This window comes from Microplitis demolitor, chromosome 9 (assembly GCF_026212275.2).
Source record: "Microplitis demolitor isolate Queensland-Clemson2020A chromosome 9, iyMicDemo2.1a, whole genome shotgun sequence".
NCBI classification, from domain to species: Eukaryota; Metazoa; Arthropoda; class Insecta; order Hymenoptera; family Braconidae; genus Microplitis; species Microplitis demolitor.
Genome location: NC_068553.1, coordinates 1,099,716 through 1,234,193, shown reverse-complemented (window position 1 = coordinate 1,234,193; position 134,478 = coordinate 1,099,716). Strand labels below are relative to the sequence as shown.

Genomic DNA, 134,478 nt, shown 5'->3' with positions numbered 1-134,478 from the left:
TTACTATAATATTATAGTAATGGTTACTATAATATTATGGGAATAGTTACCATAATATTATGGGAATGGTAACCATAATATTATGGGAATGGTTACTATAATATTATGGGAATGGTTACTATAATATTATGGGAGTAGTTACCATAATATTATAGGAATGGTAACCATAATATTATGGGAATGGTTACTATAATATTATGGGAATGGTTACTATAATATTATGGGAGTAGTTACCAGAATATTATAGGAATGGTTACCATAATATTATGGGAATGGTTACTATAATATTATGGGAGTAGTTACCATAATATTATGGAAATGGTTACCATAATATTTAGAAATTATAATAATTTTTTTTTTCTATAGAATTTTGCAGTGAAAATTATTATGAAGTTATTTATTATTATTATTATTTACAAATTAATTTTTATCTGACCAAAAATAATATTTTATTGTAATATAGCTTCACAAAAACATTAAATACACAGGAAAAACGCTTATTGCAAAAAAAAATTATTATAATTTCTCAATATATTGGTAACCATTACCATAATATTAAGGTAACCATTCCCATAATATTATAGTAACCATTACATATACGCTTAAGAATCGTTACAATGTGGTTATAGAATTAGTTCCTATTTGCTTATGGGAACTATTCCTATGAGTATGGTAATCATTACCATGATTCTTTTACATGCGATATGGGAATTATTACCATAATGATAGGAATTGTTGCCATATTTATGGAAACCTTCTCAGAAAGTATGGATCTATATCCCATAATCCCAAGTAATCATTACCATAACGGTATGGGATGATATTCCATAAACGTACTAGAAACAGTTACCATAATTTTCTCTCCGTGTAGAATATGGAAAGAAAGAAATGAAAGCAGAAATTGTCATGCATTCTATTATTATCAAGCTCATAACCCTACGACGGTCACCATCAAAACAATAGTTTATAATACATAGGAAAAGTTCCTATGTTAACATAGGAATAATTCCTACGTTACATAGCATTTTTTCCTATGGTAACATAGTAAAATTTCCTATGTTACCACAGTAATTTTCCCTTTGTAGAATAGGAATTTTTTCTATGTGAAACATAGCAATTATTCCTATGTAAACATACGAATTATTCCTATGTTTCACATTAGAAAAATTCCTATGCGAACATAGGAAATTTTACTATGTTACCATAGGAAAAAATACTATGTACCATTGGAATGATTCCTATGTTAACATAGGTAAAATTCTTGTGTTACAAAAATCATAAAAGGATGAGATTTGTTTTTCTTATATGTAATAAAATTTTGGGTGGCCATTTTGCCCCAGTGGTCCATTTGTCCTCAGTGGCCTATTATGCCTTAGTGACCCATTTTGCCCCTCCCCCGCCCCAAACACTTTTCATGTTTAAAAGTTTGGGAGGCCCATTTTGCCCCCAAATATTTCGAGGAATCTAAAATTTTAGGGGGCCCATTCTGCCCCCACTTCCCCTACATGTAAGGAAATAAGTAAATTATGTTTTTTTTATTTTTCTAGACATAGGAAGCGTTCCTATGTTAACATAGTCGAATTTCCTATATGCACATAGGGAAATTTACTATGTAGCATAGGAAAAATTACTATGCTAACATGGGAATAATTCCTATGTAACATAGGAAAATTTACTACGTTAACATAGGAGTAATTCCTATGTAACAAAGGAATTATTCCTATGTTGCACAGTAATATTCCCTATGCTACATAGTAAATTTTCATATGCTGCATGGTATATTTTCCTATGTTCACATAGGGAAATTCACTATGTCAACATAAGAATAATTACAATACAACATATGAATTATTCTTATGTTAGCATAGTAAATTTCCCTATTTTCGCATAGTAAAAATTCCTATGCGAACATAGGAAATATTACTGTGTAACATAGAAAAAATAACCTGTTTTGTTTTCTCCGTATACATACAAATAGAAAAAACTATTCACTTAAAATTTAATATGAATGACATTACTTTTTTTGTATAGCTGATAGTAAATTGTGATACGTGGACCCAGCAACATTTTTAAATATCGTGATCTCAATTTGATTTTCTTCCAGTTAGATACCTCACGATTTGTGAAGGGATTGATTGTAAAAATTTTCAATTCTTTCACAGAATTTAAACATAGAGCGTAAATAGTTAGAAAACTGCAATTCAATAGCTCCAAGATATGGCTTATTAATGGAGACCTAATTGCATTCCTTTTACACAGAATAACAACCATGATTTCGCTGGTACAGAAATGAAGATGGTGGCATCCCTTTTTGAAGAATAAAAAATCAGAAATATCTTGATCGTTTATTACTATTAAATCTATTTTCTTGTGATGATAATTCAGTTTATTAATTGACATTATATTACGGAGCCTTACAGTAGAGAATGTATTCAAATTGTTTATCGCATCAATCGTTGTTCGATCGTGTTGGCCAGCAAACAGAATATTTCGGACAGCCGGAAAACAATTTCCAATGATTTCAACCTCCAGAAAATGGTTAATTAACTACAATATCATGATATATTGTGTGGCATGGGATCAAACAAGAAATTTCAGATGATAATGAAATTGATTAACCAAACCGAAAGCTATGACTGGTATTACACTATCGATCAATCTGACGGTGCTGACTGGTGGCCAGCTAATTTCGATTGCTTACCCCTCTTTGCGGGAACAGTTTCCTCACCTTCAGACGATACTCTTGATCATCAACATAATCAAGCTTCAACCAGGGGTGGACTTCAACTGGAGATGAGTTCAAAGAACTCATCCCATTGACAAGTAGTGTTTAGTCACAACCAATACCTTTGTGGGTCTAACAATCTTCCCATCTCAGAAAACAATGAAGCCCTGGAAGAACTAGGCTAAGAAAGGTCCACTCGCACGTTCCCTCTACTGGTCAACAAGTCGCTCCAAGATCGAATGGTAAGACGTGAACAAGCTATCATCCACTTGTTCCGTCGGGTGATATTCTACTCTCCCAGCCTTTTGGCTTTCTGATTATTTAGAATGAATAGATGCGTAATGTATCTCAAACCAGCATCACACGATGACTGAAATTCTGTTCTTTCCCATACCACACTATGTTTATTATTATCTGCATGAGAACTTAGAGTTTAATTGTGTCCGATCATCAAAATGAGATCATTGAGAACCCATCGGGTAAGGAAAGAAAAATTTATGTAATTAGAAGGATCTAATGAATCTTTATGAAGATTTTATGACAGAAGCTACTATAAGTAGATACGCTCTTATCAGGAGTCAAATGTAGACCGACACTAATTGGCTTATTTTCGCTCGCAAAACTAACCTCAAAACTCGCAGTTTCAGTGCAGGTAATTTAAAAGATGATTTAATTTTGTTACTTACTAGCGCATCGTTAATTGTAGAAAGACCAAACGAATTAAAAAACTCATTATTTCCATGAACTATATTTATATGGACACTAAAAATTATTATAGATATGATCATGACGATGAAATTCATCTTCATTTGCTTCTTGAGGTTATTAACTTTTACGCGATCGGTACACTTTTCCAGCAACTAAATGACATAGATTCAAAACCCTTATTTCTGGAGTAGATACAGAAATTTTTATGTCAAAATGCATTTATAGATGTACAGTATTAACATACAAGTTTATCCGACAAAAATTAAGAATACTCTGACAGCTTGGAAATTTTCCGTAGTACGTTTTAGTATAACTTTGAAATAGATTGAGAGAGGGGACAATTTTACCCAAATTAACCACATAAATAATTAAACATGCTTATACTTTATTTACATTATCATAATCACATTACCTCTATATGACGAATCCAAAGACCAGTTGACATAATTTAACAAACATACATATTGACACGGTTGGTAAAATCAAGAGAAAAAATTTAAATATATTAATTTAGTGAGGGGATATGGGAAGCAAATAATAAAAAATTTAATCGTTTTGCGTTCTTTATTTTGAAACTCTACTTGCTTACTTATACAGTACTACCTTAGTAAGTTACGACCTTACACTATTACGAATTTTCTCATTTTTACAACCCGTGCTTAACCCTAAACCACCAAAAAAAATTTTCGAACTACCTGAGACCCTCATATTACATTTCAGTTTCATAGTGTGTGTGTGAGAGTATGTTTATTGTATTTTATAAAGTAGCTGATCATTTCATGAGATTTTGAGGGGTAATGTGGACATGCAAAAATTGTAAAAAATATACAATCGATAAATTTTGAGTTAATTTAGTTTATTAGACTTTAAGATAACCCATCCAGCCGTTACTTAAATTTTAAATTAATATCAGATTTAATATTAATCATAAAACAAATGAATATTTAAAATTTCTAATATTATTTACTTAATCATTATTTTTTTTCTAATAAAACAATCGTTAAAAATTTATTTATTTAAGAAAAAATTTATTTGATTCATTATTGCAAGTAAAATTAAATAATAATTATTTATATTGATTTCGAGAAATGAAAAATTAAATGTTACTGATAAATTTTTTTGCCTGGATTTACAGACACTAACGATCCCTCACACCTACATACTCTTCCTAGCTCCAGGTCAATCGAGACTAATACTTTTATTGCCCCTTAAACTATTACGACGGTCCCAAATCGTCATAACTTACTAAGGTAGTACTGTATGTGACAATGTGGTAATCAAATCGGGTATCAATGCATCATTGTTAATATCATTTCTAATCATTCTACTGTAAATGCAATTTAGATTACGGTAATTTCCCGAATTTTGCCGTAACTTACTGTAACATACGATGTTGCTTCGGCAAAGTTGCGCCAATTTACGGTAGTTCACAGTAATTTACAGCAAACGATCGGTGTGACGCTTTATGGGACCAAGACAATTCATCCGTGGTACATTTTTAAATTAATTTGGTTTGGCCGTGATTCAGGCCGGCATCAGCATGACGAGAATTGAACTTTCTTTCCTTCCGTCCCATGACTTTTTTAGACAATGATTACTGAAGTTGTAAGATATTGAGACTTCTATCAGGGCGTTTTCTCAGGAAGACGGTGGAAGAAGTCATCAAAGAAATCGAATGCTATGGTTCTGTGAATACGTCATTGTAGTTGCTGTTGGCTACATCCCACACGCGAAAGGATTCTTGATCTAATCATTGATCCTACGGAATTAGTTTGCTAGTTTGCTCTGTGACATTAATTAATTAATTGATTGTCATATATTGACGGCCAGCAGGATCCTACATTGAATTGTCTTGAAAAGTCAAGACAATGTGCCCGAAAGCGAAAAGAGTTATATGATACTCGGGAACTCAACAAGTGGATGATAGTTTGCAACCTCTTGGATAAGAAATGAAGGGAACTGGTACACGAGTGGGTCTTTCTAAGCCTAGCTTGTCCAGCTTCTCCTTATTTCCTGAGATAGAAAAAGTGCCAAGCCCACAGAAATTAGAACTAGCTGTGGTTGCAGTAAGATGCCTACAAGTTAGGGTTCGATGACTATGGTTCCTTGAACCCCTGGGTGATATCCGACTTTGAGTACTTGATTATGTTTTTCGAGTGAGGGTGTCGTCTGGATGATAAGATATAGTTGTAATCCAAGCTTAAGTTCTTTTTAGCTAGTCTCATTCTTCTTGTTTTCAATCGTCTTCTAATTTTAGTGATCCAATTGATAAATAATTCAAAAATAAAAGATATCAATGCCAAAGTTAATCCAGCCATCAATAGAACAAATGCAAATTTCAAATCATCGTAAGTAATAGCGCGATACCGTACAGCTAATAGTTCTTGATCACGACGGATCAAAAGAGTATCAGTCTTATCCTCATCTAGGGCCCATTTGTCTGACAGACCAGAATGGGCGAGTGTTATCAAAACCTTATTAATGCGTTCCTTTAATGGTAAGCTCCTCCGCATATAATGAGAGTAAAATTGTGTCGAAATAAGCGGTTCTTTAATTCGATGTAAATTATATTTTAATATCATGCGCCTAAGCTTACCGTAGCTTAAAATGCAAGCTACTGCATTGAATTCTTTGATCTGTCTTTCACAGCGTCCCTCCTCAAATTCAGTTTTATTTAAAATCACTGGATCTTTTATAAATTCTTTAGCATGTTCCTCAGCAAAAATTTGCTGATATTGTGGATCCTTGAGATCTTCAAGTGTCTCGACATTTTTTCTGTATTCGACTTTGGTTAAGAATCCAGCAAGACGTCCGCTAAATGTTCCGTGGATTATCAAGAAATATAAAAATATAGCTACGAAATAAAGACGCATTTTGTCAGTAGTGATACGAGTCTTTATTCCAGTATTTACTAGCAGCCGGAGAATTTCGAAGCTTGCAAATGTGAGATCACCTTTGGAAGCATAGATAATACCAAATGTCATGGTGATAATTATTACTGTTGAAATCACTATTATGAAGCCGTAGTAATTGTAAATTTTTTCTAAAGGGCTGCGTAATCCACGATTATGAGTCACTATTATTAGACTATCGGCTCTTAGTGGATAGGCCATCGTCAATCTGGCTGCCTCGTCATCACTATGAAAATTCTTATACGGTACCCAAGACATGTCGAGTACTCTTCTATCGTAATAGTCTATCAGAGGATGAACTTTGCCATCAGTGAAAATGATCTGTGGATTCAAAAGATCCATCACCTGTCCCCTGTCATCTCTTCCGTAAAATATAATGGTGACGTTAAGTGCTGATTCTATAGCACTGCTTATTTTGAAACTTCTGTCATCTGACTCACCCATTTGATTATTAATATCGAAATGAAGCCTCAGTTGGTAACCATTTACATCTTTTGTTTTATCAAAATCAAAATCTTCAAACCATTTATTTGCTGTAAGTTAAGAAGATATATTAAGAAAAATATTTATTATGAGAAAGAAGTGAAATGAAAAAAAAAAGTCATTTTAAAAATTCGAAACTACTTTTATACTGAATGAGTCATTTTGGATTACGCATAATTGTCAAAATTATAATAGAAGTTTTTGATACTAAAGGTAAAAAAATAGACATTTGCTCACACATGGCCCCATTGGGATGATAGCCGATGAGGATTTTCAGAAGAAAGTAGACATTCGAAGTTTTAAAATGAACTTTTTGTAATAAGGTAAATGTCCTAATACCGGAACGACGAAGGGTACATGACTGATTTTTATCGTTTTAAAAATATTCAAATAAATAATAAACCAAAATAATTTATTACATCATATAGAATAGACATTTAACAATTCAAAAATAATCAAATTAGTTCATTTTTCTTAAATTTAATATAAAAAAAAAATTTTTTTCTATGACACCCAAAAGACCCAATACCGGAACGCTGAAATAGCCTTGTCCCAATACGGGAATTTGGTTGTCCTAATACCGGAACAGTAAATAAAATAAGTTATTTTTTGCATTTATTTATGGTGAAAATATTAATAATTATTAAATAATATTAATGTAAAACGAGTATGAATGTAGCAGACATCAGAGAACTTTAAAATTATAAATAAATAAGATAAATAATTAAAAAAATAATGTTTACAAAAAAAGCACTATTAATTGCAAAATTTTTTGAATTTGCATTTCTTTTAATTTTATATTATTAATTATTTACTCAATTTATTAATAATTTTAAATTTGTCTGATGTCTGCTATATCACACCCATAATGTAAAATGTATTTAAAATTTTAAAATAATTGAATATTCAATGAAAATAAATATTTTCAACTAAAGAATAGAAACAAAATAAATCATTTGAGGTTATACTAGAAAAATAATTAAAAAAAAAAAACTAAAAACAAAAATTTTCTTTTTATGATTTAAATTAGAGTTTATCTATATTTGATGTATTTTTTATAACAATTATACATACTGCATTAAATATTAGGGCTCCAGTAATAATTAATATTGTACTTGATTTAGCCAGTCAATAAAACTCACCGTTAATGTCTATCGATAACATTAATATGATTGGCTGTTCCGGTACTGGGCACGGGTTCATTTTGGTGTACCAATAGACGAACAGTAAAATTAATATAATAATACTATTTTTTTCATATTTTCAATATGTTTTCTTGAATTTTATGTCATTCAAGATGAATATACAAAAAAAAATTATTAAAAAGTAATTCTATGCATTTTCTATAAGCTTAAGACCATTGACTGATTTCTTAGCAAAACCATTAAGAGACATGAAAAACCCATGAATCCGAGACTATTGCTCTAATTAACATTTTTTTTCATATTTTATACATTTTCTAAAATCTATTTTATATTTTATTTTTTAACTGAAAGATTAAGGTTTCAAATAAAGAAAGTTTTATTTAGTTTCATCGCGTACGAGTTGAAATATAATATAATGATTATCAAATCGTTCCGGTATTGGGTCTTTTTCCGGTATTGGGACATTTACCTTATTAACAATTTATATTTAACAAACGTTAAACTGTTTAGTATTTACAATAAAATACTTACTGAAATTATTCTCTGGAAGTGTTTGATGAAAAAATGTCCATTTCTTATTAAGCATCCATTTTGCTTGATATTTCTTCCAAAATGCTGGCGCCCAATCAGAATAATAATTTCCTGTGACTACCTCCAATTCATTGTTTGAATTTGGATATATAATGAACATTCTTATAAAATCGTAATCCCATGCTTCGGTTACATAATATGTTAAGGACCAATGTAAAGGAGAAAGGAGACGCCTATGAATTACAAACATCGGAATATCACGACTTTGAGTCATTATATCATTAAGAAAAGAGAACTGCACTGGTATACAATTACTGTGGAGCTTAGTCATTACGATTCCATCTATTTTAAAAGAATCTTTAACGTCATTAATCTTTAATTTCTTGTGTATGGTAAATGTTCTCACTGAATAATTTGATTTCATCAATAAATTGGCGTATCGTAATGAATTAGTTAATATATTCTTGATATGAGGGTAATAGTTTTTCATTATTTTCGCCTTGAACAATAAAATTTGAATTATTTTCTGAAAAATCCTCCCATAAATGAAATATATTTGTTGAAATATATGCAAACATTTATAATTTATGTAAAGTGCATACACGGAGAAAAAATTATAATAACTGTTCCTAGTACGTTAATGAAATATTATCCCATGCCGTTATGGTAATGATTACTTGGGATTATGGGATATAGACCCATACTTTCTGGGAAGGTTTCCATAAATATGGTAACAATTCCTATCATTATGGTAACAGTTCCCATATCGCATGTGAAAGAATCATGGTAATGATTACCATACTCATAGGAATAGTTCCCATAAGCAAATAGGAATCAATCCTATAACCACATTGTAACGGTTCCTAAGCGTATATGGTAATGGTTACCATAATATTATGGGAATGGTTACCATAATATTATGGTAATGGTAACTATAATATTATGGGAATGGTTACCATAATATTATAGTAATGGTTACCATAATATTATGGTAATGGTTACTATAATATTATGGGAATGGTCACCACAATATTATGGGATTGATTACCATAATATTATGGTAATGGTTACCATAATATTATGGGAATAGTTACCATAATATTATGGGAATGGTTACTCTAATATTATGGGAATGGTTATTATAATATTATGGGAATAGTTACCATAATATTATGGGAATGGTTACCATAACATTATGGGAATTGTTACCATAATATTTAGAAATTATAATAATTTATTTTTTGTAATAAGCGTTTTTTTCTGTATATTTAATCTTTTTGTGAAACTATATTACAATAAAATATTATTTTTGGTCAGACAAAAATTAATTTGTAAATAATAATAATAATAATAAATAACTTCATTATAATTTACACTGCAAAATTCTATAGAAAAAAAAATTATTATAATTTCTAAATATTATGGTAACCATTCCCATAATATTATGGTAACCAATCCCATAATATTATGGTAACCAATCCCATAATATTGTGGTAACCATTCCCATAATATTATGGTAACCATTCCCATAATATCATGGTAACTAATCCCATAATATTATGGTAACCATTATCATAGTTACACGGTAACGATTACCATGATTCCATAGGAACTATTCCAATACCATCTGGGAATTATACCCATAATTATAGAAATGGTTACCATAATATATATGGGTGCCGTTCCTATAATCAACATTTCAAAAAAACCGGTTACCACGCAGTATGGGAACCATTCCCATAATATATTGTAACTGTTACTATAATTTTCTCTCCGTGTAGGGGAATTGTGGTTTTATTTTGTTTTGATTTTCTACAGCTTGAGAAAATAACTCAATAATTCGCGTTTGCAATAGGAAATCAGTTAGTCTTTCAATATCAAATTTAGCATCATTTGAGGTGGCCCAATTGATACCACCTCTCTTCAACAGCATAAATAACCACTTCTAATAAATAACAATAGTCTTCACTTTAATATAGAGTCTTATTTCGCCCCTGTTTGCTCTACAACATTATATGACTGCATATATTTTTACAAATAAATTATTCCATGGATCTTATTGGAGAAAAAGTTAACAAACTTACCACCGCGTTGTCTACAACAGGAACTTGTACAGTGGGAACTTTAAGAATATAACCTTCGCCTGAATTTATGCTACACATAATAACCAGTGCTATAAGCTGTGCAATATTGCGCATCGTCACCAAATACTTTATGAAGAAACTGTTTTTTACAACCAAATGAACGTGGATCAAATTTATATAATCGAAAATATTTTTGAAATGAAATCAACGTTCTTAGAGAACTGGACTGAACCTCAAGACATTTGTAAACCTTGTGACTGGTAAAATTATATTTAACTTTGATTTATACGCTCCCAGGTAACCCTTGTAAATAAAAGTGTCTGCACTTATTTACTTTATGTATAGAACACATTTAACAACTGTTCAGGGTTAGATAATAATCGATAATTGACCCAGTTTAGGGACAGTAGGGTGAATTAATTTCTGCATTTTTGATAAAGAAGTTCGTTTAGATTTGGTAGTAAATACACTTTTATATATTATAAGATTTTACTGTTGAAGACGCATTGGACACGAAGACACATCAAAAACTTTTTAATTGAAACATTGCCCTTATGGAAAAAAAAATAATCAGCTGATGAGAACATCGGCGTCACTGGTGGATAATTGTTTAATACTGCATAATTGTCGTAAACAAATTATTTGTTAACTTGTATTATATTCACACTGTATTAATTGCTTTATACATTAAAACTTACAAATGACTCAACCAATAGTGAAAGGAATTTGTCAAAAATCGTCTCACGACATTTCTAACCCTCTGAAAATTAAAATTTTTCCTAACCTCCAAATTAAAACCATTGAATCTATTTTTGAACCCTAATCTCACGATAAATTTGGGAACCATCCACCTGACCCTCGCTTTATTTCGTTTCTTCCGAGCAATGATTTTTTCTAAAACCAGCTCGAGTATAAAGCAAATGGTGGAACAAATCAACCCGAGAGCCAACAGAACCAAAGAAAACTTCAAGTCACCAAAATTTATCGGTCGGTAATGCACTTGCGATCTCTCTTCCTTCGCTCGTATTCCTCGCATGTCATCTATCACCATCTCATCCGTCCACTTTTCCGAGAGTCCTGAGTGCGCAAGCCAAATCATAACCTCATTTATTTTAGACCCAAGCAGCAAATTCTTACGTACCAACTGCGAATAGTATCCAGTGACTAGGGCTCTTTTAGATCGATGCAAGTTGTAATTGTTTATTGCAGGCAACAATTCAGACAAATCATTAATACAAGCAACGGATGGATCTTTTCGAATCTGTAATCCACAAACATACCCTCTGAAATTCGTCTTCGCTATTAGCTCAGGGTCATTGATAAATTCTCTGGCTCTGTTATAAGCATAAATTTTAGTATAACGTGGGTCTTTTAGATCTTCTAGAGTTTCAACATTTTTACGGTACTCTATTCTCGTAAGGAATTCAGCGAGGCGCCCACTAAATGTCCCATGGATTATCAGAAAATATAAAAAGATCATTGAAAAAAATATACGACTTGATGATGTCTTCATAGGCGTAAATATTTCAGCATTGATTAGTAAGCGTATAATTTCAAATATCACAAACGCGACGTCACGTTTCGATAAATAGATGACGACGAATGTCATTGCAAGAATTATTATTGTTGAGGTTACTATTAGGTAACCATAGTAATTGTATATTTTTTCCAAAGGGGTAAGTAGACCGCGAGTGTGAGTTACGATAAAGACTGAATAAAACATTACAGGATAAGTGACGCTGAAGATTTCACGATTTCCGTCGTGAGTAGGAATACTTTGACTCTCAAAAAAAATGTCGAACTTTTTCATCTTCATTTGGTTTCTTATTTGAGAATGCGAACCTATTTGCAAGGTATAGGTTATGTTTAGAGCTTTTTTTAAAGCCTCTGCAACTCTTGTGTTGAATTTCGCTTTGCCATCTGCTTTGCCTATTGAAGCTATATTCAACTGTTGATCGAGGAGATGCTTCGAGACGTCAAAATTGAAGTCATGACAAATGGTGTCTGGAAAAAAATGTATATTACTCGTTTTGAAAAAATTCAGGTGCAGATTAGTGGATCAACTTCAGCGAAATTCCAAGTAAGGGAAATAAAAACAAGAAATGGATGAAGAAATAAGAAGACTAAAGTAGGATAAGGATAAAGGAAACGGTGGAATGGTATAGATGAACCAATTTGGTCCTATAGTTTGTAAACTGATTTGACTTGAAAAATCAATGTCTCAAAGAGCTCGAAAAGTATAGTATCATCTAGAAACCGGACAAGCGGATGCTTGATGGTTTAGAATTGTATTGATTATAAAAGGAAAAAACCCCTTATCAGGGGAAAAGATTAGGCCCTATCACTATTTTCTTGAAGTGGTCTGTTGACCAGTACGACGAACCGGTACTACGGATGGACTTTTCTAAGCCAACTTTGACCAGAGTCTCTATACTTCCTGTAAAGGAAAGATTGCTAGTTCACAAATATTTTGATTCTAGTAGTTGTTGGTTACACGCCACGTGGTAATGAGATGTGTTCGTTGAACACTCCTCTAGGAAGTGTCGATTTCTGTAGCCTAGGATTGTCATCTAAAACAAAAAGTAGGGGCCTTTGCAGCTTGTACCTAAAATAGGTAAGGAAACGACTATGCAAGTGTTGAACACTCCTCTAGGAAGTGTCGATTTCTGTAGCCTAGGATTGTCATCTAAAACAAAAAGTAGGGGCCTTTGCAGCTTGTACCTAAAATAGATAAGGAAACGACTATGCAAGAAGTGAGAATTGAAAGAAGCTGGATTAAAAATCAGTGGCTTCGTTGTGTTAATCAGTATGGATTTACGAAAAAATCCATAAGAATTAATGTAAGAGTGTATGAATTTATAAAAGAATCTATGTAGGAAACCATGAGTATCTGGATTCTTATATGGAAAATCCACATAGAAAACTGTGGATTCTCTTTTTGATATGGTGCTAATTCCCATAGGAAATCGAAGTAAAAATCTGAATAAAAATCCATAATAGATTCCCATATGGATTTAGCATGGTATGGATTCCCATAGAAATTCTTGTGAGAATCTATATCTGGATTAATTAGACTGGATTTTCATATGGATTTTATTCGATAGAGTAAGCAATCAAATCTAGCGATTCTTTTTCATTTTAATAAGAGTTTGACATATTTAATCGATGCTCAAAAATAATATCAAGTGATAAAAAATCGGAGCGCAAATTATTGTTACCTTCTAAAAACAATCGATAAAAACTATGAAGAAACATTTTTTTCTGATTGCCTACAGCTCGTCTTGCAGTATACAGTTTAGATGTCCAAGTTGGTGGCGCCCAATCAACTCCACGAGTATACGTATATATTCTCACTTTCTTAGTTGAATCGATACAAAAAAAATACACTCTTTTAAACTGTAAAAACTGTGTTTCATATAAATTGCGTTTAGCCCAATCACAATTAAATTTACGCTGATTTATTAAAAACAATATTGCTTTGGTGAAAATATTGAAATTTCCGTAATCTATTAACTCCGAAAATTTATCTGTTGTTATATTTTTTGCAGTTATTATTGCAGCATCAACTTCTTCATAGATTTTAATTCTTTTCTTTCGGTGCCCATCGATATCAACTGAAATCGTCGTAAGCTCTGAATTTTTTAATGCCTCGAAAATATTGTTACTTTGGGATTCATTGTTATGAACCATGTTCATGATATTTCTGAAGTGCGGAAAGCAATTTTTGAGAATAGTAACCTTGAAAAAAAAATTATTATTTGAAAAATGAAAAGATAACATTTTTGAAATATTTTTTGCAAGGTAACTTACAATGGCCTCCTCCATTGGGCCCTTTGGAGTTAAATCAATCATTTTTTTCCGTGATCCGCATACAGAGCTCACAAAAAAAAAAAGCAAAGTAAATATTTTTGCTGTTTGCATTAGTATTATTAAGACCTATATCTTCCAATATTTGTAGAATAGTGTTCACTTGAGTTAAAGAAATATATGAGATGACCAAGCTTATAAGTGATCGGAAATGGCACCGAACAAAAACTGGTGACTTAGTCACTGTTACGACTTTACCCTCGTGCATTTAAGTAAAGAGGGTATTCCTTCAATTTATTTAAAACCTTTATTAATATCAACAAAAATGTAGATTATCAGTTTATGAATGTAATTTATTACTTAAAAAATTAATAAAATTGAAAGTGGAAATGTCATTGCGACATTTTTGATTAAGTGATTGTGTTTTCTCTTCTTTTTTTTTAAGGAAGTATTTTTTGTATGTTCGAATTGTAAACGAACTTAGACCAATTCGGGGGCAAAACGGAATACCTCCAAAATTTTGTCAAATAATTTTGTTACTTTTAGTTTTTTTTTGGAACATTCCAAAATCATTTTTTTTTTTTTAGTATAATTAAGCACTATTTTGAATTTTTCATTTACCGTTTACAAAAAATTTTGAGTTTGTAGAAAAATAGAATGAAATAAACTTGATTCCAGCTTCGCCTCAGCCAATAATAGAGAACTTGCATTAACTTTATATCAATAAAAATTTTTGTTTAATGGGAAGAAGAATTTGCTTTGCGTATATTCTTAAATTTTATTTTTTTACTAAAAAATTTTTTTCTTTTTATAAAAAAATTATAAAAATTCAAAAATTTTTTATGTGAAAAAAACGAGCTATGATTGGTTGTGACGTCATTATATCCGTCGGAACTGTGAGCCTATAAAAATCATGCTATACACTTGTATTTTCTCTATACTTATGGTCACTTGTCATAACAGGAAAGTGAAATTGAACCGAAAAATTTAAGTATTATCTGAGAATACAAGTGATAATTATTTATGATATGATTCATTCGAAATCAATTCACCCCGAGTCAAAATTCAAAAGGTAATTTGAGTCTCCAACTGCTACATGAGGGTAAGGAGGTTCAAATCATCTTTTTAGAATATGAAGATCCATGCATTAAAAAGGTGATTTGAACCTATACGTGGTAACTTTGTCCACTTTTACCAAGTTTAGGTTCAAATCATCTTTTTAAAAAGGTAAAACAAGCCTCCAGAACCTAAATTTATAGATCGAGAGACTCTCATCGGATCGCGTACAATTGGTAAAGAAACAGAAGGTAAAAGGGGGCCACTAATTAGAAATGGCCACCATGATCGAAAAAAATTTGAAATTTAAAAATTCAAAAAATAATTTCTTAGTAATAAATGTTTTGTTGTGAGTTGAAAAATAATAAAATTTAAAATATTAATAATAATAGCTAAAGTTATACAAGTAGGCGTTCGAAAAGAAAAGTACTGCCATTCGAAATTCGAATTGAATAATTAGAGCCTTTGACTTATTGGTATATGATTAATTAATTATTTTATGTGAACAATAAATGCGAATGATGTATTGGATAACGGAAACAGCCAAAGAAATTTAAAATAACGGCTACCCTGTGGGCCAGCCCCAAAACTTCCCGCCCATTGCGAGCTCCTTGAGCTTTTTTTACCATTTTTTCTCAAACGATATCTCTCGAATGAATAAACAATTTTCCCCCCTCTCCATATATTTGTTTTTTTAAGCTGTATTACCACTAAAAATAATTTTCAATAAAATTATCAGATAATGACTTCCTAAATTTCTAATTAACAAATCAAACATTTATTTTGACCATCCATTAATAATTTGTTAAACAACTGATAAAAAATTAATAACTCAATTTTTCTACATATCAACTCCGATCCAATTCCATCATATCAATCACTCGATATAACATAATATTTTAACGTTTTATTATTGATGACATGATAACCTCACAAAATAAACAATGGACAATAAAAAAAAATTTGAATACAAGCAGGTTAAATTCGTGGGCAGCCAGACAGGGTGAGTCTCCTTTTTTTCCCGCGTTAAAGCCTTCCTCGTACGCTCGATCAACCGGAAACCAATTTCACGGACTGTCGAGAACCTTTAAAAATCAGAATATATATATTTTTTTATTACTCGCAGTGATATTATTATTATTATTATTATTATTATTATTATTATTATTATTATTATTATTATTATTATTATTATTATTATTATTATTATTATTATTATTATTATTTTATTATTATTATTATTATTATTATTATTATTATTATTATTATTATTATTATTATTATTATTATTATTATTATTATGATTATTATTATTATTATTATTATTATTATTATTATTATTATTATTATTATTATTATTATTATATATTTTTCGATAAAAAATTTTTTTTTAAACATTTTGTCATAAAATTTTTTTATTTTCATAAGAAAAAAAAGTTAAATTGTGTTGGCATTCTTCTTCTATATTATTAATTTTGGGTGATCAGTGTTTACTTTTAAAAGTAATAAAAAATAAGTCTTAACTTGGGATCGTTTGTTAGATCGTAAATATATATACACATATAATTTACTCGTTTCTTCGAGTTTTATATTTTTGAAAATTTATGGGCTGAGATAAATATACTCACGAGTTCAATTATGCAAGGGATTTTGAAAATCTGACCGTGAGGTCATGAAATGCACGAAGTTTGATTCAAATTAGTCAAGCTCGTAACTGAACAAATTCAATTTTTCGGTTTTTTCGCTTTTTTCGAAAATTACCAAATTTTATTGTTCAAGACTGTCCTGTATATTTTTGGTTATGAAAAAGTTATATTTTAGTGAAATGACAATAATTGTGTTATAAAAAAATACAAAAACTAATTCAAAGTATTAGTTACATATTGTCAGTTAATATTTAAAATTTTTAAACGCCGTTTAAATATTTAAATTTTGGGATGAAATTTTCAGCACAGACATAATTTCACAAATATAAACTATTGCTGCCACGAGAAAGAAAAAAAATTTGAAATAAAAATTCAAATTTCAATCATTTTTGATATTTTCAAAATTTGTGAGCGACCTCTTGAAAATTTTTAATCGAGCTGATTTTTGAAGAGGCTTCTTAAAACATCGAAAGCCAACAAATTTTCATAAGAGACTCGAAAAAAAAAAAAAATTTGGAAAATACAAAAGTGCACGACTCATAATGGTCATTTATTATGAAATAATAAAATAATAAAAAAATGGCGGGAAGCACGAATAAATTTAAAATATATACAATTTTCTGGCATTAATATTTGTTTTTTTTTTTTTTTTTTTTTTTTTTTTTTTTTTTTTTTTTTTTTTAATTATTTTAGTAATTTTTTATAATTATAAAAAAAATTTTCTCAAAATATCTCGAATAATAAAAAAAAAAGTATATGTAAATAAAAACAAATAAAAAAAAAGAATTGAATTGAAAAAATTCAGGCTTACCAATTAGCAATAACACAAAAAAAAAAACAGCTGTACTAGGACGGTAATGCGCAAGCGCCCCTGGTGGAATAAATGTACGTATAATGTATAGATATATCACCATCCATGTTAATTTTACATAGATATATATATGTATAGTTATACAGCCTTTTTATTTTTTTATTAATTGTAATTAAACGACACTGAGTTACCTAACCATTTTCAATAGGGGATCTACAATTCTTTCAAAGAATTTTTAAAAAAAAAATTTGTTTCAATTACTGGATTTTTTCGCAAGTTGAGTGTATACGGGTTTCATACTTGACGGACAGGAAATTTTTTTAAACTATTTTGATGTTTTTTCGGTTTTCATTGAACTAAATAAATTTTTGAAAAGTATGGAATTAATCTCCATTAAATTATCTTCAAAATGGTGTGCAACTTATCTTAATTCCGTGAATCAACAAAGGTATAATAATAGAAATAGTTGCCGAAGTGAGGGGAAAAAAATTTTTCAATCGTAAAGCACTCGCTGATGCTTCGCATCATGAGTCCTGCAATAGTCGGTTTTTTTGGCCACCCTAATGGCCATATTCAATTATATACAGTGAGAGACGAGAATTTTTTCTTGGATTGCATCAATCAAATAGTAATATTTGATATTCAATTCAAAATTCATATCGAATAATCCGAACCATTCAAAATGAATTTTAATCAAATCGAATAGTTATATCCACCCCTAGTAAGTTAGTTATGATTTCTTCACTTTTTCGGATTACTTTCAAATAAAATATCTTCTGAAGTGAATATATTGTTTTTCGCAATTACATTTAGCCACGCAATCTTTGATCTACTTAACTTACTCCACTTTTGTCACTACAAATTAAACACCAGAATTTTTCAATTTGAAAAATAAAAAAAAATAATAATTATAACAATTGACTAAAAAAAAAAAAAAATTCTTCTTACTCAAGCTAATAAAAAATAACAGTGATAATAATAAAACCTCAAATGTACCACATAAAATTCCTTTATTCCGTTATTTCAACATCGTACCAACCTGTTGCATCCACTAACTTCTTTCTTCCATTACTTGCTACCTTTTTATTGTAATCCAAATGTCTCTTTTTATTCAGCCCTCGACACATTTTATCTAGATTTCTAACTATATATTAGTATATTTATACCGAGCATATAATCACATACTTAATAATCGAGAATTTTTTATCAAACTTTTTTTTTTTTTTCGTTTAAAAATTTTTAAAATTAAAAATACGTCTTAAATATCCAACTTGCAGTAAAAACCAACAGATACTTTTTTGTAGGAAATTAAATTTCCTACAAAAAAGGTCCTGAGCAAATTTGATATAAATTAGATAGATAGCTCATGATTTTCATTTAAAGATTTGAAATTTTTGTAAGAAAAAATTAAACCATTAATTTTTAGACACAATACTTTAAATTAATTTTATGGCTTAATGACTATGTCTACGAAAAAATTACAAGACATCTTTTTTGTAGCAAATAAAATTTTCTATAAAATTGTATTCTATTGTATTTTCCGTATCTTCAATACTTCAGTCAGAATTAAAATTTTTGTACTGCATGATGCCATGGAAAAAAATTTAAGTGTGAAATGAATTAAAAATTTTTTTTGTTAAGGAAAAAAAATAGTGGAGGGTGAGAGAGATTCAAGAGACCTGGGGAGTGGTTGGAAAGAGTGTAGAGGACAAAGGTAGAAGGGGATTAACAACAATATTATTAAGCCCTGTGGGTTGATTAAACTTCCACAAGGACCGCGTAATATTTTCTTTTCTATATTTAAGCCCGTGATTGCTGCTCTTTCCGACCACACAACTTGCGGCCTTCATGAAGGGCCACGCCAATTACCTCATCCACATCTTTTTAACAGTTACTAACCCTAAAGTTGATTGAAATGAGAAAATGAGCTGAGTGATGAGCTAAAGAGATAGAAATATAAAGAAAAAAAAAATATGAAATTTTTCAGTAATTGAAATCACACTTGATTGACGTAAGGGTTTAATTTTAATTTTATGTACTCTCTTAATTTAAATCAGTGGAATTACACTGGTCCATGGGTGAAACCTCACTGGTTTGCTGGTAAAACTCACTGATTTGACCAGTTGTCCTGGCGGCCATTTAATACCACTGGTTACTCAGTAAACTGATAAGCGAGTGAATTTTAATGGAGGACGTAGTCACTGATTCGAGAGTGAGCTGATATAATTCTCATCATAACCTAACTTACACATATAGGGCATAATTATTTGCATAAAATGAATGAATTAAAAACATCCCGTATGAAAATAGCGTATATGGTCAAAATATATGTAACAGTATACGATAAATATCAGAAAACATACATTTATATTGTGTACATGGAAAGAAAAGTATGGGAATAGTTCCTATAATTTTGTGAAATTTCATCCTATACCAGTATAGGATAACAACCATAGAGTATGGGAGCAGTTCCTGAAATTATAGGAATGTTACGCATAATTATAGGAATAGTTCCTATAATTATGGATATGATACCCATACCATTATGGGAATAGTTCCTATAACTATAGGAATTGTTCCTATAATTTATGGAAATACTTCCTATAATTTATGGAAATACTTCCTATGATTGATGGGAATACTTCCTATAATATTATGGGAACCATTCCCATAATATATGGAAATGATTCCTATAAATTATAGGAACCATTCCTATAATATTATATGAATAGTTCCCATAATAGTATAGGACTAATTCCCATAATATTATAGGAATGGTTCCTATACTATCATGAAAATATTAATTCAAAGGAAAGTGTGAAAATAACTTCTATATGGGAATGGTTCCCATAATGGTATAGGAATTGTATCCATACTATTATAGGAATGGTTCCTATATATTATAGGAACCATCTCTATATCATTGTGGGAACCATTCCCATAATATTATAGGAACAGTCCCTATACCAATATGTGAACCATTCCTATAATATTATGGGAATAGTTCCTATTTCAAAATGGGAACCATTTCCATAATATTATAGAAACGGTTCCCATAATATTATAGGAATGGTTCCCATAATGGTATAGGAACGGTTCCTATAATATTATAGGAATGGTTCCTATACTATTAAAGGGATGGTTCCTATACTATTATAGGAATAGTTCCCATACTGTCATGAAAATATTAATTCAAAGAAAAGTGTGCAAATAACTTCTATATGAAAGAAAATTATAGGAAGTATTCCAATGTATTATGGGAATGGTTCCCATAATGGTATAGGAATTGTATCCATACTATTTGAAGAATGGTTCCTATATATTTTAGGAACCATCTCTATATCATTGTGGGAACTATTACCATAAAATTATAGGAACAGTCCCTATACCAATAGGTAAACCATTCCCATAATATCATAGAAACGGTTCTCATAGTATTATAGGAATGGTTCCCATAATGGTATAGGAACGGTTCCTATAATATTATGGTAATGGTTCCCATGATGGTATAGCGGTGGTTCCTATAATATATAGGAACCATTCCTATAATAGTATGGGCACAATTCCTATACTATTATGGGAACCATTCCCATAATACATAGAAATACTTCCTATAATTTTCTTTCCGTGTATGAAAAAAATAAGTTTCTTATTAGTATGACCCACTTCAATTAAATTAGATCTAAATTTTAATATACTCTTTAAATTGCAGAAAAAATTCTCGAAATTAGTTATTTTGAAGCGAATATATAATATGCCCATATACATATACATACACCAAATAAAATATATGCTCAAATATAACAAAGAAAATATATGGTGCCATATATAATATAAATTATATACTACCATATATTTCATTTCATACAAAAATTTTATATTTTTTGAATATAAACGAAATATATCAATACTATATATTATAAGGTAAATGTAAATGTATATATGGCTTAATATAAAAAACATATAAGTTACATATATGGAAGACATATATTTACTACTGTATATAATTTTATATTAAATCGGCGAAAATCTTCATATAATTTTTTATAACATACAATATAATCTATCATATATATTTTGTTGCAAAGATATATGATTTTATATATTTTAACCATACATTGTTTTATCATAAGGGATATTTACACAAATTTACTTTATTCAACTTCTATGACATCAACTATATTGAAATTATTCAAAATAATGTGGAAGAAGGAAACTGCTCTTGAAGCTTTTTTCGAAATTTTACAAATATAATGGTCGATTTAATTATAAAAATTATCAAAGCTTGGAGAGTAGCTTAAATCAAAAGATTTAACATATTTGCACCCCCTAAAATTTCCAATTTTCTTAAGGCTCCCCCCCCCTCTTTTTTAATATTCACAAAATTCCTGATGGAATTTCAAAACTCGTTAATTTCAGTAGAATCTTTTTTCGATCTACTAAGCTATAAAATCTTCATATAACTGAAAAAAAAATTTCCTTTTTTAAGGCCACCCTAATATGTATAAATATTTAAAAAAAAAAAGATTAAGATTATTGACTGGAGACTGGAGGTTTATTTGGTCGCTTTACTGGTCAGTAAAAATAATAATGGTTTATTCCAGTAAATAAAATACTGGACGGTTTAGTTTTTAGCCTGACTGAGCTAATCTCAAAAGCGATCGTCAATACATGTCTGACTTATAAATGTGAGTAGGGATATTGGTAAGTTGTTTTATTTTAGTCTGTGGGCCGATTCAGGATGCGAAAACTGCTTGTGCATTCAAGAGAGATCGTGGTCTTGTAGTCTCCCTGGATAGCGGAAAATATTAGCGGCACCTTTTAACACACTACCAAAGAAACAACTTGGATCTCCATTCTTCATTCCCGTCTCAATACCCTTCGTATCTTTCATGGTTCCCTTGCCTCCAATCATTCTCTTTTCTTCTACACTATACTCTGCTCTTTTATTCAATATTTCTTTTCCCTACGATACTTCGAGTTCTCTGCTCGTGCTCTCACAATCTCGATTGAACTGATGTCGTTTTTATTCGACCCAACATTCCGAATCATTTAATAAAATACGGGTTTAAATTAAACAGCTACAATAATATCTGAATTTAAATTTAACTTTAGGACTTTGATTTTTTTTTCTTTTTCATAAAATAATTGAGACATTTTTCATGTTGCAATGTTTGCACGAAAAAAAAATAATCATATCTAATTATATTATATTGGATGTGACCATAAACAGTTAAATAAATTATATAAAAATTTTTGTGTGATTATATATAATTATATATAATCATATCTGATTATATATAATTATACACATAGCATGACAATATATAAAAATATATATAGTTATATAAGACTATATGCGAATTTATATAATTAATAATTATCTATAAATATATACTATTAAACATAAAATTCTTTAAGAATTATATATAATCATGTATAATTATACAAAATTATACATAAGTTTATATAATTACATCTAATTATCTATAATTTATTTTTCTCGGGGACAACCCAAGAAAGAGTGATCATAATTGCCTATATATATTATTAGATATAATCATGTATAATTATACAAAATTATGCATAAGTTTATATAATTACATCTAATTATCTATAATTTATTTTTCCCGGGGACAACCCAAGAAAGAGTGATCATAATTGCCTATATATATTATTAGATATAATCATGTATAATTAAACAAAATTATGCATAAGTTTATATGATTATATCTAATTATCTATAATTTATTTTTCCCGGGGACAACCCAAGAAAGAGGGATTATAATTGCCTACATATATTATTAGATATAATCATGTATAATTATACAAAATTATGCATAAGTTTATATAATTATATATAATTTATTTTTCCCGGGGACAACCCAAGAAAGAGGGATCATAATTGCCTATATATATAATTAGATATAATCATGTAAAGTTGTATATATGTATATCGTATTGTACATAGTTACATGTAATTTTATAAAATTATATACAATCAGATATGACTCTGTAGACCAAAAAAAATGGTTATATATAAATATATATGATCATATCCGACAATATATAATGTAAAATTATATATAAATTTCCTATATAATTTCTTAAATTATATCGAGCTATAAATAGATATGTATAATTATATCTGATTATGTATAATCATATCCGATCATGTATAATTATATATAGCTGTGCACTACAATATAACCCAAAAGAAAGTGATCATATCTACCTGACTTAATTACATATGATCATATATAGTTGTATATAAACATATATAATTATATTTAGTGACCATCACGACGTCTAACTCCGATAGTATCAATTAATTTTTTATAATTTCAAAATTTATACGAAGGAAATTGATTAGACCTAATCGTCTATAATTATATTACATATGAAGTGATTCTGCCAATATAGAAATCTAGTTATATCTAATCGTTTATAGATAATTATATCTGAACAGATCCGACTTTTTTTCGTAGGTCGGCAATTTGTTTTTTTTTTTATATTTTAATAGGTTACATTTGCATACATTGCGGTTTGTTAATTTCAAATTATTTCTCATCAAAGTGAAAACTTAGAACAAAATAAATCTAAAGAAGGTTTGACTTTATGAGCCACCCTAACAATTTCTCGGTGTTTTAGTGCTTGAAGAGCTCGCAAATATTATAATATAATTTGTAAATTGTCTTGATCTAAAAAAGGTCTTGATCTTATTCCATCATCAAAAATAACGTTCAGTTGATTCGTTCAAAAAAAAAAAAAAAAAAAAAAAAAAAAAAAAAAACATGACTTGAAAATCAATCGAATACCGTAATCTCATGTCAGTCACTCAACCTTTCTAAAAATTAGAAAAAAAAATCTCCATACCCATTTCTAATCCAACTCTAACCTAAAAACCATAACGATGCATAAGAAACCAAAAACACTACCAAAAAAAAAAAAAAAAAGAAAAAAAAAACAACCGTAACATTACTATTCATAAAAAGAAAACAGGATTAGATAAACAGCAGTAATAGGCTATTGTTAAATTTCGGCTCAAAAACTGGCATTAGGCATCCAAAGCCACAACTTAAATAGTTACATTAAAAACTCTTGCCTCGAGCCATGCGGGAATATGAAAAGAAAGAAATAAAATAAATAATAATATAATATTATATATAACCAATGCCGATTGCATTGAGGATCGACTACAGTCTGATACTTTGTGGACTAGAGTCTGGATAGTAGTATAAAAAAATTAAAAAAGATGGACAATAAGTCATCCCCATCGTAAGGTAACTGTGACATTGGAGTATCAACAAGGTATAAAAGTATTTTCCCCATTGATGTCCTGAGGCAAGAAAGGTGTTTGTACGAACAATTTAAGTCCCTAAGGCTAAGGGTTTTTAAATAAAAACTTTTTGAGGTTAAGGTCTACTCACTATACCTCAACTTTAGTCACCGTATTGGTAAATAGATGAGACATGATGTATATATGGGGACAAAACGATCTACCGTCAATAGTATATTGTCAAAATATTGCTGCAATCTTCAGTATGTTGGTGGATAGTTTCTTATTATATATATGTGTGTGTATATATAAAAAATACAGGCATAGATTCTTTTGAAATTGGCTTTTGTGTCGACCAGGAGGAACATGTGCGCCTCGGGGTGACTTTTACGTGCAAGATGCACGATACATACGAATAATGAGCTCGGCGTTTTATTTCATTCAAAAGATTGGAGACCGCAACTAAAGACCACCGGGACATTTGCTTTTGGTTGAGGATTTTTTTCGATGCTTTTGTGAGAATTGTCGTTGGGATAATACTAGATTATTTTATTTCCTTGTTTTTTAGCCAGTTAGAATTGATTTTTTAAATTTATATAACTTATTATGGTGGCTGTATTGGATAAGTAAATAATTATCGATATTTTTTGGGCGGAGATTTGAATTTTAAATGAAATTGTAGAGCAGATTTTTTTTTTTTGAATTTTTGGATTTAGGGTTCAAATCAAAATTATGGCTAAACTATTTAATTTATGCAAAAAATAAAAGAATACTTTTTTATGGGAAATTTAATTTTCTATAAAATTGTCTGGTACAATATTTATGGTATCTGTAATGGTTAGCCCGTTATTTTAAAATAAAATTTTTTTTTTGTTTATTTCCATAAATTATTGTAGATCCCCATAGAGTTTTTAATAAATTCCTAATAATTCTTATGGAATAAGGCGATGCCATGAATATTGAAGTGAGTTCCTGAGAAGTTTTCGGAGTTCTAATGGATTTTGAAATAAATCCCCATGGGTTTTTTAATGAAACCCCATGGATTTTTTAATGAAACCCGATAAATCTTTATGGAATGTAATGACTAGCTATGAAATTTGAAATGGATTCCTAGAGATTTTTTAGAATTCTCATGGGGTTTTTAAGGAATGTTATGGAATTCTTGTGGATTCTTGTAGATTCCCATGGATTTTAAAATAAATTCTTGTAGAATATTGATACTTTCTACAGATTTTAGAACAAAATCCTGAGAATTTTCATGAATTCCCATAAATTATTCGATATTCCCATGGATTTTTAATAGAACTTGATAAATCCTTATGGAGTATGGTGACTCGCTATAAAATTTGAAATAGATTCCTAGGGATTTTTTAGAATTTTTCATGGGGTTTTTTAAGAATTTTATGGAATTCTTGTGGATTCTTGTAGATTCCCATGGGTTTTTAAATAAACTCCTATAGAATATCGAGACTTTCTACAGATTTCAGAACAAAATCCTGAGAATTTTTATGAATTCCCGGATATTATTCGGTATTTCCATGGATTTTTAAATCAATTTCCATAGATCTTCATGGGATACCATTACCTGCTATTAATTTAGAAATCGATTCTAAGGATTTTTATAGATTTCTATGAATTCCCATAAATCTTTGTATAGATTCCCATGGAATTCGGAGTAGGGTCCTATTAATTCTTCAGGAATATCATCACTTGCTCCATATTTTCATAGCTTTCTATGGATTTTTAACGAGAATGCAATGGATTCCCATAGATTCTCAAGGATTTTATAAATTTTAAAACCGACTCCTATTAATTTTTTTATTCAAATTCCAATGGATTTCCATATAATAGTAATGGGAACATCTTAAAATCGAAATTTAAAAGAAAGTCATGAGACCCCATAGAAATCCATGAAAATACGATTGAATAAAATGCGGAAACCTATGGGAAAACAGAAATTGAAAAATATTGGGTTGCATCGAAAAATTTCAAATTTATTGAAATTTTTTCCATCAAACTGTCAAATGTAAAAAAAAACCCCATAAAAATTATATTTATCATAAAATTTAATTTGCGCTCAGCGAAGCGGGCAATATTGCTAGTCTTTTATAAGTTAAATTTTAATAAATGAAAGTGCCATTAATAATTGAAATATATAGAATAAAATATATAATAAATCAAATAAAAAAAAATGTTGAGTAAAATTTAAAATACTGTAGAAGCAAAGAATGTTTTTCTATTAGACATAAAGATGCACACGAACGAATAGTAGTTTTTACAAATGCTAAGCCAGGATAGTAGATAGAGGATAGGATTGGAATATAAGATTCTTAGTGGAGTGGAATACGGAAGTGGGCGTTGGCAAAGTTAATGCCGTACCAGTTTTAAATTCACAAAACGTTTCCCAAGGTAATTTTAAATAAAATATTATCACTTAGTTAACGTATAAATTAGCTTTCATGTTGCTGATTAGAATGATCAACAATCTTTTAGACTGAAACCATTAATAAATCATGGTTTTTTTTTTCTTTGTACAAGAATCTTTTGATTTTCAAATTTCATGTCTTCTGATTTTACGAAAGATTTTTTTTTAGGGCAGGGTGAGACAAGACGGCCCTTCTCAGCTGGTTATTACTTTTTGTGGCTTTAAATCTTCAAATCAGTTTACTTATGTCCTATCTAAATTATTTCCTGAACTAAATTCATGGACACTGCCGAAACTCAAAAAGAAAAAATTTTTCTACACTTTAAAAAATAATTTTAAAATTACAATACAAAAGGAATTCAATTTTCATAACTAGATATTTGAATTGTATTTTCAATAAAAAAAATCGGTCTGTCGGTTGACCCTGCGGGCCAGCCCCGAAACTTCCCGCTGTTTTTGACCTCAAAGAGCTCGAAAACATTAGTGTAGATATATTTTCGAGCTCTTCGAGCTCGAAAATGCTATCGCATGCAATTGTTTTTTTATGATCTTTTCAAGCTCTAACAAGTTACCTGTTATGCTGAAGTTTGAAAATTTAAGAATCGAAAATCATCAATGAAGCGGTTTTTAAAATTTAGTTCCTGATTTTGTTCAGTAAAATAAGTGTATTGAGGCAGAAATCAATGTCGGGGATCAAAATCAAGATTTAAATAAATTTTGACTCATGTAAGAAACAATAAAATATGAAATATCCGATAAAAATATTAAAAACTACGTTTTATCGATTTTTTTGTTGATAATATGATTTAAACTAAAAACCAAGTTCGATGACATTATATGATCGAAAGAAACCATAAAAAAGATGAGTTGGTATGATATCAGGCACATTTTAGTACATTATATTATGATTTATCCGGAAAAAATAACATAAAATGTTATTTTTTTAACTTTTCAACGCCGATATCTTTTGAACTAATCAATCGATTTTGATAGTTGACGTGGCAATCGGCGCATTTTATTGAGTTCTAGAGCTGATTAAAATTTGAAATCGATCGCGTCAGTCGTTTCGAAAATATTTAGAAAAAACCGTTTTTCACCATTTCTTTCTCCCGCGATAACTCTCGAACGAATTATCCGATTTGGATGTTTGAGGTGGCAATCGACGCGTTTTATTGAGTACTAGAGCCGATTAGATTTTGAAGTCGATCGTATAAGTCGTTTTTGAGAAATCAATAAAAAACTAAAAAAAAAAATTTTTTTTTTTCGTAATTCGCCAATATTTTCGAGTCTATTCGATCAAATAATCTGAAATTTTCAGGAAAGTTGAAGGCCAACAAGCTCTTTCGATTGCCACCTCAACCATCCAAATCGATTCATTAGTTCAAAAGTTACAAAGAGTTTACACACACACACACACACACACACACACACACACACACACACACACACACACACACACACACACACACACACACACACACACACACACATACATACACACACTCGGACATCATTCTGAAAATAGTCAGAATAGCTTGCTAGGACCTCAAAACGTCGACATCTGATGAAAACTCGATGTTCGAAAATCGGGGTGAAAACAATAACTTCCCAAAATTTTTGAAAATCGTCGATTTTCTTAGCAGGAAGTTAAAAAAATTGTATTTAAAAATTCACAACGAAGTATTTAATAATCCAAAGTGTTGATTTGAAAATTCAAAAACGTGTATTTCAAATTCTATATGAAATTATTAACGAAATTTCAAGCACAAATGTATGTGTTTATTACGTTTTATACATTTTTTTGAAAATTCAAAGAATTTTTTTAACAGTATATACAGAAAATAGTCATTTTTTAATTAGAAAAAAAATTTGACATGACGAACAGGGCCATGTTCCATAATTGGGCGTTTTTTTTTTTTATACAAAATTTCAGTACACGAAAAAAAACAGAATATTAAAAATTAATAAATAGTAGTAAAGAGTGGAATCTGTTATCGATAATTAGTACTATTATAGGCTTAATGCGAAGTAGTTTACTAGTTTTTGTAAATTCTGAAAAACTACTATCAATCTAGTTTTGTCCACCTATATTGGCCCATGCTTGGCTCAAGATTGGGTACCCAGTCCTGGCCGTTACAATTATTACCCGGGCTTGGGCCAAGACTGGGTAACCTAGCCTTGGCCATCCAATGCCAAGCCAAACTTGGGCCAAGGTAGGATTACCCAAGTTTGGTTATACTTATGGTTTAATAAGTAGATCATATTAATGTAGCAGTTTAACATTAGCAGGTTTGTCCAGTAGCTATCGTTCAGACCCAGCAATCGGAAGGTCGGCAGTTCGCGCCCGGAACCCAGCAGTATTTTCACCGAGTTTTTTTCACATCATTTACCTCCTTCGTTTCCTCGATGCATGGGCAAGGTCTGGCAACAAGGTCTGGGCCAAGACTGGCAATGAAGCATGGGCCAAGCCTGGCAACTAAGCATGGGCCAGGTCTGGCAACCAAGTCGGGCCCCGTGTTATCATTCCAGAGTCCTACCAAGGCTGGCTTACAAGCTTGGGCCAAGTTTTTACATACTTGGGCCAAGCCTGGGCCCGTCGTACTTTCCTCTCTGGGTCTATGTTTATATGAATAGTAATAAGTGTAGTTATGAATTTATCAACTTTTTTTCGTATTAATTTTAATATATGAAATTACAAATTTCGCTCTTGTATGTGTATCTAATTTTAATATAAATAATAATCATTTTGTAATGTATATAATGATCCTGGTTTGTTATTAGTATCCAATATACTAATTTTAAGTCGAAAATAAACTACCAACTATTAAAATTTTGACCACTATTTTTTCCGTGTCTCATATCTTTCAATTTCTAGAAAAAAAAATACAATTTGTAAATTTTGTAAATTATTAGAAATTTTTTTTTTTTTTTTTCAAAATTACATAATAATTACAAATTTTATTTTTTTAATTTTATCCAAAAGTCCTACAAATTTTAAAGAATTCATATCTTGGTTTCAAAGGCTTCCAATTATTAGAAAAAAAAAATCGATTTCAAAATTTACAAAATATTCATTAAATTTAATATTTTTTTAAATAATAAGAATTAATTGCAATTTTTTTTTTTAATAAAAAATGAAAAAGAAATTTTGTTATATTTTACAAACAAAAATAAATTAATAAGTCAAGATTTACAATCTATAATAAATCTCATACGTGATGTCCGAGAATATATCTATAAACAACAAAGTTAAAAAATTTCGGAGTACACAAAGATCGTAATGAGATTATTCCATATCATTTTTAAGGATCAGATTTTAAACCTCAGTTCTCACTAAAGAATATATATAACGCAATAGTACTGAATTGTAGGCGAGAAATTTAAATTAAATATATATTAATATTTTTAGTGGGACATATATATGACCTAGTCCTAGAGCCCGATACCCAGAGACCTTCAATGACCATGAGAATGCCTCAAAATGTTACAGTAAAGATTTAACGACAAAAAAATAATAAATTTACCGTTTATATTTATTTCTTAGGACTGACACGACACGAGGCACATTTGACTATTTTCTGGTTATTTTTATATTTTGAACGGACTAAAGACTAAATTTGAAGAGAGATAAAGTAACAATAGCCTGTATTAGGGTACGCGCGGCATGAGGTGTCAACTCTCGGCTGTGAGTCTGAGGTCCAGGTATCGAAACCCGGGGACAGTAAAAACTTATTGTTATTTTTTTGTGTATCTAGTGTGGATTGTTACATTAGATAATTGACAAAAGTCAATATAAAATATTTTTATTTATATTTATATTTTCAGTTGCATTATTAAAGTCATTTTATAATTCAAATAAATAATTCTGCCCGCTAATTGTTTATAAATTCCTAAGTAAGATTTTATAGAAAATCTAATAAGATTAGGTACGTTTTCATAAGAGACATACATGATGATTTAAGAGTCTTGTCAGTTTAGAATACTTGAACCAGGATTATAAAAGTTCGTATGAAAATGATATTCTCTTAGATTTGAAAGAGTAAGTATAGTGACTACACGGAGAAAAAAAAACAGTAATATTTCCTATGTTGGCATAGTAACTATTCCTATGTGCACATAGGAATTTTTTCTATGTAAACAAAGGGAAATTCCCTATAAAAATATAGGAAAAAGTACTATGTGACATAAAAACTTTTCTTATAATACATAGGAAAAGTTCCTATGTTGACATAGGCATAATTCCTATGTTACATAGCATTTTTTCCTATGGTAACATAGTAATTTTCCCTTTGTAGCATATGAATTTTTCCTATGTGAAACATAGCAATTCTTCCTATGTTAACATAGAAATTATTCCTATGTTTCACATTGGAAAAATTCCTATGCGAACATAGGAAAATTTACTATGTTACCATAGGAAAAAATACTATGTACCATAGGAATTATTCCTATGTTAACATAGGAAAAATTTTTGTGTTACAAAAATCATAAAAGGATGAGATTTGTTTTTCTTATATGTAAAAAAATTTTGGGTGACCATTTTGCCCCAGTGGTCCATTTGGCCTTAGTAGCCTATTTTGCCTCAGTGATCCATTTTGCCCCTCCCCCGTCCCAAACACTTCATGTTACAAAGTTTGGGGGGCCCATTTTGCCTCCAAATATTCCGAGGAATCTAAAATTTTAGGGGGCCCATTCTGCCCCCACTTCCCCTACATGTAAGGAAATAAGTGAATTATGTTTTTTTTTATTTTTCTAGACATAGGAATTGTTCCTATGTTAACATAGGAGTAATTCCTATGTAACAAAGGAATTATTCCTATGTTCCACAGTAAATTTCCCTATGCTACATAGTAAATCTTCCTATGCTGCATAGTATATTTTCCTATGTTCACATAGGGAAATTCACTATGTCAACATAGGAATATTTCCTATACAACATAGAAATTATTTCATGTTAACCTAGTAAATTTCCCTATGTTCGCATAGTAAAAATTCCTATGCGAACATAGGAAATATTACTACGTAACATAGGAAAATTACCTGTTTTGTTTTCTCCGTGTACTTACTGTTTACTAGTGAAAAGCATGTCACTAATCCGAATAGTGGTATACTTCTCACTAGCAATAAGTGGCTATTCACTGCCAAATACTGATTGTCACATGACTTTCAGTAATTCGTTTTTAAAGAGTACATGAAGAAAAATGTTGGCTCAAAACTTTCCGGGTCGAAAAATTAGATCTGATTTTGGTCTAACTTGACTGTATTTGGACTCCTTGGTCTGTTATTGAACTTCTATCAAAATTTAAATCTGTTTTTGATCTACCCGGGCTGGAAAATTTGATCTGTTTTAAGTCTAATTGGACTATTTGATCTGTTTTTGATCTTTTACAAAAATTTTAAGCTGTCTTCGACCTGTTGTTTTGAGAAACAATTGCGTTACGGACAGACAAAACTAGATTAATTTTTGAACTTTCAAAAATTTTAGTTCTGAAAATTCGCAACAACAAAAGTAGATTAAATCATGGACTTAAAAGTTTTTATTTATGGGCAATATTTATAAAAAAAATATTAAGCCACAGAATTGATTATGCTTTGTTTACTATTTACTCAGTATCTTTTGTATAAAAATGTCGGCAGTTAATGAAAGTTTGACAGCTTAAATTGTAGTTGTCTTGACTGAATATTTATAGTATTGAATAAAAGTGATAAAATAACTTTTAAAATGTCAAAAAAAATTTTCTTATTTACTGAATAAAATCAAAAATATTTTGGCATTACAAAACATCAAAATTCTTGTGACTTTGATCAAAAATTCTGCCTGAACGATTAAAAATACGACATAAAATAATGACAGCATTTTTACAGGACATTAAATTCTCTATAAAAAAGGCCTTCATTACTTTCTCCGCAACCCAGTAGTTTACAATCTGTAGCTAAAAATAACTATTTGATCCCAACGGAAAAAAATCTATTTACTATTTACCAGAACAGGTTTAAAAAAATTAGCACATATTTAAAAATATGAGACGAGGTCGATATCCAGCATTCCAAGCCTGCTGTCGACCTGCCTCACTCAATAATAAACCCACCGAACCCAACTCCCATCGTTCTCTCTACTTACTGTCTCTCTAGCCGAGTACCAACTAAACGCACCTGCGTGTACACTGCGTTTGCGCAGTATACCCTCACGCATACATTCGACGCTCTATACTCTCGTCTACTCAACAGAAGAAAGTATGAGATACAAAGCCACCAATACTTAGCCTGCATGAAGCCTCGTCGTCCTACACAAGTTATCAACTTACTCAGTAGGTCTTTGTTCGTAAACATCAATACCGCCATTTTGTGTAGATCTGTTGATTTTTATTAGTAATAAATATTATTTAAAATGAGTAAAGGCTACGCGTTAATTTACTGGATTGATTCTCAAAATGTTGAAACAGTTAAATGTTCAGCTATACCTCAGAGATGTAGAAAAGATGGCGCTGTTATATCATTGAAATGGAAAAATGCCGTCACTGGAATCAATGAAAGAAAAACAGCTAAGATTTTGAAAATCTCTAGTAAGTTTATTTATTTCCTTTTTATTTTAAACTTTCAATGTCGCAAAACGATGAATTGAAAAAAAAAAAAAAAAAAAATTTGAAATTGCACTTGTAGTTTTTTTAAATTTTCTACATGTGCTAATTTTTAGTTTTTTTTTTTTCTGTTATTGATTTGTTGAAAAAAAAATCCGGAAAATTTTAATAGAGCAGAACAGATGTTTATTTTATTTATTTATTTTTTTGGTTATGTTTTGAACATGTATTTATCGCAGAGAGTAAGTTACCCTCGAGAATTGTCGGATATTTTCGGTTTGTAATATAAATGTAGTACGAAGTGTTATTAGACTTGTTTTCTAAGAGTAGGAGAAGTGGAGGGCAAAGGGAAAACGGCTTACTCTCAAAGGGTTCAAGTATTTGCGGTTATTTTTCTAAGTAGATAATTTTAACGAAAATTTTGTCTAATGGTTTTTGATTAATTTTTTATTTAAAAGTTTAGTTAGAAGTCATCTTAATTTTAGTAAAAATTATTTTATTGAAACTTAATCTTTAAATGAAATTCAAGGTTAGGTTTTTGTAGAAAATTTAATTTTCTATAAAAAAGGAATCAATAATTTTTTTGATAAATTGAGTTCTGCTTTAATTTTTGTTGAAAGTAATAAATTTATAAGAAGTAATGAAAAAAAAATTGAACGTCAAAATATTTTTCATTTTCAAATTAAAATTTCAAGTTGAGTATCGAAGATATGATGAAATTAATCATAAAATGTTCTATAGGAAAATAAATTCTCTATAAAAAGAATCTTACGGATATTTTCTGAATTTGATAGTTTTGCCATAATGTTCTATTCAATTATTAAATTTATGAACTATACAGAGAATTTATGACAGTTTTTGATTAACGAATTAAAATTCTAGGTTAAGTATCGAGGATATGATAAAAATGAGTAGAATTAATTTTGTATGAAAAATGTCCGATTAAGTTTCTTGGTAAATTTGATAGTGTTGACATAAAATTTGGTTAAAATATCAAACTTAAAAGAATTATACAAAAAATAAAAAAATACGGAATTATTTTTTATTTTTAAACTTTAATTCTCAGTAAAGAATCGCAGATATGATAAAAATAACAATGAGCAATTTTGCAGAAATTTAAGTTTTCTATAAAAAACGTCTTATTGACTTTTTCAAGAGGTTCGATAGTTTTGCCATACCCAATGAAAAAAGATTTTATATAATTGAATAGAAAAAATGACCCCATCTATTTGTATGCAATCGTACACGGAGATAAAAATATAGTAAATTTTACTAAAAAATATGAGAATAAATGCCAAATTTGGATAGTAATCTTGAAACGCTTATGATTTATATGAAAAATTCATAAACAGATAAGCATATTTTACAAGTCGTTTAGTAATTTCTCATATACTGTGGAAAATTTCCTATATTGCATATTAATTTTTAGTTATATTTAGTAATTTTTACTATTCCTGTTTAGTAAATTTTACTATATTAGAATGGAAGAAAATAAAATTAAATTTTTCTTAGCATTTAACTTTTTATTATTATTGTTATCATTTTGATTATTACTGTTATTTATGTCATCTGTATTGGTGTTGGTGTCGATTTTTGTTTTTTAAAAAATCACTTGTTCCAACCGAGATTCGAACCCTGATCTCCCGCGCGCCAGTCCTTTCCTATGTCTGACGGCCCGATGTCTCCTTTGGACAAAAGTTTCAGAACTTGTAATACATATTTGTATATGCTATCCCCATCAACTTTTAATTTTATCTATACACAGTAGAATTTACTATACAGATAGTAAAAAAATATAATCGTGTTAGCAAAAAATACATTGCGTACAGTAATTTTTAATATTTTGTATAGTAACGAATCCTATATTGTATTACAAAATTTATTTTCTTAAATTTATATTTATTAATAGCATAGTAAAATTTACTATATAAATAGTAAAAAATATAATGGTCTTAGCAAAAAATACATTACGCATAGTAATTTTGAATATCTCATTATGTAATTATTGCTAACTAGTAAATGTTACTAAACTTTTAGTAACAATTACAATACAGAATGTATTTTTTCATATTTGTTAGTAAATTTTACTATGTATTGTAATTTTTACTATACTTTTTTCTCCGTGTGGGCATTTAACATTACAAATCGTTTTGAATCGTTTCTTTTAATCAGGGATTATTACGCTCTGCGAAAACTTAAACAATAAGTAGTCATGCAGCTGATAGCGTCAGAACATCACTATCAGCACTTTTGGAAGTGATCGTGATAATAATGTACAGAGGCATAACAATCTATACAAAAAAATTAATTGTTTTTTTCAAAATAAATTTACAGTTGATAAAAACGAGTTAAATAAGCTAACAGTTGACACGTCAACGGGAATAGTACTTGAGAAAAAGAAATCAATTCAGTCAAATTTAATTTCTCCTAGATCAGATTTATTGTATGGAACTAAAAATGCACCAAAAATAAAAATAAGAAAACACAAAAAACAAGATAATAACAAAGAATCGAAAGCTAAACATAATTTTAATACTGCGGTTTTCACTGCACTCAGCGACAATGATAGTTCGTCTTCGGATTCTAGTAGCAATGATGAGGACAATGACAATAATGATGAACATGACGATCGTGATGAAAACAATCCAATGGCTGCTGAAGATTTAAATCAACAAGTTAAAGATTTATTGCAATCTGGTAAGTCAGAAAAATAATTCATCTAATTTCCGTTTGTTAATTGGATTTCATTTCAAGATATATGATATTTCGTTTTTTCCCCACCTCGAACCTGAAAGAGATTAATCGATCCAAGTCGATGAATTTTCTGAGATTTTTGTGTAAATTTATCGCTTATATGGATTTTAGTCGTTGTTTTATATGTAATACACTTCACTTTCTTACACATATTTGGTACTTACTCTTACTTTTCCATTAATATTACCCTTTACAGCGCTACGATGCAAAATAAAATAGGAAAAAATTGAAAAAAATTATAGAAAATCCAAAAGTGCATGGCTCCTACTGCTCATTCTATTGTCAATAAACAATGAATCAAATAATAATAACAAAATTCGTTTGGATAGAGTTACTTTGTCATTTGGTTTTTTATGTCATTTATTATTTGTATCTAAAAGCTGAGGGCTCCGGGTGTAATTTAGTTTATAATTATTATCCCTAAATCAAGTACAATATTAATTATTACTGGAGCCCTAATATTTAATGCAGTGTGTATGATTGTTATAAAAAATAGATTAAGTATAGATAAACTCTAATTTAAATCATAAAAAATAAATTTTTGTTTTTAGTTTTTTTTTTAAATTATTTTTCTAGTATAACCTCAAATTATTTATTTTGTTTCTATTCTTTAGTTCAAAATATTTATTTTCATTGAATATTCAATCATTTTTAAATTTTAAATACATTTTACATTATGGGTGTGATATAGCAGACATCAGACAAATTTAAAATAATTAATAAATCGAGTAAATAATTAATAATATAAAATTTAAAAAAATGCAAATTCAAAAAATTTTGAAATTAATAGTGATTTTTTTGTAAATATTATTTTTTTAATTATTTATCTTATTTATTTATAATTTTAAAGTTCTCTGATGTCTGCTACATTCATACTCGTTTTACATTAATATTATTTAATAATTATTAATATTTTCACCATGAATAAATGCAAAAAATAACTTATTTTATTTACTGTTCCGGTATTAGGACAACCAAATTCCCGTATTGGGACAAGGCTATTTCAGCGTTCCGGTATTGGGTCTTTTGGGTGTCATAGAAAAAAATTTTTTTTTTATATTAAATTTAAGAAAAATGAACTAATTTGATTATTTTTGAATTGTTAAATGTCTATTCTATATGATGTAATAAATTATTTTGGTTTATAATTTATTTGAATATTTTTAAAACGATAAAAATCAGTTATATACCCTTCGTCGTTCCGGTATTGGGACATTTACCTTATCCTCTTACAGCTCTCGCCAAGATCTCTTGAGATCCTAAAACATCAACTTAAATTATATATTTACTCTAAAAATTATCCTGAAAGAATAAAAATCATTGAAAGAATTTGTCCCAATGCGAGAATAATTTTCTCGGATACCGGACTATTTTTTTCTAAAGCGGCCTCCCCTAAATTGAATCGCAATATTAAAAATAATCCGACATTCATTTCAAGGTTCTCCCACTCTTTTCTGCAATTACTTTTTCCAAAGCTTTTGATTTCTCCAAGCAAGAAAAATTTAATTACTGATAAAATGATCAATTACCTTTTTAGCAACAGTCGAGAACGTTAATTTCCTCAAAAAATTAGTCGGATTAATGGAAAAAGTTTGTGACAAATCTGTAAGCGTCAAACGAGAAGTAAATTTAATATACATTTTTTTTTTTTTTCTAATAGCTTGGGTAAATGTGGATGTTGCGGTTTAAAATACTTAAAATGGTCTTATCTAATGTTTTAAATTGTTCAATTTATAACGAATATTAAAAGCAAGGAAAATGAAAAATTATTGCAAGTAATTGCGTAATGAAACTTAAAATATGAACCGCATAAATTTTAACATTTACCCAAATTATTTACTGTAAGAATTAATAAGATGAGTTTGGTGAATAGTGGGGGTGTGCGAATAACTCGAATTTAGAAATCATTCGAATCTAATTTATTACACGGAGAGAAAATTATAGTAACAGTTACAATATATTATGGGAATGGTTCCCATACTGCATAGTAACTGGTTTTTTTGAAATGTTGATTATAGGAACGGCACCCATATATATTATGGTAACCATTCTTATAACTATGGGTACAATTCCCATATGGTATCGGAATAGTTTCTATGGAATTATGGTAATCGTTACTATGTACCTATGGTAATGGTTACCATAATATTATGGAAATGGTTACCATAATATTATGGGAATGGTTACTATAATATTATGGTAATGTTTACTATAATATTATGGGAATAGTTACCATAATATTATGGGAATGGTTACTATAATATTATGGGAATGGTTACCATAATATTATGGAAATGGTTACCATAATATTATGGTAATGGTTACTATAATATTATGGGAATGGTTACTATAATATTATGGTAATGGTTACCATAATATTATGGGAATGGTTACTATAAGATTATGGTAATGTTTACTATAATATTATGGGAATGGTTACCATAATATTATCGTAATGGTTACTATAATATTATGGGAATGGTTACCATAATATTATGGAAATGGTTACCATAATATTATGGTAATGGTTACTATAATATTATGGGAATTGTTACCATAATATTATGGGAATGGTTACCATAATATTATCGTAATGTTTACTATAATATTATGGGAATAGTTACCATAATATTATGGGAATAGCTACCATAATATTATGGGAATGGTTACCATAATATTATGGTGATGGTTACCATAATATTTAGAAATTATAATAATTTTTTTTTTCTATAGAATTTTGCAGTGTAAATTATTATGAAGTTATTTATTATTATTATTATTTACAAATTAATTTTTATCTGACCAAAAATAATATTTTATTATAATATAGTTTCACAAAAAGATTAAGTATACAAAAAAAAAAGCTTATTGCAAAAAAAAAATTATTATAATTTCTAAATATTATGGTAACCATTCCCATAATATTATGGTAACCATTCCCATAATAATATGGTAACTATTCCCACAATATTATAGTAACCATTACCATAATATTGTGGTAACTATTCCCATAACATTATAGTAACCATTACCATAATATTATGGTAACCATTCCCATAATATTATAGTAACCATTCTCATAATATTATGGTAACCATTCCCATAATATTATGTTAATAATTCCCATACATTATGGGAATGATTACCATAATCTTATGGTAACCATTGCCATATACGCTTAGGAACCGTTACAATGTGGTTATAGGATTGGTTCTTATTTGCTTATGGGAACTATTCCTATGAGTATGGTAATCATTACCATGATTCTTCCACATGCGATATGGGAACTGTTACCATAATGATAGGAATTGTTACCATATTTATGAAAACCTTCCCAGAAAGTATGGGTATATATCCCATAATCCCAAGTAATCATTACCATAACGGTGGGATGATATTTCATAAACGTACTAGGAGCAGTTACTATAATTTTTTCTCCGTGTAGTACAGGCAAAAAATGAATTATAAAAATTAGTAATTGATAACTGAAAATTTAGAATGTGCTCACAATTTGATATCATTCCAGACAGTAATTTCGTGGTTTCATTGAATATAAAGTACCGGCGGGTACTAAGGCCGAGCTAAGATAAATTTTTAAGAAAATCGAAAATATTACATTTAATCATCGAAGTGTATCATTAATCTTTATTTCAATACATTAGCCCTAATATGTAATGAAGTAAAGGTAATTTTTACCATAAACAAACAAAAAATTATCCTTTACAAAAACCGTACAAATAGGCCTTATTTTTCTACGGTAGGGTTATAAGGCCTACGGGTTAAACAAATTGGAACAGTTTAACTATGCTCAATAAAATTGGTATTAGAGATGAATCATCACTTAAGGCCTTATAAGGCCTTATTACCCGACAGGCCTTATTACCGCAGGTACCTTAGATTCGAATACTAATTCTTGATCCGAATACTAATCGCACACCTTCTGCGAATATTGACGATGAATTAGCTCATTTTTAAATTAAAATTGTACTAATAAAATTCTCTTACCTGTAAAATTTTCATATCATCAATCATATTTTCGTAAAAATTTATAAATCAATAGAAACTTCAAAAATTAGCTCATTCAGTCTAGAAAAATTTTCATCAAACTCATTAGGCGAAATCTTTTCTGAAATGAAGATATGAAAATGAAATTATTTTTCATTAGGAACATAGTGTGCAAGATCAAAATAAAGCTGACATTCACCAAAGTTTAGGTCCATATTTACCGCCAATGACAATAAATGCGATATTCCACCGCAATCAAGATTTAAAAGACTGGCGAAAATTATCTACGGACATCCTCGTTGAAATTTACGGCAAAGAATTAGCATTTTTATCTGCGAAAGGTCGCAGAGGTGCACGGGGTATTGATCCCAACGTCTATCGTGCTATTTACGGTAGCTATTTTATTCTTTAATTACTTTAATTATTATTACTATTACTTCACTATTTTATTATCTCAATTAATAAAATTTATTTGACGTATAAATATTCAAATATTGATATTTTTATTAGATATTATTTTAGCAAAAAAATAAAAAATTTTTTTAAACACCAAAACTGTCTCATTTTTTTAAATTATTTAAAAAATTTTCAATCCAGAATTTCAAGAAAAAAATGATCGAAATTTTATAAATTTTTTTCTTTTGTTATTGGGGTAAAACAAAATTTTTTTTGATAATTTTATCCCTTAATGGAAAAATTGAAAATTTTCAAATTTTTCGGTGGAGTTTTTTTTTTTTTTAATAGACTAAATAATTTTTTTTTTTTCGAAAATTGATGACAGAGCTGTAAATTAGAGGCTCTGAGCTTAAGATAACATTTTTTTTCTCGTTATTACAATAATTATAACGGAAGTAATTATGCATTGACATTGCGTGTCAATGCAGGTTAAAATTTAATTTAAAGGTAAAAATAACAATTTTTATAAATTTTAAATATTTTGGATTCTTAGATTTAGTGAATATGAGAACAGAATGGATAATACCTTCAAAGGATTTCGTAAGGCATGTAAATAAAGTTTGTTCAAATCGTAAAAAATATATAAGAAAGTCAATCGCCGAAATCGGTGTCGCTTCAACGAGTCAAAATGGAAATATTAGTGAAGAAGATCCAATTGCTACTTTAGAGCAAGGGGATTTTGATCATCATGAAGAAATACAGTATCCTCATAGTAATTTTTGCACAATTAAGATCGACGAAACTTATTCTCAGGCGCAAATGTAATTTCAATTAAATAAATAACGTAACAAAAAAATAATGAATTGCATTGATGTATTTTCTAAAATTACTTTACTCCCTGGTTCCTCCACGTGTACCCGTCTCAGAGTATCTCTCTAGAAAAGTTCTGGAAAGTTTAGAGACTTTCCTATTGGGAAACAGAATTCTGATACGACACCTGGTGGCTAAAGCTATAACTACTCAAAGTAGGTCAAATCATGAATGTTTGCATGTGTCTATACGTCTATCAGTTAATATAAATAATAAATACTTAACTGTCTCTACAATTCTTGTGTTTGTATGAATTAAAAAATTGTTTTCGTTCAATTACAAAAAAATTTGGAATTTATAAATATGGAATTTCCGTAAAAAATAAGTGAATGTAGTATATTGTTTTTATTAACTCGTATTGCTCAAATGATAACGAATGTTTCTGCCACTCAGGTTACGTCGCACTGGAAGAGAGTGAATGTAAATTACCTCTCGGTAGGTTCTGTACGGAGAGTAATCCATGCTTAACGGAAAATTCTATTTGCATCAATAATGAATGTCAATGCAGTCTTAATTTTGTTAAACATTACAATGCTGAATGTAAACCTAGTGAGTCTTTCATTATTGTAACAAAATATTTGTCTTAGATATTATTTCTAGAAAGGTTTTAAATTAAATTTGAATTTTGAAATGCGATTATCAGAAATAATTTATTGTTTTCCTTTTAAATGGATATTGTTCGAAAAAAAATGATTGTTATGTGAAAAATTCAGTTTGTATTGCAAACAGATGTCAATGTGATTTCGATTGTTTGCCACATTCTAATTATGAATGTGAACCCGGTTAGTAAAAATGTTTATTTTCATTTATAACAGACATTTATATCATTGTGTAATAGAAATGTACATTACAAATTTTTTTTGAGTAGACGAACAATACATAAGCCTGAGAGCGTTAAGAAAAGCCGAGTATTTTATGGAAATTTACTCAAAACATACCTGATTTTTCAAATTTCAGTGATCACACAGTTATATTGAATAGATATATTAACTTTTTTTTTTTAATTTATCCAGTTATGCTGGGAAAGTTGTGTTCAGAAGACGTAGATTGTAAAAGAATTACAAATTCAATATGTTCAGCAGATAATTTCTGTGTTTGTAAAATGAATTATTTTGCGCTTGATAAATTTTTTTGTCAATCAACTTAGAAGGGATTTTGCTTAGTTGATCACGATTGTTATTCTGATTCATTCCACTGTTCTGATAATCGATGTCAATGTAAAAGTAATCACACGGCAGTATCCGTTGACAAATGTGTTGAAAGTCAGTACAATTTTATCAATGCCAATTCGAAGAATTATAAAGTTTATTACGAAATTGCGTAATCCAATTTATTTATTCCGTCATTGGTTGTTACAGCACACTCACTCAGTTCTTGTACTGATGTTTCGGAATGCAGTGATTCATGGCATTCTACTTGTTTACCAGAAGGAAAATGTGTTTGTGCGTTGAATAATATTGCACTCAGTCCATCAACATGCCTGCCAACTTTAAACGGGTATTGTTGGAAAGATGATCAATGCACGGCTGACAACTCTGTTTGCATTGATTTCAGGTGTCAATGCAAACCAAATTTCATCGCTGTCGCTAATAATCTATGCGTATCAATTAACTGAACTACAATTTGAATAGGAGTGGACCTAATAGCCTATTTCCAAACCTTGCTTTTGTAGAGTAGCTGTCCTTCGCATTTACAATAAGGGATCATTGTAATACTGAATAAAATTCATTGCTATAGCATAGTGTCATAACATAAAGATTTTTTTCAATCCTTCAATAAAAAATCTATAAAATATTAGTGGTTTTTTTCCCGAACTCCTGGTGGCTACCTGACTCCGCTTAAAAACAGCAGAAAAATAGGCGAAGCAAGGGAAAATGGGAATGCTGAGGAAATTATGAATTTGTGGATTCTAATACACCCGGGAAAAAAAATTTAATCTTTTCGAGTAAAATTAGATCTGATGTTTCAGATCTGAACAGATCTCTATGTTCGCCAGATCTGTTTAGATCAAATTAGATCTACTCTGATCGGAATAGATCTGATTGGATCTGAACAGATCAAGTTAAAAAAAAAACACTGTTAGATCTGCTCAGATCAAATTTGATTTAATTCACTAGATCTAAATAGATCTGCTATCTATCTCTTTCCGTCGGAAAATCGTCGATTTTTATTACGGGAATTTTCAAGGTGGTCCATTTTGCCTACCCTATCCGGTTTAGCATGCTCTTTTTCTATATACAATTTACATAACACGATATATTAAAATAAATATATGACAGTATATTTTAAGTTGCAGATTTTTGAACTACCAAATATTGCAATTTTTTCACATCTGAATTATTCTAGCAATATAAAATTTCAAAATACTCACAATTACGATAACAAAAATTCTCAACATTTATTTCTTATCTTGTAAAACTCTGAAGTAATTTATTTTTAATTAGTGGTTTTTATACGCAGTCACTAAAAAAAAAAAAAACAACAACCAATTATAGATCTATTATCAGTCAATTTTTGATTAGCGGTTTTTAAGTATACGTTGAAGCATAACAATATTTTTCTGTAGTGAGTCATTAGTCAATGTGATATTAAAACAATCAAACGTCAAATCACTGGAAGCAATCAACTAGTAAACAGTAATTCTCTTCTGACCAAAGTGCGCGATTTTTGTTGAAGTGGATTCATTGTGGAAATAATTAATTACTTACGGCTTGATTGGCATAATGTTAATGAACCATTTATTCTACACTGTGCATATATATTTAGCTGTATTGAAACTATGGATGATTCAAGTAAAGGGAAACAATGGAACTGGGACTAATCACTGCGCCAAATACAATGAAAATGTAAAATTCTATGAGTATTCATTTCTGATTAAGAAAATATTATCAAATTGATGTTCAAAAAATTTCTTCAATTTATCTAGTGTAATCCTCGTGATCTACTACCATGCTGTGACGAAAATTTTATCTGCAAACTAAAACAATCGAGGAATGAATTCGTCTGTGGAGGACGAGGTAACTCTTTACGAACGCCCTTGCGGATTCAAATTACGGTAATTTACCGCATTTTGATGTATTTACCATAGACTATGGTATTTATACGGGAATTTACAGAATATTACGGTCATTTACAGTATTTTTCTGTGAACCGACGGCTTGCCACAATTTCGCGGTAAATTACCGTTCATTCACCGCAAATTTAAGGTGAAAATACAGTATTTTACCGTAAACTACCGCATGTTTATCGTAAAGTACCGTCTTTATCGAAAATTATCGAAATTCTTCCAAATACCATGAATTACAATAATTACCTTTATTCGAATCCGCCAGGGTGTATAAAAAAAATAAACATATGTACGGAGAGAAAATTATAATAAGCACTCCTAGTTCAATTATGAAATCCCAACCCATGACGTTATGATTATAATTATTGGAATTATAGGATAAACGCCCATAATTTCTAGGAAAAGTGATGATATCTACAGAAAAAATTCCCATTATTATGGCAATAGTTTCTACATCGTATGGTAATTAGATTTCGGCAATGATTACCATACTCGTGGTAATCATTCCCAGTCTCAGAAATATATCCTTCAGCTACTGTGACATCCTAGATTTTTTTGTTAGAATTTGACACCAACACGTGATCACTTAATTAATTTGATCCTTACATTATTTTGAATAATATGAAGTTACGTTTAGTTTTAACAGTTTCATTACCAGATAGTCACTCGTATTTACGTGCGATAATTATTTACGTACAAATAAGTGCCTATCCTATTCCCGATCCGCCACCCTGGGCTGACAAGGAATTTGAGACTCGCTGAGTGTAACCCACCTGGCGCCCAACAAAAGCCGAAATCGACAAGGTAAACCAAACATGGTACTGTGCGGTGATAGTTCACCTGAAGGATTCTAGGCAACGAATGAATTGGTCACATTACGTAGTAACGGTTCTTAGGTGCATACAGAAATAAATTGCATTATGGTGATAGTTTCCTACCACCATATTATTATGGTAAGATGATATTATGGTAATGGTTAATATACCACTATAGTAAACATTACCATCGTGATGTGTTATGAAGCCCGCTCACGATCTATTAATCTAATCCATCTTGATAATTTTCAGTAAATCTTGATGTTAATTTGATAGACTATTAATCAATTTCATAATTTGTGTGTTGGTTTTTAAATAATAGTAATAATCCACAACAACTTACTTGGAATTTACAATTTTTTTATTTTTATTTCTTCCATCTACGTGCACTTCCAAAGAGTCGAAAATAAATTTTTAACGAGCATTAAATTTATAAATGCTTTGTTTTGAAAGTCAAGGTTGCATAGCTGTTAGGATTCATATAAATTAACTCATTTTACCTCAAATATTTGATGTACTCAACATCCTATCTCTTCCTTTTACGAACTTCTTATCGGAAACAATAATTTCAGATTAATAATATAATTTTTCTCAATTTGAAATACAGTAATCCTTGAAGATTTTTGTGGAAAAGACGAAGATTGTGGTAACATAAATCATGCAATATGTTCAAAAAATAAGATTTGTGTCTGTATATCAAATAACATCCGGGTAAATGAAACCTACTGTGCACCAGCATTGAAAGCGTTTTGTTGGAAGAGCGAAAAATGTGCAACTGATCACGCTTCTTGCATTAATAATAAATGTCAATGTAATGAAGATGCCATGCAGCAATCCAATGATCAGTGTTTACCAAGTAATTAAATGAGTATTAAAAATAACAATATTATTGTTTTAAATTAATGCCTATCCTGTGTGAAAAAAATTCCTAAAGAATCTCGGAAGGATTTCTCATAGGGACAGTTCTGCTTTTAAGACATTCCGGAACGAAAATTGGTACTATTACAGAACTGTAAAAATTTCATGGACATAATACTCTAGTGATTCCGAATTATGGAAAATTACCGCATTTCCCTACAAATTTGACGCATTTTACGGTGGTTTGTGGCAACTTAGGTAAAATACGGGAAATTGTGATGAAAATACGGCAGAATACGGAAAATTACGGTAACTAGCCACAACTCGTGGCATTTTTACCGTAACAAAGTGAAACACTTCACTCTACGGTAAAATGCATCGATTTTGCAGTAAATTGGTGCGTTTACGGTAAAATACTGCAATGTTACCGTAAACCACTACATGATTGCCGTGGAATTACGGCGAAATACAGTAACAACGCAAAATACCGTATTTTAACGTAACTATTCCGAATACCGTAAATTACGGTCATTACCATAATTTACCGTCATTCTGTTTCACCGGGATATAGCGCTTCATTAGAACTGTTCTGGAACATTAACAATGCTGCAAATAACGCTGAAGTTCATCAAATATTATCATATACCTTCAGAGGGTCTACTGATGCTTTTTTTGAAACATCGACCATAAAACGAATACCGAAATAATTCCTGATTTTTATGATGCTGGAGAATTTTCGCGAGAAATTTACAACATTTATGAACATAAAAATCAATTATGACTAATCTCAATAATTATTTATGGAGCCATAAGTAAAATCTAAGAAAAGAATCTATGTAAGATTTTCAAAAATCTTCTTTGAGATAGTTCATTAATTTCTACGGTACTCATGTCATGGCCGATGTTTCAGAAATGCTTAAAACAAATCTTAATAGAACGTTCTAAAAGTGTATTGTTATATTTCATGAATTTCGGGAGTATTTAGTTTAGTGTAAGTGTGCCAGAAAAGCTCTGATAAAGCACTATAGATTTTGTTGAAAAATCGTTATATAAAATAAAACTAAGTTGATAAAATGTGCGTGCCGATAAAACTTAAAAAGGAGTACCAGGACGATAAAGGGACTTATATAGTGTGATAGCCCTTTATTCCCCCTCGAACAAGAAAGTTCCCGTTTTAACCTAAAGGATGTGTCTTTAAAGATATAAGGGCTTTTCCAACCCTTCAACTTGGAAAGTAAGTGTAGTGGCGCCATCTGTTGTCGAGTAGTTGAACTTCATTCATTGTCCAAAGTGGCGCCATCTGTTGTCGAATAGTTGAATTTCATTCACTGTACACAATATGGACTTAAAAGAACGATTATTTGGGACGCGAAATTTAAAATTCCAATTTCAATAAAGTCTTAAATTACATTTGTTACTATAATAAAGTTATTAAATTTTGTGTATTTATACAGCAGTAGCTAACTTATATGATGGAGTTAAAGCGACATCATTCTATAATATAAAAATATTCTAGAGATAAGATTAAATAGATGAAAAATTAATTTTAAGTGATATTCGACATTCAAATATTTTAGAACTTATCAAATCGTTTTCAAAATTTTTAGAACAATCCAGAAAATTACATACATTAATAAGTACACTACCAAAAAAAAAAACCCAGCGAAGCGGGTGTTCGCATCTAGTATCTTATAGATTCCTCCGATGTTCTGTAATTTGTAATGATCTGTCAAGGGTTAGTAAATATCTGTTATCTAAATGTTTCAAGTATCACCATAGTTTTTTATGAATTGTTAGAGTTCTGTAAAAGTACCGATTGGTGTTCCGAAATATCCCACGAGTGGAAAAGTTCTTGGCAGGAATCTCCAAGATTACTCAGGAACTTTTTTTTTATGCGAGATTGTTGTCATTCCAGAGCTATTGGGTTCGTATTGTGAAACTGCATCTGATTGTGAAAGAATTAAATTTGCGAAATGTTCAAATATTAATATTTGTATATGCTCATTCAATACACTGGCTGTTAATCGGATATCCTGTGTACCAGTTTTAAATGAATTCTGCCAGACAAATGATGACTGCAAAGTGGATAATTCTGAGTGCTTTGATAACAAGTGTGAATGCAAACCCATGTTCAAAAATATTGCGAATACTGAATGTAAAAGACGTAAGTTCTGAATTATTATATTCACTCTATAAACTTGAACGGAAGTGTCAATTTATACATCTTGTAGAACTAACGATAAGTATTATAGTCGTGTGTCGGATTGAAGAAGCAAGTCATAGATGAGTGATATCAATGTACTAGAGCATAATACTAATTGTAACTAAATAATGACCCGGGAAAAAATGATCAGACCTGACCATGCCTGTTCATGTATGATCAGGACTGAAATTAGACCTGACCATGCCTGTCATTCATGTCTGATCAGGCCGCAAGACTCATGCCTGTTCATGTCTGATCAGATCTGATCATTTTTTCCCGGGGAAATCGAATTTTGGTTCACCTGAAATTGGATTTCAGCGATGACATTACAGTTAAATCCCATTCACTTGAAACTTTCCTTTAATCTTGACCCCTACTTCGAGCTTCACTATCTGACACTTTATGCACTAAGTTTGTATCGGTGCATAGTTGTAAATGCATCACTCGTGCAGATGTAAGAGCACATCCGTTTTAGTTTTCTCTTCAAAGAAGCAAGGGTATCCGATAAGCCGAAATTCCCAGAAAATTTCCACTCCTCCGTAGACTAAAAGATCGAGTTAATGGCATTCAGCTATCAGTCAATGACTCTGATCATTAAACCCTAGGGGCATTATTTTAAGCAAGTTAGCTAACTGAAGTCCTCCAGCAAGTATCATATGGGGAATTGAAACGAGACTTGAAGAAGATGTATTTCATGAGAATACATTTTAAAGATTTTATCAAGTCTTACTTAAGATTCTTTCTAAAGAATGGTAATCTGCGTTTGAATTCAGCAAGTCTGGCTTGATAAGTCATGCAAGTACTTCAATTAGATTCACTTAAGAAATCTGGCAAGAGGTACTTGCCGTAGATTTCTACAAGAGTGATCATGAAAATTTGTATGAAACTTGAGATTAGGGCTCCTAGGGAATTCAATGATTATTTTCATTTGGAAATAATTCTTATTTACTCTTTATTTCTTAGCACATTTAGGTATGATTTGTCGAGAATTCATGGACTGTCATAGCTTCCTAGATCACTCAGAATGTTCTGAGGAAAATAAATGTGCATGTCATCATGGTTATTATGCAATAAACAATAAGACGTGTGCCCCAGCATTCAACGTAGCATGCCGTAATGGAGAACTATGTGCACCCAAAAACTCTATTTGTGTCAACTACAAATGTCAATGTAAACCTAGTTACGTTTATCGTGAATCTAAATGTGTGCCAAGTATGTTCTCATTTATATTTCAATAAACGCATAGTGAGTCCTTTTTCAAACTGTACATATTTATTTTTTTCGGTAGAAATTTTGGAAATGCCTTGTCGAACCGAGAGAGATTGTCAGGAAATTGAATTTTCAACATGTTCAGATGATAAAATTTGTGTTTGTAAATTGAATTACGGGGGACCTGATTTATTAACTTGCTCACCACTTATAGGGGGTAACTGTTCAAAAAATGATGATTGTGTCGCTCAAAATTCTTATTGTTTTATTAATAAATGCCGATGCATAGCCAATCATTTTGCTTATTCAAATGATCTATGTACACCACGTAAGTATGCTAATTATAAATAAAAATGCATTTCCGAATCACGTGTAGATATTTATATATATTAGGGTGGCGCAAAAAAACCGACTATTTTTTTTTTTCGAGTCTCTTATGAAAATTTGTTGGTTTACGTTGTTTTAAGAAGCCTCTCCAAAAATCAGCTCGATGAAAAATTTTTAAGAGACCGCTCACGAATTTTGAAAATATCGAAAATGATCAAAATTTGAATTTTTATTCCAAAATTTTTTCTTCCTCGTGGCAGCAATAGTTTATATTTGTAAAATCATGACTATGCCGAAAATTTGAGCTTAAAATTCAAATTTTTTAACGGCGCTCAAGAATTTTTAATATTAACTGATTATATGTAACTAATACTTTGAATTAGTTTTTGTATTTTTTTATAACTCAAGTATCGTTATTTCATTAAAATATAACATTTTCATAACCAAAAAAAGTGATGGTGAAAAAATCGAGAAGCTTTATTTCTAATATTCAAAGGTCGCTCAAAAAAGTCCACAAGGCAGTACTCGGAAACGTTCAAAATTCGTGAGCGACCTCTAAAAAATTTATTATCGAGCTGATTTTTAGAGAGGCTTCTTAAAACATCGTAAACCAACAAAATTTCATAAGAGACTCGAAAAAAAAATATAGTCGGTTTTTTTGCGCCACCTTAATATATATATAAATATTTACTTTCAAGTGTTACTAAATAAAATATGCCAGATTTCTAATGATTGTGAACACATTCCGAACTCGTTCTGTTCGTGGCAAAAAAAGTGTCGTTGTAAAGACAATCATATTGCAATAAATGGCACAAAATGTTTACAGCGTCTAGGTCAAGTTTGTACAAAGAATGAATCGTGTACCACGACGAATTCCATTTGTATTAATAATGAATGTCAATGCAGACCAAATTTCATCAAACATTTAAATGCTGAATGTACACCAGGTAAGTACAAGATTAAAATAAAAAATGTTCGAATTTATACTGTAAATCGAAGTGTTTAAACTTTAAACACCTAAGTGTGTTGTTGACATTTGAAAGCATTGTAGTCACTTTATACACACTTGCAAACGTTTAGAAAGCGATTACAATGTATTTAAATGGCAATATTACAAATAGGGGTTTTACATTAAAACACTTTGATTTACAGAGTAAACATCTGTGCTCATGCTCATGTACGTTTAAGTCATAAGAAGTTATTTATTCAAAGATATATTTTCTTGCCAGTACGATTTGATCAATCGTGTAATGGAAATTCTGATTGCCCACGCATGGGACAAGAGTGTTCTAATCAAATATGTGTTTGTAAAGATAATCATATTGCATTGACGGGCACAAAATGTGCACCAATTTTAGATGGTTATTGTTCGAAAAATAAAGATTGCTACGTCAAAAAATCAATTTGTGTTGAAAATAAATGTCGATGTGATTTCAATCACAAGCCGAATTCAAATTATGAATGTGAAGCCAGTGAGTATAAAATGAGATGATTCTTTGCAAATAATTAATTGTATTTTCCGTTATGATGGTCATTTGAAACTTTATTTAGCTTCATTGGGAAAAGTGTGTTTAACCGACACGGATTGTCGAAACATAAAAAATTCAAAATATTCAGCAAGAAATGTATGTGCTTGTGAATTAAATTATGTAGCGTTCGATAATTTGTTTTGTGTATCGTCTTTAAATGGATTTTGTTCAGACGATAGAGACTGTTATTCCGATACGTTTCGTTGTTTTGATAATCAATGTCAATGTAAAACTAATTACACAGCAGTATCTGTTGATAGATGTATTGAAAGTAAGTACAACTATATCAATCCCAATTGGAAAAATTATAAAGTTCATTAGAAGAGCCGGTAGTCAAATTCATTTATTTATTAATCGGTTGTTACAGCTCATTTGCTTCGTTCTTGTACTACTGTTTTGGAATGCAGTGATTCATGGCATTCAATCTGTTTACCCGAAGGAAAATGTGTTTGTGCGTTGAATAATATAGCACTCAAACCATCAACATGCCTGCCAACTTTAAACGGGTATTGTTGGAAAGATGATCAATGCATGGCTGAGAATTCTGTTTGCATTGATTTCAGGTGTCAATGCAAACCAAATTTCATCGCTGTCGCTAATAATCTATGCGTGTCAATTAACTGAAATACAATATGAATAAGAGCGGGCCTAATAGATTATTTTCAGACCTTGCTTTTTTAGAGTAGGTGTTCGTACCATTGACAATAAGCATCCATTGTAATACTTATTAAAAATAACAATTTGATTAGATAGATTATTTTTATAGATGTTAGAAGTGGAAATTTTATCGCCTAATATACATTTTAAAATTTACTGACATTTAAAAATACTACTAATGTTAAAAAAAAAAACCCATCGTTATTTCTAATTTTGTACATTACACAAATACTGACTTGCTATATCATTTTTGTTAGTACTTTGTTACTAACTGAAAAATATAAATTTAAGATTTATTGAAAATCAAATATTTTTGAACTTTTTTAAAGCTGGATTTTTCAGTAATAAATATTTTTATTCTATCATTGGTTGATGCCATATAAAAATAATCAAACGTTCGATTAGTGACAATTATTAATTGTCAATAAAATGTTGGCTTCACGGCCGAAATCAGTCATTAGAAACAACGTTTTTTACTCGTTAACAATAATAAATTATTTGATAATCGACAGCTTTGTTTTTTTTTTTTAACTGAAGAAAATTTATCTATAATGTTAACAAAACATTTTTTCCACACTTTGCGTGGAACCTTAGTTGCATTAACAATTTGCATCACCCAGGTTGAGAAAAGCAATCAAATAACGACTAACCAGTGTGTCAAACGCAATGAAATAGTAACTATCGATACATCATTGATTATTATAACTTAATTGTTAAATTAACATAAATTTAACGTCAATTCAATATGAAAACATTATTTAGTGCTATCCTCATCATCCTCGAGTATGCTGTGATAATAATTCAATATGTAAACCAAAGAAACAAGGGGATGACTTCATTTGCGCGAAAGAAGGTAACTAATTACTGATGTATGCATACATTTGATGTAAGTATTCGATATATTTACGTATAGTATCATTGATATTGACACGGGATTACTGCGAACTTAAGTATTTAACTTAGTGCTTCAAAATAAAACACGTTAGTGCTTCACGCAACTTGAGCGTTTAGAATTAAAAATGTATATGCGTTTAAATAATTATATAAATCATTACACGTGTTTTCAAGATTCACGGGAAACATTTAGGTCTTCTATCCAAAAACGTTTTGGCGGTTTACAAATAAAAATGTGTCGATCCAGTTCGTTGTAAAACGCTTACTGTTAAATTATAAGCGATGAGGAGAGCAGCCATATAGAGTGGAAAGTATGCTAGGTTCAAATCCTCTGGTGGTGGACTCGAATTTTCTATTTATTTCAACTTCTCGCTAATAAGAACGATTATTTTCAACAATTTTTGGTAGTTATTGTTTTCACCCCGATTTTCGAAAATCGAGTTTTTATCAGATGTCATCGTTTTGAGGTCCTAGGAAGCTATCCTGACTATTTTCAGAATGATGTCCGAGTGTCTGTATGTGCGTGATCCGTCTATAACTTTTTAACTAATGAACCGATTTGAATGGTTCTTAAGGCAATCGAAAGAGTTTGTTGGCCATCAACTTTATTGAAAATTTCAGATCATTTGATCAAGTAGACTCGACAATATTTGCGAATAGAAAAAAGAAACATTTTCTTTTAAGTTTTTTTATCGATTTCTCAGGAATGAGTCGGACGATCGAGTTCAAAAAAATTTTATCAGCTTTAGAACTTTAAAAAACGCTTCTATTGCTGTCACAGCTGTTTCAATAGGCTAATTTGTTCGAAAGATATTGCAAGAGAAAGAAATGATAATAAACGGTTTTTTTCCGATTGAGACAGATGAGGCGGCAATCGGCGCGTTTTAATGAGCTCTAGAGCTGATAAAATTTTGTAAATGATATGTTTGGTCGTTTCGACGATATTTGCAAAAAAAACCGTTTTCTACTGTTTCTTTCATCGATGATATCTTTCAAACGGATTTTCCGATTTTGTTCTCTAAGCGCGTTCAATAGTCTTTGACCGTAAGGGTGTGGAGCTCAAAAGACAATTATTATCTCACTAAGAATATACTTCGCAAACTAATGAACCGTTTTACACGTTCAGCGGTAATCAAAAGAATTTGTTGAGACTTAATAAGATATAAAGAATAATTTTCTTATTGTCATTCCAGATCAATTAGGTTCATCTTGTACAATTGATTCTGATTGTGCCGGAGTTAAATTTGCCGAATGTTCGACATCTAAAATTTGTATCTGCTCATCAAATACAATGCGTGTGAATTGGACAACCTGTGTACCAATTTTGGATAGACACTGCCAGACTAATAACGACTGCAAAGTTGATAATTCTGAGTGTTTTTATAACCAGTGTAAATGCAAACTTATGTTTAAAACTATTCGTAATACTGAATGCAAGAGAGGTAAGTTTTCATTTATCTTATCAAGAATAGAAACATAAAACCCGTAAGAAAATGATAATTAATATTTTATACCGAAAATGATCTGCCCAGAATAAAAAATTCTGCCTCTCGGTTGACCTTGTGGGCCAGCGCCAAAACATCCCACTGTTTTCAATCTCCTTGAATTCAAAATCATTGTTATGAACACATATTCGAGCTTTTTGAGCTCGAAAATACTTTTGTATGGCATTGTTTTCAAAAAAAAAAAACCGTTTTTAAGCATATCTTTCTACCAGGATATCTCACAAACGGTTTAACCGACCAGAAAAGTTGAAGCGTCAATCGACGCATTTTATTAAGTTCTAGATATTCTTAGATTTTGGAATTGTTTGGTTAGATTGTTTCAAAGTTATTTGCAAATATAAATATTCTAACAATTTGATGATCTCGAAAATTTCACAAAAAATTAAACAAGTTTTTTTTTGCAGCTTAGTCCTCTAATAACTTGTGAACAATAGGGCATAACATATCTTGGAAATCTATATATTGTAGCTTATCAAATAAGTGTTAATTAGGGGACAGGGGGGGAGCGCAAAATGAGCTCCCAAAATTTAAGGTGCCCATTTTGTCCCGAAATCATTCGAGTCACTCAGAATTTTAAAGCCTCCACCTTCCCCTATTAGGGGAGAGTAGTGCAAAATGGATCCGTGGGCGCAAAATGTGCTGACATTTACATTACGTATTAGCGCTCATTCCTTAAGGGCCTACTTACCCCCCCCCCCTCCTTTCCCTTATACTAATGTAGCGTATTGTCAATTCAGTAGTTTATTTGTTATGAAGCTTGACAAATTTTAATATTTAAATAAGAAATCTACTTTTGCATTCCGGGTAAGGCCGGATGGCTCTTTTTTTGAGAAGTAATTGACGTCGATTAACGATAAAAATCGTACAATTTAGTAGCTATCTAGAATTTTAAATTTCCCCCTTTTTTTTTTTGTAACTCAGTGCGCTTGGGAATGTATTGTAGACTATTCACAGACTGTGATCAGTACCTATTTCATTCAAACTGTTCTGAAAAGAATGAATGTGAATGTTTTCGGGGTTATCATGCAATAGACAATGAAAAGTGTGTGGCAGGGTTTAACGTAGCATGCCGTAATGGAGAACGATGTGCACCCAAAAACTCTATTTGTGTCAACTTCAAATGTCAATGTGAACCTAGATACGTTTATCGTGAATCTAAATGTGTGCCAAGTATGTTCTCATTTGTATTTCAATAAACGCATAGTGAGTCCTTTTTCAAACTGTACATATTTATTTTTTTCGGTAGAATTTTTGGAAATGCCCTGTGAAACGGAGAGAGATTGTCAGGAAATTAAATTTTCAACATGTTCGAATGATAAAATTTGTGTTTGTAAATCGAATTACGGGGGACCTGATTTATTAACTTGCTCACCACTTATAGGGGGTAACTGTTCAAAAAATGATGATTGTGTCGCTCAAAATTCTTATTGTTTTATTAATAAATGCCGATGCATAGCCAATCATTTTGCTTATTCAAATGATCTATGTACACCACGTAAGTATGCTAATTATAAATAAAAATGCATTGCCGAATCACGTATAGATATTTATATATATTAGGGTGGCGCAAAAAAACCGACTATTTTTTTTTTCTAGTCTTTTATGAAAATTTGTTGGTTTACGTTGTTTTAAGAAGCCTCTCCAAAAATCAGCTCGATAAAAAATTTTTAAGAGATCGCTCACGAATTTTGAAAATATCAAAAATGATCAAAATTTGAATTTTGATTCCAAAATTTTTTCTTCCTCGTGGCAGCAATAGTTTATATCTGTAAAATCATGACTATGCCGAAAATTTGAGCTTAAAATTCAAATTTTTTAACCTCGCTCAAGCATTTGGAATATTAACTGATAATATTTAACGAATACTTCGAATTGGTCTTTGTATTTTTTTATAACTCAAGTATTGTTTTTTCATTAAAATATAACATTTTCATAACAGAAAATATACCGGACAGTCATGAACAATAAAATTTGCCAAGTTTTGAATAAGCCAAGAAACTTAAAAATAGAATTAAAAATAAAAAAGTATGTAAATAACTTATTATTTCTATTTCTCGGGCTATATTTTTATTCATTATCATGCAAATTGATGGTGGAAAAATCGAGAAGCTTTATTCTTAATATTCAAAGGTGGTTCAAAAACGTCTAAAAGACAGTACTCGGAAACGTTCAAAATTCTTGAGCGAGGTTTAAATATTTAAATTTTGGGCTTAAATTTGCAGCGTCGTCATGATTTCACAAATATAAACTATTGCTACTAAAAAAGAAAAAAATTTTAAATAAAAATTCAAATTTCGAACAATTTTAATATTTTCAAAATTCGTGAGCGACCTCTAAAAAATTTTTTATCGAGATGAATTTTTAGAGAGGCTTCTTAAAACATCGTAAACCAACAAATTTTCATAAGAGACTCGAAAAAAACATATAGTCGGTTTTTTTGCGCTACCTTTATATATATATATATATATATATATATATATATATATATATACATATTTACTTTCAAGTGTTACTAAATAAAATATGCCAGATTTCTAACGATTGTGAACACATTCCGAACTCGTTCTGTTCGAGGCAAAAAAAGTGTCATTGTAAAGACAATCATATTGCAATAAATGGCACAAAATGTTTGCAGTATCTAGGTCAAGTTTGTACAAAGAATGAATCGTGTACCACGACGAATTCCATTTGTATTAATAATGAATGTCAATGCAGACCAAATTTCATCAAACATTTAAATGCTGAATGTATACCAGGTAAGTACAAGATTAAAATAAAAAATGTTCGAATTTATACTGTAAATCGAAGTGTTTAAACTTTAAACACCTAAGTGTGTTGCTGACATTTGAAAGCATTGTAGTCATTTAATACACACTTGCAAACGTTTAGAAAGCGATTACAATGTATTTAAATGGCAATATTACAATTAGGGGTTTTACTTTAAAACACTTCGATTTACAGAGTAAACATCTGTGCTCATGCTCATGTACGTTTATGTCATAAGAAGTTATTTATTCAAAGATATATTTTCTTGCCAGTACGATTTAATCAATCGTGTAATGGAAATTCTGATTGCCCACGCATGGGACAAGAGTGTTCTAATCAAATATGTGTTTGTAAGGATAATCATATTGCATTGACGAGCACAAAATGCGCACCAGTTTTAGATGGTCATTGTTCGAAAAATAAAGATTGCTACGTCAAAAAATCAATTTGTGTTGAAAATAAATGTCGATGTGATTTCAATCACAAGCCGAATTCAAATTATGAATGTGAAGCCAGTGAGTATAAAATGAGATGATTCTTTGCAAATAATTAATTGTATTTTCCGTTATGATGGTCATTTGAAACTTTATTTAGCTTCATTGGGAAAAGTGTGTTTAACCGACACGGATTGTCGAAACATAAAAAATTCAAAATGTTCAGCAAGAAATGTATGTGCTTGTGAAATAAATTATGTAGCATTCGATAATTTGTTTTGTGTATCGTCTTTAAATGGATTTTGTTCAGATGATAAAGACTGTTGTTCCGATACGTTTCGTTGTTTTAATAATCAATGTCAATGTAGAACTAATTACACAGCAGTATCTGTTGATAGATGTATTGAAAGTAAGTACAACTATATCAATCCCAATCGGAAAAATTATAAAGTTCATTAGAAAAGCCGGTAGTCAAATTCATTTATTTATTAATCGGTTGTTACAGCTCATTTGCTTCGTTCTTGTACTACTGTTTTGGAATGCAGTGATTCATGGCATTCAATCTGTTTACCCGAAGGAAAATGTGTTTGTGCGTTGAATAATGTAGCACTCAGACCATCAACATGCCTGCCAACTTTAAACGGGTATTGTTGGCAAGATGATCAATGCATGGCTGAGAATTCTGTTTGCATTGATTTCAGGTGTCAATGCAAACCAAATTTCATCGCTGTCGCTAATAATCTATGCGTGTCAATTAACTGAAATACAATATGAATAAGAGCGGGCCTAATAGATTATTTTCAGACCTTGCTTTTTTAGAGTAGGTGTTCGTACCATTGACAATAAGCAATCATTGTAATACTTATTAAAAATAACAATTTGATTAGATAGATTATTTTTATAGATGTTAGAAGTGGAAATTTTATCGCCTAATATACATTTTAAAATTTACTGACATTTAAAAATACTACTTATGTTAAAAAAAAAAAACCCATCGTTATTTCTAATTTTGTACATTACACAAATACTGACTTACTATATCATTTTTGTTAGTACTCTGTTACTAACTGAAAAATATAAATTTAAGATTTATTGAAAATCAAATATTTTTGAACTTTTTTAAAGCTGGATTTTTCAGTAATAAATATTTTTATTCTATCATTGGTTGATGCCATATAAAAATAATCAAACGTTTGATTAGTGACAATTATTAATTGTCAATAAAATGTTGGCTTCACGGCCGAAATCAGTCATTAGAAACAACGTTTTTTACTCGTTAACAATAATAAATTATTTGATAATCGACAGCTTTGTTTTTTTTTTTTAACTGAAGAAAATTTATCTATAATGTTAACAAAACATTTTTTCCACACTTTGCGTGGAACCTTAGTTGCATTAACAATTTGCATCACCCAGGTTGAGAAAAGCAATCAAATAACGACTAACCAGTGTGTCAAACGCAATGAAATAGTAACTATCGATACATCATTGATTATTATAACTTAATTGTTAAATTAACATAAATTTAACGTCAATTCAATATGAAAACATTATTTAGTGCTATCCTCATCATCCTCGAGTATGCTGTGATAATAATTCAATATGTAAACCAAAGAAACAAGGGGATGACTTCATTTGCGCGAAAGAAGGTAACTAATTACTGATGTATGCATACATTTGATGTAAGTATTCGATATATTTACGTATAGTATCATTGATATTGACACGGGATTACTGCGAACTTAAGTATTTAACTTAGTGCTTCAAAATAAAACACGTTAGTGCTTCACGCAACTTGAGCGTTTAGAATTAAAAATGTATATGCGTTTAAATAATTATATAAATCATTACACGTGTTTTCAAGATTCACGGGAAACATTTAGGTCTTTTATCCAAAAACGTTTTGGCGGTTTACAAATAAAAATGCGTCGATCCAGTTCGTTGTAAAACGCTTACTGTTAAAATATAAGCGATGAGGAGAGCAGCCATATAGAGTGGAAAGTATGCTAGGTTCAAATCCTCTGGTGGTGGACTCGAATTTTCTATTTATTTCAACTTCTCGCTAATAAGAACGATTATTTTCAACAATTTTTGGTAGTTATTGTTTTCACCCCGATTTTCGAAAATCGAGTTTTTATCAGATGTCATCGTTTTGAGGTCCTAGGAAGCTATCCTGACTATTTTCAGAATGATGTCCGAGTGTCTGTATGTGCGTGATCCGTCTATAACTTTTTAACTAATGAACCGATTTGAATGGTTCTTAAGGCAATCGAAAGAGTTTGTTGGCCATCAACTTTATTGAAAATTTCAGATCATTTGATCAAGTAGACTCGACAATATTTGCGAATAGAAAAAAGAAACATTTTCTTTTAAGTTTTTTTATCGATTTCTCAGGAATGAGTCGGACGATCGAGTTCAAAAAAATTTTATCAGCTTTAGAACTTTAAAAAACGCTTCTATTGCTGTCACAGCTGTTTCAATAGGCTAATTTGTTCGAAAGATATTGCAAGAGAAAGAAATGATAATAAACGGTTTTTTTCCGATTGAGACAGATGAGGCGGCAATCGGCGCGTTTTAATGAGCTCTAGAGCTGATAAAATTTTGTAAATGATATGTTTGGTCGTTTCGACGATATTTGCAAAAAAAACCGTTTTCTACTGTTTCTTTCATCGATGATATCTTTCAAACGGATTTTCCGATTTTGTTCTCTAAGCGCGTTCAATAGTCTTTGACCGTAAGGGTGTGGAGCTCAAAAGACAATTATTATCTCACTAAGAATATACTTCGCAAACTAATGAACCGTTTTACACGTTCAGCGGTAATCAAAAGAATTTGTTGAGACTTAATAAGATATAAAGAATAATTTTCTTATTGTCATTCCAGATCAATTAGGTTCATCTTGTACAATTGATTCTGATTGTGCCGGAGTTAAATTTGCCGAATGTTCGACATCTAAAATTTGTATCTGCTCATCAAATACAATGCGTGTGAATTGGACAACCTGTGTACCAATTTTGGATAGACACTGCCAGACTAATAACGACTGCAAAGTTGATAATTCTGAGTGTTTTTATAACCAGTGTAAATGCAAACTTATGTTTAAAACTATTCGTAATACTGAATGCAAGAGAGGTAAGTTTTCATTTATCTTATCAAGAATAGAAACATAAAACCCGTAAGAAAATGATAATTAATATTTTATACCGAAAATGATCTGCCCAGAATAAAAAATTCTGCCTCTCGGTTTACCTTGTGGGCCAGCCCTAAAACGTCCCGCTGTTTTCAAGCTCCTTGAATTCGAAATCATTGTTATGAATACATATTCAAGCTTTTTGAACTCGAAAATACTTTTGTATGGCATTGTTTTCGAAAAAAAACCGTTTTTAAGCATATCTTTCTACCAGGATATCTCACAAACGGTTTAACCGATTTCGAAAGTTGAGGCGTCAATCGGCGCATTTTATTAAGTTCTAGATCTCCTTAGATTTTGAAATTATTTGGTTAAATTGTTTCAAAGCTATTTGCAATTATAAATATTCTGACAATTTGATGTTCTCGAAAATTTCACAAAAAATTGAACAAGTTTTTTTTTGCAGCTTAGTCCTCTAATAACTTGTGAACAATAGGGCATAACATATCTTGGAAATCTATATATTGTAGCTTATCAAATAAGTGTTAATTAGGGGACAGGGGGGGAGCGCAAAATGAGCTCCCAAAATTTAAGGTGCCCATTTTGTCCCGAAATCATTCGAGGCACTCAGATTTTTAAAGCCTTCACCTTCCCCTATTAGGGGAGAGTAGTGCAAAATGGATCCGTGGGCGCAAAATGTGCTGACATTTACATTATGTATTAGCGCTCATTCCTTAAGGGCCTACTTACCCCCCCCCCCTCCTTTCCCTTATACTAATGTAGCGTATTGTCAATTCAGTAGTTTATTTGTTATGAAGCTTGACAAATTTTAATATTTTAATAAGAAATCTACTTTTGCATTCCGGGTAAGGCCGGATGGCTCTTTTTTTGAGAAGTAATTGACGTCGATTAACGATAAAAATCGTACAATTTAGTAGCTATCTAGAATTTTAAATTTCCCCCTTTTTTTTTTTGTAACTCAGTGCGCTTGGGAATGTATTGTAGACTATTCACAGACTGTGATCAGTACCTATTTCATTCAAACTGTTCTGAAAAGAATGAATGTGAATGTTTTCGGGGTTATCATGCAATAAACAATGAAAAGTGTGTGGCAGGGTTTAACGTAGCATGCCGTAATGGAGAACGATGTGCACCCAAAAACTCTATTTGTGTCAACTTCAAATGTCAATGTGAACCTAGATACGTTTATCGTGAATCTAAATGTGTGCCAAGTATGTTCTCATTTGTATTTCAATAAACGCATAGTGAGTCCTTTTTCAAACTGTACATAATTTATTTTTTTCGGTAGAATTTTTGGAAATGCCCTGTGAAACGGAGAGAGATTGTCAGGAAATTAAATTTTCAACATGTTCGAATGATAAAATTTGTGTTTGTAAATCGAATTACGGGGGACCTGATTTATTAACTTGCTCACCACTTATAGGGGGTAACTGTTCAAAAAATGATGATTGTGTCGCTCAAAATTCTTATTGTTTTATTAATAAATGCCGATGCATAGCCAATCATTTTGCTTATTCAAATGATCTATGTACACCACGTAAGTATGCTAATTATAAATAAAAATGCATTGCCGAATCACGTATAGATATTTATATATATTAGGGTGGCGCAAAAAAACCGACTATTTTTTTTTTCTAGTCTTTTATGAAAATTTGTTGGTTTACGTTGTTTTAAGAAGCCTCTCCAAAAATCAGCTCGATAAAAAATTTTTAAGAGATCGCTCACGAATTTTGAAAATATCAAAAATGATCAAAATTTGAATTTTGATTCCAAAATTTTTTCTTCCTCGTGGCAGCAATAGTTTATATCTGTAAAATCATGACTATGCCGAAAATTTGAGCTTAAAATTCAAATTTTTTAACCTCGCTCAAGCATTTGGAATATTAACTGATAATATTTAACGAATACTTCGAATTGGTCTTTGTATTTTTTTATAACTCAAGTATTGTTTTTTCATTAAAATATAACATTTTCATAACAGAAAATATACCGGACAGTCATGAACAATAAAATTTGCCAAGTTTTGAATAAGCCAAGAAACTTAAAAATAGAATTAAAAATAAAAAAGTATGTAAATAACTTATTATTTCTATTTCTCGGGCTATATTTTTATTCATTATCATGCAAATTGATGGTGGAAAAATCGAGAAGCTTTATTCTTAATATTCAAAGGTGGTTCAAAAACGTCTAAAAGACAGTACTCGGAAACGTTCAAAATTCTTGAGCGAGGTTTAAATATTTAAATTTTGGGCTTAAATTTGCAGCGACGTCATGATTTCACAAATATAAACTATTGCTACTAAAAAAGAAAAAAATTTTAAATAAGAATTCAAATTTCGAACAATTTTAATATTTTCAAAATTCGTGAGCGACCTCTAAAAAATTTTTTATCGAGATGAATTTTTAGAGAGGCTTCTTAAAACATCGTAAACCAACAAATTTTCATAAGAGACTCAAAAAAAAAATATAGTCGGTTTTTTTGCGCTACCTTTATATATATATATATATACATATTTACTTTCAAGTGTTACTAAATAAAATATGCCAGATTTCTAACGATTGTGAACACATTCCGAACTCGTTCTGTTCGAGGCAAAAAAAGTGTCATTGTAAAGACAATCATATTGCAATAAATGGCACAAAATGTTTGCAGTATCTAGGTCAAGTTTGTACAAAGAATGAATCGTGTACCACGACGAATTCCATTTGTATTAATAATGAATGTCAATGCAGACCAAATTTCATCAAACATTTAAATGCTGAATGTATACCAGGTAAGTACAAGATTAAAATAAAAAATGTTCGAATATATACTGTAAATCGAAGTGTTTAAACTTTAAACACCTAAGTGTGTTGTTGACATTTGAATGGATTGTAGTCACTTCATACACACTTGCAAACGTTTAGAATGTGATTACAATGTGTTTAAATGGCAATATTACAATTAGGGGTTTTACTTTAAAACACTTCGATTTACAGAGTAAACATCTGTGCTCATGCTCATGTACGTTTATGTCATAAGAAGTTATTTATTCAAAGATATATTTTCTTGCCAGTACGATTTAATCAATCGTGTAATGGAAATTCTGATTGCCCACGCATGGGACAAGAGTGTTCTAATCAAATATGTGTTTGTAAAGATAATCATATTGCATTGACGGGCACAAAATGCGCACCAGTTTTAGATGGTCATTGTTCGAAAAATAAAGATTGCTACGTCAAAAAATCAATTTGTGTTGAAAATAAATGTCGATGTGATTTCAATCACAAGCCGAATTCAAATTATGAATGTGAAGCCAGTGAGTATAAAATGAGATGATTCTTTGCAAATAATTAATTGTATTTTCCGTTATGATGGTCATTTGAAACTTTATTTAGCTTCATTGGGAAAAGTGTGTTTAACCGACACGGATTGTCGAAACATAAAAAATTCAAAATGTTCAGCAAGAAATGTATGTGCTTGTGAAATAAATTATGTAGCGTTCGATAATTTGTTTTGTGTATCGTCTTTAAATGGATTTTGTTCAGATGATAAAGACTGTTGTTCCGATACGTTTCGTTGTTTTAATAATCAGTGTCAATGCAAAACTAATTACACAGCAGTGTCTGTTGATAGATGTATTGAAAGTAAGTACAACTATATCAATCCCAATTGGAAAAAATTATAAAGTTCATTAGAAAAGCCGGTAGTCAAATTCATTTATTTATTAATCGGTTGTTACAGCTCATTTGCTTCGTTCTTGTACTACTGTTTTGGAATGCAGTGATTCATGGCATTCAATCTGTTTACCCGAAGGAAAATGTGTTTGTGCGTTGAATAATGTAGCACTCAGACCATCAACATGCCTGCCAACTTTAAACGGGTATTGTTGGCAAGATGATCAATGCATGGCTGAGAATTCTGCTTGCATTGATTTCAGGTGTCAATGCAAACCAAATTTCATCGCTGTCGCGAATAATCTATGCGTATTAATTAACTGAACTACAATTTGAATAGGAATGGGCCTAAAATACTATTTTCAGACCTTGCTTTTTTAGAGTAGGTGTTCGTACCATTGACAATAAGCATCCATTGTATTACTTATTAAAAATAACAATTTGATTAGATAGATTGTTTTTATAGACGTTAGAAGTGGCAATTTTATTGCCTAATATAGATTATTTAATTTACTGACATTTAAAAACACTATTAATGTTAAAAAAAAAACCCATCATTATTTCTAATTTTGTACATTACACAAATACTCACTTGTTATATCATTTTTGTTAGTACTCTGTTACAAACTGAAAAGTATTAATTTCAGATTTATTGAAAATCGAATATTTTTGAACTTTTTTAAAGTTGGATTTTTAAGTACTAAATATTTTAATTTTATCATTGCTTGATGACATATAAAAATAATCAAACGTTTGATTAGAGACAGTAATTAATTATCAATCAAGCGTTGGCTTCACGGCCGAAATCAGTCATTAGAAACAACGTTTTTTTCTCGTTAACAATAATAAATTATTTGATAATTGACAGCTTTGTTTTTTTTTTTTTAACTGAAGAAAATTCATCTATAATGTTAACAAAACATTTTTTCCACACTTTGCGTGGAACCTTAGTTGCATTAACAATTTGCATCACCCAGGTTGAGGAAAGCAATCAAATAACGACTAACCAGTGTGTCAAACGCAATGAAATAGTAACTATCGATACATCATTGATTATTATAACTTAATTGTTAAATTAACATTAATTTAACGTCAATTCAATATGATAACATTATTTAGTGCTATCCTCATCATCCTCGAGTATGCTGTGATGATAAATCAATATGTAAACCGAAGAAACAAGGGAATGACTTCATTTGCACGAAAGAAGGTAACTAATTACTGATGTATGCATACATTTGATGTAAGTATTCGATATATTTACGTATAGTATCATTGATATTGACACGGGATTACTGCGAATTTAAGTATTTAACTTAGTGCTTTAAACTAAAACACATTAGTGCTTTACGCAACTTGAGCGTTTAGAAATAAAAATGTATATGCGTTTAAATAATTATATAAATCATTACACGTGTTTTCAAGATTCACGGGAAACATTTAGGTCTTTTATCCAAAAACATTTTGTCTGTTTACAAATAAAAATGCGTCGATCCAGTTCGTTGTAAAACGCTTACTGTTAAAATATAAGCGATGAGGAGAGCAGCCATATAGAGTGGAAAGTATGCTAGGTTCAAATCCTCTGATGGTGGACTCGAATTTTCTATTTATTTCAACTTCTCGCTAATAAGAACGATTATTTTCAACAATTTTCGGTAGTTATTGTTTTCACCCTGATTTTCGAAAATCGAATTTTTATCAGATGTCATCGTTTTGAGGTCCTAGGAAGTTATCCTGACTATTTTCAGAATGATGTCCGAGTGTCTGTATGTGCGTGATCCGTCTATGACTTTTTAACTAATGAACCGATTTGAATGGTTCTTAAGGCAATCGAAAGAGTTTGTTGGCCATCAACTTTATTGAAAATTTCAGATCATTTGATCAAGTAGACTCGACAATATTTGCGAATAGAAAAAAAAAACATTTTTTTTTAAGTTTTTTATCGATTTCTCAGGAATAAGTCGCACGATCGAGTTCAAAAAAATCTTATCAGCTTTAGAACTTTATAAAACGCTTCGATTGCTGTCACAGCTGTTTCAATAGGCTAATTTGTTCGAAAGATATTGCAAAAGAAAGAAATGATAATAAACGGTTTTTTTCGATTATCTTTGAAATGACTCATCTTTCCGATTGAAACAGATGAGGCGGCAATCGGCGCGTTTTAATGAGCTCTAGAGCTGATAAAATTTTGTAAATGATATGTTTAGTCGTTTCGACGATATTTGCAAAAAAACCGTTTTCTACTGTTTCCTTCATCGATGATATCTTTCAAACGGATTTTCCGATTGAGACGTTCTTTTAGTAATTCAATACTAATCTAAGCTTATATAGTAGGATAAGATTTTTTATCGGTTGAGACCATCGATATTAAGGCATAAGTTCATTACGCTTATGATTGTAATAATGCCGAAAACACTGACTAAGACCACTAATCACACTAACGACACTAAATCGTCTAATGACACTAAATAATTTATACTAGACCATTAGTTTTTTATTGTTATTCTCTAAGAGTATCCTATAGTCTTTGACCGTAAGGGTGTGGAGCTCAAAAGACAATTATTATCTCACTAAGAATATACTTCGCAAACTAATGAACCGTTTTACACGTTCGGCGGTAATCAAAAGAATTTGTTGAGACTTAATAAGATATAAAGAATATTTTTCTTATTGTCATTCCAGATCAATTAGGTTCATCTTGTACAATTGATTCTGATTGTGCCGGAGTTAAATTTGCCGAATGTTCGGCATCTAAAATTTGTATCTGCTCATCAAATACAATGCGTGTGAATTGGACAACCTGTGTACCAATTTTGGATACACACTGCCAGAACAATGAAGACTGCAAAGTTGATAATTCTGAGTGTTTTGATAACCAGTGTAAATGCAAACTTATGTTTAAAACTATTCGTAATACTGAATGCAAGCGAGGTAAGTTTTGATTCATCTTATCAAGAATAGAAACATAAAACCCGTAAGAAAATGATAATTAATATTTTATACCGAAAATGATCTGCCCGAGAAAAACAATTCTGCCCATCAGTTGACCTTGTGGGCCAGCCCTAAAACATCCCGCTGTTTTCAAGCTCCTTGAATTCGAAATCATTGTTATGAATACATATTCAAACTTTTTGAACTCGAAAATACTTTTGTATGGCATTGTTTTCAAAAAAAAAAAAACCGTTTTTAAGCATATCTTTCTACCAGGATATCTCACAAACGGTTTAACCGATTTCAAAAGTTGAGGCGTCAATCGGCGCATTTTATTAAGTTCTAGATCTCCTTAGATTTTGAAATTATTTGGTTAAATTGTTTCAAAGCTATTTGCAATTATAAATATTCTGACAATTTGATGTTCTCGAAAATTTCACAAAAAATTAAACAAGTTTTTTTTGCAGCTTAGTCCTCTAATAACTTGTAAACAATAGGGCATAACATATCTTGGAAATCTATATATTGTAGCTTATCAAATAAGTGTTAATTAGGGGACAGGGGGGGAGCGCAAAATGAGCTCCCAAAATTTAAGGTGCCCATTTTGTCCCGAAATCATTCGAGGCACTCAGATTTTTAAAGCCTTCACCTTCCCCTATTAGGGGAGAGTAGTGCAAAATGGATCCGTGGGCGCAAAATGTGCTGACATTTACATTATGTATTAGCGCTCATTCCTTAAGGGCCTACTTACCCCCCCCCCCTCCTTTCCCTTATACTAATGTAGCGTATTGTCAATTCAGTAGTTTATTTGTTATGAAGCTTGACAAATTTTAATATTTAAATAAGAAATCTACTTTTGCATTCCGGGTAAGGCCGGATGGCTCTTTTTTTGAGAAGTAATTGACGTCGATTAACGATAAAAATCGTACAATTTAGTAGCTATCTAGAATTTTAAATTTCCCCCTTTTTTTTTTTTTTGTAACTCAGTGCGCTTGGGAATGTATTGTAGACTATTCACAGACTGTGATCAGTACCTATTTCATTCAAACTGTTCTGAAAAGAATGAATGTGAATGTTTTCGGGGTTATCATGCAATAAACAATGAAAAGTGTGTGGCAGGGTTTAACGTAGCATGCCGTAATGGAGAACGATGTGCACCCAAAAACTCTATTTGTGTCAACTACAAATGTCAATGTGAACCTAGATACGTTTATCGTGAATCTAAATGTGTGCCAAGTATGTTCTCATTTGTATTTCAATAAACGCATAGTGAGTCCTTTTTCAAACTGTACATATTTATTTTTTTCGGTAGAATTTTTGGAAATGCCCTGTGAAACGGAGAGAGATTGTCAGGAAATTAAATTTTCAACATGTTCGAATGATAAAATTTGTGTTTGTAAATCGAATTACGGGGGACCGGATTTATTAACGTGCTCACCACTTATAGGGGGTAACTGTTCAAAAAATGATGATTGTGTCGCTCAAAATTCTTATTGTTTTATTAATAGATGCCGATGCATAGCCAATCATTTTGCTTATTCAAATGATCTATGTACACCACGTAAGTATGCTAATTATAAATAAAAAAACCATTGCCGAATCACGTATAGATATTTATATATATTAGGGTGGCGCAAAAAAACCGACTATTTTTTTTTTTCGAGTCTCTTATGAAAATTTTTTGGTTTACGTTGTTTTAAGAAGCCTCTCCAAAAATCAGCTCGATAAAAAATTTTTAAGAGATCGCTCACGAATTTTGAAAATATCAAAAATGATCAAAATTTGAATTTTTATTCCAAAATTTTTTCTTCCTCGTGGCAGCAATAGTTTATATCTGTAAAATCATGACTATGCCGAAAATTTGAGCTTAAAATTCAAATTTTTTAACCTCGCTCAAGCATTTGGAATATTAACTGATAATATTTAACGAATACTTTGAATTGGTCTTTGTATTTTTTTATAACTCAAGTATTGTTTTTTCATTAAAATATAACATTTTCATAACAGAAAATATACCGGACAGTCATGAACAATAAAATTTGCCAAGTTTTGAATAAGCCAAGAAATTTAAAAATAGAATTAAAAATAAAAAAGTATGTAAATTACTTATTATTTCTATTTCTCGGGCTATATTTTTATTCATTATCATGCAAATTGATGGTGGAAAAATCGAGAAGCTTTATTCTTAATATTCAAAGGTGGTTCAAAAACGTCTAAAAGACAGTACTCGGAAACGTTCAAAATTCTTGAGCGAGGTTTAAATATTTAAATTTTGGGCTTAAATTTGCAGCGACGTCATGATTTCACAAATATAAACTATTGCTACTAAAAAAGAAAAAAATTTTAAATAAGAATTCAAATTTCGAACAATTTTAATATTTTCAAAATTCGTGAGCGACCTCTAAAAAATTTTTTATCGAGATGAATTTTTAGAAAGGCTTCTTAAAACATCGTAAACCAACAAATTTTCATAAGAGACTCGAAAAAAAAAATATAGTCGGTTTTTTTGCGCCACCTTCATATATATATATATATATATATATATATATATATATATATATATATATATTTACTTTCAAGTGTTACTAAATAAAATATGCCAGATTTCTAACGATTGTGAACACATTCCGAACTCGTTCTGTTCGAGGCAAAAAAAGTGTCATTGTAAAGACAATCATATTGCAATAAATGGCACAAAATGTTTGCAGTATCTAGGTCAAGTTTGTACAAAGAATGAATCGTGTACCACGACGAATTCCATTTGTATTAATAATGAATGTCAATGCAGACCAAATTTCATCAAACATTTAAATGCTGAATGTATACCAGGTAAGTACAAGATTAAAATAAAAAATGTTCGAATATATACTGTAAATCGAAGTGTTTAAACTTTAAACACCTAAGTGTGTTGTTGACATTTGAATGGATTGTAGTCACTTCATACACACTTGCAAACGTTTAGAATGTGATTACAATGTGTTTAAATGGCAATATTACAATTAGGGGTTTTACTTTAAAACACTTCGATTTACAGAGTAAACATCTGTGCTCATGCTCATGTACGTTTATGTCATAAGAAGTTATTTATTCAAAGATATATTTTCTTGCCAGTACGATTTAATCAATCGTGTAATGGAAATTCTGATTGCCCACGCATGGGACAAGAGTGTTCTAATCAAATATGTGTTTGTAAAGATAATCATATTGCATTGACGGGCACAAAATGCGCACCAGTTTTAGATGGTCATTGTTCGAAAAATAAAGATTGCTACGTCAAAAAATCAATTTGTGTTGAAAATAAATGTCGATGTGATTTCAATCACAAGCCGAATTCAAATTATGAATGTGAAGCCAGTGAGTATAAAATGAGATGATTCTTTGCAAATAATTAATTGTATTTTCCGTTATGATGGTCATTTGAAACTTTATTTAGCTTCATTGGGAAAAGTGTGTTTAACCGACACGGATTGTCGAAACATAAAAAATTCAAAATGTTCAGCAAGAAATGTATGTGCTTGTGAAATAAATTATGTAGCGTTCGATAATTTGTTTTGTGTATCGTCTTTAAATGGATTTTGTTCAGATGATAAAGACTGTTGTTCCGATACGTTTCGTTGTTTTAATAATCAGTGTCAATGCAAAACTAATTACACAGCAGTGTCTGTTGATAGATGTATTGAAAGTAAGTACAACTATATCAATCCCAATTGGAAAAAATTATAAAGTTCATTAGAAAAGCCGGTAGTCAAATTCATTTATTTATTAATCGGTTGTTACAGCTCATTTGCTTCGTTCTTGTACTACTGTTTTGGAATGCAGTGATTCATGGCATTCAATCTGTTTACCCGAAGGAAAATGTGTTTGTGCGTTGAATAATGTAGCACTCAGACCATCAACATGCCTGCCAACTTTAAACGGGTATTGTTGGCAAGATGATCAATGCATGGCTGAGAATTCTGCTTGCATTGATTTCAGGTGTCAATGCAAACCAAATTTCATCGCTGTCGCGAATAATCTATGCGTATTAATTAACTGAACTACAATTTGAATAGGAATGGGCCTAAAATACTATTTTCAGACCTTGCTTTTTTAGAGTAGGTGTTCGTACCATTGACAATAAGCATCCATTGTATTACTTATTAAAAATAACAATTTGATTAGATAGATTGTTTTTATAGACGTTAGAAGTGGCAATTTTATTGCCTAATATAGATTATTTAATTTACTGACATTTAAAAACACTATTAATGTTAAAAAAAAAACCCATCATTATTTCTAATTTTGTACATTACACAAATACTCACTTGTTATATCATTTTTGTTAGTACTCTGTTACAAACTGAAAAGTATTAATTTCAGATTTATTGAAAATCGAATATTTTTGAACTTTTTTAAAGTTGGATTTTTAAGTACTAAATATTTTAATTTTATCATTGCTTGATGACATATAAAAATAATCAAACGTTTGATTAGAGACAGTAATTAATTATCAATCAAGCGTTGGCTTCACGGCCGAAATCAGTCATTAGAAACAACGTTTTTTTCTCGTTAACAATAATAAATTATTTGATAATTGACAGCTTTGTTTTTTTTTTTTTAACTGAAGAAAATTCATCTATAATGTTAACAAAACATTTTTTCCACACTTTGCGTGGAACCTTAGTTGCATTAACAATTTGCATCACCCAGGTTGAGGAAAGCAATCAAATAACGACTAACCAGTGTGTCAAACGCAATGAAATAGTAACTATCGATACATCATTGATTATTATAACTTAATTGTTAAATTAACATTAATTTAACGTCAATTCAATATGATAACATTATTTAGTGCTATCCTCATCATCCTCGAGTATGCTGTGATGATAAATCAATATGTAAACCGAAGAAACAAGGGAATGACTTCATTTGCACGAAAGAAGGTAACTAATTACTGATGTATGCATACATTTGATGTAAGTATTCGATATATTTACGTATAGTATCATTGATATTGACACGGGATTACTGCGAATTTAAGTATTTAACTTAGTGCTTTAAACTAAAACACATTAGTGCTTTACGCAACTTGAGCGTTTAGAAATAAAAATGTATATGCGTTTAAATAATTATATAAATCATTACACGTGTTTTCAAGATTCACGGGAAACATTTAGGTCTTTTATCCAAAAACATTTTGTCTGTTTACAAATAAAAATGCGTCGATCCAGTTCGTTGTAAAACGCTTACTGTTAAAATATAAGCGATGAGGAGAGCAGCCATATAGAGTGGAAAGTATGCTAGGTTCAAATCCTCTGATGGTGGACTCGAATTTTCTATTTATTTCAACTTCTCGCTAATAAGAACGATTATTTTCAACAATTTTCGGTAGTTATTGTTTTCACCCTGATTTTCGAAAATCGAATTTTTATCAGATGTCATCGTTTTGAGGTCCTAGGAAGTTATCCTGACTATTTTCAGAATGATGTCCGAGTGTCTGTATGTGCGTGATCCGTCTATGACTTTTTAACTAATGAACCGATTTGAATGGTTCTTAAGGCAATCGAAAGAGTTTGTTGGCCATCAACTTTATTGAAAATTTCAGATCATTTGATCAAGTAGACTCGACAATATTTGCGAATAGAAAAAAAAAACATTTTTTTTTAAGTTTTTTATCGATTTCTCAGGAATAAGTCGCACGATCGAGTTCAAAAAAATCTTATCAGCTTTAGAACTTTATAAAACGCTTCGATTGCTGTCACAGCTGTTTCAATAGGCTAATTTGTTCGAAAGATATTGCAAAAGAAAGAAATGATAATAAACGGTTTTTTTCGATTATCTTTGAAATGACTCATCTTTCCGATTGAAACAGATGAGGCGGCAATCGGCGCGTTTTAATGAGCTCTAGAGCTGATAAAATTTTGTAAATGATATGTTTAGTCGTTTCGACGATATTTGCAAAAAAACCGTTTTCTACTGTTTCCTTCATCGATGATATCTTTCAAACGGATTTTCCGATTGAGACGTTCTTTTAGTAATTCAATACTAATCTAAGCTTATATAGTAGGATAAGATTTTTTATCGGTTGAGACCATCGATATTAAGGCATAAGTTCATTACGCTTATGATTGTAATAATGCCGAAAACACTGACTAAGACCACTAATCACACTAACGACACTAAATCGTCTAATGACACTAAATAATTTATACTAGACCATTAGTTTTTTATTGTTATTCTCTAAGAGTATCCTATAGTCTTTGACCGTAAGGGTGTGGAGCTCAAAAGACAATTATTATCTCACTAAGAATATACTTCGCAAACTAATGAACCGTTTTACACGTTCGGCGGTAATCAAAAGAATTTGTTGAGACTTAATAAGATATAAAGAATATTTTTCTTATTGTCATTCCAGATCAATTAGGTTCATCTTGTACAATTGATTCTGATTGTGCCGGAGTTAAATTTGCCGAATGTTCGGCATCTAAAATTTGTATCTGCTCATCAAATACAATGCGTGTGAATTGGACAACCTGTGTACCAATTTTGGATACACACTGCCAGAACAATGAAGACTGCAAAGTTGATAATTCTGAGTGTTTTGATAACCAGTGTAAATGCAAACTTATGTTTAAAACTATTCGTAATACTGAATGCAAGCGAGGTAAGTTTTGATTCATCTTATCAAGAATAGAAACATAAAACCCGTAAGAAAATGATAATTAATATTTTATACCGAAAATGATCTGCCCGAGAAAAACAATTCTGCCCATCAGTTGACCTTGTGGGCCAGCGCCAAAACATCCCACTGTTTTCAATCTCCTTGAATTCAAAATCATTGTTATGAACACATATTCGAGCTTTTTGAGCTCGAAAATACTTTTGTATGGCATTGTTTTCAAAAAAAAAAAACCGTTTTTAAGCATATCTTTCTACCAGGATATCTCACAAACGGTTTAACCGATTTCGAAAGTTGAGGCGTCAATCGGCGCATGTTATTAAGTTCTAGATCTCCTTAGATTTTGGAGTTGTTTGGTTAGATTGTTTCAAAGTTATTTGCAAATATAAATATTCTAACAATTTGATGATCTCGAAAATTTCACAAAAAATTAAACAAGTTTTTTGCAGCTTAGTCCTCTAATAACTTGTGAACAATAGGGCATAACATATCTTGGAAATCTATATATTGTAGCTTATCAAATAAGTGTTAATTAGGGGACAGGGGGGGAGCGCAAAATGAGCCCCCAAAATTTAAGGTACCCAGTTTGCCCCGAAATCATTCGAGGCACTCAACATTTTAAAGCCTCCACCTTCCCCTATTAGGGGAGAGTAGGGCAAAATGGATCCCTGGGCGCAAAATGTGCTGACATTTACATTACGTATTAGCGCTCATTCCTTAAAGGCCTACTTACCCCCCCCCCCTCCTTTCCCTTACACTAATGTAGCGTATTGTCAATTCAGTAGTTTATTTGTTATGAAGCTTGACAAATTTTAATATTCAAATAAGAAATCTACTTTAGCATTCCGGGTAAGGCCGGATGGCTCTTTTTTTGAGAAGTAATTGACGTCGATTAACGATAAAAATCGTACAATTTAGTAGCTATCTAGAATTTTAAATTTCCCCCTTTTTTTTTTTTTTTTGTAACTCAGTGCGCTTGGGAATGTATTGTAGACTATTCACAGACTGTGATCAGTACCTATTTCATTCAAACTGTTCTGAAAAGAATGAATGTGAATGTTTTCGGGGTTATCATGCAATAAACAATGAAAAGTGTGTGGCAGGGTTTAACGTAGCATGCCGTAATGGAGAACGATGTGCACCCAAAAACTCTATTTGTGTCAACTTCAAATGTCAATGTGAACCTAGATACGTTTATCGTGAATCTAAATGTGTGCCAAGTATGTTCTCATTTATATTTCAATAAACGCATAGTGAGTCCTTTTTCAAACTGTACATATTTATTTTTTTCGGTAGAATTTTTGGAAATGCCCTGTGAAACGGAGAGAGATTGTCAGGAAATTAAATTTTCAACATGTTCAGATGATAAAATTTGTGTTTGTAAATTGAATTACGGGGGACCTGATTTAGTAACTTGCTCACCACTTGTAGGGGGTAACTGTTCAAAAAATGATGATTGTGTCGCTCAAAATTCTTATTGTTTTTTTAATAAATGCCGATGCATAGCCAATTATTTTGCTTATTCAAATGATATCTGTACACCGGGTAAGAATGCTGATAGTAGATAAAAATGATTTGCCGACTTACTCTTATATATATATCTATATCTGTTTTTTTTTTTAATTTCAAGTGTTACTAAATAAAATATGCCAGATTCCTAATGATTGTGAACACATTCCGAACTCGTTCTGTTCTTGGCAAAAAAAGTGTCATTGTAAAGTAAATTATATTGCAATAAACGGCACGAAATGTTTGCAGCGTCTAGGTCAATTTTGTACAAAGAGTGAATCGTGTTCTACTGAGAATTCTATTTGTATTAATAATGAATGTCAATGCACACGAAATTTTATCAATCATTTGAATGCTGAATGTATACCAAGTAAATAGTAGATTATGATGAAAACATAATTAAAGTTACAAGAATTTATTATTTTGTTGGGCTCTTTAATTTGCTTACAGCAAGATTTACTCGATCGTGTAATGTAATTGCTGATTGCCTAGGCACAGGACAAGAGTGTTATAATCAGAGATGTGTTTGTAAAGATAATCATATTGCATTGACGAGCACAAAATGCGTGCCAGTTCTAGAGGGTTATTGTTCAAATAATAATGATTGCTATATCGAAAATTCAATTTGTGTTGAAAATAAATGCCAATGTGATTTCGATCACTTATCAAACTCTAAATATCTATGTGAAGCCAGTAAGTATAGAATTAGTTACTGATCAATATCATACATCCTGAGGAACATTAATTTCCAATGAAAACTATGAAAGTTATCAAATACCGACCCAATACCGGAACGCTGAAATAGCATTGTCCTAATACAGGAATTCGGTTGTCCTAATACCGGAAAAGTAAATAAATCGAGTTTCCGTCCAGCATTAATGTCAAAAAGATGACATGTTATCTAAAAAATGTTACCTTTAAGAGCTCAAAAAAATGTAATCGTTTTGATAACTTTATGTTGATGTCATTTAAAAGAAATCTGAAAGTTAGCAAAATCATAACTATTTATGATGTCTCTAGAACATCAAAAAATTAACTTTCTTATGAGACATAACCTCAACTTTCGTCAGCTAATGTCATTGTAACCTATAAGTACCAATGATTACAAATATTATTTATTGATTCTGCTCTAAAGTAATTACATATAATTAGTTATTATAAATACAATAAAAAGATGTCAAAAAAAAAATTTTTTTTAAATTCGTGTAAAGGTCAAAAAAATAAACGAATATGTTGTTTTTTAAATAAATTACATAATTTTGAAAATTCATCTAGTGATGAAAGTAAAACAGTAGAAAATAATTCATGGTTTGTGAGTTATAATATATCTTGTAATGAATCGGATAATGTTGATAATGAAAGAAATATTAATGCAGACAATAAAATTAATTGCAAAATATTTAATGACAATGAAATAAGTCATTACAGTTCTGACAATGAAACTAATGGCAATTCTGACTCACGTATATTATCGATCTGTAATTAATTAAAAAATAATGCTTTGGTAGCTATCAATGAAACTAGTCTATCATCGAAACTAACTCAGTGAGTGACTGATTTCAATAAATCACGTGAAGCAGCGAATAAACTAAAAATATTAAAAACATCAAATCCAGAAGAAATCACTAATCTACTTCTTGATTCTCCAGTAATCATTATATATAATAAAACTAAGTTGATAAAATGTGCGTGCCGATAAAACTTAAAAAGGAGTCCCAGCACGATAAAGGGACTTATATAGTGTGATAGCCCTTTATTCCCCCTCGAACAAGAAAGTTCCCGTTTTAACCTAAAGGATGTGTCTTTAAAGATATAAGGGCTTTTCTAACCCTTCAACTTGGAAAGTAAGTGTAGTGGCGCCATCTGTTGTCGAGTAGTTGAACTTCATTCATTGTCCAAAGTGGCGCCATCTGTTGTCGAATAGTTGAATTTCTTTCATTGTACACAAAAGGACTTAAAAGAACGATTATTTGGGGCGCGAAATTTAAAATTCCAATTTCAATAAAGTCTTAAATTACATTTGTTACTATAATAAAGTTATTAAATTTTGTGTATTTATGCAACAGTAGCTAACTTATATGATGGAGTTAAAGCGACATCATTCTATAATATAAAAATATTCTACAGATAAGATTAAAAAGATGAAAAATTAATTTTAAGTGATATTCGACATTCAAATATTTTAGAACTTATCAAATCGTTTTCGAAATTTTTAGAACAGTCCAGAAAATTACATACATTAATAAGTACACTACCAAAAAAAAACCCAGCGAAGCGGGTGTTCGCATCTAGTAATTAGTATTTCACTTGATTTAGCCAGTCAATAAACCTCACCATTAATGTCTATCGATACCATTAATATGATTGGCGGTTTCGGTTCTAGGCACGGGTTCATTTTGGTGTACCAGTAGACCAACAGTAAAATTAATATAATAATACTATTTTTTTCATATTTTTAATATGTTTTCTTGAATTTCATGTCATTTTAGATGCATATACAAAAAAAAAATTATTGATAAGTAATTCTATACATTTTCTATAAGCTTAAGACCATTGACTGCTTTCTTAGCAAAACCATTAAGAGACATGAAAAAGTCATGAATCTGAGACTATTGCTCTAATTAACATTTTTTTTCATATTTTATATATTTTCTAAAATCTCTTTTATATCTTATTTTTTAACTGAAAGATTAAGGTTTCAAATAAAGAAAGTTTTATTTAGTTTCATCGCGTACGAGTTGAAATATAATATAATGATTATCAAATCGTTCCGGTATTGGGTCTTGTTCCGGTATTGGGACATTTACCTATTACCTCCTAATTTTCTATAATGTAGCAATAAAATATTGATAGTCTTTCACTTTGTGATACTCATTTCATACTTTATTCAGCTTTGCCGGGAAGAAAGTGTTCAACGGACACGGATTGTCAACAAATCAAAAATACAAGATGTTCAGCAGGAAATACATGTGTTTGTGATATGAATTATTTTGCGTTTGGTAAACTTAGTTGTCTATCAACTTTAAGTGGATTCTGTTTGAATGATAACAACTGCTATTCTGATTCATTTTACTGTTCTGATAATCAATGTCAATGTAAAAGTAATTACACAGCAGTATCTGTTGATAGATGTGTTGAAAGTAAGTACAATTTTATTGATGCCAATTTGAAAAATTATGAAGTTCATCAGGATATCGGGTGATTAAATTCATTTATTCATTAACTGGTCGTTACAGCACACTTGCTTAGCTCGTGTACTGATGTTTCGGAATGCAGTGATTCATGGCATTCAATTTGTTCACCCGAAGGAAAATGTGCTTGCGCGTTGAATAATATAGCACTCAGACCATCAACATGCCTGCCAATTTTAAACGGATATTGCTGGAAAGATGATCAATGCATGGCTGAGAATTCTGTTTGCGTTGATTTTCAGTGTCAATGCAAACCAAACTTCATTGCCATTGCCAATAATCTATGCATATCAATTAATAAAAAAAAATCTAAACAAAGGTGGTTCCTATAAACCAGTTGAAGAGATATCTATTAAATTAGTTCATAGTCTAAGCCTTTTGAGAATCTCTAAAACTTTATCCTTACTTTAAAAAATTATTCAAATGTTAGATCATTCTGTGAGAGTTGAGAACTCTCTATAACTTAAAAAATTCATTTTTTATAAAAATAGAAAATATAAATGTTTAAATATCTCAATATGTGCGCATCCCTATTACTCAAATGTCACCATAAAAATGTCATGTATTTTTTCTTGATTTCGTTTTGAATTAAAAAGAAAAAAATAATTTTAAGTGTTTATAGTAAATAATATTTACATACGTACGTACATACTTACATACACTCGGACATCATCTTGAATTTAGTCAGAATAGCTTCCTAGAACCTCAAAACTTCGACAATCTGTTAGAATTTCGATTTTCACAAATCGAGGTGAAACCAATGACTTCTCGAATTTTTGAAAATTTCCAATTTTCTTAGCGGGAAGTTAAAAATGGATTTTTCGAAATTTCTAGACCACCGGGTCCCCTTCAATCAAATTAAATTTTACGACCCTGCAGACTTACACCATCTTTGCTTACAGTGACCTAATAGTAGTTCATCTATCGAGTGCGATCGTGTTTAAGACGCGAGTGTGAAGATTGGTGCCCGAGCCGAAGGCGAGGGTACCAATACACGAGCGTCTTAGACTCGATTGCACTCGATAAATACATTAGTTCTTGTGACACATATTTGAAATTTACTACATTTAGTGCCTATAAATGGCAGGCTATAAATCCGCGTTTATTTATTTGGTAAGATTGTTTTAAGTATTTGTTGAAAATTAGAGAGAAGTCGGTAAGTGGACAAATTTAAATGATGATAAACTTTGTCACCAGATGGCTCGTTAAGTTACTTCGATATTTTTTAGTCGTTTGCTATCGCACATGTAACCAAAAAGTATTTTTTGATCCGATGATGACGTCACTTTTAGAACGATTAGGTATCTTTTTTACCAGCTATATCTTATTTAATATTTTTAACTGCCGGATATAGACGCTAAATGTCGTAGATTTCAAGTATCTGTCACAAAAATTTATCTCTTTCAGTCACAGGCGTTCAGACATTGTTTATAATTATTTTATAATGTAGAACAATAACAACAACGTTGTACATGGAGAGAAAATTATAGTAACAGTTACAATATATTATGGGAATGGTTTCCATACTGCATGGTAACCGGTTTTTTTGAAATGTTGATTATAAGAACGGCACCCATATATATTATGGTAACCATTCCTATAATTATGGGTATAAATCTCATATGGTATCTGAATAGTTCCTATGGAATTATGGTAATCGTTACTATGTACCTATGGTAATGGTTACTATAATATCATGGTAATTGTTACCATAATATTATGGGAATGGTTACCATAATATAATGGGAATGATTACCATAATATTATGGGAATAGTTACCATAATATTATGGGAATGGTGATCATAATATTATGGGAATGGTTACCATAATATTATGGGAATGTTATCCATAATATAATGGTGATGGTTACTATAATATTATAGGAATGGTTATCATAATATTATGGGAATGGTTACCATAATATTATGGGAATGGTTATCATATTATTGGAATGGTTACTATAATATTATGGGAATGGTTACCATAATATTATGGGAATGGTTACCATAATATTATGGGAATGATTACCATGAGATTATCGTAATGGTTACTATAATATAATAGGAATGGTTACCATAATATTATGGGAATGGTGACCATAATATTATGGTAATGGTTACTATAATATCATGGTAATCGTTACCATAATATTATGGGAATAGTTACCATAATATTATGGGAATGGTGATCATAATATTATGGGAATGGTTACCATAATATTATGGGAATGGTATCCATAATATTATGGTAATGGTTCCTATTATATTGTAGGAATGGTTATCATACATTATGGGAATGGTTACTATAATATTATGGTGATGGTTACCATAATATTATGGGAGTGGTTACCATAATATTATGGGAATGGTTACCATGATATTATGTTAGTGGTTACTATAATATAATAAGAATAGTTACCATAATATTATGGGAATGGTGACCATAATATTATGGGAATGGTTACCATGATATTATGGTAATGGTTACTATAATATAATAGGAATGGTTACCATAATATTATAGGAATGTTATCCATAATATAATGGTAATGGTTACTATAATATTATAGGAATGGTTATCATAATATTATGGGAATGGTTACCATAATATTATGGGAATGGTTATCATATTATTGGAATGGTTACTATAATATTATGGGAATGGTTACCATAATATTATGGGAATGGTTACCATAATATTATGGGAATGGTTACCATAATATTATGGGAATGATTACCATGAGATTATCGTAATGGTTACTATAATATAATAGGAATGGTTACCATAATATTATGGGAATGGTGACCATAATATTATGGTAATGGTTACTATAATATCATGGTAATCGTTACCATAATATTATGGGAATAGTTACCATAATATTATGGGAATGGTGATCATAATATTATGGGAATGGTTACCATAATATTATGGGAATGGTATCCATAATATTATGGTAATGGTTCCTATTATATTGTAGGAATGGTTATCATACATTATGGTAATGGTTACTATAATATCATGGTAATCGTTACCATAATATTATGGGAATAGTTACCATAATATTATGGGAATGGTGATCATAATATTATGGGAATGGTTACCATAATATTATGGGAATGGTATCCATAATATTATGGTAATGGTTCCTATTATATTGTAGGAATGGTTATCATACATTATGGGAATGGTTACTATAATATTATGGTGATGGTTACCATAATATTATGGGAGTGGTTACCATAATATTATGGGAATGGTTACCATGATATTATGTTAGTGGTTCCTATAATATAATAGGAATGGTTACCATAATATTATGGGAATGGTGACCATAATATTATGGGAATGGTTACCACGATATTATGGTAATGGTTACTATAATATAATAGGAATGGTTACCATAATATTATGGGAATGTTATCCATAATATAATGGTAATGGTTACTATAATATTATAGGAATGGTTATCATAATATTATGGGAATGGTTATCATATTATTGGAATAGTTACTATAATATTATGGAAATGGTTACCATAATATTATGGGAATGGTTACCATAATATTATGGGAATGGTTACCATAATATTATGGGAATGGTTATCATATTATTGGAATGGTTACTATAATATTATGGAAATGGTTACGATAATATTATGGGAATAGTTACCATAATATAATGGGAATGATTACCATGAGATTATCGTAATGGTTACTATTATATAATAGGAATGGTTACCATAATATTATGGGAATGGTGACCATAATATTATGGGAATGGTTATCATAATATTATGGGAATGGTTACCATAATATAATGGGAATGGTGACTATGATATTATGTTAATGGTTACTATAATTTAATAGGAATGGTTATCATAATATTATGGGAATGGTTACCATAATATTATGGGAATGGTTACCATAATATTATGGGCATAGTTACCATAATATTATGGGAATGGTTACCATAATATTATGGGTATGGTTACCATGATATTATGGTAATGGTTACTATAATATAATAGGAATGGTTACCATAATATTATGGGAATGTTATCCATAATATAATGGTAATGGTTACTATAATATTATAGGAATGGTTATCATAATATTATGGGAATGGTTATCATATTATTGGAATAGTTACTATAATATTATGGAAATGGTTACCATAATATTATGGGAATGGTTACCATAATATTATGGGAATGGTTACCATAATATTATGGGAATAGTTACCATAATATTATGGGAATGGTTACCATAATATTGTGGGTATGGTTACCATGATATTATGGTAATGGTTATTATAATATTATAGGAATGGTTACCATAATATTATGGGAATGGTTACCATAATATTATGGGAATGGTTACAATGTGGTTATAGGAACCGTTAATAGGAACCGTTACAATGTGGTTATAGGATTGGTTCCTATTTGCTTATGAGAACAATTCTTATGAGTATGGTAATCATTACCATGATTCTGTCACATGCGATATGGGAACTGTTACCATAATGATAGGAATTGTTACCATATTGATGAAAACCTTCCCAGAAAGTATGGGTCTATATCCCATAATCCCAAGTAATCATTACCATAACGGTATAGGATGATATTGCATAAACGTACTAGGAACAGTTACTATAATTTTTTCTCGGTGTATTATATTTTTTGTATTATTTTGAAATCCTTGAAATGGTAACGATATATAGATAAGTTATACTTATTATCTATTCATTAAGTACAAGCTTACTCATCAAGATAAAATTTGTTTTGAATTTTCATTGAATATCAGACGATGTTCTAATTCAAAAAGTCATTAGCTATTGTGATATGAAACGATTAAAAAAGTTAATCGAAACCTATTAAGAGAAACAAACATTAGTCTTGAGCCGGAAGTCCATAATTTGGGTTTAAAAATTTCTAGCATAAATATAATCAATTTTACGATTTCTAATTACTTCAGTTTTTAAGATTCTAGTTAATAGAATTATTTAACAATGTTGAAATTTAATTTATTTTCTACATTGCAAGGAATTCTATTTGCATTGACAGTATGCGTATATCAACTAGAGGGGAATAATCAAAAGACCAATCTGTGTGCGAAAAATAATGAAATAGTATTTATCTATTCATAAATTTTCGTAATTGACTAAATAATATTTAATGTAATGTTGAATTTTTTTTTTGTTTTTTTATTTATTTAGTGTGATCCTCGTAATCCTCAAGCATGCTGTGATGATGATTTAATTTGTAAACTGAAAAAATCAAGAAATGACTTCGTCTGTGGAGAAAAAGGTAAGAAAAAGTAGATTAAAAAATTGTAGATATTGTAATACCCTCGTAAAAAATTTTTTTATGAAATTATAAAGCTAGGCTAGCGTCCGTAATAAGTAGCGGCCAGAAATTTTCTTTGCGTGGCCGCTACTTATTACGCCCGCTAGCTTCAGCTTCATTTATGAAACTTCATACAATGTTATAAAATTTCCTTAATAAAATTTTCTACCGAAAATGGCCCAGTAAGTTCATAAAATTTTCTAAAATCATATGAATTTCTATGATAGTTCATAATATTTAAAAAATTTTAATTTTTTTAAAAAATAAAAAAAATATTAAATCAGAAAAAAGAAAAAGAAATTCTCTACAGATCTTAAATTTTGATCAAATGGATAGAGATATTACTGAGTCGGATTAAGTATGTTTTAAATTTATGAAAAAGTCAGGTGACTGCTGGGCTCGAACCTAGAACCTTTCGGTTCCAAGTCCTCGCTACTATCTACTGCATTGACGCCTGAACGTGATCTTATACGGATAAGTAGAATATTCATCGACATATGAAGTTTTGAACTTTCATAATAAATTTGATAAAATTTCATATAATTTTTTGAGATTTGATAAAATTTAACAGAACTCCTTAATGTTTAGCCAAACTACATTAGTTTTCCTAAAATTTCATAAATTTCGAGTATCAAAATATTAACTCATTTAATATAATTTCATAAAATTTTATACAATTAAAATCGAGATATTTTCATAAACTTTATGAAATGTTAGAAAATTTGTTAAAATTTTATAACATGTTATACGTCATTATTTTTGGAATAGATTTTAATTTTTCGAAATTTCATACAATTTTATGAAATTGCACTAAATTTAATGAAATAGAATAAATTTTCATATAATTTTATAGAATTTCATAAAGTTTTATAGAATTAAGCCATATGTAACAGGTTGTTATGTATGATAAATTAACTTTCCGTGTAAAAAGAAAAAAATTCCTGAAGAATCCGAGGAGGAATTCCTGGTAATGAATGTTCCACTGGTAAGAAATTCCGGAACAAGAATCAGTACTTTTGCAAGACTAAAAATTTCATGAGAACATACCATAGTACTTTATCAGAACGGCTTTTGAACGTTAATAATGCTACGGATACTCCCATGGAAAAGCTATATGTTATTAAAAGTATATAAAAAAAAATATATGGGGAATAAGATCAAATATTTTGATGTAGTTGGATGTAAACAGATACAACGAGATCCAGACATATCTGGTTAAATCCAAACGTTTTTTATCGGGTTATTATATATTAATACGGCAAAAATATTAATATTCTTTTATATATTGTACAACATATCACATTATAATATTCATATATTTTATCATATATGTTTTCACATATAAAGCTTTTTCATAAGGGTAACGCTACACGGAGAAAAAATTATAGTAACTGTTCCTAGTACGTTTATGAAATATCATCCCATACTGTTATGGTAGTAATTACTTGTGATTATGGGATATAGACCCATACTTTTTGGGAAGGTTTCCATAAATATGTTAACAATTCCTATCATTATGGTAACAGTACCCATATCGCATGTGAAAGCTTCGTGGTTCCTCAGGAATTTATTTTTTTACACGGGTTTGATTACATAAAATTGTTTTATTTGAATTCAGTAATATTGAATGCTTCCTGTGGAAACGATGAAGATTGCAGTGACATAAAGCATGCCAAATGTTCCAAAGATAAAGTTTGTGCTTGTATAGTAAACAATATTAGGGTAAATGAAACATACTGCGCACCAGCATTGAGAGCATTTTGTTGGAGGGGTGAAAAATGTGCAACTGACAATGCTTCTTGTATTGATAATGAATGCCAATGCAATAAAAATTTTGTACAGCAATCCAATCATCAGTGCTTACCAAGTAATTAAATGAGACCCGGGTCAAAAAATTAGATCTGTTTTAAAATAAATGATGAATTCAAATATTTTTTCCCTACTATTCCTTATCCAGGCCAATATTAGACTTATTTTCGTATGATATTTACAGTACTACCTTAGTAAGTTACGACCTTACACTATTACGAATTATCTCATTTTTACAACTCGTGCTTAACCCTAAACCACCAAAAAAAATTTTCGAACTACCTGAGACCCTCATATTACATTTCAGTTTCATAGTGTGTGTGTGAGAGTATGTTTATTGTATTTTATAAAGTAGCTGATCATTTCATGAGATTTTGAGGGGTAATGTGGACATGCAAAAATTGTAAAAAATATACAATCGATAAATTTTGAGTTAATTTAGTTTATTAGACTTTAAGATAACCCATCCAGCCGTTACTTAAGTTTTAAATTAATATCAGATTTAATATTAATCATAAAACAAATGAATATTTAAAATTTCTAATATTATTTACTTAATCATTATTTTTTTTCTAATAAAACAATCGTTAAAAATTTATTTATTTAAGAAAAAATTTATTTGACTCATTATTGCAAGTAAAATTAAATAATAATTATTTATATTGATTTCGAGAAATGAAAAATTAAATGTTACTGATAAATTTTTTTGCCTGGATTTACAGACACTAACGATCCCTCACATCTACATACTCTTCCTAGCTCCAGGTTAATCGAGACTAATACTTTTATTGCCCCTTAAACTATTACGACGGTCCCAAATCGTCGTAACTTACTAAGGTAGTACTGTAATCTGTTTTAATCGAGCTTAGATTAAAAACGGACTTTTTTATTATAATTATTGGTCTGTGTTCAAATATTTTTAAGGACGAAAACAAACTTGACATACTATATGTTTTAGTCCATTTTTAATCGCTTTTAGATCTAAAACAGGACTTTTTAAAAATAATTATAATAATCTAGATTTATAAATGTATTTTAATTTCCTTGATATTTAAAACGCTAATGCGCTTCCGTAATAAGATGTCACAAGAATTTTGATGTTTTCTAATGCCAAAATATTTTTGATTTTATCCAGTAAATAAGAAAAATTTTTTTTGACATTTTAAGAGTTATTTTATCACTTTTATTCAATGCTATAAATATTCAGTCAAGACAACTAAAAATTAAGCTGTCAAACTTTCATTATGTTCAGTCACGAGCTTGATTAATTTAAATCAAGCTTCGTGCATTTCCGCTCGGTTCGGGAGAAGCCGAGCTCGCTACTAACTGAAGGTCAGAATAGTGCCGGGTCACTCGCTATTTGGGCCCGGCACATACTATTTCTAACTCAGGATCGTGTCAAGACGTCCTGAGAACCCGCTACAAGCTGACCAATCACAAAATTCGCTTCCTGTTGGCGCGCTTTTAAGCCAATGGGAAAATTCGTTATAGGCAGCAAGGCTGCCACGTCGACACCAAGCGTCTCGACGACTCAACGACGCTACCAATTTTGATTCTACAACTATCTATCTGTCTAACCGCTTCGCTCAGAGATTCTACAACTATCTGTCTAACCGCTTCGCTCAGAGATTCTACAACGTGTCTTTGCTACGTGCAACCTCGTGCTTGAACCGCTTCGCTTATTAACTTGTGTGAAACTAAATCAAATCGCTACGCTAAATTATCCTCAATTCTTAGTCAGTAAATCAAGGCTGCTATTTATTGAGAATAAATAAATTATTCTTGTGATAATAAGTTAATTGTTAATTAATTATTATTGAAGTAACCGCTACTGACCACGTGTCAATTTTTATACGTGAATAAAATATCTGAGTTGCATTCGCTATCGCGTATAAATTTATCTAGTTGCATTCGCTATTGTATATATTTCTCATAATTTTAAGGTGTAAATCAGTGTAAATAAATCTATAATTTAATTTATAATAAAATCTGTGTAATTTTTAATTGTTTAACAAAACTCGCCTAAACCAGATCCATTAGTTTTATTCGCTCATTTTACATTTTGGTCCTTCGAGCCGGATCTGGCGAAATTTAAACAATTAAAAAATTATTTTAAATTAAAAATAAAAAAAAATTGTGAGAAAAAAAAAAGTGTAGTGTCAGTTCTGTGTCGTGGAAATCGCTAAGTGCCGTGGGCATTGCTGAGCACTGCTAGAGTGCTGCCCAGGGTGATCTATTTTACACACCGGTGTAAAAAGACTTTTCAAATAGAAAAGATCGAAAACTTAGCGTCGGTTTCACGTCATCGCGTCCATTTTGTGTGCCACGTATTAACAAGATGGCCGCCGAAGCTCAAGTCGCTCTTCAAATGAACCGCATCGACACGATGCGCAATATGTCTGCTCGCTTAACTGACGCTGTACTAGCTAACCAAGGTGCCGCCGCTATTGATGCTGAACTCGCTATCCTCAATGATTTGTGGAATCGCTTCAACACAACTCATGAGAGATTATTCGACGATGTACCTGAGATCGTTGAAAATGAATACCACACAGGTAATGCATACGGTACAGCTAATCTCATATACACAGAGCTCAGAGTGAGACTCAGCGCTGCTAGACCCGCTCCAGAACCTGCTCATGAAGTTCAGCCCGCTAATCACGATCAGACCGCTTACTTTGGTGGAGTGCATAAATCTAACCTGCCACAAATCAAGCTGCCAACTTTCCAAGGGTCGTATGACGAGTGGGACTCGTTCAAGGACTTGTTCACGTCTCTCGTCATTAATGAAGATTCGCTAACTGGGTCTCAGAAGATGCATTACCTGAAGACGCAGGTAAAAGGTGAGGCCGCTGCATTACTCGCTAATCTCCAGATCACAGATGACGCTTTCCAACCCGCTTGGGAGTTGCTGAATACTCGCTACACAAATCCACGTCGATTGCTCGATATGCATATCGATGATTTGCTGGATCGCCAACCGCTAACTTCACACTCTGCTGCTGATTTGGACGCACTGTTACTCGCTAACAAAAAATCGCTGGACGCTATCGCTGCATTGGGAATTCCAATTGGTGAGTTGGACCCCTTTTTAATTCGTTTGACTGTTCGCTGCTTGCCTTCAGATCTGAGGGTGGAATGGATGGCTTCGCTTGGGTTATCCAATGAGTTTCCCACTTACCAACAGCTGCACGATATGCTCAAGGCCAAGGTTCGTGCGTGGGAAAACTCAGAGATTGGCGCTAAAATAACCTCAACGCAAGTTAAGAGTACCAGTGAGAGACCACTATCACCAAAGTCTTACGCTAAGTCAGCCGCTACAACCAAACAAGTTAAGTTTGGGAGCAGTAAATCCGCTACTCCTGCTAGATCAACGCCATCTACATCCACCGGTTCCGCTAGCTACGTCGCTTTCACTCCCAAGGAGCGTACGAGTGAACCGGGCATGTGCCCAATCTGCAGGGAGAAGCACTTCGTTCTATTTTGCCCCAGCTACCAGAAGGCGTCGCCACTGAACCGAAGGACGATTGTTCAGCATTACCGCTTATGCTTTAACTGTTTGGGACGCCATCGCTACGCTGACTGCAGGACTAAGCAGAAGTGCCGCCATTGTGATCAGCCACATCACACGTCGACTCATCTTGACGATGGTGCTGCCGCTAAACCAGCACAGGACGCTCCTGTAGCTGACCCAGGTAACAAATAGTTCCAATTTTGGTAACTTTTGTTTTGAATTCGCTAACTTAGTCTGCTTTCAGCTCATTCGCTCAATGTTTTACTCGCTACCGCTATTGTTAAGTTGAATTCGCTAACAGGAAGTACATGTACAGCCCGTGTACTTATTGATCAAGGATCGGAGTTATCCTTTGTGACGCATTCGCTAATCAAGAAGCTGGATATTCAACTCAGTAAAGCAGCTGTACCATTACGTGGAATTGGTAATGTGTCAGCTGGGCATTCGCTTGGGTCATGCAAGATGACGCTGCATTCGCTACACAACAACGCTTCTATTACCATCCAAGCTCATGTGCTTGCTCTATTGACGGTAAACTTACCGTCATTTACGCTAACTAAGAAGAAGAAATGGCCGCATATAACTGGGCTACAACTCGCTGATCCAGACTTCTTGACATCAAGACCTATTGACATCATTCTGGGTGCAGCACCAGCTGCACATATAATCAACGCTAAAATACGAAAAGGAAGTGAAAATGACCCAATCGCTCAGTCAACATCACTTGGTTGGATCATATATGGATCTGTGGACACCGCTACATCAAAATTGACCGCTCATGGTCATCATGTCGCTGTTGATGATCAACTACAAGACTTGTTAACCAAGTTTTGGTACCAAGAAGAGCCACAGACAGAATTCGCTACACGCTATACTGAAGAAGAAGAAGAGTGTGAACAACACTTTGTCAATACACACTACAGACAGTCTGATGGTCGATATGTCGTTCGCTTGCCGCTTAAATCTTCGCCAAGTCAACTGGGTGATTCGCTCAGAGCTGCACAATACGCTTTACTACGTCTTCGCAAACGACTGGAAGCTGATCCAGTCTACAAGAAGTTGTACTTCGACTTCCTGAAGGAGTATGAAGACTTGGGGCACATGAAACGTCTGAAATTAAAGGAATTACCACCGAACAGCTACCTGTTGCCTCATCATGGGGTTCTGAAAGAGCAGAGCACTACCACCAAGCTCAGAGTGGTATTCAATGGGTCCTGGAAAACTACATCTGGCGTATCTGTCAACGAGATACTTCATGTGGGCCCAAAGATCCAAGTTGACATCAGTGATGTACTTATTCGCATTCGGTGCCATCGCTATTTATTCGCTACTGACGTTACAAAAATGTTTCGTCAGATTGCAGTTGACAAGGAAGATCATCATCTACAGTGCATACTCTGGTTTGACGAAGATGACATCCCAATAGTATTTGCACTCGCTACTGTTACTTATGGAACAACATCGGCTCCATATCTCGCTGGAAGAGCACTCTTACAACTCGCTGAAGACGAAGGGAAAAAATTTCCGAAGGCTGTCGAACCGCTAACTAATACACGCTACGTTGACGACATCTATGGAGGTGCAGATGAACTCGCTGAGGCAATCCAAGTTGCTCTCGACACAAAAAATATGTGCGCCACAGGATGTTTTCCGCTTGCCAAGTGGGCAAGTAATTCAACTGAATTACTTTCTCAAGTCGCTCCAAGTGAAACCCAAGAAGATACACCAAGAGAGCTTGGGGATACTACAGTAAAAGTGCTCGGGCTAACCTGGAATTCAACACAGGATAAATTCCAGTTCGGATATTCGCTTCCAGAAGCATCACCAACAACTAAACGCACAATTTTATCTGAAATTGCTCGCTTGTTTGACCCACTGGGTTTCTTGGCACCGATTATCGTGAGAGCCAAGATGTTCATGCAGAAGCTCTGGCTGCAGAACTTTGACTGGGATGCTACGCTATCACCGTCGCTTCTTCAAGAATGGAATTTGTTTCGAGATGAACTACATCAGATCTCGAAGATTCAGATACCTCGCTGGAATCATGTTAAAAATGGTGTATCAATTGAATTACATGGATTCTCTGACGCTTCACAACTCGCTATGGCTGCTGTAGTTTATCTAAAAGTTACTGACGCTACTGGAAGCTCCAATATCTCGCTAGTGTGTGCCAAAACACAAGTTGCACCACTGAAGCCTATAACTATACCAAGAATGGAGCTCAATGCCGCTGTCTTACTCGCTCAACTGATACTCTACGTCAAGAAGGTTTTGAAACTTGAAAACGTTCCAGTTTTCATGTGGACAGACTCCGCTGTATCCTTAACGTGGATACGAAACAACCCAGCTAGATGGAAAGTCTACATTCGCAACAGAGTTACCAAGATTCAAGAATCGCTACCAAGTGTCAACTGGGATTTTGTTCCTGGAAAACTTAACCCAGCTGACTGCGCTTCAAGAGGTTTAACAGCAGCCAAACTAGAACAGCATTCGCTATGGTGGACGGGACCAAAGTGGCTCAGTCAATCAAAAGATAACTGGCCATCTTTTGATATCCCTACGCAGACGGTATCACATCTTGAAGAACGTCCAGGTCTGGTTTTTACCATCTTCAAGGCAGATTCACACCCGCTATACACGCTACTAGAAAAATTCTCTAAGTTGTCACCTTTACTTCGCACGCTTGGAATCTGTCTTCGTGCCATCGCTAAATTTAAAAAAGTGCCACAGTCCACACTGGACACACCACTCTCTACAGTTGACCTGGAACTCGCTAAGACTTTGCTGATCAAGTATACTCAAAGTCAGTACTATTCGCAAGAGCTGAAACTATTGAAGGATGGTGATTCTCTACACCGAAGTCATCATCTCGCTAAATTGATTCCCTACGTCGACTACAACGGAGTACTCAGAGTTGGCGGTCGCTTGAAGAATTCGCTGCTGGATGATGAACAGAAAAATCCAGCTATTTTACCAAGGTCATCACGCTTAAGTACGCTATTGATAGATCATTCGCATCGAAGAACATACCATGGGGGAACTCAATTGACTCTCGCTGATCTACGGAGATCTGTCTGGATAGAAGGTGGTCGAGTTCCAGTCAGATCACACATTCTTCGCTGCGTCGTGTGCACGAGACATAGAGGTGTTCGCGCACAACAATTAATGGGACAATTGCCATCCGCTCGTGTAAGACCATCTAAAGCATTCTTACACACTGGAATAGACTACGCTGGGCCAGTAACACTGAAGACTTTCCAAGGTCGAGGTGCCAAAACCTATAAAGGATGGATCGCTGTGTTTGTATGTCTCGCTACGTCCGCTATACATATTGAAATTGTCATCGATTACTCTACTGACGCTTTCGTCGCAGCATTTAGAAGATTCACTAGTCGAAGAGGCGCCTGCAGTATCCTATACTCGGACTGTGGTACAAATTTTGTAGGAGCAGACGCCACGCTAAAGAAAGAATTCGCAGCAGGATCGAGACAGCTAAAAGAACTTCAGTATTTACTCGCTACAGATGGCACAGACTGGAAGTTCAACCCACCAAGTGCTCCCCACTTTGGTGGCAAGTGGGAAGCAGCCGTAAAGTCAATCAAGTTCCATCTCATACGAACTATTGGTGAATCGCTATTGACTTACGACCAACTCGCTACAGTCTTAACACAAATTGAGGCTGTGTTAAATTCAAGACCGATCGCTCCGCTATCTGAAGATCCTGCAGATTTAACCGCTCTAACTCCTGGACATTTTCTCATCGGTGAACCACTAATCGCCGTACCTGGGCCCTCGCTACTGGAAAATAATTCAGCTACGTTGTCACGCTGGCAACAATTACAACAAATGTTCCAGAGATTTTGGAGTAGATGGTCATCAGAGTACCTGCAACGTCATCAATCTATTTCGAAGTGGCATAATCCGCAAAACAACATCAAAGTGGGTTCATTAGTCTTGTTGACTGATGAAAGATTCCCACCATCAAAATGGCCGCTTGCTCGAGTACTCGCATTACATCCAGGCAGAGATGGCCTGACTCGAGTAGTCACGCTGAAGACCGCTACCACGGAACTTGTACGACCAATCGCTAAGCTGTGTGTACTACCAGTGCACTCTCCAGAAGACAATCCAGTCGACACAGTCGCCAGCGCTGGGGAGAATGTTCAGTCACGAGCTTGATTAATTTAAATCAAGCTTCGTGCATTTCCGCTCGGTTCGGGAGAAGCCGAGCTCGCTACTAACTGAAGGTCAGAATAGTGCCGGGTCACTCGCTATTTGGGCCCGGCACATACTATTTCTAACTCAGGATCGTGTCAAGACGTCCTGAGAACCCGCTACAAGCTGACCAATCACAAAATTCGCTTCCTGTTGGCGCGCTTTTAAGCCAATGGGAAAATTCGTTATAGGCAGCAAGGCTGCCACGTCGACACCAAGCGTCTCGACGACTCAACGACGCTACCAATTTTGATTCTACAACTATCTATCTGTCTAACCGCTTCGCTCAGAGATTCTACAACTATCTGTCTAACCGCTTCGCTCAGAGATTCTACAACGTGTCTTTGCTACGTGCAACCTCGTGCTTGAACCGCTTCGCTTATTAACTTGTGTGAAACTAAATCAAATCGCTACGCTAAATTATCCTCAATTCTTAGTCAGTAAATCAAGGCTGCTATTTATTGAGAATAAATAAATTATTCTTGTGATAATAAGTTAATTGTTAATTAATTATTATTGAAGTAACCGCTACTGACCACGTGTCAATTTTTATACGTGAATAAAATATCTGAGTTGCATTCGCTATCGCGTATAAATTTATCTAGTTGCATTCGCTATTGTATATATTTCTCATAATTTTAAGGTGTAAATCAGTGTAAATAAATCTATAATTTAATTTATAATAAAATCTGTGTAATTTTTAATTGTTTAACAAAACTCGCCTAAACCAGATCCATTAGTTTTATTCGCTCATTTTACACATTAACTGCCGAAATTTTCAAACAAAAGATACTGAATAAATAGTAAACAAAACATAATCAATTCTGTAACAATATTTTTTTTATAAATATTGCCCATAAATAATAATTTTTCAAGTCCATGATTTAATCTACTTTTGTCCTTGCAAATTTTCAGAACTAAAATTTCTTAAAGTTCAAGAATTAATCTAGCTTTGTCTGCCCGTAATGCCATTGTTTTTTAGAACAGGTCGAAAACAGGTTAAAATTTTTGTAAAAGATCAAAAAGCAGATCAAATAGCCCAATTAGACCAAAATCAGATCAAATTATTTCGACCCGGGAAAGGTCAAGTACCAATATCGTTGTTTTACACTAACGTCTATTGTCGTCATTCCAGAGCCGTTAGGTTCATCTTGTAAAACTGATTCTGATTGCGAAAGAGTTAAATATGCCAAATGTTCGGCAACCAAAACTTGTATATGCTCATTGAATACACTGGCTGTTAATCGGACATCATGTATACCAATTTTGAATGAATACTGCCAGACAAATGACGACTGCAAAGTTAATAATTCTGAATGTTCTAAAAACGTGTGTAAATGCAACACAATGTTCAAAACTATTGCAAATACTGAATGTGAAGAACGTAAGTGTCAATTAATTATTAAAAAACATTATATCTGACTCAATATCACCAAATCCTATCAGACAATGATATCAAGTCTGATTTATCTGGATGTTATTCATTTGTTTGTATCGATAAATTTACTTCCTCACAATCTGTCACCTTTGTTTATATACATTCAAATCTATCAAGATTTAGTCATAAATTCCCAGATCTGGACACATCAAAAAATTTGAGTACGTGTCAAGAAAAAATTAAACAGGTATGATTGGATCTGACCAAAAATTACCAGCAACGATCATATTCAAAAATGGAAAAATTTAGTCAGATCTAATTTTGTACTTATTCAAAAGATAAACCAAAATCAAATTAAACATTTGCATATTCCATTTTTTTTCCTTTTTTTATAAATCATGATGACATTAGTCTTTTAGATTTATTTTGAACATTGCTTTTTTGTTTTTTATAATTAAGCACACATTGGCATGGCATGTGGGGGATATTTGGACTGTCACGAATTCATAGTACATTCAATGTGCTCTCGAAATATGAAATGTATTTGTAAAAAAAATCATATCGCGATAAATAACAAGAATTGTGCACCAGCAATCAATGTAAAATGCCGGAAGAATGAAATATGTGCTCCAGAAAACTCTATTTGTACGAATAGTACATGTCAATGCAAACCAGATTATGTTTATCGAGGAACTAAATGCGTGGCAGGTATATAAATTGGTTCATTTATCAATCGACTTGAAGAGTAAATTCTATTTCATATGATACTTTCATGTTCTATTGTAGAATTTTTGGACATGCCTTGTGAAACGGAAAACGATTGTCAAGAAACTAAATTCTCAACATGTTCGGATGACAATATATGTGTTTGTAAATCAAATTATATGAAATCCTATTCATTAACGTGCTTGCCACTTATAGATGGTGAATGTACAAAACATGACGATTGTATCGTCATGAATTCTCAGTGTTCTTCCAATAAATGCAGCTGTATACAAAATTATGCCGCTCATTCTAATGACGTGTGTACACCACGTACGTATAACAATTATTATAAGTGAAAAAATTTTTTAATAATGTACATAGGAGAGAAAGGGTAGGAATGGGGTACTTCCAAAATTTTGTGAGTAAATTTTGGTTTTTAAAAGATTATTTAAATATTCAAAAATCACTTTTGGAGTGGCACGTGGCAAACCGCCAGGGTACTTTCTTATGCATCCTGTTAGCCCCCCCTCCTTTCCTCCCCTATATCCATTTATATATAAATTTTTTATTCTTAGTCTTACTGGATAAAACATGTACGAGTTATAAAGATTGTAAAAACATTGAGAACTCTTACTGCTCGATACACGAAAGATGTTTATGTAGCTCAGATTATATTTCAATAAATGGCACAAAATGTGTAGAACCTCTAAATCAATTTTGTACTAAAAGTAAACCATGTATGACACAAAATTCCATTTGTATTAATAATAAATGTCAATGTAAACCCAATTTCGTTAAACATTTAAATGCTGAATGTATACCGAGTAAGTATATGATTTTCAGAAAAAAATGTTTACAACTGAACATCTTTGTTTACGCTTCTACATATTTAAGTAGTAATTAGTTATTATTATTTTGGATATTATTTTTTTTTTGACAGTGGTATTCGATGATATTTGTTACGAAGATTCTCACTGCGTTGATATTGGACAGAAGTGTTCCAGCAATCAAACATGTGTTTGTAAAGATAATTATATTGCACTGAGTAGCACAAAATGTGCACCTCTTTTAAATGGTTATTGTTTGAGTGATAAAGATTGCTATGTAAAAAACTCAATTTGTGTCTCAAGTAGATGCCAATGTCTATCCGAACACTTGCCTCATTCTAATTATGAATGTGAACCTAGTGAGTATTATCATTTATTCTTACTTTATAGCTATATATGGGGCATTCCACGCCAAATCGGACGGTTTTAAGAATTTTAATTTTTGATTTCCGTTATTTTTTGATATTTTTTTGTAATCATCAAAAAACTCATCTTCCCAAATTTTGGGATTTTTTTTATCATTGGTTCAAAAGATATGGAATTTTTGAAAAAACCCCTCTTTTCATGGTTCTTCGCTCATAACTTTTTGAAAAATATTTTAAATAAAAAAACTCAAAGAAGAAAAAAGTTTCGTTATTCCATGCACTTTTAGAAAAAAAATATAAATAATTTTTTAGAAAAACTTTTCTGCGTTATTTTTGAGTTTTAAAACTTTAAAGTCGTTTTCTGAAAATCTTGCATATTTTGATTTTCCTGAAAATTTGTATTAACAAACTATTATCTATTCCACAACTTTTCAGGAAAATCAAAATATGCATGATTTTCAAAAAACGACTTTAAAGTTTTAAAACTCAAAAATAACGCAGAAAAATTTTTTTAAAAAATTATTTGTATTTTTTTTCTAAAAGTACATGGAATATCGAAACTTTTTTTTTTCTTTGAGTTTTTTTATTTAAAATATGTTTCAAAAAGTTATGAGCGAAGAAACATGAAAAGAGCGGTTTTTTTTTTAAATTTCATATCTTTTGAACCAATGATAAAAAAAATCTCAAAATTTGTAAGGATGAGCTTTTTGATGAGTGCAAAAAAATATAAAAAAATAACGGAAATCAAAAATTAAAATTCTTAAAACCGTCCAATTTGGCGTGGAATGCCCCATGTATTTACTATTATTAGCTATCAATACCAACTGTAAAATTCATCGGAGTAATTAATATCATACTAATGCATACCCTCTACTCAATATTTTATGAAAATTGGCGTGACATATTCCCTCTCTAGAAAGTTAACGGCACTTCAATTTTGAGCATTTGTTATATAAAATATCGTAGACAACCAGTGGCATCAAGCATAATGCTTTCAGTCGGTTGATAACACTCACTGGCGCCCATGTTCCCAAGTTCCGAACCTAGGTACTATATTCGATTGTACGAGTCTTACCTTAGTCTTACCTTAGTAAGTTACGACGATTTGGGACCGTCGTAATAGTTTAAGGGGCAATAAAAGTATTAGTCTCGATTGACCTGGAGCTAGGAAGGGTATGTAGGTGTGAGGGATCGTTAGTGTCTGTAAATCCAGGCAAAAAAATTTATCAGTAACATTTAATTTTTCATTTCTCGAAATCAATATAAATAATTATTATTTAATTTTACTTGCAATAATGAGTCAAATAAATTTTTTCTTAAATAAATAAATTTTTAACGATTGTTTTATTAGAAAAAAAAATAATGATTAAGTAAATAATATTAGAAATTTTAAATATTCATTTGTTTTATGATTAATATTAAATCTGATATTAATTTAAAACTTAAGTAACGGCTGGATGGGTTATCTTAAAGTCTAATAAACTAAATTAACTCAAAATTTATCGATTGTATATTTTTTACAATTTTTGCATGTCCACATTACCCCTCAAAATCTCATGAAATGATCAGCTACTTTATAAAATACAATAAACATACTCTCACACACACACTATGAAACTGAAATGTAATATGAGGGTCTCAGGTAGTTCGAAAATTTTTTTTGGTGGTTTAGGGTTAAGCACGGGTTGTAAAAATGAGAAAATTCATAATAGTGTAAGGTCGTAACTTACTAAGGTAGTACTGTACTTTACGTTCTAAATCATAATTTATACTGTCATCAGATTTATTGGGAAAACCGTGTGCAACAGACATAGATTGTAAAAATATAAAAAATTCAAGATGTTCATCAGATAATGTATGTGCTTGTGGATTGCATTACTTTGCGTTTGATAAGTTTCTTTGTGAACCAATGTTACATGGATTTTGTTCAAGTGATACCGACTGTTATTCTAATTCATTCTATTGTTCTTATAATCGATGTCAATGTAAAAGTAATTACACGGCAGTATCCGTTAACCAATGTGTTGAAAGTAAGTAGAATTTTATTAGTATCAGTTTAAAAGAATTATTAAATTTATTAGAGAATTGGGTAATCAAATTTATTTATTAATTAACTGGTCATTACAGCACACTTGTTGAGTTCTTGTACTGATGTTTCGGAGTGCAGTGATTCATGGCATTCAACCTGTTTACCTGAAGGAAAATGTGTTTGTGCATTGAATAATATAGCAGTCACAGCATCAGTATGTCTGCCAATTTTAAACGGATATTGCTGGGAAGATGATCAATGCATGGCTGAGAATTCTGCTTGCATTGATTTTCGATGCAAATGCAAACAAAATTTTGTTACTATTGCTAATAATCATTGCATATATGTTGACACGAAGAAAATGTGAATAACGGTAGACCATGTGGACCTGCTGGTGAACCTTTTCTCGTAGGGTTGAGTTGCTGTAACTGTAATACATGTCCACCCCCTGTAGGGGATCATTGTAATGCTTAAAAACAATACAACTCTGTTGAAATAATAACTTTTTTTTTATACCACCATACTGTCCCTCCTTGAACCGTTAAATATTTTATCTCCCTTTTAATTGCAGGCGGTTTCCACAAATTTTGATTAATCTTCAGGAAAAATTTCAAGTAAAACTTAACAGAATCTGCAGATTATAAACTTAAGACGACCTTCTCCGAATCTTGTTCGAATTTTCTGAAAAAGATTTGCTACGAAAATTTAAAAAACCAACATCTAATTTTTTTAATTGTTTTTTTTTTTAATTTTTGAAAATCAAGGCAAGACATAATTTTTCACGAGCTGACTTATTTTGTAATTATAAAATATCGAAACACTTAAAATGTATAAAAAATATATTGTTATATTCTGACTTTTCTATTCATGAGACAGAATATTTAAAAATTGACCAGGTTGACGTCATTAGGATGTCAATAGACCTCAGGTGCGTCAGCTGTTGACCTTCCTTTATTTATACAAAAAAACAGTTTATTCACTTACTATGGTGTAGATTGTGGACCCCATAAGTCGGCCCAAAAAATTCTTTGATGCCTCCTTTGAATGCAACCAAGACGAGCTTTGAAAGCCCGGTTCCTCCGCAAGGGAAAGTAATCCCAACAAATCGATTAATCACCAGAGCTCGAACGGCCAACAACACATGAGCTCGACACATCGCCCGGGTCACATGCATCGTCATCTGCTTAGACTATCCACGAGCCATGGCGATTTTCTTATCGCAAGAGATTTCCGTTACATTTTTGACGATGAATAAAAATAATGTCGTCAACAAAGTAACGATTTATTAATTTATGTATGATTCTAAGAAGTTTCGAACCGTTTATTCACCCAACGTGGCGAATAAATAATTCGAGACTTCAAAAAAAAATTTTCTAAAATTTTTATATGAATGTAATTGGAGCCAGAACGTAACGATACCTATCTTTTAATTCTTATCATCGGAAACATTGAAATAATTGCTTTTTTTTTGCACGACTCATGATGCGAAGCATCAGCGAGTGCTTTACGATCGAAAATTTTTTTTCGTCTCATATTGGCAACTATTTCAATTATTATACCTTTGTTGATTCACGGAATTAAGATAAGTTGCACACCATTTTGAAGATAATTTAATGGAGATTAATTCCATACTTTTCAAAAATTTATTTAGCTCAATAAAAACCGAAAAAACATCAAAATAGTTTAAAAAAATTTCCTGTCCGTCAAGTATGAAACCCGTAGACACGATAACTTGCGAAAAAATCCAGTAATTGAAACAAATTTTTTTTTTAAAAATTCTTTGAAAGAATTGTAGATCCCCTATTGAAAATGGCTAGGTAACTCAGTGTCGTTTAATTACAATTAATAAAAGAATAAAAAGGTTGTATAACTATACATATATATATCTATGTAAAATTAACATGGATGGTGATTTATCTATACATTATACGTACATTTATTCTACCAGGGGCGCTTGCGCATTATTGTCGTAGTACAGCTGTTTTTTTTTTGTGTTATTGCTAATTGGTAAGCCTGAATTTTTTCAATTCAATTCTTTTTTAACTTCCCGCTAAGAAAATCGACGATTTTCAAAAATTTCGGGAAGTTATTGTTTTCACCCCGATTTTCGAAAATCGAGTTTTCATCAGATGTCGACGTTTTGAGGTCCTAGGAAGCTATTCTGACTATTTTCAGAATGATGTCCGAGTGTGTGTGTGTGTGTGTGTGTGTGTGTGTGTGTGTGTGTGTGTGTGTGTATATAAACTCTTTGTAACTTTTGAACTAATGAATCGATTTAGATGGTTGAGGTGGCAATCGAAAGAGCTTGTTGGCCTTCAAATTTCCTGAAAATTTCAGATTATTTGATCGAATAGACTCGAAAATATTGGCGAATTGCGAAAAAAAAAAAAATTTTTTTTTTTTGTTTTTTTTTGATTTCTCAAAAACGACTTATACAATCGACTTCAAAATCTAATCAGATCTAGTACTCAATAAAACGCGTCGATTGCCACCTCAAACATCAAAATCGGATGATTCGTTCGAGAGTTATCGCGGGAGAAAGAAATGGTGAAAAACGGTTTTTTCTAAATATTTTCGAAACGACTGACGCGATCGATTTCAAATTTTAATCAGCTCTAGAACTCAATAAAATGCGCCGATTGCCACGTCAACTATCAAAATCGATTGATTAGTTCAAAAGATATCGGCGTTGAAAAGTTAAAAAAATAACATTTTATGTTATTTTTTCCGGATAAATCATAATAAAACGTACTAAAATGTGCCTGATATCATACCAACTCATCTTTTTTATGGTTTCTTTTGATCATATAATGTCATCGAACTTGGTTTTTAGTTTAAATCATATTATCAACAAAAAAATCGATAAAACGTAGTTTTTAATATTTTTATCGGATATTTCATATTTTATTGTTTCTTACATGAGTCAAAATTTATTTAAATCTTGATTTTGATCCCCGACATTGATTTCTGCCTCAATACACTTATTTTACTGAACAAAATCAGGAACTAAATTTTAAAAACCGCTTCATTGATGATTTTCGATTCTTAAATTTTCAAACTTCAGCATAACAGGTAACTTGTTAGAGCTTGAAAAGATCATAAAAAACAATTGCATGTGATAGCATTTTCGAGCTCGAAGAGCTCGAAAATATATCTACACTAATGTTTTCGAGCTCTTTGAGGTCGAAGACAGCGGGAAGTTTTGGGGCTGGCCCGCAAGGTCAACCGACAGACCGATTTTTTTTTTTTGAAACACCCTAGCTGTACGCTTTAATAAAATATTCGATTTTAAAGTATTAAATTATAAAAATTATACTAATAACTCACAGCTAAATTCCAAAAATGTTAGAAATTTCTTCTTCACTTCCTATGTATTTATTTGGCAACAAACCCGAACAGTAAATATTGTAATCACACATAAATCAATTAATTGCATTTATATATTGTTGATAGGTATACACATAGTTTCCGTAGTAGGAGTATAAGTATTTATAGATTTGACAACGCACGTGCTTATGGACCGCACGCACGCCCAGCCACAGCATGCAGCATATGGTCTGTTATAATAGCCAATAGGTCAGGTACCCATAAAACCATAAAGGTGTCTTCTAAACCCATATATAATATAATACTGCCATTTCCCCCTCTCTTTGTCTCTGAATAAACGCCAACGTTGATACCAAAGAGTTTAATTCAAAAAAAAAAAAAAGGAAGGATCTCACCAACTGAGCCGCTGAATGCCCTTTAGTTTGCATTGTCACTTTTATATTCAAATATTTTATTTTTTAAATTCTACTGGTCCACAAAAATATATATTCTGAGATACTTTCTTACTTATAAAGCCGATATTTTAGTTTATGGTTGGATAGAATGGGGAGTGACTTGAATAGAAAACATTGAATACAGATCACATAATAGCAAATGCCACCTAAGAACTGAATTGCTTGGATGTTTTAAGGCGGAAGTTGTCAATATTTAAAGTCATTTTATTATATTATTGCGGCTGATGTTTCCAGGTTTTGTGGCTGCACGTTTGTTTACAAGTAGGGGACAGTGAGGCAAGTCGATACCCCATTAAAGAAAAAAAATTTTTCTGCATGCATAAATATGTTTAGTTCATAAAAAATATATGCGGTAAGTTTGTTAGTGCAAATAATACGACCAAAAAGTTTACTAAAGTGTAAAATGAACTTAAAAGTAAAAATTTTTTTTCAATTACCTGGAAAAAGGATTTATATATAATTATATAAAATTTTATATAAATGCTTAGATATAATTAGATATGAGTTTTGGTTTGATATAATTTTATATAGTCATATATAATTTTATATAATTATACATAACTTTATAGAGTAATATATACAATAATTGTCATGAAAAAAAAAAAAAAAATTCCTGCCGGCTCATGTACTCAAACCCGGATCATTCTGATTCGAAGTACAGTACTACCTTAGTAAGTTACGACCTTACACTATTACGAATTTTCTCATTTTTACAACCCGTGCTTAACCCTAAACCACCAAAAAAAATTTTCGAACTACCTGAGACCCTCATATTACATTTAAGTTTCATAGTGTGTGTGTGAGAGTATGTTTATTGTATTTTATAAAGTAGCTGATCATTTCATGAGATTTTGAGGGGTAATGTGGACATGCAAAAATTGTAAAAAATATACAATCGATAAATTTTGAGTTAATTTAGTTTATTAGACTTTAAGATAACCCATCCAGCCGTTACTTAAGTTTTAAATTAATATCAGATTTAATATTAATCATAAAACAAATGAATATTTAAAATTTCTAATATTATTTACTTAATCATTATTTTTTTTCTAATAAAACAATCGTTAAAAATTTATTTATTTAAGAAAAAATTTATTTGACTCATTATTGCAAGTAAAATTAAATAATAATTATTTATATTGATTTCGAGAAATGAAAAATTAAATGTTACTGATAAATTTTTTTGCCTGGATTTACAGACACTAACGATCCCTCACACCTACATACCCTTCCTAGCTCCAGGTCAATCGAGACTGATACTTTTATTGCCCCTTAAACTATTACGACGGTCCCAAATCGTCGTAACTTACTAAGGTAGTACTGTATATGTTTTTATCTGCAGTGCTGTTTCTCACACTTGACATCATGAGTTAATTGTACTTATTTGAATTCAAATAAACTTCAGAAAATTAAAGACATCAATAAATGATTGATTTTGTTATTAGCATTGTAGTAAATTATATTATTGTTCATAGAGTAAAGAAACAATTAACAGTATGCCCACTAATAGCAAGACAATACTGAGTTTTTTTGGTAAATAAAAAAAAAAAATCAGAAGTTAAAATTTTTTAAACTTAACTAAAATTTTTATAATTTTATATCTCAGTTCTTTATAACTTAATTCATCGTTAAAACTTCAAAATTTTTTTTGGTGTCATACTGTTTTTGGTTTTGTTAATGTATTTCTAAAAAATTTGAAAAATGTTTGAATACTTTATAACATTTATAAATGCGGTAAATTGAAAAAATTTTATAGACTTTATAAAATGTTATAAATCATTGTTAAATCAGTTTTTCCGAATAATCTTACATTATTTGATCATATCTAAATTATTTAAAAAAATGTTATGATTCTACCTGCACATCTTAATATTATTCACTCAAAACTTCCTATTAGATAGAATTTCTTAGACCTTAATTATATAAAATTTAATATAATTATATAAAATTATATGAAAAATTTCCGACCAAATGTAGAAATATGTATGATTATAATTATTATTTCCTCTTTTCTACTTCTCGCTGAGAAAGTTAGAAATTTTCAAAAAAAGGGAAGTTATTGGTATCAGTTCAATTTTCAAAAATCTATTTTTTAACAGATGTCGATGTTCAAAGTCCTACACGGAGAGAAAATTATGGTAACAGCTACAATATATTATGGGAATGGTTCCCATACTGCATGGTAACCGGTTTTTTTGAAATGTTGATTATAGGAACGGCACCCATATATATTATGGTTACCATTCCTATAATTATGGGTATAATTCCCATATGGTATTGGAATAGTTCCTATGGAATTATGGTAATCGTTACTATGTATCTACGGTAATGGTTACTATAATATTATGGTAATCGTTACCATAATATTATGGTTATGTTTACAATAATATTATAGGAATAGTTACCATAATATTATGGAAATGGTTATCATAATATTATGGTAATGGTTACTTTAATATTATGGGAATAATTACCATACTGCATGGTAACCGGTTTTTTCGAAATTTTGATTATAGGAACGGCACCCATATATATTATGGTTACCATTCCTATAATTATGGGTATAATTCCCATATGGTATTGGAATAGTTCCTATGGAATTATGGTAATCGTTACTATGTATCTACGGTAATGGTTACTATAATATTATGGTAATCGTTACCATAATATTATGGGAATGGTTACCATAATATAATGGAAATGATTACCATAATATTATGGGAACGGTTGTCATAATATTATGGTAATGGTTACTATAATATTATGGGAATGATTACCATACTGCATGGTAACCGGTTTTTTTTTGAAATTTTAATTATAGGAACGGCACCCATATATATTATGGTAATTATTCCTATAATTATGGGTATAATTCCCATATGGTATCGGAATAGTTCCTATGGAATTATGGTAATGGTTACTATAATATTAAGGTAATCGTTACTATAATATTATAGGAATAGTTACCATAATATTATGGGAATGGTTACCATAATATTATAGGAACGGTTACCGTAATATTATGGGAATAGTTACCATAATATTATGGTAACCATTACCATATACACTTAGGGACCGTTACAGTGTGGTTATAGGATTGGTTCCTATTTGCTTACGGGAACTATTCCTATGAGTATGGTAATCATTACCATGATTCTTTCACATGCGATATGGGAACTGTTACCATAATGATAGAAATTGTTCCCATATTTATGAAAACCTTTCCAGAAAGTATGGGTCTATATCCCATAATCCCAAGTAATCATTACCATAACGGTATGGGATGATATTTCATAAACGTACTAGGAACAGTTACTATAATTTTTTCTCCGTGTAGGTAACTATTCTGACTATTTTCGAAATTATGTCCAAACGTATGCAATACTATGTATGTATGTATGTACGTACTTATGTATGTAAATATTCAGTAACTTTTGAACGAATGAACTGACTAGGCTCTTAGAGGTGGAGTTTCAAGTGGCTCATTAATTTTCAATTTTCTTAGTGGAAATTAAAAAAAAAATATTCTATAACTATCAGCTATGCTCTGAATATTAATGTTTAATTAATAATTTAATGATTTCCCAACTTATAAAAATAATTCCTGTAGTTAAGTAGTGAAAAACCCTCATCTATAAATATTTTTTTTTTTTTTTTTTCAAACGTTAATCGTAAGTCTTAATGTGTTGTATAGTGTTGAAATAAACTAATCGTTCTACAACAAAAATTATTGGTTAATGTGATATCAACCGTTCACATATTTAGTTATTAATAACTATCAAGTTATAAAAATAAAGTAAGTATTGTAACCGCAGAAAAAAAATTTTAGTTTAAAATATTTTTAGTGTGAAGGCAATTATTTCTTTGTTTTTTTATTGTCTATATTATACAAGTCATACTATAAAAAATCAGTTTATAATGTTAGAAAACCATTTATTCTACACTTTACTGAAAATTTTTGTTGTATTCGCCGTATGCGCCTATCAAGTGGAGGGAAATAATCAGAAGACGACTGATCAGTGTGCCAATTTCAATGAAAAAGTATTTATTCATATTTTTATAAGAAATGGGCGAGGGGGACGAACCGGGGTACTCAAGGGAATACTAAGTTTCCGTGCACGGAGAAAAAAAAACAGTAATATTTCCTATGTTGGCATAGTAACTATTCCTATGTGCACATAGGAATTTTTCCTAGGTAAACATAGGGAAATTCCCTATAAAAATATAGGAAAAAGTACTATGTGACATAAAAACTTTTCCTATAATACATAGGAAAAGTTCCTATGTTGACATAGGAATAATTCCTATGTTACATAGCATTTTTTCCTATGGTAACATAGTAAAATTCCCTATGTTACCACAGTAATTTTCCCTTTGTAGCATAGGAATTATTCCTATGTTTCACATTGGAAAAATTCCTATGCGAACATAGGAAATTTTACTATGTTACCATAGGAAAAAATACTATGTACCATAGGAATTATTCCTATGTTAACATAGGAAAAATTCTTGTGTTACAAAAATCATAAAAGGATGAGATTTGTTTTTCTTATATGTAAAAAAAGTTTGGGGGCCCATTTTGCCCAGATGCAGATCTGGTGAAAAATCGTGTACCCGGAGAAAAATCATCAGGCTTGATCATGCGTCATTCATGCATGATCGTCCCGTAATCCAGGCATGACTTTGTACGATTCATGCAAGGGCATGCATGATCATGCAAAGCCGAGATCAATAATGCATGGTCATGCGCGACAAGGTGGGAATAGTCATGCATGATTCAAGCATCATCGTTCAAAGTCATGCCTAAACTATGCACAGTCATACCTGAATCATTTATGAATCATGCACGACCGTGCATTATTCATGCACGACCATGCATGATCAGGTCTGATAATTTTTTCCCGGGAACACACTACGGAGAAAAGTAAGAAATCTCAATCCACGTAATTACCACCCTCGCTTTCGGCTCAGGTAGGGAATTCTACACATCGGTTGGAAGGTCCTACTTTGCTCTTTAGGTGTGTAATATACTAATTAATACCTAATCTTTATAAACTTTGTTAAATGTATTCAGTGTGATCCTCGGCAACCAGAATCATGCTGTGGTGATAATTTATTATGTAAACCGATGGTGTATTCAATAAATGATTTCGTTTGCAAAGAAAGAGGTAACTAACGAATTATTACTAACATTAAGCTAAACACGTGGATTGTTGGAATAGAGGGTGGGAAAAAAGAGTAAACTATATCTTTATTCCCTTCCCTAGACTACTAATCCGTTGCAATAACTTGACTTTAATGACACAGTATAATTTCATTTAACATTTAACAATATTAGGAAATTCCTGTGCCAGTGATGAAGATTGCAATTATATATTGCATGCAAAATGTTCCAAAGATAAACTTTGTACCTGCATAGCAAATAATATCCGTATAAATAAAACCTACTGTGCACCAGCATTAGGATCATATTGTTGGAACAGCGACAAATGTGCAACTGATCATGCTTCTTGTATTGATAATGAATGTCAATGCAATGAAAATTATCTGCAAAACTCCAGTGATCAGTGCTTACCGAGTAACTTATTAAGTTTTCATGCCCAGGGATTAAAATGATGGCTTGAAATCTACCAATTTTTATTATGCTGTCGATCAAACTTGAAACAGGAAGTAAAGCATCAAATAAATGATTCTGCTCGCCGAGAAAATTATTATGCTGCAACAATAACTTTCATAAGTATAATAATTGTGTTGTGGCATAACTTTTTGGATGCTTTAATTCCTGTTTCAAGCTTGGTTGACAGCATAATAAGAATTGGTACGTTTCGCGCCAACGTTTTTCTCCGCGCCCTGGTGGTTTCAAATTATGGTAAATCACAGTATTTTACGGTAATTTACGGTATTTTGAAGAACTACGGTATTTTGCGGTAAACGTATGGTATTTTATGGCAAAAAATTATTTATGGCTGTAGTTGAGGTTACTACAAGATGGCGTAAAGAAATGCCAACTTAAACTTGGAATCATCTGAACCACCATATGGTAACGTCAGTACTATTTATGTAGTATTCTTTATTAGATATTGGAGTACTCGCTACTACAAATCTTTTACTACAATAGTGTGGTTAGAAGAACCACAATTTTCTGCGCGCTGTAAATTACCATCATATATTACTGTAAATTGCCATAAAATGTCGTGCATTGCCATAAGATGCAACGAATTTGCCGTGGAAATGCCTTGATTTACAGTAAATTACCATAATTTGAATCCGCCAAGGTAATATAAATATTTTTACTAATTTTATCTCTTGGTGTTATTGCAGAGCTATTAGGTTCATTCTGCGAAATTGATTTCCATTGTGAAAAATGGAAATTTTCCTTCTGTTCTATAACTAAAACTTGTACCTGCTTAATAAATACGTTGACGATTAACGAAACATCATGTTTACCAATTTTAAATGTATTCTGTCAAACAAATGACGATTGCAAAGTTGAAAACTCCGTATGTATTGATCACACGTGCAAATGCCAACAAATGTTCATAACTCATACGAATACCGAATGCGTAAGACGTAAGTTCTGATTTATTGCATCTTTCTTACTCGATAAATGAAAGTCGTATAATCAATCAATGATATAAGCAACTGACATATATACTTTTTTATAACTCAGCATACTTGGGAATGAAATGTAAGAGATTTTCTGATTGTGCTCACTTCTTAGACCATTCAGAATGCTCTGAAAACAAAGAATGTACATGTAGTAGTGGTCATTATGCAATCAACAATGAGACATGTGCACCAGCATTAAGCGTACAATGCCGTAATAATGAAACGTGCGCACAAGAAAACTCTGTTTGTGTCCATAATAAATGTCAATGCAAACTTGATTATGTCAATAGAAAATCGGAATGTGTTCCATGTATATACACTCATTTTTTACTGTTTTTTTTCTTGATACATTTTGAGAATAATTCCTATTGAATTCATATTTTCGTTTATGGTTGCAGTATTATTAGGAATGCATTGTAAAACGGAAACAGATTGTCAAGAAATAATATTTTCGACGTGTTCAGATGATAAAATGTGCGTTTGTAAATCAAATTACACTAAAGTCGGTTTTTCAACTTGCTCACCACTTATAGGTGGTGATTGTAAAAAAAATAACGATTGTGTCGCTAAAAATTCTTATTGTCTATTTAACAAATGTAGATGTATGGAAAACTATTTCGCTCATTCTAACGATCTGTGTACACCATGTGAGTGCAGTTATTGTATTAAAAAATAAATTCCCTCATGCACTTTTTTATAAATCGTCTTTTCGTTTGAAGTTTCACTAGATCGACCATGCCAAACAAGCGAAGAGTGTAATAGTATTTTGAACTCATTTTGTTCAAGAGACAAAATGTGTTTTTGTACATCAGATTATATTGCAATAAATGGCACGAAATGTGTAGAACCTCTAAATCAATTTTGTACAAAGAATAAACCATGTGTGACTAAAAATTCCATTTGTATTAATAATGAATGTCAATGCGGACCTCATTTCGTTAAACATTTAAATGCTGAATGTATACCAAGTGAGTATTTAATTATTGAAAAAATGAAGACAATTTGTTATAATAATCACGACTAGATGACACATCTTTAGGAATTAAATGGCGTTTTCATTTTGAGCATTTGTTACATGAATTATTGTAGACAACTAATGACATCAAGTATAATACTCTCATTCGATTGGTGACACTAGCTGGCGCCCACGTTCCAAAGCCCTGAACTCGAGTATTATACTTGTTAACACTAGTTATCTAAGATACTTTTATGATAAGGAATGGTAATGGTAGACTACTTATATTTTTATAGTGCAATATGATAACTTGTGTGACGAAGATTTCAACTGTTCGGGCATAGGACGTAAATGTTCTGATAATGGGAGATGTATTTGTGGAAACAATTATATTGCACTAAGTAGCACAACGTGTGCATCACTTTTGAATGGTTATTGTTTAAGCAATAAAGATTGCTATGTCAAATACTCAGTTTGTGTCTCAAACAAATGTCAATGTCCTTCTGATTACATGCCTCATTCTAATTATGAATGCGAACCAAGTAAGTATAATTAGTTATTTTTATTTGTTACCACTCACATTGAAAAATGTGGTATTGACATGAATTTACAACGATTTAGTCGTGTTACTTAATGGTAAATATTGAATCACTTTCTGATTATCGACAATGTAGTAATAAATTATTCATAATGTTTAACTTTGTAAATCTTAATTTATACTGTATTCAGTTATGCTGGGAAAATTTTGTTTGACTGACAAGGATTGTCAAAAGATTAATAATGCAAGATGCTCATTCGAAAATGTATGTGTTTGTTATATGAATTATTTTGCATTTGATAAATTTCTTTGTGTACCGACTTTAAATGGATTATGTTCAGATGATCAGGATTGCTATTTTGATTCATTTTACTGTTCTGATAATCAATGTCAATGTAAAACTAATTACACAGCAGTATCTGTTGATCGATGTGTTGAAAGTAAGTACAATTTCATCAACACCAATTTGGAAACTTATCAAGTTTATTAGGGAATTAGGGTATTATATTTATTTATCCATTAATTGGTCATTACAGCTCACTTGCTTAGTTCTTGTATTGATGTTTCGGAATGCAGCGATTCATGGCATTCTACTTGTTTACCAGAAGGAAAATGTGTGTGTGCGTTGAATAATATAGCACTCAGACCATCAACATGCCTACCAATTTTGAACGGATATTGTTGGAAAGATAATCAATGCATGGCCGAGAACTCTGTTTGCATTGATTTCAGATGTCAATGTAAACCAAATTTCATTTCTGTCGCTAATAATTTATGCATATCAATTAACTGAAATGAAATATGAATGATGATGGACCTTAAGTACTTTTCTTTGTGAAGTAAGGGTGTTATGATCGCTGCAAAATACTATTGCCATCAATAATAATTACCAACGCGTAATAATATTAATTTTTTTCTTTATTCTGAGCTGTAATTTTTAGTACTGCTGAAAATGTCAATTATTTCATTATATTTTTTTTACTCGATGGATTATATAAGTATGCATAATAGCTTTCCCACCCTTTGCTCGATTAAATTACAATCAATATCATTAAATTTTTCAACATAATCATTTCATCAGCATTTCAGTTATTTCTCTAAAGTTTGAAAATAAAAACTTTTTTAGTCCATTTTTTCAAGTCTCTCAATAGTCTTATGCAGTTCACTGAATTTCATATATATATATATATATATGTCTAAGGACACGTTTTAATTGAGATTGAACTGCAGAAATGTAAAATTGTAAGCCTGGTAGCTGGTTAATAAAAAATCGCAACCAATCGATTAAAGATGAAATAAAAATATTCTTAAGGATTTCGAGAAAGGCTTTTCTATTGTATATTTTTTTCATGATTATTATGATACCCCATGAAACAAAAGTCTTTTCTAAAAAAGGTCAGACAGTGAACTTTCGAATTTGAAATAATTCTGAGCTTTTAATTGATCTTTTTTAGTACTTCCAAAAAAACTCGAGTTAAGTAATTTTCAGTCTCAAGACCTCGTTCTTCCCGGGTCGAAATATTTTATCTGATTTTAGTCTAATTGCACTGCATTTGGACTAATTGGTCTGATACAAACTCTTATTTTTCCTCTCGTGTATTTTATAAGTAAAGAAATATAATGTAATTCATGGAGTAAGATATTGATACAGAGAAAGAGAGAGAGAGAGAGAGAGAGAGAGAGAGAGAGAGAGAGAGAGAGAGAGAGAGAGAGAGACTAGCAGTAGATAACAGGATCTACTTTATTATCCAATATCGCCTGAGGATAATAATTCTGAGTTCGCAGCACGATTGAAAGATCGTTTAAATTAATTTTGTTTGCCTTTGGTAGTTATTAAATTGTTATCTGAATATTTAACATTGTTGATAGATTATGTTGGATACCTAAACTTGTTTTCTCGTTCAAAGTGAGCAATTAACTATTTTTTAGACCGCGTGTATTTTAAAACAAATTTTTGCCGAAGAATTTAGTGCTGCACAGAAACACGAATTTCTAGGCGCGAAAATTTTTACCCCCACCCCTTCATATATATTTATCTAATCACTTGAGCTATTCATTTACATACCAACAATAAAAAAAAATTGTTAGTTATTACATGTAATGTCACAATAAATAACACTTGCTATAGATATCGAAAGTATACTATCTCTATCAGCTACACGGAGAGAAAATTATGGTAACAATTACAATATATTATGGGAATGGTTCCCATACTGCACGGTAACCGGGTTTTTTTAAATGTTGATTATAGGAACGGCACCTATATATATTATGGTAATCATTCCTATAATTATGGGTATAATTCCCATGTGGTATCGGTATAGTTCCTATGGAATCATGGTAATCGTTACCATAATATTATGGTAATGGTTACCATAATATTATGATCATGGTTACCATAATATTATGGTAATAATTCCCATACATTATGGTAATCATTACCATAATAATACGGTAACCAATACCATAATATTATGGTAATGGTTACCATTATATTATGGTAACCATTACGATAATATTATGGTAAAGATAACCATAATATTATGGTAAAGATAACCATAATATTATGGTAATGGTTACCATGATATTATAGTAACGATTACCATAATAATACGGTAACCAATACCATAATATTATGGTAAAGATAACCATAATATTATGGTAATGGTTACCATGATATTATAATAACCATTACCATAATATTATGGTAACCATAACCATAATATTATGGTAACGATTACCATAATATTTAGAAATTATAATAAATTTTTCTTCTTACAAAAAAAAAATTATTATAATTTCTAAATATTATGGGAATTATCACCATGATATTATGGTAACCATTCCCATACTATTATGGTAAATTTTCCCATAATATTATGGTAACTATTTCCATAATGATATGGTAATCTTTACCATAATATTATGGTAATCGTTACCATAATATTATGGTAATCGTTACCATAATATTATGGTAATCGTTCCCATAATATTATGGTAACCATTACCATAATATCATGGTAATAATTTCCATACAGTATGGGAATGATTACTATAATATTATGGTAACCATTACCATAGTATGATGGTTATGTTTACAATAATATTATAGGAATATTTACCATAATATATAGGGCTTATTCCCATATAAACTTAGGAACCGTTACAATATGGTTATAGGATTGGTTCCTCTTTACTTGTGGGAACTATTCCTATGAGTATGGTAATCATTACCATGATTCTTTCACATGCGATATGGGAACTGTTACCATAATGATAGGAATTGTTCCCATACTTATAGAAACTTTCCCAGAAAGTATGGGTCTATATCCCATAATCCCAAGTAATCATTACCATAACGGTATGGGATGATATTTCATAAACGTACTAGGAACAGTTACCATAATTTTCTTTCCGTGTACTACGTTTATTTGATACCGTGTTTAATGTTATTGTATTTAATTAAGAATAAGTTTATATCTTGAATTAAAAGTATTGTCTAGTGTTGAAAAACAATCTCAGTATATGGTCTTTTATCGTCAGGTGTTGGTTAAAACTCACAATCAACGATATTTAATATTCAAGTACTAATATTTACTTTTTTTCTGCAGCTGCTTCCAAGGGGATTCTTTTCGTCATAAAACCTGCGCTTACTATTTCATTATATAGTAAATGCATCCCCGGATCGAAAAATCTGATTGAATTCGATTGAAACTTTATTGGTCGGATTTACTGAAAATTTTCGTCAATTTGTGATCAAAATGTCTATAATTGTATACTAGGGTGCTTTATTTGAGACGAATATTTTTTTTTAGCGGATACAAAAAAATTTTGTTATTTATGTTGAGACAGAAATTCCCTGATAATTTAAAAAATTTTAATATTTTTATAGGGCCCCTCCCGCATAAGTTTCCGTATATAATTTACGAAATTCAGATATCCATTAAATAGTCATTAGTATATTCTGGAGTACTTAAATTGTGATTTAATACTGTAATTTTTACACAGTTAGTCACGCATCCTGATATCTATATATTTATATTGCCCTACATATTTTTTATTGTGAAATTCCGATCATGCTAATGAAGATAATTTTTTTTATCAATATATACTTTTTTAATAAGTGATTAATCTAATGGAAGAAGAAAGGGGGGGGGGGGCGGAGCACTTAACTTAACAGTGTTTTTAGAGATTCAAATATGTTAAATATTTTTTTCTTCAATGGTTTTCAAAGTGAATAAAAAAAAATTTTAACTGCGGTGAAAAAAAAATTTATATTTTTTGCGGGTAAAATGGAGTAAGGTAAATGTCCCAATACCGGAACGACGAAGGGTATATTACTGATTTTTATCGTTTTAAAAATATTCGAATAAATTATAAACCAAAATAATTTATTACATCATAGAATAGACATTTACCAATTCAAAAATAATCAAATTAGTTCATTTTTCTTAAATTTAATATAAAAAAAAATTTTTTTTATGACACCCAAAAGACTCAATACCGGAACGCTGAAATAGCCTTGTCCCAATACGGGAATTCGGTTGTCCTAATACCGGAACAGTAAATAAAATAAGTTATTTTCTGCATTTATTCATAGTGAAAATATTAATAATTATTAAATAATATTAATGTAAAACGAGTATGAATGTAGCAGACATCAGAGAACTTTAAAATTATAAATAAATAAGATAAATAATTAAAAAAATAATATTTACAAAAAAAGCACTATTAATTTCAAAATTTTTTGAATTCGCATTTTTTTTAATTTTATATTATTAATTATTTACTCGATTTATTAATAATTTTAAATTTGTCTGATGTGTGCTATATCACACCCATAATGTAAAATGTATTTAAAATTTAAAAATGATTGAATATTCAATGAAAATAAATATTTTGAACTAAAGAATAGAAACAAAATAAATCATTTGAGGTTATACTAGAAAAATAATTTAAAAAAAAAACTAAAAACAAAAATTTATTTTTTATGATTTAAATTAGAGTTTATCTATATTTGATGTATTTTTTATAACAATCATACATACTGCATTAAATATTAGGGCTCCAGTAATAATTAATATTGTACTTGATTTAGCCAGTCAATAAAACTCACCGTTAATCAGGGTTGAGTTTAGGGTTGGTTTAGGGTTAAACACGGGTTGTAAAAATGAGAAAATTCGTAATAGTGTAAGATCGTAACTTACCAAGGTAGTATTGTACCTCTGAAAATCCCTCAATATTCTTTGAACTAGAATTTTATAAATTTTTTATTTTGAGTTTTCAATTTTAAAAAATTTAACTTTCAAATTTTTTTAATTTAAAAAAAAAAAATTCACAATTTCCCGCCATTGAAAATTTTCATTCTTTCCATGCTTTTTTAAATTTCCCGCCAATATTTAAATAAAAATTTGTTTTACTAACTTATTTTCCCCCTGTTTTCAAATCAGCCTCCCTTGAATGGTCAAATAATAAAAAAAAATTAATTAATTGTTTTATAATCATAATATATATTTTTTGATAAATAATAGTTTATTATACTTCAAAATCGAAAATGTCCTTAATTTATCAACCCAAAAAAACAAATCTTGAAACATCTTATTTCGTTATTATTTATTAGAAGAGCATTCTATATAATTCCAAAACGCAACTACTGGCGCCATCTACCATCGCAACCTACAACTACTTGCTCTAACTTACCCATATTCTGGAAGTGATGTCTGTAACCTAGTAAACAAAACATTGCTCAATAACCACGTGCGTGAAAGAAAAAGTAAAACTAATTTAATAAACAACTAAATGACTAATTAATTAAAAAATAAAAAGTGAAAATAAATAAAATGGTGATTAGTGATAATGACAAACTAACAGAGTTGAACACAACTTTAAATGAGTCAATGGTTTTTTTGAACGTCCACGAATCATCAAAACCTAAAAGCCGTAAGTCAATAACTATTAATACATCAATAACAAGCCCGTCAAAACGTTTTGTACCAGAATTAGGAGTAATATCTTCTGAACATAAAAGTATATTGAAAAATTCTAAAAATATAAGGATGGATAAATTTGAAATGGATTTAAATGAATCCAATGGTCATGTAAATTCCTCTCGTGGTTTTAACTCACTTGAAGCGGGAAATTCAAAAGAACCTTATAGATCACTTGAAGAATTCGTTAATGAGGAAAAATTAATTTTAAATCGTTCAGAAGCTTCTTTTACTTTGGGTGACATTAATGAGGATGACGAATTATTTTTAATTGATATTCCGCGTCATTTAAATCCTCATGATTTAGTTGGAGTTAACATTGATTTTGATAGTAATAAAAAAAAGTTTAAAATAAGTAATGAGAAATACTGCTGGGTTCCTTGTCAAGATGGCGAAAGTATGACTTGTGTAATGGCGACTGGTAAAGAAAGAAAACCTTTTCGAGCTGTTAACGTTAAATCTTCCGGTAAAATTGTTATCAATAGGCATAAAACTAGTGATAAGTGTAAAAATGAAAGCAAGAAGACTTTTGATGATGATGAACAACAAGTTGATTTTCCGGAGGATTTGAAATTTAAAAATCCGCTTTTTCAAGATAAGGTTCAAACAATACATAAGATGAAGAAGGTCGAGGTTAAGCAAGAAATCGAAGACACGGATGAAGATTAATGTTTTAGTAATTAATTTTTTATTATGTTAATTGTAAACGTGTTTTATATGCTTGTAATAAAGAAAATATGATTCGTGTAAAAAAGTTTTTTTTTATGGTAATTTGTTGAGGTTAGGGCGCGGTAAATTTTCCGTAGCGAATTGTTTGGGGAGTTTATTAAACAAGGGGTTATTGGCAATTTTATTTTTCGTGGGGAAGATTTTTTTCGGGGTGACAAAAAATATTAGAGGGTAAAAAATAGGGATTTATTTTTAGAAGGTTTAAATTTTAATAAGTTTGTAGATATTAAGTTTTAAGATCCAATTTCCATGGATTTAAGGTTAGCTTTAAGTTCAATAATTTAATTAATTATAATTTATTTTTGAAGAAAAAAAAAATAGTCAAGGTAAGTATTAGCAATATAATTATTATTAAGAATTTTTTTTTTTAGACTATTATTGTGGGTTAGAGGTACGATTTTTGGCGAATTTCGGATACTAGATAAATTTTGATTGAATAATTTGTATAGAATAATTAATGTTTAAATTCTTTAATGTTTTCGAAGATACTTCTGTCACACAATTATGATAGAAGTCTTATATTAGTAGATTTTATAAAAATCTGACTGTTGTATTTGTCCTCATGACGCAATTTTACAAAAATGATTTTGACATTTTCTATCTATTTGACTCAAGTAGGTTCTAAAAAATACTATTGGTGAAAAATTATATATATATATATATATATATATATATATATATATATATATATATATATATATATATATTAGAGTGTTTCAAAAAATCGACTTTTTTTTTCTTGAAGAACATTGAAAAATCGACAGAGTATCTCTAGACAAAGACCCTGTTAAAATATGAGACCTTAATATTAAAATTTAAAGGTGGCGATCCACGATTTTCTATTTTCCATTTAAATATCATGGGAAAAAAAAATTTTTAAGTTTGGAATTTTATACCTAGGCGATGGCTCCTTGAATAGATAAGTTCAGGACATATTTTTATCGAGAATTAAACGCTCTACAAAAAAAGTTTTTTATCATTTTTTGATAAATCCATCCGTTCAAAAGTTATCCGAGCTCGAAGTCAAGTTAGAGCAAATTTCGAGATCATTCTACTTTTCCGGCGAAACTATTGGACTTATCATAAAATGTCATAAAATCTTTTTTGTAGACAATTTTATTTTCTACAAATTAGTATTAATTAATTTTTTTCGAATTCTGCATTGTTTTCTAGTTATTTCCATTTTAATGCCAAGCTCCTAAAAAAATAGTGTTCTGATCGATTTTAAGAACCTGGCATTAAAATCGAAATAACTAGAAAACAATGCAGAATTCGAAAAAAATTAATTAATACTAATTTGTAGAAAATAAAATTCTCTACAAAAAAGATTCTATGACATTTTTTGATAAGTCTGATAGTTTTGCTGAAAAAGTAAGAAGATCTGGAAATTTATTATAGATTTGAATTTCATCTCTAATAACTTTTGAATGGATGGATTTATTAAAAAATAATAAGAGACTTTTTTTGTAGAGTTTTTGACTTCCTACAAACATAAATCCCGAGCTCATCTGTACAATGAGCCATTGCCAAGGTATAAAATTCCAAGCTTAAAATTTTTTTTTCCATGTTATTTAAATGTAAAATAAAAAATTACGATTCGCGACCTCTAAATGTCAATATTAAGAGCTCATATTTTCCCAAAAACTTTATTTTGACACCCTCTGACAGAATTCCACGGTTATTCGAAAAAAAACCTTAGTCGATTTTTTGGACACACCTTATTGAACATAACCTCATTCATATCGTCAAGTTCACTCCAGTTCTTCAAACGGTTTGGGATAGGTACAAATTTTTCAAGTCATATCCGTCTAAATGGTGCAGAAATGAAGATATTAAGAAAAGTTTACTATATAGTGTCCAATCTGCGAAACCCAAATTATAGAGTTAGCTGTGATTCTAAAAATATTATTTTTACTGCAGTCGATAACCACAAGTTAAATTATTCAGCACCATATTTGCTGATTTTTTCTGCAGTAGCTATCGCAATATCCCGTAACGATTTAATAAAAAATTTATCATCATTCCTTTTTGCCACCCCTTGCACCCCCTTATCTCTAAAACTTGTTTTTCTCATGCGTCACCATAGATTCATCATCAAACCACCTAAATATTTAGATATCAACAATACGGACAATCTCAGAGATCTGAAAACGAATTTCATCAAAAACTGTATCACCATTACAATCAGCTGATAACTTTCTCACATCATGTTTAATCTCATGGGCGTGATACAGACCCTAAATAATAGACATCCATTGAGTTTTCAAGTAAAAATGAAGATAGAAAGCATGAAATAGTTAATAAATCATACAAATGTCTATTAAATAAAACAAGTACCGATATTGAGTTTGAAAAAGTTACTTTACTTTACCCCGGACAATATCTTATCAAACATAGACTATTATAAATAAAATGACACCCCAACATACACTGTAATATATAATATAAGTAAATGTCCCCTTACCTCAAAATAGTAGCAGGGATTGGACAATTTGTGATGCAGTTTAGGTCGACGTGACTCATCAGGTCATGAACCTGTCCCTCGTATCAAAGCAAAGAAGGACGAAATGTCGAGGAGTAAAAATATTTTATTCCGGTGGTTAAATATTCTGTGATACCCTTGCATAGTCATACATCAAGAGAGCTTCCCAGTACTTATGAAGATCCCCTAATGCGTTGGTTTAATGTATATCCGTTAGGAGTCGGGTAGAGGGTGTAGCTAGGGTATGAAATTACAGGCACTTGGACAGGGATTTTTGGGGGCATAAATGGTTAGAAGGGTAGAGTGGTTACTTGGACTTGTAGTTTGAGCGAGGGTTGAGATTCAAGGGTACTAGGTAGGTGATTGGCAAAGTCATAAAAGACAAAGGGATTCATAACTCAAATGGTTTTGACGGACGAATTTGTTGATTTGTTTCCTTTAATTTCCTTGGTTCTGGTTCATTTTATGGGAATCGGGTATCAGGTCTTTTTTGTACAGAATTCATTTGGCTGTCCATTAATGTATTTTTTTGTGAGCAAATATTAATTGGAGGTTTTCAAATTTTTATTATGAATTTAAGTACAGTACTACCTTAGTAAGTTACGACCTTACACTATTACGAATTTTCTCATTTTTACAACCCGTGCTTAACCCTAAACCACCAAAAAAAATTTTCGAACTACCTGAGACCCTCATATTACATTTCAGTCTCATAGTGTGTGTGTGAGAGTATGTTTATTGTATTTTATAAAGTAGCTGATCATTTCATGAGATTTTGAGGGGTAATGTGGACATGCAAAAATTGTAAAAAATATACAATCGATAAATTTTGAGTTAATTTAGTTTATTAGACTTTAAGATAACCCATCCAGCCGTTACTTAAGTTTTAACTTAATATCAGATTTAATATTAATCATAAAACAAATGAATATTTAAAATTTCTAATATTATTTACTTAATCATTATTTTTTTTCTAATAAAACAATTGTTAAAAATTTATTTATTTAAGAAAAAATTTATTTGACTCATTATTGCAAGTAAAATTAAATAATAATTATTTATATTGATTTCGAGAAATGAAAAATTAAATGTTACTGATAAATTTTTTTGCCTGGATTTACAGACACTAACGATCCCTCACACCTACATACCCTTTCTAGCTCCAGATCAATCGAGACTAATACTTTTATTGCCCCTTAAACTATTACGACGGTCCCAAATCGTCGTAACTTACTGAGGTAGTACTGTAATCTAATTTTCGGAAAAGTACACTCATGACATAAATTAAAGGAACAGAAAAATTTTAGAAATTTTTTACTGATTTTCGTAAGGTTGTAACTTTGTGGAAAATAATAATTTCGAAAAATAAAAAAAGCATTTTGTAGCTTGAAATCTCTAGTTTCGACGCATTTTCATCAAATTTTTCTTAAACCTTCAGCCATTGCGTAAACATAAGAAATACCGCGAGACAAAAATTTTTCAGTTAGCAAATTTAATCAGCTTTGATTTGCATTTTTTTGAGATTCGTACAATAACTTGTTGAGATATCAGGCTTCAAACGAAAAATGTCCTTTTGGGTTTAATCATCGATATTTCATTTACCAATGAACGCACAGTAAATTGAAGGGCAGCATTAAAAACTTGAATAAATTCTCTACAAGACCCTCTCATCATTTTTAAAAAAAAATTTTTTTGTATTTTTAACATCCATTATAACTGAGTACGAAAAATGACTTTTTTTGGATTTTTAGTAAATCAACCGCTACTCTGCAAATATCGATAAAAATAATAATGTTGCCAGGAAATTTTTAGCTTAATGTACCCAGAATAACCCTACAAATTTTTAAACTGATCCATCGAGCCATTTTTCGGGGTGGATCGATCAAAGTTTTGCAAAACAATTAAAGGAACAAAACTTGTTCCTTTAATTGTGTAATCATAAGCAAAATGAAAAAATATTTTTTTTCGACTTTTCTCAAATTTTTGCATTCGTTATAAATTAATGTATAAAACGGACATATAATTTTTGATACAATATCACATGTATATACTTACACATATTATAAATGATATGGATTATTATAATATTAAACGTATAAATTATTATATATGATTATCATATACACAGAAAAAAAGGTTGACTTGGCCCAAGATAATTTTCGCCTTCATTTTTTTATTCTTGGGCTGAGTAATTGGGTTTTTTTAATCCGAGAACATTTTCTTCGACTAATATTAAAAAAATATTGTATCAAGAATAATTAAATTTTAATTCAAGTTAAATAATCTTGGTTTAAGAATATTTATTTCAAGTCAAATATATTTTGTTTCTAACCAAGTAAAACAAACTATCAAAACAAAATACTTTTCTGTCTTGGTTGGTGAGTATAGTAAGTTGTCACAATATATATCAACATCTCAAACCAAGAACTTTTTTTGCGTGACAGAAGAACATTTACTCTCAGTTTGAGAAAACTACATTATCGACTCAAGACAACGGTCTATCGTAATGAGAAAATTTTAATTTTGATTTAAATAAATTATAATCTTAGCTTAATAAAATAACTTTTTTCGAATCATGCAAATATTTACTTAACGGAAGACATAAAATTCTCCCATTGATGATTTTTTTTCTTGACTTAAACAAATTCTAGTCTCGATTCAAAAAAATAAATGACTCTACTTAAAAAAATATATCGACCTATATTTTTCAGTGAATCTAACCTAATCTAAATATTAAATATTGTCAAGCAGGAAAGTGTATGCGTATATTTAGAACACGGCAATACAGCAGTAGAGAGGATAAGGAATAAACTCTCTCGATTAAATGGCTTATGAACAAATTGAGAAAAATAAATTGTTTGCTTATGGTAGGATTCGAACCGAGACCGATTCGGCATCACGCGAGAGCTTTACCAGTTATGCTACCCGACCATTTCCTGAACATTCGTTCACTTTACCCATATCTAGTTAACATACTGTACAATGTAGAGTCTAAACTACTGCCACTTTAGTATAGTACAGTTAGCTTTCCCAATAAAATTTTTGCGTTGAGCCATGAGCGCAGTTGCTGTTGGTTCAAACGTCTACGCTTACTTGCCGCAACACAACAAATACTTAAGCCAAGATATTTCTTACCATTGAATCGAGTACTTTTAATTCTTGACTCGAGTCACAAATCATCTCGATTCAAAATAAATTATTCTTCAAGAAAGAATATTTTACTTTTCGGACAATTGATTATATATTGGGGCAAAATATTTATTTTTCTCACTTTAAGAAAATATTTTTTACTTCAAGAAACATATATTATATTGGTTGAATAAAAAAAAATCTTATGCCAAGATTACTAAATTTAAGAAAATTTTGCTCTTGAACCAAGAAAATTTTCGTTTTCATTCAAAATTGCAAAAAATATTCTTACGGCAAGAAAAAATTTCTTACGCCAAGATATCCTTTTTTTCTGTGTATTAATCAATATTTATAATTTTGCCGCCACATATGTTCAGTTATTCACCATTTTTTTTATATATTATCGACAGAATACGGTTTTTCCATACGGGTTCCAGCTTGACTTCATCGAATTATTCTATTACATCGATGTATTAAAAACTTTGAATTATTCTATTTTATCAACTTATTTTATTTTGTCGAATTAATCGAATATATTCGAATCATTAGATTCCAATTTCCAATCGAATGCTTTATCTAATTCAAACATGTTTCACACGCTTGTAAAATAGTATTATACGTAATTTTCTTTTCTCATCTAAACTTCGAATAATAACACCAGTTTAAATTTATGTTAATTACAGAAAGATAATTTTTTATTAACAATTTTAGAGCATTATCAATTAGAGCTACTTAAAATTAAAATTAAATATTGCTGTAAAAAAAAATAAAACCCGTTTATTAACATATGACATTGAACCACCAATCACATACTTGCAGTTGCTGATTGAAAAGCGTACCATCTGGACAGACCATCTGCACGGCTGGATTGTTAGCGTAGCATACGTAAAATATCTAGAAAAAAATGTATTAACTTATACAAAGCTGATTTCTAGAACAATTTTTTTTTAAAATTCGTAATATAATGATCAAAACATTACTTGGCAGCGGGAAGATCGATCAGCGATATAAATATGAGTCTTCGTGCGTATTGGACAAGTAAATTTCTTAGAAGTACTCGACTTATTTTCTGTATTTATTGGGTAGTCTCTTCCAGGTACTCCAGGAATAGCGCCAAATTTGTCATTCGAATCTGCAAAATTTTTTTTCAGTAATTTTTCTTTAATTTAATGAAATAAAGTCACTGGTCCGGTAAGTAGCCGTATCTCAGTTCCTGATGTCTATTTTTTATCGTTTGAAAAATGTGAATTTTCTATAAAGAATTAGGGGTGGGTGGGGCAAAAGATGGCCCCCCTAAACCGGTTATTACTTTTTGTGGCCAGTCTAGGGTTAAAGAACAGCTACTGGGACACTATTTTTGTCTGTAAAAAAATCAAATAATAGCTAAACATATATTTAATTAAATATATAAATACTAACCAATATATCTGAAATGATTGACACCGTTATTGTGGGCTGTTTTTTTTCTTAGATATTTTTCTCGAGAAAATCCCCAGGAGTTTCGCCTTTCAGAGGTAATTTCGTCACTTTCAGATGTGTGGTGTTGATACTTGCGGTTTCCCCTTGTCGGGTAAGTTTTCAATTGATTGGCTTTGATTACACTGAGCGATTGCGTTGGTCGCGATTTTATGACTGATTTGCTTGGATCCCAAACATTTAATTTTGTCTGCTCATTTTCATCATTTTCTTTACTTTCATTATCATTTTTGTTACGATTTCCGGGTTTTTGATCCCGGCCAAAATTATCAAAATTTTTTAATTTTCCAACACCTTCATTAATTTTCTTAAAGTCGTCATTGTTGAAATTATTATTTTGAATTTTATTGTCGAACCATCCGCCATTTGTATTTTGAATTGTAACTTTAGATTTTTCAAAATTATGAATATTCTCTAAATTTTCCATGTTAATTTTCACGCCATCATGAAATTTTCCGGTAGAACGGAAATTTTCGCGGTTTTCGTCGATTTTCAGTACTTTTAGGGTATCGCTATTTTCGAATTTTGGTAAATTTTTTGGGGCAGGAAATCGCTCGAAATTATCCCCAATTTTAAAAACTTTTAAGCTTTGACCATTTCCAAAGTTTTTATTATTTTGGGTCCGTTTGAAATTTTCATTACTTTCGAAATTTCGCGAATTTTCATCAATTTTCAATACTTTTAAACTTTGACCAGTTCCGAAATTTCTAAAATTTTGGAACGGTTTATAATCGTCATTATTTGGAAAATTTTTTGGATTTTCATCAATTCTTAATACTTTTAAATCCGGATTATTTTTAAACTTTCTTAAATTTCCATCGTCTTGGAAATCTCCAAAATTTTCATTTCTGACAAATTTATTGTCGTTTTCCCATTTTCCAAAATAATTTTCATTTTGAAAATTTCCAAAAAATGGTTTTTCTGTTTTTCCTACATTTTCATCATTTCTAATTTTCTTATCGTAATTTAACCTTTTATTGCTATCCCATGTTCCAAAATTTTCTTTATTTCCAAAGTTTTTATGATTCCCGAATTTCTCAGGACTATCATAAAATTGCCCAGAATTTTGACTGTTGACTTCTTCAAAATTTTTATTGTTTCCATTGTATTCAGCATTTTGACTTTCCCATTTTCCAAAATTACTTCTATTTTCCACTTTTTCAATATTTGCACTAATGTTATTTTTTCTTGTATCTTCATTTCCTAATTTTCCAAAATTATTTTTAGTATCTTCGTTTTTCAAATTTTCATAGTTTTCCGATTTACCAAAATAACTATTGTTGTTTTCTTTACGATAATTTTCCAATTTTTCAAAATTTTCATTATTTCCAAATCTTTCATCACTTAGCCATTTCCCAAAATGTTCTACATTTTCCACTTTCTCGAAATTTTCATTATTTTTCCATTTTCTAAAATTCCCTTCATTTTTTCTTTTCCCAAAATTTTCATCGTTTCTCCAGTTACCAGAATTTTCTTCATTTTCCACTTTTCCAAAATTTCCATTACTTTTCCATGAATTAAAATTTTCTTCATTTTCCGGTTTTTCAACATTTTTCCTCTCCTCGAAGTTTTTGAAACTAGTATCACTTTCCCATTTTCCAAAATTTTCGTTTTTCTTGTCACCAAATTTTCTACTTTCCTCATTCCCATCCTGAATTCCTCTCAAATCCTCTTCTTTATTTCCCCTCAGTACACTGCCTTCGTCTGCACTCAATGACACTCCCGTAGTAATTTCGTAAATCCTTAATTTTCCACCACTTTCACTATAATTTCCTCCCTTGAAATTCATTTGGAATCCACCCCTTGCACTCTTAGGACCTTCCCGCTCAAAATCATTTATCGACGACGAATAATAATGAAACGGCGGTTCTAGTATCGGTAATGGAACCTCTGATTCAGCGGAACTAATTTCACTAGAGACAGTAAATCTTTTACCAAAATTACCATTTCCTTCCCACTTAATCCTCACAATACTTTCTTCCTCTTCATCATCACAATCTCCATATTCACCTAAATCTCCTCTCAATTTTCTAATTTTTTTTTCAACGTCAATTCCTCCTCCGAAAATTGAATCGAAACCTAAAAATTTTTTTTTCTTAAATAAATAAATAAATAAATTCCCTAAAAAAAAAGTGTCACAATTCCGACAAAATCCCTCTCCTAACATCAGCTCAATAAAATATTTCTAAGAGGTCGCTCACAAATTTTGAAAATCCAAAACAATTTCTGAACTAGTAGTTTCGACATTTTTGGAATTTTCGAAATTTTTGAGCGAACCCTTAAAAATTTATCGTTCAGCTAATTTTTGGAGATGATTTTTAAAACAATAATCCAAAAAAATTTTATATAAAATTTGAAAAAAGCAGTTTTTCGGGGGTCACTCTAATATTCGTATTAGAATATTTTTTTTTAAATTGACACAGTCACAATTAATTGTTCAATATATTATTTTCCCACTTAAATAGTCAACAAAATTTGTTCCTAGATGAATACTCAATGTCACCAAATTACCCCCTAAAATTATCGTATCTCTTAATTATTAAATACTCACTATAAATAACTAAAATAATAATTAATTTAATATTCATTGCACTAATTACAAACAGAACGAATGAAGTTGTATTAAATCGTAAACAAGACACTTTTGTTCGATTGTTTGCAAGCCGTAGTAATTAATTGAGAAAGTAATAAACAGTAAAGAGCAAGTGTATATAAGTTAATAGGTATGTAATACACGAGCACTTGCTCTTTCAAGAGTCAGCACTTTACTGTGTACTTGGAAACTTGAGGATATTGCGGTAAGTCCTTACTTTGAACAAGAGATTGGTGAGTGTAGGTGTTAAATAATTTAATTTAAGGTCTTTATAATTTAATTTATTTTATTGTTTATTATTCATAATTTTACAAATTATTTATTTATCATAATATAATCACTAAACACTTAACTTATTATTATTATTGTTATTTTATTTTTATTTTTTTTTTTTTTGTGTAAAAACTCATTGAATGGAATAAGTTTTAGGTGGGAAAAAATACATCATACAGTACTACCTTAGTAAGTTACGACCTTACACTATTACGAATTTTCTCATTTTTACAACCCGTGCTTAACCCTAAACCACCAAAAAAAATTTTCGAACTACCTGAGACCCTCATATTACATTTCAGTTTCATAGTGTGTGTGTGAGAGTATGTTTATTGTATTTTATAAAGTAGCTGATCATTTCATGAGATTTTGAGGGGTAATGTGGACATGCAAAAATTGTAAAAAATATACAATCGATAAATTTTGAGTTAATTTAGTTTATTAGACTTTAAGATAACCCATCCAGCCGTTACTTAAGTTTTAAATTAATATCAGATTTAATATTAATCATAAAACAAATGAATATTTAAAATTTCTAATATTATTTACTTAATCATTATTTTTTTTCTAATAAAACAATCGTTAAAAATTTATTTATTTAAGAAAAAATTTATTTGACTCATTATTGCAAGTAAAATTAAATAATAATCATTTATATTGATTTCGAGAGATGAAAAATTAAATGTTACTAATAAATTTTTTTGCCTGGATTTACAGACACTAACGATCCCTCACACCTAAATACCCTTCCTAGCTCCAGGTCAATCGAGACATACTTTTATTGCCCCTTGAACTATTACGACGGTCCCAAATCGTCGTAACTTATTAAGGTAGTACTGTACTACTAATTATTATTTTTTAATTTTTGTCAATTTTTTTACGATCAACATCATTTTTTTAGCAATTAATAGATTTTAATGTTCTTCCGTTATTATATTAAAAAAAAATTTCGATTTACGAGTAATTTTGATATTTTGCTTTTTCCAGAATTTTAGAATTTATAAAAAAAAAAGTCGAATTTCACTCTATTATTCTTCATTTGTTTCAGTCAGTTTTATAATTGTAATTTGGAAAAAAATTATTTCCTATGGCTATCTATAAGAGTGTAGGGAAGGGGGAGGGGGATGGGCCCCAAAATTTGAGGGGCCCATTTTCCCCCTTTCCCCTAGTAGGGGAGAGTGGGGCGAAATCGCCTCCTGGGGGCAAAATGGGCTGACATTGATATTACATAACTCTTTATTTCTTAAGGGACCCATTTTGCCCCCCTTTCCCTACTTGGAGTTATTTCTTTCAGTCAATGATAGCGATCACAACTATAGCGAAAGATTTTGTAGAAATGTCAAAACTTGAGACCTAACCTTCAAGTTTAACGATTTACTCCGCTTATTTTTACTTTTTGTATTTTACGTCAAAAAGGTATTTTTTCTATGAACAATAAGAATAAAACTGTCTTTAAGGTTAAGTGTTACATATAAGGGATTAAAAATATTAAAAATCATCCACTCTTCACTAGATCCTTATTTAATTTGGACTTAGTCTACGTCAGATCCGCATATAATCCGCACCAGATCCGCAAGTACTCCGCATAGACTCCGACTTAACATTACGGCCATCCCAAGTTGATCCGCATCAGATCTACACAAATCAAATCTAAATCCATCCCGTATTAGATCTGCATTCTCCCTCATTGATTTCGCGTTGAATATACACTCATGCCGCACCTGATCCGCATTCAATCCGCACATGATCACAATTCACTCCATATAGGATCCGCACTACCTTCGCCTTAGCTTTACTCCCAGCCTACTCTGCATTGGATTTACAATCACTTTGCATTTGATCCGCATTAAAGCCGCCTTAAATATTCATCCATGCCGCATTAGATCCGCAATAGATCCGCACAATAAAAAAGTACTCCATGCCTGATTCGAAGTCACTTCATATCAACACCGCATTAATTTTTCACCTGATCTAGATTTTATTCGCATTCACTGCGGATCCGTCACTCATGAACTCTACCAATCCCTACTAATTCCGCACTTGATCCGCAATTACCATCAAAAATATTGTAAATTAAGCCTTTTATATATTCTTACTGTACTTATTAAGTAATATCATGTACATACTAAATTTTGTCCATAGTGGTACCACATTTTCAGAAATTACAATATAGGACCCACCCCACCCCCTCCCGCTTCTAATTATTTTCAAAATACGAGGACTTTTAAATGGTAAAGTTCATTAAAATGAAACTCGATAAATTATGCGAGAAATTAAATTTTTTACGAAATTGTATTTAACATAAAATTGTATTGAGACATGATTCATTGTTAGTAATAAAGGAGGTACGGAGATTGAAATATGAAGAGATGTCTAAAAAATATGATGAAGGATGCAGGATCTCAACGATAAGAGTATGGGTTAGTAATAATAACAAATAAAAAATGAAACAACGGATGTTATTATGAACGGACCATGCGTGTCTTCACACTTGAGGAGAGACTTTTTCTATTGGTAAGGTAACTGTGCGAGACAACGAAAATGAAATAGCAATGCTGATACCATCATCCTGTTTATTTAGTTTTTATCGTCCTTGTAATCTCTAAATTTACTTAAGAGCCACCTAGTTTTTCAAAAAATATTTTTTTTTCCGACTGGGTCGTCAATGTACTCAAAAGAAGAGGATTCAAAGCCAGAAAGGATTTTTGGAAATTTTATATAGACTTTTAATGATATTGGAATTATTTAATTTTATATTTAGAATTACGAAAAATTCGAAGAATAAAAAAATTAGAAATTTTAATAAAAATTGAAAATTATTTATTTTTAAAAATTTATGATCCTTAGAAAGTAAGGAAAAAATATTCACATATGACCAAATGTGAATACTACTGTATGATCAGATAAAAAATAGCTCTATAATTATATATGGTCATAAATATAGGGCAGGCATAACCATTTATACGATCACGTACATCCTTATATGCCCATAGGTAACCATATATGCCTATTTGTAACCATATATGATTACATGTGCCTGTTTGCAATCATATCTGGTCATTCAGAATTATATATATGGTATGATTACGTATGTGTTCATGTATGCTCATATAGAACCATATGCATACTCTTCTCCCACATATGATCATATATGTCTGATTGTAATTACTAATCATATATATTCTCTGTATGATAAGGTGCTTTCATATATGCTCATATATTACCATACATGCTCTCATCCAGCCGCATATGATCACATGTGCATGATTGTAATCATATATGATCATACATGATCACGTATACGATCATGTACGTCTATGTACGCTCATATATAACCATATGTGTTTCTATATAGTACATATGATCACATGTGCCTAGTATTGATCATATAAGATCATACAGAATCATGCATATAATTTCATATGTCCATATATTCTCATATATAACCACATGTGTTTCTATATAGTCACATATGATCACATGTGCCTAGTATTGATCATATAAGATCATACAGAATCATGCATATGATTTCATATCTCCATATATGCTCATATATAACCACATGTGTTTCTATATAGTCACATATGATCACATGTGCCTAGTATTGATCATATAAGATCATACAGAATCATGCATATGATTTCATATCTCCATATATGCTCATATATAACCACATGTGTTTCTATATAGTCACATATGATCACATGTGCCTAGTATTGATCATATAAGATCATACAGAATCATGCATATGATTTCATATCTCCATATGTGCTCAGATATAACCACATGTGTTTCTATATAGTCACATATGATCACATGTGCCTAGTATTGATCATATAAGATCATACAGAATCATGCATATAATTTCATATCTGCATATATGCTCATATATAACCACATGTGTTTCTATATAGTCACATATGATCATATGTGCCTAGTATTGATCATATAAGATCATACGGAATCATGGATATGATTTCATATCTCCACATGTGCTCAGATATAACCACATGTGTTTCTATATAGTCACATATGATCACATGTGCCTAGTATTGATCATATAAGATCATACAGAATCATGCATATAATTTCATATCTCCATATATTCTCATATATAACCACATGTGTTTCTATATAGTTACATATGATCACATGTGCCTAGTATTGATCATATAAGATCATACAGAATCATGCATATAATTTCATATCTCCATATGTGCTCATATATAACCACATGTGTTTCTATATAGCCACATATGATCATATGTGAACAATTATCATATACGATCATTTGAAATTTTGTATATCTGCATTTGCTAATATATCGGCTAAGCAAAAAATTTAAGGTAGAAAATAAATTTTTATCTTTCACATGCAAAAAAAAAACGAAGAAATTTGTTAATAAAAATATTTATTAAATTCAGTCAAAATTTCACGGTATATAAAATAAACTCATCTTCAATTAACAAAATCAATTGCACTTCAAAACATAATCTCTATAAAATTTATTTATTTACACACCAACTCAGTCATTATCATTTTTATCGCTGATGAATGCTTTCAATTCATCTTTCACTCCTCCATTTTGAACGCTCCCATCATTTAAACTACCCGGCTTGTCAAACAGATGGCGCTCCGACGTATTTCCCGCCATGGCCTGCATTTCGACCTCCTTAGGACTCTCGGCTTCTGGAGATACTGCTACTCCTTGATAGCTCGTCTTAGTGATCAATCGTTTGTTGACGATTTGTAACCAGATCATGGCGATTATCAAAGTCATTCCAGTAATACCAAATGTGTGATAAGTGCCCCAGCGAGTGTAAATGAAGCCAACGAAGACGGGACCTAGAACACGTGCTGCACATCCCGCACCGGTCATAATGCCCATCCAGAGACCTTGTGGCCGAGGCCCTAGGACTTTTGAGAATATCGTCTGTACTAAAGTGACACCGACTGGGTAGCCGATGGTTGTGAAGCCATAGCCAATTATAAATTGAGTTATCGTCATTGCTGGTGTGTAGCGGCACCATTCTTGATCGCTTGGGCACCCTACTATTTCTGTTGCATTCGGTGACAGGCTCGCATTTGTTATCACTGTAATTTAATATAAATAATTATCATTATTATGATCAATCATAAGTTTCACCTTTAATGGATACGAATTACGGTAATCACCGTAAATTACGGTATTCGAAGAATCGGGGTAATTGCAAAATTTATGGAATTCAGAACAAATCCGGTATTTTACAATAAATTGTGGTGATTACCTTAATTTTGGTATTCAGAAGAATCACAATACTTTACGGTAAAATACCGAAATTTGCGATCTTCCTATTAGAGGAGGGTGGCACAAAATGGGCTGAAATTTATATCACATAGAAGCCCTCATTTCTTATGGGGCCCATTTTGCCCCCCACCCCTTTCCCTATAGACTGAGAATAAATAAACATACGGTACATACGGAAAAAATACTGCAAATTACGGTGAATTAACGTATTTTACCGCATGATACTGTATATTACTGTACATCACCATAAATGACAGAAAAATTCAGTAAACTACCGTAAGTTGGATCCGCTAGGAATGCATCGATATCCTTTGAATAAAAGAGATCGAGTACTTTAAACCGAAATTCTGACAAAACTATATAATTTACGAAAAATGATCCTAATAATTTTTTTGAGTACTTGGCATTTGAGTTGTACACGGAGAAAAGATATAGTAAATTTTACTAAAAAATATGAGAATAATTACTAAATTTGGATAGTAATCTTGAACCGTTATGATTTATATGAAAAATCTATAAACAGATAAGCATATTTTACAACTCGTTTAGTCATTTCTCATACATTGGTTATGGAATATTTCCTATATTGCATGTTAATTTTTAGTTATATTTAGTAATTTTTACTATCCCTGTTTAGTAAATTTTACTATATTAGAATGGAAAAAAATAAAATAAAATTTTTATTAGCTTTTAACTATTTATTATTATTGCTATCATTTTGATTATTATTGTTAATTATGTCATCTGTATCGGTGTTGGTGTCGATTTTTGTTTTTTAAAAAATCACTTGTTCCAACCGAGATTCGAACCCTGATCTCCCGCGCGCGAGTCCTTTCCTATGTCTGACGGCCCGATGTCTCCTTTGGACAAAA

General features: G+C 30.9%; 11 protein-coding genes across 13 annotated transcripts in view; 10 read left to right on the top strand and 1 right to left on the bottom strand.

The window, feature by feature from the left end:
* Positions 1 to 33,864: 33,864 nt before the first annotated feature.
* On the top strand, positions 33,865 to 42,176 carry LOC103570367 (uncharacterized). 2 transcript variants are annotated; one of them, XM_008548078.1, is made up of 5 exons: positions 33,865 to 34,175; positions 36,525 to 36,887; positions 38,482 to 38,549; positions 41,110 to 41,341; positions 41,899 to 42,176. In XM_008548078.1, the coding sequence occupies exons 1-5, from the start codon at positions 34,001 to 34,003 to the stop codon at positions 42,168 to 42,170; spliced, it is 1,110 nt and encodes a 369-aa protein (XP_008546300.1). In that variant the 5' UTR covers positions 33,865 to 34,000; the 3' UTR covers positions 42,171 to 42,176. The 2 variants fall into 2 exon arrangements, with proteins under 2 accessions (XP_008546300.1, XP_008546299.1); XM_008548077.1 differs by having other exon boundaries at positions 38,482 to 38,567.
* A 2,607-nt stretch (positions 42,177 to 44,783) lies between these two features.
* On the top strand, positions 44,784 to 53,062 carry LOC103570377 (rh5-interacting protein-like). The gene is made up of 10 exons (XM_053741987.1): positions 44,784 to 45,061; positions 45,142 to 45,232; positions 46,705 to 46,953; positions 48,871 to 49,119; positions 50,122 to 50,370; positions 50,447 to 50,695; positions 51,393 to 51,641; positions 51,924 to 52,166; positions 52,246 to 52,494; positions 52,591 to 53,062. Exons 1-10 carry the CDS (start codon positions 44,939 to 44,941, stop codon positions 52,845 to 52,847), a joined length of 2,208 nt encoding a protein of 735 aa, XP_053597962.1. The 5' UTR covers positions 44,784 to 44,938; the 3' UTR covers positions 52,848 to 53,062.
* A 354-nt stretch (positions 53,063 to 53,416) lies between these two features.
* Positions 53,417 to 59,425, top strand: LOC128668641 (prion-like-(Q/N-rich) domain-bearing protein 25). The gene is made up of 9 exons (XM_053741988.1): positions 53,417 to 53,554; positions 53,643 to 53,733; positions 54,968 to 55,216; positions 56,201 to 56,449; positions 56,526 to 56,774; positions 57,787 to 58,035; positions 58,318 to 58,560; positions 58,640 to 58,888; positions 58,985 to 59,425. Exons 1-9 carry the CDS (start codon positions 53,432 to 53,434, stop codon positions 59,239 to 59,241), a joined length of 1,959 nt encoding a protein of 652 aa, XP_053597963.1. The 5' UTR covers positions 53,417 to 53,431; the 3' UTR covers positions 59,242 to 59,425.
* Positions 59,426 to 59,634: 209 nt separating this feature from the next.
* On the top strand, positions 59,635 to 61,667 carry LOC128668612 (uncharacterized). Its single transcript, XM_053741922.1, has 3 exons — positions 59,635 to 59,949; positions 60,038 to 60,128; positions 61,363 to 61,667. The coding sequence occupies exons 1-3, from the start codon at positions 59,827 to 59,829 to the stop codon at positions 61,647 to 61,649; spliced, it is 501 nt and encodes a 166-aa protein (XP_053597897.1). The 5' UTR covers positions 59,635 to 59,826; the 3' UTR covers positions 61,650 to 61,667.
* Positions 61,668 to 62,596: 929 nt separating this feature from the next.
* LOC128668637 (prion-like-(Q/N-rich) domain-bearing protein 25) lies at positions 62,597 to 65,827 on the top strand. The gene is made up of 6 exons (XM_053741983.1): positions 62,597 to 62,841; positions 62,919 to 63,167; positions 64,156 to 64,404; positions 64,687 to 64,929; positions 65,009 to 65,257; positions 65,355 to 65,827. The coding sequence occupies exons 1-6, from the start codon at positions 62,604 to 62,606 to the stop codon at positions 65,609 to 65,611; spliced, it is 1,485 nt and encodes a 494-aa protein (XP_053597958.1). The 5' UTR covers positions 62,597 to 62,603; the 3' UTR covers positions 65,612 to 65,827.
* A 10-nt stretch (positions 65,828 to 65,837) lies between these two features.
* On the top strand, positions 65,838 to 72,470 carry LOC106693126 (prion-like-(Q/N-rich) domain-bearing protein 25). The gene is made up of 9 exons (XM_014442234.2): positions 65,838 to 66,318; positions 66,407 to 66,497; positions 67,970 to 68,218; positions 69,206 to 69,454; positions 69,531 to 69,779; positions 70,799 to 71,047; positions 71,330 to 71,572; positions 71,652 to 71,900; positions 71,998 to 72,470. Exons 1-9 carry the CDS (start codon positions 66,196 to 66,198, stop codon positions 72,252 to 72,254), a joined length of 1,959 nt encoding a protein of 652 aa, XP_014297720.2. The 5' UTR covers positions 65,838 to 66,195; the 3' UTR covers positions 72,255 to 72,470.
* Positions 72,471 to 72,480: 10 nt separating this feature from the next.
* LOC106693121 (neurogenic locus notch homolog protein 1-like) lies at positions 72,481 to 79,926 on the top strand. Of its 2 annotated transcripts, none has more exons than XM_053741982.1 (9): positions 72,481 to 72,961; positions 73,050 to 73,140; positions 74,613 to 74,861; positions 75,980 to 76,096; positions 76,173 to 76,421; positions 76,507 to 76,755; positions 76,836 to 77,078; positions 79,277 to 79,525; positions 79,622 to 79,926. In XM_053741982.1, the coding sequence occupies exons 1-9, from the start codon at positions 72,839 to 72,841 to the stop codon at positions 79,906 to 79,908; spliced, it is 1,857 nt and encodes a 618-aa protein (XP_053597957.1). In that variant the 5' UTR covers positions 72,481 to 72,838; the 3' UTR covers positions 79,909 to 79,926. The 2 variants fall into 2 exon arrangements, with proteins under 2 accessions (XP_053597957.1, XP_053597956.1); XM_053741981.1 differs by having other exon boundaries at positions 75,848 to 76,096.
* A 16,855-nt stretch (positions 79,927 to 96,781) lies between these two features.
* LOC103570370 (rh5-interacting protein-like) lies at positions 96,782 to 100,211 on the top strand. Its single transcript, XM_053741892.1, has 4 exons — positions 96,782 to 97,369; positions 97,486 to 97,731; positions 99,519 to 99,767; positions 99,865 to 100,211. Exons 1-4 carry the CDS (start codon positions 96,943 to 96,945, stop codon positions 100,131 to 100,133), a joined length of 1,191 nt encoding a protein of 396 aa, XP_053597867.1. The 5' UTR covers positions 96,782 to 96,942; the 3' UTR covers positions 100,134 to 100,211.
* Positions 100,212 to 108,643: 8,432 nt separating this feature from the next.
* LOC103570371 (neurogenic locus Notch protein-like) lies at positions 108,644 to 112,633 on the top strand. The gene is made up of 9 exons (XM_008548083.1): positions 108,644 to 108,716; positions 108,887 to 109,126; positions 109,870 to 110,118; positions 110,219 to 110,467; positions 110,556 to 110,804; positions 110,877 to 111,125; positions 111,409 to 111,654; positions 111,842 to 112,090; positions 112,187 to 112,633. Exons 1-9 carry the CDS (start codon positions 108,677 to 108,679, stop codon positions 112,441 to 112,443), a joined length of 2,028 nt encoding a protein of 675 aa, XP_008546305.1. The 5' UTR covers positions 108,644 to 108,676; the 3' UTR covers positions 112,444 to 112,633.
* A 4,671-nt stretch (positions 112,634 to 117,304) lies between these two features.
* Positions 117,305 to 118,385, top strand: LOC103570378 (uncharacterized). Its single transcript, XM_014442241.2, has one exon. It carries the CDS (start codon positions 117,491 to 117,493, stop codon positions 118,304 to 118,306), a length of 816 nt encoding a protein of 271 aa, XP_014297727.1. The 5' UTR covers positions 117,305 to 117,490; the 3' UTR covers positions 118,307 to 118,385.
* Positions 118,386 to 132,720: 14,335 nt separating this feature from the next.
* Positions 132,721 to 134,478, bottom strand: part of LOC103570373 (major facilitator superfamily domain-containing protein 8) — a 17,880-nt gene continuing 16,122 nt past the window's right edge. Inside the window, exon 10 of the mRNA XM_008548084.2 lies at positions 132,721 to 133,413. Coding sequence (XP_008546306.1) covers positions 132,845 to 133,413 — 569 coding nt within the window. The 3' untranslated portion in view covers positions 132,721 to 132,844. The remainder of the gene's footprint in view (positions 133,414 to 134,478) is intronic.

What these genes read in the sequence shown, in the direction of transcription:
- LOC103570370 (XM_053741892.1), top strand. Translation starts at nt 96,943, where the DNA reads ATGGGGTACTTCCAAAATTTTGTGAGTAAATTTTGGTTTTTAAAAGAT. An exon ending in AAATGCTGAATGTATACCGA is followed by an intron (nt 97,370 to 97,485) that starts GTAAGTATATGA and finishes TTTTTTTGACAG; the next exon opens with TGGTATTCGATGATATTTGT. An exon ending in TAATTATGAATGTGAACCTA is followed by an intron (nt 97,732 to 99,518) that starts GTGAGTATTATC and finishes TACTGTCATCAG; the next exon opens with ATTTATTGGGAAAACCGTGT.
- LOC106693121 (XM_053741981.1), top strand. Translation starts at nt 72,839, where the DNA reads ATGTTAACAAAACATTTTTTCCACACTTTGCGTGGAACCTTAGTTGCA. An exon ending in TAAATATCTATGTGAAGCCA is followed by an intron (nt 77,079 to 79,276) that starts GTAAGTATAGAA and finishes TACTTTATTCAG; the next exon opens with CTTTGCCGGGAAGAAAGTGT. An exon ending in TGTTGATAGATGTGTTGAAA is followed by an intron (nt 79,526 to 79,621) that starts GTAAGTACAATT and finishes TGGTCGTTACAG; the next exon opens with CACACTTGCTTAGCTCGTGT.
- LOC103570377 (XM_053741987.1), top strand. Translation starts at nt 44,939, where the DNA reads ATGTTAATGAACCATTTATTCTACACTGTGCATATATATTTAGCTGTA. An exon ending in CAATGATCAGTGTTTACCAA is followed by an intron (nt 46,954 to 48,870) that starts GTAATTAAATGA and finishes TTGTCATTCCAG; the next exon opens with AGCTATTGGGTTCGTATTGT. An exon ending in AAATGCTGAATGTACACCAG is followed by an intron (nt 51,642 to 51,923) that starts GTAAGTACAAGA and finishes TTTTCTTGCCAG; the next exon opens with TACGATTTGATCAATCGTGT.
- LOC103570371 (XM_008548083.1), top strand. Translation starts at nt 108,677, where the DNA reads ATGGTGTATTCAATAAATGATTTCGTTTGCAAAGAAAGAG. An exon ending in GAATACCGAATGCGTAAGAC is followed by an intron (nt 110,119 to 110,218) that starts GTAAGTTCTGAT and finishes TTTATAACTCAG; the next exon opens with CATACTTGGGAATGAAATGT. An exon ending in AAAATCGGAATGTGTTCCAT is followed by an intron (nt 110,468 to 110,555) that starts GTATATACACTC and finishes TTATGGTTGCAG; the next exon opens with TATTATTAGGAATGCATTGT.
- LOC103570367 (XM_008548077.1), top strand. Translation starts at nt 34,001, where the DNA reads ATGAGTAAAGGCTACGCGTTAATTTACTGGATTGATTCTCAAAATGTT. An exon ending in CTGTAAGCGTCAAACGAGAA is followed by an intron (nt 38,568 to 41,109) that starts GTAAATTTAATA and finishes ATTTTTCATTAG; the next exon opens with GAACATAGTGTGCAAGATCA. An exon ending in CGTCTATCGTGCTATTTACG is followed by an intron (nt 41,342 to 41,898) that starts GTAGCTATTTTA and finishes TTGGATTCTTAG; the next exon opens with ATTTAGTGAATATGAGAACA.
- LOC128668612 (XM_053741922.1), top strand. Translation starts at nt 59,827, where the DNA reads ATGTTAACAAAACATTTTTTCCACACTTTGCGTGGAACCTTAGTTGCA. An exon ending in GTGTCAAACGCAATGAAATA is followed by an intron (nt 59,950 to 60,037) that starts GTAACTATCGAT and finishes AACATTATTTAG; the next exon opens with TGCTATCCTCATCATCCTCG. An exon ending in CTTCATTTGCGCGAAAGAAG is followed by an intron (nt 60,129 to 61,362) that starts GTAACTAATTAC and finishes TTGTCATTCCAG; the next exon opens with ATCAATTAGGTTCATCTTGT.
- LOC128668641 (XM_053741988.1), top strand. Translation starts at nt 53,432, where the DNA reads ATGTTAACAAAACATTTTTTCCACACTTTGCGTGGAACCTTAGTTGCA. An exon ending in GTGTCAAACGCAATGAAATA is followed by an intron (nt 53,555 to 53,642) that starts GTAACTATCGAT and finishes AACATTATTTAG; the next exon opens with TGCTATCCTCATCATCCTCG. An exon ending in AAATTATGAATGTGAAGCCA is followed by an intron (nt 58,561 to 58,639) that starts GTGAGTATAAAA and finishes AACTTTATTTAG; the next exon opens with CTTCATTGGGAAAAGTGTGT.
- LOC103570378 (XM_014442241.2), top strand. Translation starts at nt 117,491, where the DNA reads ATGGTGATTAGTGATAATGACAAACTAACAGAGTTGAACACAACTTTA.
- LOC128668637 (XM_053741983.1), top strand. Translation starts at nt 62,604, where the DNA reads ATGTATTGTAGACTATTCACAGACTGTGATCAGTACCTATTTCATTCA. An exon ending in TGAATCTAAATGTGTGCCAA is followed by an intron (nt 62,842 to 62,918) that starts GTATGTTCTCAT and finishes TTTTTTCGGTAG; the next exon opens with AATTTTTGGAAATGCCCTGT. An exon ending in AAATGATCTATGTACACCAC is followed by an intron (nt 63,168 to 64,155) that starts GTAAGTATGCTA and finishes TTTACTTTCAAG; the next exon opens with TGTTACTAAATAAAATATGC.
- LOC106693126 (XM_014442234.2), top strand. Translation starts at nt 66,196, where the DNA reads ATGTTAACAAAACATTTTTTCCACACTTTGCGTGGAACCTTAGTTGCA. An exon ending in AAATGATCTATGTACACCAC is followed by an intron (nt 69,780 to 70,798) that starts GTAAGTATGCTA and finishes TTTACTTTCAAG; the next exon opens with TGTTACTAAATAAAATATGC. An exon ending in TGTTGATAGATGTATTGAAA is followed by an intron (nt 71,901 to 71,997) that starts GTAAGTACAACT and finishes CGGTTGTTACAG; the next exon opens with CTCATTTGCTTCGTTCTTGT.